This window comes from Mirounga leonina, unplaced genomic scaffold (genome assembly GCF_011800145.1).
Source record: "Mirounga leonina isolate KUSES-001 unplaced genomic scaffold, KU_Mleo_1.0 Mir_53, whole genome shotgun sequence".
Lineage (NCBI taxonomy): Eukaryota > Metazoa > Chordata > Mammalia > Carnivora > Phocidae > Mirounga > Mirounga leonina.
In genome coordinates, this window is record NW_023270807.1 from 43,882,859 (window position 1) to 44,027,037 (window position 144,179).

A 144,179-nucleotide genomic window follows, 5' to 3' on the forward strand; every position below is an offset into this window, starting at 1 on the left:
AGAGCCCTCTGTGGGGTGCTCCAAAGAATTCCAGAGTGAATGGGCACAGGGTCTAATGGGGTATTCAACAAGTAGCTGAAAAATCATAGTGGTAAAGTAGAACAAATTCCGTAAGAGCCACAGATAAGATCAAGGATAGATTGTACTGCACCAAGCACTGTTCAGGAATTATCTTCCTATACTTGAAATAAAAGAAGAGATTTCCTCCAGTTGTGGGATCATGGAGACATTGGCATCTGTTCTGAGCCTTGAAGAGAATGAAGAGTTTGAACTTGTAGACATAGGCGGAGAGGCAATTAGAGGTGAGGAAATTTTTTGGAGACAGTAAATCACAAGGGATAACTTATTAACTCTCTTTAAGTACAATGTTTCTCAACTTCCCTGATTATAGGAATCACTAAGGATGCTTGTTAAAAATACAGATTCCTAGCTCCACCCCAGACTTCCTGGATCAGATCCAGAGAAAGACACAGGGAATGTGAATTTTTAACCCATGCCTCCTGGGTGATTCTTATGATGAAGCAAATTTGGGAAATACTAATGAAGGATCTGAAGTCTACTTTGAGTAAGAAATAAAACTATAACCTACCTCACTGGACAAAAAGGAACAACAACAACAACAAAAGGGCTCTTATCTCTGTAAAAGTTTGCTGTGGAGTAAGAAAGACTCTAATTAAAGGTTTCTAAATACTGCAATAGGCTTTTATGACAGTTGGAATCCCCATCCCTGAAAAGTTTTTAAAATGGAGGAAACCACTATTTGCCCTAGAGGTGCTGGCTCTGGGGAACAGGCAGACGACTGAATTATTTGGGGATCATATGGGGGTTGTGAGAAATTGAAACTCGCCCAAGCAAGCATGAATGGAAAAGGTTTATTGTGAGAACACTAAGGAATCTCAAGGAGACCAAATAGAGGAACCAGAGCTGGGCCTTAGGGAAAGTGGAAAGTCACCAGGCACCTTTGCTCTCTCTCTCTTTGGGACCAAATATTCTCTTAATGCTGTGTCTCTCTGTACATACATTGAATTATCTTCTCTCCTCAAGCCAGCTTCTCAATTTAATTATCCACTTATCAATGGCAACCTCATCCTCCAATTCAACAGGATTCCTCAGATATTCAGAGTGAAGGGTATAGTCCCCATGCCCCAATTCTGTATTTCTCCAGGTGATAAAATCTGATTTGCCATGTTGAGTCACATGCCCACACATGAGCCAATCAGTTGTGACTAGGGGTACTCCTTTTTGTCACTCTGAGAATGTAGTTGGGAGAAACATGAAACTCTCACACAAGAATAGGTCAAATGAATCTTCTGTTGCCTTAATTTTATATTTTAGTCCAAAACCAATAATATTCTTACATGAAAACCTTATTCTTTTAAGAACTGCCCCTCTTAGCTTCATTTTGAAACTCTTATGAAAGAACCACCTATTGGAATGGCAAGAATAAGTATTTTTAAACAATGAGTAATCTGGTCTGGTTTCAGAATCTTCTGGATAATCTGAATTCTTATCTAAGAATTTCTGTGTCTACAAATGCAACACAAAAAGCATCTTGCTGAAATTCCTCAAACTCTTATGCTAATTAATCTCCATCATTTTAAAACCTATGTGCTTCAGGATAAACTGCAATGTATTTCTAATTAATTTTCACTTAACTCATCTCAATATTAAGTCCAGAAATCTTTTAAAAAGCTGTCACAGTCCTTTCCCTATGAACAAGAAGACGGACTTTCACCCTCAGTATATGGAACTTGAACCCCATAGTGCCTCAGTGTGAGTTTCCTTGGTTAATCTGGCCCCCGGGTGATTCAACATTAAGTTTACTCAACATTAAGTTTTTCTTGGTTTTAGGAGAAAAACTGTTCTCCTTGTCTCCTGTGGCTGAGAATAGTGAAAGAAGAACAAGATCGCCAAACTGAAATATAATTCTATCCAGAAGTCCTTGTAACACCATAAGTGGAAGAGGGGAGCACATTTTCTCCATCCTCTCTGCAGCCTCCTCCCAGTAGTGTTCTCCTCCTAGTGAGGCACTCTCATCCAGAATATGAATTACCATTGCCCAGTGACAGTGGGATGTAGGGCATTCTACTTTTACAAATATCTCACTTTAGCATCTCCCATTAATTTGAGGCTTCAGTAGAGGACTAGGTAGGAAGAAAACTCTTTTCTTTATTAAAACATTCCACCTAGTCCACAAACAATGAATCATGGAACACTACATCAAAAACTAATGATATAATGTATGCTGATTAACATAACATAATTTAAAAAAATAAAACATTTCACCTAGGAAACCAGCCAAGGACACTGAATAAATAGAACAGAAACAAAGGAGATGTTCAGTGAAAGAAAGAAAAAGAAAGAAAGGAAGGAAGGAAGGAAGGAAGGAAGGAAGGAAGGAAGGAAGGAAGGAAGGAAGGAAGGAAGGAAGAAGGAAGGAAGGAAGGAAGGAAGGAAGGAAGGAAGGAAGGAAAGAAAAAAAGAAAAAAAGAAAGAAAGAAAGAAGGAAAGAAAGAAGGAAAGAAAGAAAGAAAGAAAGAAAGAAAGAAAGAAAGAAAGAAAGAAAGAAAGAAAGAAAGAAAGAGAGAGAAGGGGAGGGAAGGGAACTGCACTTGTTTCAGTCTGACCCAAAAGGCTTTGAAAGGCTAACAGATTATTCACCTCAAATTGCCTATTCCAGAGATTCCACCAATTTTCCAGAGTTCTCCTCACTTACAATCAGGGCTAGCCCTGAACACAGATGTACAGACTCTTCAAAAGAATACATTTGCCACTAAGAAAGTGCATTATGAATGATATACTATGAAAATTATATACTATGAATGTATCTATTTCTGGGGGAGAATATAAGGAGATGAGCTAAATAGTAACTGTGCCTAGTCCAAGGGCCTAAGATACCCATACCATTCTCCCCTCCCTCATCTGCTCTTTGACTTTATAGATTTGCCTAATTTGGGTTTATCATATAAAAAGAATCATACAATATGTGTCTTTTTTTGTCTGGCTTTTTTCACTTAGCATAATTTTTTTGAGGTTCATCCAAATTGTGCCATGTCTCAGTACTTCATTTCTTTTATGCCTGAATAATATTCCATTTTATGTATGTACTACATTTTGTTTATCCATTTATCTATTGATGGATGCTTGGGCTGTTTCTACCTTTTGGTAATATGAACAATGCTGCTATAAACATTCATGTACAAGTTTCAGAGAAATGAGAACACCGTTTATTGCAACCATCAAAAGAAGAGGAAAAACATTTTTAAGGTAGCAACTCAGCACCATTCTCCTACAAACTGCAAGGTGTGCAGTAGTACTTACTTAAGAGATAACCCAGACCCAGTAAAGCAGAGAACCTGGATGTTCTCTTAGCCACATATCAAAATGGAAACCTCCAGGGGCTGATAGTGGCCCCTGAATGCACTTAACAGGTAGCCTATTCTCCATCCAGATAAAATCAATGGGGATGAAGCTGACCACAATTCTATCAAAAATAAAGAAATGTTGTGGCCAAGTTCAGAGATGTGTGAACAGGGGTATTTGCAATAATTAATGAATTAACATCACTGAGAAGTGCTTATGACCATAGGCTTAGAGGAAGACATAGGGGTGGGGTGGGAAGAGGAATTCAGTACCATTGTCTTTTTTTTTCCATGAAACTTGTTTTTCTTTCTTTCTTTTTTTTTTTTTTTAAGACTACACAGCTGTTGGAATTGTGTGAGCATTTTGGGACTGTCAAATCATCATCTGACTTTTGAAAAATTCTCCCAAGGTAGATTTTATTGGTTTCGGCTGGAGAATCTATCCCACCACTACCCCCGTCACCACCAGCACAAAGCCATATGCCCCCCCAAGCACTGCCTCTCTTCTGCCCCGAAGGGATCCAAAAGCAAGAGTTCACCATAAGGGAAACATGCAGAGTCAATCTGTGCCTCAAGTTAGTTCACAGCTTTCCATAATCTACAGGAGATAAGACAGGAATCACAACATCCCAACAGAAGGAGTAGCCCAATGAAGTTCACCTTTGCTGAGGGCATTTGTCCCTTTGTGCAATCTCTATTTTCTTTTCTTTTTGGCAGGCAGTGGTCTTGATTTTCTAAATGTTCAGTAGAAGAATACTCACATTTTCCTTTCTAAAACTTTCTAGAACTTCAGCAGCACTAATATATTCTGTATCAATATACACAATGGAGAAATGTTTCTGGTACTAAATAAATAAATGAAGACCATGTAGGGAAAGGGGTGGGGTGGAGGTTGCTGGGAAGGAAGCTGACATCTGTTCCTGCTCACAGCATTCAATTCAGCCCACCTCGAAGTACCCCCTGCCCCCACTAGATTTTGAAGCTCTGATGTTCACAGAGCTGCTCAGCTCTCCAAGTTACCATGTCAACACAGAGGATCCAACGAAGTGTTGAAAAAGCAAGGTGGAGGACCTCCTTCTGGCACACACTGTGAACAGAAGCAGCAATCACTTCAGTTCTCTTTGCTCCAAAACCAAATGTAAGCCTTTGCCAACTCTCTGGCTTTGAGGACTAGCTTTGAAGAAGACTCTTGTAGGATAATATTTCCCATGTTGGAGATAAATTTTAAATTTCTCCAGGCCCATCATGAAGGAAAAGTTCTTAAAGATAAATGAATCCAGCCAAGCAATCTTCACTTCGGGAACACTGTGACAACTTCCCCATCATTAAAATGCACTCAAAAGGGACAAGTCTACAGAGACCCCCCAGAAAAAGAGAGACAGAGGTAGAGAGAGTATGTGTTCTGAAGTAGGGAGTTAGTCAGATGCGTTCTGGGAGTTCAAGTAGACCTCAAGATAAATATGACTTGTAATTTTAGTGTATTCATGTTTTTAAATTTTTAAAAAATTTTATTCTTACTGAAGTACAAAATGTAGAAACCCACTAGAGTCCTTTACTTTTAATTGTGGTAAAATATATATGTATTTATATAATATTTAAATTTACAATACAGTAGTGTTCACTGTATTCACACTGTTGTGCAACTCTAGCACTTTCTAATAGTGCAAAAGTGAAACTCTATACCCATTAACAACTCCTCTTTTCTCTCTCCTCCTAGTCCCGGCGAACCACCATCCTACTTTTTGTCTCTAAGAGTTTAGAGTCCTTGACTTTGAAAACTGGAAAGAACTTAAAAACCATCTCATCCAAACTTCTTATTTTCAGCTGAGTAAACTGAGGTATGGAATATTGAAGCTACAGGTTCAAGGGTAGCCACTGAGCAGTGGAGCCAGGACTTGGGCTTCTGCTGCACAAAGCCAGCACTGTCCTTCATGTAGCATTATTTCAATAATATTATTATCGCTTCCATTGTCTACCATCATCTAAATCAACGTTAATTCCATACAAAGAAGCAGTTTTGCAATAATTAATATACAATGATCCAATTATAATTCCAAAAGTATTTTGCAAATCGAGCAGGACAATCTAAGAAAATTTATATGCATCATGTAACACTCCCCAAAACACACTGCTCAGGCTTGAGGTAACAATATAAAATTCCCAAAGAGAGTTTGGACAAAGCTCTGTTAAAAAGGTGACTATTCAGCCCAAATAACTGAAAATTCTGGAGACAGCCTATATCAAGGATGGGAACAGGAAATTTTTTATCTGCAATGAAGTCACAGTTAAGTATTAAACTAAGAGAGGAAAAGAAATGTGCTGATCATCTCTCTATCAAATAAATAAATAAAATCTTAAAAAGTGGGGGACTCCTGAGTGGCTCAGTCATTAAGCGTCTGCCTTCGGCTCAGGTCATGATCCCAGGGTCCTGGGATTGAGCCCCACATCAGGCTCCCTGCTCCGCAGGAGCCTGCTTCTCCCTCTGCCCCTCCCCCACTTGTGTTTCCTCTCTCTGTGTCTCTCTCTGTCAACTAACTAAATAAAATCTTTAAAAAAAAAAAAAAGTGCTGATCACAGGGTGGTTAGACACAAGAATAAATGACCCAAGAATGCTGTGAAGTCACCTTTCTTGAAGGTATTTGCCTCTAATTCTCAGAATCATGACATCACTACCGGAACTCCCATGTTTCCTTTCCAGGCTTCATTTCCATGACACTAAAGTAGCAGGGTTTTCACAGGCCATCCCAGTGGTCCAGGTATGGGCATGTGCATCCTCACAGGAGCAGAAGAGAGATTCTGATAACACCCTGTATTGGGTTTTACCTTTCTCCTTGGATCCTCAAAGTCTATCCGGGTGATATCCCTAGAAGGCAAGACAGAGGTGAGCCCAAAGCTATGACACTAGAAAGGCTAAAATTGTTTCTGCAAGATCACAAGTCTGAGCTGGCTCCAGAACTCCAAAGGTGAGTCTCCCAATCGTGTGTGCACAGTAAATGAATGCAACATGAGGAAGCCACTGAGCTGTCCCAGGCCATTGGCAGCAGCAGTGAAACTCATGGGGAGGAGTTTGGACTAAGGAGACAGCACGTCTTCGTTGAGTCTCACCTCTGGCGTTAAGCCCTCAGACAAGCTGTCAAACCTCTCTCTGCCTCAGTTTCCATATGTATAAAATGAGGGTGATGCTGGTAATTACTTCAAGGGTTGTGTCCGAAGATAAAGTAAGTTAATATATCTAAATTACTTAGCACCATGCCTGATCAATATAAGCACTCAAAAAATGCCAACAATTATTATTCATAATCCACACCACAACATGCACCTTATTCTTTCTACCACCCTCTCCCTCCTTTTTCTTCCCCTAACACCTTTAGTGTCTCCTATCTTTTCCCTTATCAGATACTGCCTATGCCTCCACTCATTCCCAAGGACAAGACCAACCTCATATTTGGTGATTTGAGAGACAGTCAAAAGGACCCTTCTGCCTTAACATAAAACTTCCTCTAAAATATCATACTTAGACATTTAATCCTATGAATAAATAGTCATCCTTTTTAATGCAAAGCCCTGGGAGAAGTACTACGCTAAATTATTAGCATGACTCTTAATCACTCTGGTACATCCTCTTGCAGTTGTATCTGTCTGAAATTAACTTATTTATTGACTGTTTATTTTTTTTAAAGATTTTATTTATTTATTTGAGAGAGACGGGGAGAGAGAGAGAGCATAGAGGGAAAGGAAGAAGCAGACTCCCCACTGAGCAGGAAGCCCAATTCGGGGCTCAATCCCAGGACCCTGAGATCATGACCTGAGCTGAAGGCAGCCACTTAACCAAATGAGCCACCCAGGCACCCCTATGTATTGACTGTTTAATTACTATCTTCCCCAAGCTCTATAAAAACAACTTATCAATCTTGTTCACCACTGTATCCCTAACCCCTACAACAGAACCTAAGTATGTAAGAGATGCTCAATAAATAAATATTTGTCAAATGTTGAATGGCTGAATTGTTTACTTTCCCTCCAAAATATGCCATGCTGTCACCCTCCTGCTCTCTGAATGTGCTATCTTCTCTGCATGATCAGTGACTGCCAGCTATGTGCTTCCCTAGCTATGTGATTCCTACCAGTTCTCTTGGGATCAGCTAGGGCCTTTTATCTTCCACAGGGCCATCTCTGACCCATCTGGGTCAACGCCTCTCTGCTGGTTCTCCTTGCCTGTTCCACCTCAGCTTAGCATTCCTGAAGTCTTCACATATCAGCAAATACCTCAATATCACCAAACCTATAGTCTCCACTATAAAATTGGTACTGGAGTACATAACAGCAAAATTGAGTTCCAAAAGGACTATTTTGGAGGGAGGGAAGGGATGCAGGAGCCTACTGGATTCATTCACCAGTTCAGTGAGCCCCTCCCCTGACCATGGTCTGGTCCTGCAAAATTTTAAAGGCTGTTAGGCCTTGAGGATAACTTGAGAAGAGTCAAAATCTCCAATATCAAATCCATGAACATTAAAGGTCCAGGTTTATAGCTCTCAGGTTACTTATGCTGAGACTTCTTTGAAGAAAGAAACTATGTCTTCCTCAGTTTCCCCACCCTTGGCCCAATGCTAGAAAGTATTAAAATTTCCACAGTGTTTGTGAACTAAATGAGGGGTTTTGAGCTTACATCATTTTATTTTTGGCCATGAAACTCTGCTTTTATTTTTAAATCAGATATTGAAGCACTTTGATGATATAGTTTCCCCATCACAAGAGCACAATGTTTAAAAAAAAATGAGGATTTCTTTTTACTATTCCTTCTCCAAGTTGAAATGACACATCTAAGACAGAAAATCCAGAAATAGCACATGGTTAGAGCGAAATTCCAGACACTTCAGTTGACTCAGCTCTGACCCCAAATCAAGACACAAGATCTTGACAAGTGACCACCCACACACTTGGGCTAAGCCATTGTCCTCCATTTCACACTGATACTTTCTGGACACACTTTCTAGGGATTAAAAAAAAAAAAAAAAGCTCTGAATGTGTGACAAGCACAGGCCAACATCAACAGATTCAACCAGGGTGAGTGTGGAAAGGGTCTGGATTCTGGTTCTGTACTAGCCCGCTGCCTCCCAATCCAGAGATAATCCAATAGCTCTAAGCCTTATTTCTCAAGTCAGGTCAGGCCAAGGAGACATTTGGAGAACCCCCATCTGTGGGAATATGCCCTCAGCTACCCATGGGAACAGGTAATAAAATGTGGTGAGATCAACATACCCAGTTTTATTTCTAGACTATATAGTCAAAACAGAAATAGTCTAAAGTTGACAAAAATTTTCTCAACTGTACCACAGCAATGATTTATACCTCTTGTAGTCTTAATATTGCCTCCAAATGTGTGAAAGAAAGGACTTCACCATTTCAAGAAATTTAATTTTGATGTCAGAGTAAGTTAGAGTCATTGTACCAGTTCCAGACAGTTAGGGATCTCACCCTGATAAATATTTGTGCGACACATCCTCCTTTAAGATACTCTGTTCCATAGCTGAAAAAAGAAAATGCACTGGAGTCATTTATGGACAAATTTAGACATGTTAGACAACAAAATATGCAGACAGCTACTTGGTATGCAATTAAAATACCACTGGTGGGAACGACGGCTCTGGCAATGGTAAGGGAAATCTACTTTTCCCTTCAAAAAACCAATTTCAGTTGACAGCCTCACTCAGCAAACTAAGATGGAGTTCTTAGCATGGCTGCTGGCGAGGGGTCCACCTGACCCCCATTCAGCACTGGATCAGTCACTGACAGACTACACAGAGGGGAGTCAGAAATACTTGTGGAACAGAAGTAGGGCAGCTACATACGCTTCACACTGAGTTCACAGACAAGGCACAGCTGAGTTCTTCAAAGCACTCCACTGTCGCAGCCTTCTGGGAGCAAGCTGCAAGAGCTGACCTTGATCCAAAATCATTAGTGCCCCTCTCAGTGTCCTAGAGGGGATGCACTTGAGCTAGAAGTCAACAAGTGCACATAACACCTCGAGGAAGGCCCATGGCAGTTTATCGAGGATACCCCTGCCTTCATCACAATATTCTGAAAATTCCAAAATGGTCATTAAGCTTCCCATTTAATGAAGAAAGGGCCAGTATATTCCATGGTTTCACCATACCTGTGAGCGAGAGAAAGTCCTATCTCTAAGCATACCTATTCTCTTTTTTTAATGGAAAATGTCAAAGATATACTAAAATAGAAGACTAACATAATGAACCTATTGCCTATCACCTAGTCTCAACAATTATCAACTTTTGGCCAATCATGCTGCATCAATAACTCACTCGTTCCACTCCACCAACACTGGATTCCTTAATGCAAATCCCAGACATCATACAATCTCATCTGTAAACATTTCAGACTATTTTTATCAGACAAAGATAATTATCATATGGTTTCACTCATATGTGGGAATATAAGAAACAGCACAGAGGATCATAGGCGAAGGGAAGGAAAACTGAATGGGAAGTCATCAGAGAGGGTGAAAAACCATAAAAGACTCTCAACTATAGGAAACAAACTGAGGGTTGCTGGAGGGGAGGTAGGTGGGAGGATGGGGTAACTGGGTGGTGGGCATTAAGGAGGGCATAAGATATGATGAGCACTGGGTGTTAAATGCAACTGATGAGTTATTGAACACCACATCTGAAACTATATGTTGGCTAGTTGAATTTAAATTTTTAAAAAATGATTATTTATTTATTTATTTGAGAGAGAGAGTGTGAGCACATGCACGCGGGGGCAGGGGACAGGGCGGGGGGAGAGAGACGGGAGAGAGAAAATCCTCAGGTAGACTCCCTGCCGAGCATGGAGCCCAACACAGGACTCGATCCCAGGACCCTGAGATCATGACCTGAGCCAAAACCAAGAGTCGGATGCTCAACTGACTGAGCCACCCAGGCACCCTCCGGTCCATCTTTAGAAGACAAGGACTCTAGAACCCTCAGTTTGTTTCTCAGAGTCCATAGTCTCTTCTAGAGGGGAGGGGGGCGGGGGGATGGGTTAGCCTGGTGATGGGTATTAAAGAGGGCACTGGGTGTTAATACGCAAACAATGAGTCATGGAACACTACATCAAAAACTAATGATGTAATGTATGGTGATTACCATAACAAAATTAAAAAATGTTAAAAAAATACAAGGACTCTTTTTTAACACAGCCATTAACATATATGAAAGTTTAGAAATAATTCTTTAATATCATCAAGCATCCAGTCAGTAATCAAACTTATTATTCATTCAAATTGAGGACCTTATATTGCAACTGGTATGTCTCGTATCTCAATCTGTAGTACTTTCTCTTGTTTTCTCTCTTGCAGTTTGTTATTGAACAAAGCAGGGTTGTTTTTCCCTGAATCATTCCTCACACTCTGAATTTTACTAGTTGTATCCCCACGGTGTCATTTAACATGTCCCTCTTCACCTATTTCTTCCTGTAAACTACTAATTAGATCTAGAGGCTTGATTAAATTCAGGCTTGGATTTTTGACAAAAATACTCCATGAGTGGTTAAATACAGCATCAAGAAGCACATTACATCTTTATACCTGTCTCCTTTTGTGTTTTAGCAGATGTTGCGGGTCACTGAATTATTTTCAGTGGCTACAAAATGGAGATGATTCTCATTCTATTCTTTCTTCATTTAGCTTGAATACTTCTTTAAAGAGAATGGTTTTGGGGCACCTGGGTGGCTCAATCGTTAAGCGTCTGCCTTCGGCTCAGGTCATGATCCCAGGGTCCTGGGATCGAGCCCCACATCGGGCTCCCTGCTCAGCGGGAAGCCTGCTTCTCCCTCTCCCACTCCCCCTGCTTGTGTTCCCTCTCTCACTGTCTCTCTCTCTGTCAAATAAATAAATAAAATCTTAAAAAGTGGGGGATGCCTGGGTGGCTCAGTCGTTAAGCGTCTGCCTTCAGCTCAGGTCATGATCCCAGGGTCCTGGGACTGAGCCCCGCATCGGGCTCCCTGCTCCAAAGGAGTCCTGCTTCTCCCTCTCCCTCTCCTGCTGCTTGTGTTCCCTCTCTCGCTGTGTCTCTGTCAAATAAATAAATAAAATCTTTAAAAAAAAATTTTTAAAAAGAATGGTTTCTTCATCAACAATTTGATTACCCTGAGGTACACCTTGAACAGAAAAGAAGGTAAGATGGTTAATTCTTTCCCTTTAGCAATTTTCAAAAAATTGAGTTCATTTGCTAGCATTCTTAAAAGGATTTTTCTGATTTTACTTTTACTATCATTATGAACTCATGAATTAGTGTTTTGTATATTTCAATCTATTGATTTATTGATTATTGTTTACTGATGCTCAAATTGTCCCCATTTTTTAAAATTTGAGTATAGTTGACACACAGTTTACCTTAATTTCAGGTGTACAACTTAGTGATTTGACAAGTTTATACATTATGCTATTTTAACCACAAGTATAGCTACCATCTTTCCCATTACATCGCTATAACAATATCATTGACTGTTTTCCTTATGCTCTGCTTTTTATTCCAGTGACCTACTCATTCCATAACTGGAGGCCTGTATCTCCCTCTGCCTGTCACCTATTTTGCCCAACCTTCTACCTGCATCCCCTTTGGCAATCATCAGTTTGGTCTCTGTATTTATAGTTTTGATTCTGCTTTTTGTTTGTTCATTTTTTAAGATTCTATTTATAAGTGGAATCAAATTGGTGTTTGTCTTTCTCAGTCTGGCTTATTTCACTTCACATTATACCCTCTAGGTCCATCCATGTTGTCTCAAATGGCATGACCTCATCCTTTTATGGCTGTGTAATATTCCATTGTGTATATATACCACATTCTCTTTATCCATTCATCTATTGATAGGCACTTAAGTTGTTTCCATGTCTTGGCTATTGTAAACAATGCTGCAGTAAACATAAGGATGTGTATATCTTTTCAAGTTGGTGTTTTGTTTTCTTTGGGTAAATATTCAATAGTGGAATTCTGGAATCATATGGTATTTCTATTTTTAATTTTTTGAGGAACTCCATACTGTTTTCTACAGTGGCTGCACCAATCTACATTCCCACCCACAGTGCACAAGAGTTCCTTTTTCTCCATATCCCCACCAACACTTCTTTCTTGTCTTCTTGATTTTAGCCATTCTAACAGGCATGAGGTGATATCTATCCCATTTTTAACTAATAAGAATCCCTTCAAGTTGGCTCCTGAGTTCTTCTGTCATGATCCCACAGTCTTTAACAAATTCTTCATTTTATGTTATAATAAGGTTTTCCAGGCTCACCTTATATATTTTGTATGGCAAAGCTGAAGTCAGACAATTCTCTAAGGAATGCTTTTTGATGTTAGGGAATATGCCACAAGAGATGTGTTTTAAAATCTCTTGGAATAGACCTTTATGTGGTTATATGTCACCAACTTGATACTCAGTTGGATTTATTTGTTTCCTTTTTCTTTTTATTGAAGTATAAATCCATACAATATCCTCTTAGTTTCAGGTGTACATCATAGTGATTCAATATTTTTATACATTACTAAATGATCCCCATGATAAGTCTAGTTATCATCGGTCACCATACAAAGTTATTACAATATTATTGACTATATTTCCTATGCTGTACATTACATCCCCATGATTTATATATAACTGGAAGTTTTTATTTCTTAATCCCCTTCACGTGTTTTGCCCACCCCCTAAACATTCTCCCCTTTGGTAACTAACAGTTTGTTTCCTGGATCTATGAGTCTGTTTCTGTTTTATTTGTTTTGTTTTGGTTTGGTTTTCATATTCTACATGTAAGTAAAAGTATATGGTATTTCTCTTTCTCAGATTGACTTATTTGACTTACCATAATACACTCTAGGTCCATCCATGTTGTTGCAAATGGCAATATTTTATTCTTTTCTATGGCTGAGAAATATTCCATTATATATATACCACATCTTTATCCATTCATCTATTGATGGACATTTGGGTTGCTTCCATATCTTGTCTATTGTAAATAATGCTTCAATGAACATAGGGGGTACATATATCTCTTCAAATTTGTATTTTCTTTTACTTCAGGTAAATACCCAGAAGTAGAACTGCTAGATCATATGATTCTATTTTTAACTTTCTGAAGATCCTCCATACTGTTTTCCACAATGGCTGCACCAGTTTTCATTCCCAACAAAAGAGGTTTCCCTTTTCTCCACATCCTCACCAACTGTTGTTATTTTTTTTTTAAGATTTTATTTATTTATTTGAGAGAGAGAATGAGAGAGAGAGAGCATGAGAGGGGAGAGGGTCAGAGGGAGAAGCAGAGTCCCTGCCGAGCAGGGAGCCCGATGCGGGACTCGATCCTGGGACTCCAGGATCATGACCTGAGCCGAAGGCAGTCGCTTAACCAACTGAGCCACCCAGGCGCCCCGTTGTTATTTTTTTTAAATGTCTCTTTGATAATAGCCAATATGACAAGTGTGATATGATTGTGGTTTTGATTTGCATTTCCCTGATGATTAGTGATGTTGAGCATCTTTTCATGTGCCTGTTGGCCATGTTTTCATTTTTTATTTGATATTTTAGAGGGAATACATATATATATGTGTGTGTATATATATATATGTACACACACATATATATATATCCCCTTTCTTTGATCACTTTTCTCCACCTTACTTTTTCCACTTAACAATACATTAACAATATATCCAGCAATCACTTCGTGAAAGTATATAGACGTCCTCATTTCTGTTTGTTTTTATAGTTACATAGTGCTCCTCATTTATTTTTATAGCTGTACCATAGGTGACTGTACCATAATTTATTCAACCAGTCTTCTGTTGAGGACACATGTGCTATTTCCAGCCTTTTGCTACTGCAAATACTACTTTAATAAACTGTCTTGAACAGAACTTGGAGGCATAACTTTGGAGATAGATTTTGTCCTTGGGATACATTCCTAGGAGTAGAATTGCTTGGCCAAAGGATAAATGCGTATGTAACTTTGCTAGATATGGTCAAAATCCTGATAGTTTGCATTTCCACTAGTAATGCCCAAGAGTACTTATTTCTCCACAAACTGAGAGTATTTAATGTAAAACTTTTGTAATTTTTGCCAATGTGATAGCTGGTAAGTTGTATCTCAGTATAGTTTTAATTTATATTTCTCTTATTAGAAACAAGACAGAGTATCTTTTCCCATTTCTAAAAACTATTTGAATTTCTTTTACTATGAGTTGTCAATCTCACCTATTTATTTTTCTATAGGATTGTTGCTCTTTTTATTTTTAGAATCCCTTTAAATAATAAGATATTAATCCTTTATCTGTGAGAGAAATTGCAAATATTTTGCCAGCTTGCTATTTTACTATATTTATGGATAGTATTTGGAGGGAGGGCATAAAAGAGATTTTTTTCTTATATATTTATCAACTCATACTGCTTATGGATTTTTGAATTATAGGAAATAATTCTCATGAAGAAACTCATCTATGTTTTAATCTGATAATTATATTGTTTCATTTTTTTATAATAAATTTCTAAAACATTTAGAATTTATCCTGTTAAATAGTATCTTTTTCCACATGGTTATGTCATTATCCTATCCCTACTCACTTAAAAAAAAAAGCATATGAATCCAATCAAGAGGAAACATCACAGAGACCCAAATTAAGAAATATTCTCTAGGGGCACCTGGGTGGCTCAGTCGTTAAGCGTCTGCCTTCAGTTCAGGTCATGATCCCAGGGTCCTGGGATCGAGCCCTGTATCGGACTCCCTGCTCAGTGGGAAGCCTGCTTCTCCCTCTCCCACTCCCCCTGCTTGTGTTCCCTCTCTCACTGTGTCTCTCTCTGTCAAATAAATAAATAAAATCTTAAAAAAAAAAAAAGAAATATTCTCTAAAAGTACTGGCCTATATTCTTCAAAATATAGAAATGGCATAAAACAAAGAAAGGCAGCTAAAGAGATATGACAACTAAAAGCAATATGTGATTCTAGTTAGCGTATTGTACTAGGGAAAAAAATAGCTATGAGGACGTTATGGAATAATTAACAGAACTAAAATCTGGATTGTATATTAAAGTGCTATATCAATATTAAATTTTCTAAATTTGATTTTTTTAATTTAAATTCAATTAATTAACATATAGTATATTATTAGTTTCAGAGGTAGAGTTTAGTGATTCATCAGTTGCATAACACCCAGTGCTCATTACATCAAGCGCCCTCCTTAATTCCTATCACCCAGTTACCCCATCTCTCCACCCATCTCCCCTCCAGCAACCCTCAGTTTTGATAACTGTACTGTGGATACATACAAGAATATTCCTGTTCTTAGGAAATATGAACTAAAATATTGTCAGGTAAAGGGACATGATTGTGCAACTCTTCTCAAAAATATATATATCAAATATTTATATATATGTATATCAAATATTTATATATATACAGATTTGTGTGTGTGTGTAGAGGGGACAGGGAAAGAATGGAAGTAATGAAGTAAATATCTTAGGAAATCTTAGGAAACGTTATATGGGAGTTCTTTATACAATTCAAATTAACAAAATAAATTCCTATCTTTTCCCCACTGAACTCTGATGCTGCCTGTATAATAGCCTCCATATCCATTTGCAATTTGTTTTATACACTTCTATTCTCTATGAACCAACACTACACTATCTTAATTACAGAAGCTTTATAATGTTTCAATATTATAGATAGAAGTCACTCTTCTCTTTACTCTTTAAGAGGTTTCCTGAATATTCTTGCATCTTTGTTCTTCTTTCTAGAATATTATATTTTTATTGGAATTACATTACATGTATAGGTTAACTTAAAGAGAACTGACGTCTTTATGATGTTGAGTCTTTTTACCCAAGAACTTGGTATGCATTTTCACTTGATCCACTTTTGTGTTTCTCAGGATGTTTTACAGTTTTCCTCCTACATGTTTTGGCACTTTCTGTTGGCTTATTTTGCTATTATAAATGTGTTACTCTCTTCCATTATATCTTTTAACAAGTTTCAACATCCCTTCTGAGTTTCCCAAATGAAAAAATTGTCAGTCATTTTGTAATTATTCTAAGGCAGACACTTTCTAACGTGTTTTTAGTATCTTATTATTTCCAATTGTGTTGAAAATTCTCAATACAAAAACTGTAATTTGCTTTAATTAAACATTGCAAACATATGCTATAGTTAGTACATAGGGAGTTAAGAACCCCTCAGTCTCAAGGGTTAAACTGGTTAAAAACAATACATGGCAAATGACATCAGATATCTGCAGAAGGCTTGTAGTTTCCACATCAAAAACAGAAGGCAGGAAGCTGGAAAAAATAATTCAGTTTGATGAAATGTAAACAAAATCTTTAATCTTATCAGTGGCCTCAACATACCTGAAGAAAGCATATGTGAACTAAGCTCTTTAACTAAAGAGTAGGAATTTGTCAATATTTACTCAGTCTTGTCAAGGAAGGAAAGAACTGAATTATAAAAAAGAATATGTCTGAGGGCTAAAGAGGAACCCTCCACTGAGGGGCAGTTACCCCATGGCTTAAAAAAAAAAAAAAAATCCTGCATGATTCTGATTCTCATGGCTCTTGTTCTGTACCTACCAACCAACCTTCAAGAGTAAAAGTACTTGCCAACTTTCAAGTAGCCAGCCTCCACCAGGGACACTTCTCACAGTAAACAAACCAATCAGCCTTGTGGTATGCACACCAGTGTCTAGTGAGCCTGTGGGAAATGCAGTCACCAGGCCTGGATGGTTGGGCACAACCCAGCATGCCAGCCCACAGGTCTTGTGAGGAGGCCTCTTCAGGTGCTAACATATAGGTCTCAAACTGAACATGAGCCATCTTGGATGCTTGAGAGAGATTAAAAACCATAACATCAAATTAATCTGGTGTCATGCCACAAAGATCCCGGGAAACCCTAGATTGTTTTAGCTCTGAGTTCAGGAAATGGCTTTTCTGGACCTGTTAGTGGGTTCCTGAGAGAGAAGCCTGGTGGACGAGCTGACTCTGAAGATTCCTTAGATGTGCAAGATTCTCCATCTGATGGATTCAAAGGAACTCAACGAAACCCCTACAACAGAGCATGCAAGTCCTTGTCAGAAATGATTCAAGTACTGTGGGGTCTAGAAGGAGCCCTGAGGGTGAGAGCAGATTTTCTGGTCATTCTAACAAATGGCATTTAAGACTTCATAACACTTAAAACCTCAGCAATAGGTGGCAGCTATTCTCCTCTCTTAGAGATTTAATAGGATCAGTGGGAGCTTCACTTCAAAGTCACAAAATTGTTCTCCAGAGCAGCCCTACCAAGACCTCTGGGTTTTTGTTTTGTTTTGTTTTCTCTATTCAAGAGAGGAAACCTGACAGGATTAGGGAGTTTGACCACCTGCCTAGAGTATAATGTTTTACAGAACCAAACAAATAGGTGTGTTACTCCTGAAACTCTCTCAGACTAAAATTAATTTGAAAACAAAGTTGAAATCCTCTTCCAAATTACTCTTTTTTATAAAATTTCCATGGAAAATTTTGCCTCCACTTTTTGTATGTCCAGTATATTTCCTACTTTATTCCTTCTCAAGATTCTTAAAGTCAAAAATTTTAAGAGCAGGATTACAATAAATGATGCTGACATTCTATTAAACCTATAAAACTGAAGTCTGGCTAAACCTATGGGTTTGCTAAAGTAAATAAGTGGTTTTATTAGCAAATTCAGCAGCACATTTAGAAAGAATCAAGCCTTCTATCCTATTTAAAAATGCTGGCTTTCTCCTCAATGCCAACTGCCTTTTACTCTGCCAGCTAGAAAGAAGCACCAAATATACTTCTGGGGCTTTACTGGGATTCAGTAGACAATTCACTTAACAGACTTGTTCTCAGGAGCCTGTGCATCCTCAGACTTGGAAATTTATCTGTTTTCCCTCTTTTGCCCCTTTTTCTTTTATCTTCACAAAGAGAAATAGAGAGATAGCCAAGAGATGGCTTTAAAATAATAAACCTGCCCTTTGACTTATAGGTTCACTTTACCAAAATAAGAGGACCGGAATAGTCAAGAAGACCCAAGCTCTGCTCAATACCCTGTCAACATAGGTATTTGCCACCTGATGGCCAGATGTCACTTGACTCTACCAATATATCCCAAGACACTGAATGAAGAAACCAACAATAGACCCAAAGCCTATTTTTCTTTCACTCTTTTTCTGGGCTTGTTTCACAGCTTTGTGTCCTGCCCCAACCCGCCCCCTTTGACTCAGTGAGCTATGGAAAATTTTGGCCTGCAACATTTAATGTCAGATAGTTGGTCAACCATCAGTTTTACTGAGGATCTTCTATGTAGAAGAAGAATTCCTAACCAATATATTAGGACCTTTGTGTTGCTATTCCTGATAATTTAAAAAGAATGATATGTGCATAACCAAAAGCCCCAAAAAGTCTTATAATATATACATCTCCTTTCTTCACTCTTAAATTAATTGTGTTTGTGGGCTGGGTGTATACGAGTGAATTATATCACTCACACACATATAGACATGCTTGAGAAACACTTGGTCCTTGCATTATATTTTAAGAAGGGCCTAAATCTTTACGTGGCAATCAAAGGAGAAAACAGCTTTCTGAACAGAGTAAAACACAAGTGCAGAGCATGGAGTCATGAAATCGTATGAGGAACTACAGCATATAGTGAGGTATAGAAAAAGGTAAGACCAGAACAGGGACAAGATCCAGATATGAAAGACCTTGAAAGCTACCTAAAGAATTTGGAGTTTACCCTTAGCAATGAAGAACCACTGAAGGGTTTAAAGTGAATGAGACATGATCAGATTTGTATCTTAGAAAGCTCATTCCAACAGCAGCATGGAGGATGGGTTGGAGATTTCAGAGACTGAAGGGAAGCATCCCAGGTAGAAGGCTATTGCAATAATCCAGGTAAAAAAGAGGAAAGCCTGAAATGAATTAGTGGCAGAAGAGACAGGAGGAACATAAAGGAGAGACTTCGTTTACAACTTGTTCACTGATCAGGAATTGGGGGAAAAGGAAAGGGCAGAGTCAAAGATGATGGTCAATTTTTTATTGGAATTACAAGGCGTAAAACAGTGTTATTTACCAAAGTGGGGAACTACAATGGGAAGAATAGGTCAGCTTGTGGGGAAAAGAATGAGCTCAATTTTGCACAGACTGAATCTGAAGCAATTGTACAAAATACAAGTGGGGGCATCCAAAAGGCACTTAGATAAATGTTTTTAGAGACTGGGAATGAAGTCTGGACTGGAACTATGGCTTTGGGCACCATATGCATATAGGTGGCAGATTAAACAAGAGGAGTAGATAAGATCTATGAAGGAGTGTGTAGAGAAAGGGAATAAGGCAGAGGATAGAAGCTGGTGTTCCTCCACCATGTCAGGAGCAAATAGAGGAGGAAGGGCCAACATAAGAGACTGAGAAGAGCAGAATATTCACCAGCTGGTGGGAGACCAGGGGCTATGTTACAACAAAAAGAATCCTGAAGCTGGAGAACACTTCAAGAATAAAGACACCAAATTCCAATAAGAACACAGACAAAAATGAAAAATAACAAAGATTCTTTTGAATTCAACAATTTGGGCACAGTCCTAAAAGAGATCTAAGAGGATCTGATCAAGAGCACAGGTGGAGAAATCAGTTTGGGTAGAGGAAGAAATGCCTCTGAGATTGGTGATAAGGCTGGGAAGGGAGAGTGCAAAGAAAGGAAGTTCATAGAGTGGAGGTAGGAAGCTGAAAAAGCTCATACCAATCACTCAGTTTGTCTGAAAAGAGGCAGCTAAGGATCTCTGCTGAGAGAAAGTGGGGCAACAGTGAGGGAGGGCACTGAAGAGAGAGTCTATGATGGTTGGGGAAGATGATGCGGGAAATTCCTCCCTGCCTCACACCTCATCCTTGGCGCCCACCCACCCCTCCCTTAACACCCCCAACACAGTGACTGGTTCATAATAGGACAGGTTTAATGCTCGTTTTTTAGATTTGCTTATGCTCATGTATTGAGTACTGCTTGGCACAGGCACTGGTGCTAGACTCCAGAGATGCAAAATTGCCGTATTATTTGGAGAGCTGTAAGCATTCCCCAGTGCAATTTTATCATTCTTCAGCTCTCATTTTAACATGCCACTTCCTCGGGGAGACCTGTCCTCTCCCCCAGACTAGGTTGGGTCCCTCTATTAAATATGCTTAGCACCATATGCTTTACCTTAATAGCTTACATAGTAGTGATAGCTAAAGGATTAGTTATATAATTATAAAATATAAAATATAAATATGTAATTATATGTACTTTTTAATATCTACTTCCTTTCCCCACTAAATTATAAGCTCCACAAGGTTAAGAAGTTCATCTCTTTTGTTTATCTCTGGATGATTAGCACCAGTAGACCTACTGGAACTCATTCTTTCATTCATTCAGCCAATAATTACGCAGCCCTTGCTAATAAGAGATATGGGGCATATACTAGACACTCAAGAAACATTTGTTGAATGAATGAATGAATGAAATGCTCTAGGATGGTTCGTTTAAGGACAAAATCTAATGAGCAAATAATCTATAATCACAACGTGCCATGGTTCAAACTTCTTGCTAAAGGGATTGCAAGTATGAGGCACTCGGTAGGGTGAATTTAAACGGGAAAAGCTAACTTTGGACAGAAGTGATGATTTGGAGAAAAAATAATGAATATGGATTGGAACTGATGCTAGAGGGGTGGGTGGCCCGCAAAAGGAAATGTTATTACTAGAACCGCTCTTCCCAGTATTCACAGGTGGGATCCAGCTGTATACTATAGCACTTTCAGTAAGAAAAGGAATAGAGTTTCTTACCTTAATTGAACCATGAATAATACTTCTGTTCTACTTCAAACCATAAACCTATATATGACTCCCACAATTGTAAGATAAAAGACTTGCAGTACAATTTTGAGAAAAGATGTATCATTACATTTTTCAATCTCTCAGATTTAATTAAAGTTTAGAAATGAAAAGTAGCTCTATGTTACTACTCTGGAAAAATGATGGTACTAGGAGCAGTAACATAAAAACAGGGAAATGATAAACACTACAGTCCAGCAAGCTCAAAGCTGTCTACCATGTAAGACATGAACTTGAGAACATTTTCTTGGCACTTTTGGACTGTTTGAACTAAATGGAGCATAAAAAGGCCTTACCCGTTTTCTTTTTTTTAAAATTCCATTCACCCTCTTAAGAAGACCAATGAGTCTTTGAATAACTAAACAGTGAGTCTGGAATCATACTTGATCCGAGGAACCTTTACACTGTTGAACTGGGTGGCCTTCAACAGCAGAGATACAAAAAAAACCTTTCCCTGCAGTACCTCTTTGCAAATAAATCACTCTTGCAAACAACTTTCAAAATTCAGGAGACCTCCAATAGCAAAACCATTTGGCTTACAATGGTTTCCTTGGCCCTGGCCATATTCACCAACCCAGGTCTCCCTAAGTTTCGTATTTGCCCATGTGTCTAGTATAAAGAAACAAAACGCTGTCATCATTTTCGTCTCCTGCTGCTAGGCCCTTACAAAATCATAATAAACAAATGGAAAGCTCATTAAAGAAAAAGATAATTAAAGGGAAATCTAAATAAAGAAAAAGTATTAAACAAATATCCATCAAGATGGTTGTACCAACTGGTTAAAAGGCTGGGATATTTCTAGACCACCTGAGGGCCCCTCTCCTTCCCCAGCCATCTACAATCTAGCAAATGAAAGGTTAATGCCTGGCACCTAGAGAGGAATCGGTTCTGACTGGTGGATGCCTGTGCTGTGTGTGATTACACAGAGATGGAGAGAGAGATTCTCAGAGATAGAGAGAGGGATAGAGATAGAGATACATAGAAAAATACACAGACATAATATCATTCTTGGAAATAGGCAAACTGCATTCATTCTATTTTCAGCACCTATTTCCTGAATCCCTTTGGGGTCATCACAGTTTTCTCTAGCTCCTGGGCAAATAGGTTAATTTACAGTTAAAGAAAGTAGGAAGCCAATGTTTAAATAAGCATATATTTCCACGGAGATAGAGTACAGCAAAGCAGGCATGAAAAAAAAAAAGAATATGATAATAATATTCTTTGTAATAATAACCCAACTTGTACTTTTATGTTCATTACGAAATTGAAGGTTTTTATCCCCAAAGAAAACCTTCTAGTGGACTTAGGGCTGTAAACCAATGATACAAAAGAAGGTTAGACTTGTGCTCAAGGAGGCATGGTGGGCCCTACAGTCCATCTGCCGTGTTAGTTCTCCCGGTCTTGTGAGGTCCTGCTCATTTCCCTAGCTAGCCCCTCCCCAACTGCAGGGTGTCTCCAAGGCTCTGCTCTGCCACTCTTTAAAAATATCTCTCATGCTCTGCTAAAAGTTCCCAGAAATTTATTGTCCCATTTCTTTTTTTCTGCGTGTTTGCAGTTTCTAAATAAGCCAGGGTGCTTACCAACATTTTCCCAGTAAAAAGCAACCCATGAAAATTCTGGGAATAAACTGACAGAGGGCTGGATGTGAGGCCAGGAGTATTCCCTTGCCTACTGCCTAATGAATGAGCTCATTAACATGGTGCTATGGTCTGAACGTTTGTCTCCTCCCTAAATTGGCAAGTTGGAATCCTAACCCAATGTGATGGTGTGAGGAGGTGGGTTATATTTGGTTAGGTGACAAGGGTGAAGCCCTCATGAATGGAATTAGTGCTTCTAGAACAGAGACCCCACAGAGCTCTCTAGCCGTTTTTGCCACGTGAAGATACAGTGAGAAGTCTGCAACTGAGAAGAGAGCCCTCATCAACCACACTGCTACTCTGAGCTCAGACCTCCAGCCTCCAGAAGTGTGAGAAATAAATGTCTGTTGTCTATAAGCCACTCAGTCTGTGGCACTGAGTTACAGCAGCCTGAGCAGTCTAAGACACACGGGGACACAGGGATCCAGTGGGAAGAAAATCATCTTGTTAAGAATTTAGAAGAGGGATGGAGATGACAAGGGCCATGGAGGGAAGGATAAAGCATCTGTTCCAGACCAACCTAGAGGCTCCATCAGACCCCTCAGCTGGGAGGACAGTCTCCCTTTCTCCAAGACAACTCTGGGGCTGGGCTGCAATGAAGAGTGGAGAGGCCAGTGACCCTTTGGGGTGGATGGAACCAGCAACACAGCAGGGACAAGGTGCCTCCCCTAATTACCCTGTGAGCAGTGGACACCAATAGAGATTTGGGGGGACAGGGGGGAGTAGGAAGAGCCTGAGTCCCAGGAACATAGAGAGAAACTCACCTAGAGCCTACTGAAGGGTTCATGGAAGGAGTTGTATGAGGAGATATAAGCAGGAACTAGAAAACACATATTTTGGCTGTTCCTTGACCTCAGTACCCTAGAATTAGTGAGGCCTGGGGACATCATTCTGAGTTATAGTTACCCATTCACCCCAAGATTAAGATGCACTGTCATTATTTCCACCAATCTCTTGAAAAGCAGCATAGAAAGGCCTAGTACACACATTTTCTAAGAAAGGGCCCTAAATGAAGGCCCCATTCTAAGTAAGACATTGGTGCAAATATACATGTAACATCTCTGGGGATGTTAGGAAAGAAATAGCAGAGCTGTTCACGAGAATCTAATGATGTTCCCTCCAATGGGCCTGTGCCTTTCCAGACATGAACTTGGAAAGAATGTTCCAGACAATGGAAATGCTTTGACTTGTTTGGACTTTTGTGTTAGGAGTAACTTTTCCTCTCTATTTAGACTAAACCTGTTTTCATTATTGCCCACCACCCCCACCACTCCCACCCCCCGCCACAGAAGCCTTTTTAAAGCCAGCTACCCTCCCCAGTAAAATTTTAATGCCACAGATACACTGTATATCTGTTTGGGTACTGTGTATATATCTGTGCTTCACATATTAAAAAATATTTTATGAGGGCACCTGGGTGGCTCAGTCAGTAAAGCGTCTGCCTTCAGCCCAGGTCATGATCCTGGAGTGCCGGGCTTGAGCACTGCATCGGGCTCCCTCCTCAGCGAGGAATCTGCTTCTCCCTCTGCTCCTTCCCCTGGCTCACGTTCTCCCTCTCTTTCTCTGTCTTGCTCTCGCTCTCTCAAAAAATAAATTAATTAATTAAAATCTTAAAAAATAAATAAATAAAAATAAAAAACATTTCATGATATTATGATATTTTGCCCCCAAAGGCCAATATTTGTCCCCTGGAGGTTGATACTGCCCCCATTGGAAATGCAAGATTTAGACCCCTTTTGTTTTCATGGCAGGTGCATCTCAAGATCTAACCCTGCAAGACTTTGGCCCGTCCCAGGCCCAGCTCATCTCCCACTGGAGCCAATAGCACATATACCCTCAAAGATCTAGAACCTTCCCTCACACACACAGCTAAGATGGTATCCACATGTATTTCCCAGTGCGGTGGCTTATGTTTACTACATCCCCAAACTGGCCTGCTGTTGTTTTGCATATATCCAAAGGATACTGCCTTTTGTTTGGCTGCTAAATCATACACGCCTGCTCAAATGTAATCCACGACTACTTACTAATGTTGTTAGACATATCTCAAGCTTCTCCAGAACACGGCAGCGTAAACACTTTGCCCTCCGTGAACTGGAAAATCAAATTTCCCTTTTTATACCAGTCTCTCTCCATAAAGTTCTTAGAATTTCCCAGACCCCAAACTTCTTATTTTTCATAAACTACACCAACTGTCAAATCATTGAAGTTGGCAAAAATGGGAGTTTGCACCACTTTTTTTCAGCTCCCTGTTCACCACTCAAAGAACATAAAGTCAACATCTACTTTTCTTTGCCATGGGCTCTAAAAGATCCTCAAAATATGAATTTTTAAGTGGAGAAGGTGTTTTCCAATTACATTAAGCAGAGGGAATCGTTAAACAGGCACCTACCACTCTGGGGAAAATCCACCCATTCAACTCTAGTCATCATAAAATACAAGTATCCTAAACAGAGCCTTTATGCGACGCCATGGCACTTTCAGCCTTCATTTAGTGGTCTTGCCTTCTCAGTAAGTCTACTGCTGATAGCATCCAATTAATCACCCAGGTATTAGACTTCGGGATGCAGAGCAATGAAGTGCTAACGAGGACCACGTGTGGTTTGTGAATGGCCTCCATGTGACTGGAGAGAAATGGAGAGAAAACACTTGCCAAACGGAGAGAAAACACTCAAGATGGAGCTATGAGGGATCTTGGAGGGCAACCCCAAGCAGTAACACTGTGTGTGTTTGGGTGTGCCAAAGGACTTCAGAAGGATTCCAAATGGTATGTTAACGTTTTGTGTCAATTTAATTTCAAAACATGCTATTTTCAAAATCTTTTGGGGGTTCCTAATTCCCTCATAATGGTAATTGCGGGTCCACTACCCTTCAACACATACCAATCTAATTTAATTCGTTAGGAAAAATGAGTGCATTGGAAAAACAAACATATCGGAATTATGCCACACTTTTGCCTTCCTGCCTCAACTAGCCATGCAGAATTGGCAATTTGTTAACATATCTGAAATATGCTTTGAAAGACTTGAGTACAAGGCCAACTTCAACTTTTAATCAACCCTTAAGATTCACACACTTTCACATTTTCTATTTTCATCAATAATTTACCAGCCTGACACCAACTGCTTGTTGATATTAATGGCTCATGTAGAATGTCTAAATCAATGTTTCTCAGCCAGGGCTGTGCCTCTGAGTAGCCTGGAGAGATTCTGAACATTGACATGCTGATTCCCACACCTGGAGAGGCTGACCGAGCATGGTCTGAGGTTGGGCTCTGGAATCCTTATTTTTATATAGCTAACCCAGAGTTGGGCCTGCACCTATATTTAGGAGTAAATGCACTAGTCCTTTAAAACATGATTCAATTAACATTTCTTATTTACATATAAGGTTATATTCATAACTTTAAAGATGCTGTATTTCTTTTCATTTATATACAACTTTAAATCCGTCTGTTCTGTGGAGCTAAACACACTTAGAAGATGGGGCAGAACTTGGGGCGCCTGGGTGGCTCAGTCGGTTAAGCGACTGCCTTCGGCTCAGGTCATGATCCTGGAGTCCCGGGATCGAGTCCCGCATCGGGCTCCCTGCTCGGCGGGGAGTCTGCTTCTCCCTCTGACCCTCCTCCCTCTCATGCTCTCTGTCTCTCATTCTCTGTCTCTCAAATAAATAAATAAAATCTTTAAAAAAAAAAAGAAGATGGGGCAGAACTTTACTGAGGTGGACATTTATGGCTGTCTACAATTTTGGTTAATATTACTCAGTAACAGGGCGCCTGGGTGGCTCAGTTGGTTAAGCGACTGCCTTCGGCTCAGGTCATGATCCTGGAGTCCCTGGATCGAGTCCCGCATCGGGCTCCCTGCTCGGCAGGGAGTCTGCTTCTCCCTCTGACCCTCCTCCTTCTCATGCTCTCTGTCTCTCATTCTGTCTGTCTCAAATAAATAAATAAAATCTTTAAAAGAAAAAAAAAAAATATTACTCAGTAACAAACCACCCCAAAATCAGTGGGGGTAAGGCAACCATTTGTTTATGACAGGAAATCAAACAGGGCACAGCAGGGATGTTTATCTTTTGGCCTCACTTGAGAAGACTCAGACACTGAAGATGACTCAATCACTGAGGATAGGAACCATCTGGAAGGTCTTTCACACTGACGCTAGCAGAATCAGCTGGGACTGTCAACAAGAGCACCTCACATGGCCTCTCTCTGAGGCTTGGGCTTCCTCACAGCATGATGGCCTTGGGATAGCCGAATTTTATACTCACTCCGAGTGAGTATAAAATGTGAGTGTTCCGGACAACAGTGTAGACACTACACTCCCTTTATGACCACCTTGGCACCACCTCTGTTTCATTGTTCACTGCCCAAATTAAGAAACAAACCTCATGGAAGAATTGCAGGCACTATCCAAAGCCTCCAAGGGAAGAGATTTGGGGATGAGGGGCACAGTTTTAGGGTTCCTCTATCCCTACCCTGATTTGGCTTGAAGAAGAACCTAGGTATGCCTGATGCAAAGCAAAAAGGAAACACGGGCATACCCATAGAAACTTCTGGAACATCTATCAAATTATGGAGGGCCTGTGGCCAGCTATCCCATGAGGGAGGGATGAGAAAGCAAAAAAGGATGCTCCTGTGAGGAGAAAAATGCCCTTTTTAGACCTGCAAACAATTTTCACCAGCCCGCATTGTGGTCTCTCAGCTCAGTGGCTGAATGAAGACGGCACATTGCCATAGTGCTTCACCGCTTTCAGAGAGCCTTCTCGTTCACTCTCCCATGTAGAATTCAGAGGTAGGAATTCCTGCAGCAGGTACAGAGGAAAGGCAGGTTTTAATGGCTCCATCTTTCAGATGTGAGAGGAGAGAGAGAGTCAAAGGTGTGGAGGAGGTTTTTCTGGCCGTCATACTGCCGCGATGTGGCAAAGCTAAGGCGTGCATGCGCTGCCTCACACTTTATTCCACGGGGGTTCATCCAATTGTCTTCACTAATTATGCAACGGAAAATCTCACCATGCACACATCTCAACCGTACTCCTGGAAGTGTCTGAGCTAGCTAGCCAGTCAAAAAGGTCCATTTACATATCGTTAGCCGACAACTATTGAGAGCTTACTATATTCTATGTCTGAGATGGCTGTACGCATGTTTCATGCACACTCTTTCAGCTACAACACTTGTTTGCTATGTGCGTATTGATTCATACAAGGTGGATAAAGAGGGGTTACAGGCCCTAAGACACAAAATGGTGGTAGCTATATAATTTTTCACAAGATGACTATTAATGATATCACCTAGAAACACCAAGTAAATTCAAAAACGCCAAACAGTTGCATGCAGTGACCATGGGGGAACCATAAACATAGCCCCCTCATCTGTTTCCCCACTTGACCTACATGATTTGCCCTACGAACGTCTATAGTTCCTCCCAAATTCATGTAGTTGTTTGGCCAAAAGTATTTCCTGCAACATCCCAAACACAAATAAGCATCCTGAGTAGAGGAATCCAAGTAGCATGTGAAAAGGGAAAGCCCTGGATCTTGAGGAACAGCTTAAAATGATAAAGCATAAAAAGAAACAAGAGGACTTGGGACATCACAAGAGCAAGAGGCTAAGGAAATGGGCCTTGTGCACCACAGGGACGATGCGGCAAACATCAGAGAAAGCTGTTCAGCAGGGGGAACCGTGGGGGCTGTGGAGTCTCTGGAACAAGCCTGAGAAGGCTGCCAGGAATGGTGCTGGGGCTGCCAGAGCAGAACTGACGATGAGGTCAGGTGGCTGCCCACCAGAGCTGAAAACGCCACAACTGTTGCCCACTGGAATTGGGCTGACAGGCACCTGCCGGGATTGACGGCAAGGTCAGGCAGAGCGGCCACCCATCACGGCTTCCCATCCCGCTTAACAGGCTTATGGGAAGCTGCGTAAAGGAAGGAGGACATGGCAAAACCACAAATACTGGATTTCTGTTTTAGGTTAATGCAGAAGGAAAATGGGACAAAGCACTTTGGTGTCACAACCTCATGTCCTGTTTCCTTCCTTCCCTCTCTTCCTCCGGAACTCAGACACCCCCACACTTCACGGTATGCTGCCACCAAGCAAACTTCATGCTTTCTGTAAGGGGAAGTGCTCTGTATACCCTAGTTTAAAAAAAAAAAAAAAATTATTAGGGATTTAAAATGTTTAAAACTTTTATTGGGTTTTTGGAAGGGTATTCCTTACTAGACTATACAGGTGTTGAATGTTCTACCCAATTCTATTTTTCCCATAAGCCCTGTCATTTTTACTGCATGAAATTCTATAATGCCTCGATTTTTAGGAAGACATATATTACACTGTAGCCGAAATAACCATATTATCTCATTTAATCCTCCCCTTATCCCTACTTTACAAGAGAAAACAGCGAACACTGAGTGTGGTTTCCATTTGACATTAAAATCCCACATCTTGAGCATCTTCTCCCAATCTGTATTCCTTTTCTTTTTTCTAATATAAATGTTTGCCAAGTACCTCCACCTTTCAAAAGCCTTTCCTAGGATGTCATACTAAGAAAAATCACAAATAGGGGAGTAGCTCCCAGCCCCACTGAAAGGAGGGAATTTGCTCGGCATCCAAGTGGAAACTGGTTTCTAGAATGCAGGTCAAGAGTTCACCCAAAAAAAAAATTCTCAAAAGAAGTTCTTAAGGCCAAAAGAAAGAAAGAGAAGGACTTCCAAGAAATGGATCCTAAGGAAAAGAAAATCCAACTGGAAATCTGAAATAACAGGCAATTTTCCCAAAGTGACTGATAACTATTGCATTACTTTCCCCAAGGTCAGCAGCAGAATAAGAATTAGAAAGACCAACTTGGGACCTTCCCTACTCCTTTTAAATATTGTGTTTCTGTTGCTTGGAACGTTCATATTTCTGCATCAGACTGTTCTCCTTGCTATATTTCACACCCCCTCTGGCTTCACATCACAAGAACAAGGTCAGTGTTTGTTTATAATGGAATAGGGGTGCAATGGTGAATAATACAGATGTATATTTTACTTGGAACAAATGCAGTTCACCTTTCTTCTCTGAGTAAATTCAAAGCTTGAGAGAGACTGCGGTGCATAAACCTTCAAAAGGAGGCCCTCCTTAGGTATTCCAAACATTTTATCACAGCACAAGATCCTCTTGTTTCAAGCAAAAAGCACCAACAAAGAAAAAGACAGTGTCTGTAAGACACTTGTTGGAGTTTTGGTTTGTTTGGGATGGTGGTTATTTCTTTTGGGACAAATTGTAAATGTTAACAGAAAAACCAAATTATGTTGATGGAATTGGGAATGAGAGGTTTAAATGAATGACTTCAAATAGGTACATCTGTAATATCCTAGGAGAGTACATTTTCTTAGGCCCGTTGCTTTGGGTTTTTTAAGAAGGATTTGGAATAAATGTTTCTACATTAAAGCAGAATGCTAAGGTCAAGATGAATAGAATCAATTCTATTGAGCTTTTGAAACAGAGAGACAGGACAGGATCAGTCTTGCAGCATATAATAGATTCGCTTCCGTTTGGAAATAGGGACTAAAGATACAGAACATAAAACTTTCCATTGGATTCCTACTTTATTTCTTTTGTGGCCACATGTGTCTGTCTAAACTTGACCACAGAATCAGAACATTAAGAAGACTTTGAGGGTTCATCGAATCCACACCCAAGCTTATGGGAAGACCTCCCACTAAACCTCTAGACACATGGGGACTTACCCTGTTTTTAAAGACCTCCATGAAGTCTTTACAAAAAGTGTTCAAACACCCGTTCTCCTGCCAGCAGTCTCCTTGGCTTGTTGAATTTGCATTGGCCCCACCTCCATTAATCAATCCCACCCCAGCAAATAGGCCCAGCCCCCTTGCTTCTAAACATTCCGACATCTGCCAGCGCTTATGTGCACCGCGTCACCCAGCTCTGGCCCCCGAGCCAGCAGTCTTGTTCTAATCTCCGTGGGGGCTAAGGCACAGGTGGGGTCTCAGGCAGCCAGGGCCTCCCACCCTCCCCCACATGGCCACTGGCAGCCCTCAGCTTCTGAGAGGCCAGCGTGAGGGGAGGCAAATTCCTAAACACTCCAGAGCCTTTGAGTGTTTTATTCTTCACGAGGAAAAAAACATTCATAGATCTTCTATTAGGGAAGCTGCATGTGACATATGACATGAAACATTCGCCCCTCCCCCCCTTTCCAACAGTGGATTGATAATTATTTAGCTTCCCCAAATCAAACTCCCAATCAAGCCTCAAGCTCTGCAACTTCGACCAGAATTCCCACTCTGCTGGCTGGAAGCAGCAGGGAAGTAAACTTTTCTTCCTCATTAATATGAAAGAACTGGAAGTGCTAGGAATAGCCCCAGGACTAAAAAAAATAGGTACTAATAGTGATGCTTCCCAGGAAATGTCTGTGGCCAGAAACATGAATGAGGAACACTCAACAAGCTTGAGGGGAATGTCTGGTTTCCTTGCTGCTCCTATCATTTGGCCTCAGAGCGCCTCCTGAAACGCCTTTCCTCCATTTCCCCGCTCAGTGCGTTCAGTTCACCCCTCTGTTGGGCCTGAGAGAAACACCTGGGGGTTATCAGCAGCATCCACGAAAGCAGCCAGGATCATGGAAGGAGAATGGGGCCATGGCCACATCCTGCCAGCCCTCGGCAGACAGACCGCCCTGGAGACGGGTGAAGGGCCGTCCCCCCACTGCCAGAGGCTGATCCTGTTTGATCATCTGCCTCAATTTCAGCGAGAGAGGAGAGGAGGCCTGGGGTTACTGATGCGACCATCCATTCCAGTCTACAATGACATGCCCCTGAGAGAAACCCAAAACCCAGCTGGAAATGCAGAGGCTTTCAGGGTCAATCTCTTCTCAGGCGGCACAGATTTTCAGAAACCCAGGCCCCTCACACCAGGGCCATACCCCAGGGAGTTAGAGACACCAGCTGCACCTCTGCAGACAAGGCCACTCGCTTCCCTTTACCTTCCTGCTTGTTGTACGCGCTCTGAAGGCCTCAAGCTCAATCAGATTTTGATATTTAGTGTAAGAACTATGAAAAGCTCCTCCTGCCTTCATTTATCAAAATCACCTTTCCACCTCCCTTGTTTCCACACTGAGAAATCACATCCAAGTTCCTACGACCCCTTATAGCTCAGATGACCTTAAACTGACATGTGAATTTGGATCACGTTAAATCAATGTTCCCAAAGCTTGGGTCATCCTTTTTTTCCACAAGGTGATTTTGCCAGACTAAATGAGGATATTTTTACATGGCAAACAGATTGCTTACACAAACTCGGTTCATGTGACTTTTAAAGAAAGCATATAAATTACACCACCATAAACCTTTCTTTTTTCAGGTTTGTAACTGGAGTGTCATAAATATCAGACTTGATCATCTTTGGTTCATAATCCAGATGTCACTGTCTTACAGCGCAAGACAAAGGATTCTTAGAAAGGGTAGCAGCGCCTCCTGCTGGTTTTCTTTGCAGGCTGAGTTTTTACAAAGGTAGAAGTTTGGGTATGAAGTCCTTTGATGCTAAAATCCCTTGTAGTTAAGAGAGGAAATGAGGTTTTGAATGCGATGTTCTTCATTTCCTCAGCAACGCACACTGCAGCAAAGACAGGTTCACATTTCTTCCATTATTATTTCTAGCATTTAATACGGCCAGCCACATTAGACCTGATGACATCTCAGTGGCAATGTTCCCTATTACTAATGGTGTATGACAAAACTATGAGGGGGTTCAACCTGTCCCACTCTATGTAATACTCCCACTCCAGGCAACTGACCAGCACCCCTGGCGATCTTTGAGGTGGTCCCTCAGGAATGACAGTAGGACAAGGACAGCCCAGTTAAGATGACAGAACCTGGTTCCATGCCATTCAGCTTGCTACTCTGGAGACCAACTATGAGCTTCCGCAGCAGTAAGAGAGCCCTGATCATCAGACACATTGCAGATGATCAATCCTGATCTGAAAGCAGCTTCCAAGCCCAAACACCCCAACCACTTACTGCCAAAGGAATCCCTATGGATTTAGAAAACCAAGAGACCCTTTTGGATGGCTGGATATAGCAAGGTATCAATGCAGTCATTCATTATTCAACAAAAATATTGTACTCAACAAATATTTAGTGAGCACTTACATTGTCCTGGCAAAGCTGTAGGCATCAGAGATACCATGGTAAACAAAAAACCAAAATCTGCCCTTCATGGAGCTCGCTGTGTGGGAAAGAAAATAGGCAACATACAAAGAATCCCCAAAATGAACGTATTACAAACTGTGACAAAGGACATGAAGGAAAGGCACAGAGCACCATGGGGGCATATATCATCTAGGGGGGTAGAGAGAGTTTCCCTGTGTAAGTGACATTAAAACTGAGACCAAGAGGACAAATGAATGTTCCTGAGCATTGGGGCAGAAGGGAAGGGAGGAGCATTTCAGGCAGAGCAATGAGCCTTTCTTCCTGGGGGGCAACACTCTATCTATCACACTACTGTGCTGTCCAGTGTGTTCGTCCTCCTACTGGGAATGTCCTCCCATCTCCTCCTCCTCCTTTAAGCTTCAGCTCAGGTAACATCTCCTCTGCCAGGTCCTCCTCTCTCCCCCACAGCATCTTTCTTTTCTTTGTGCTGCCTCTAGACCTCGTGCATCAGGCGCTGGTGCCAGGGTGGGGATTAGGATGGTGGGAATGGGGCAAAGGTAAGGGGGTGTCAAAACTTCAGGAAGCAAGATCAATGAGACTTTTATTGTGGGAAAATGTACATAACATAAAATTTGCTATTTTGACCATTTTTAAGTGTACAATTCCATGGCATTAAGTGCATTCACAATGTTGTGCAATCATCACCTCTATTCATTTCCAGAATTTTTTATCTTCGCAAACAGAATCTCTGTACTCACTAAACAATAACTCCCCATTTCTCCTCCTTCCAGCCCTGGTAACCACTATTTTACTTTCTGTCTCTAGGAATTTACCTCATCTAGATACCTGCCACCAATGGAATTATACAATATTTGTCTTTTTGTGACTGGCTTACTTCACCTAGCATAATGAAGTTAAATAATATTTTAATGCCATGTCTTTAATAATCAAAATACATACAAAAAAATTCATGATGAACAAAATATCACAATTTTAGACAAAGATAGGATCAGTATCACTGACTTTTCCTTTTGCCTCTGGTTCCGAGGCAGCTTAGCACTGATCCAGTCTGATCATCATGGATTTTTTTTGGCATTAATTTTTATTTTCAAAAATATTGCATTAAGTGAGACAGGAATCCATCAAAATCCTTGAGGAGAACACAGGCAGAAACCTCTTCGACCTCAGCCACAGCAACTTCTTCCTAGAATCATCACCAAAGGCAAGGGAAGCAAGGGCAAAAATGAACTATTGGGACTTCATCAAAATAAAAAGCTTTTGCACAGCAAAGGAAACTGTCAAAAAAACCAACAGACAACCAACAGAATGGGAGAAGATATTTGCAAATGACATATCAGATAAAGGGCTAGTATCTAAAATCTGTAAAGAACTCATCAAACTCAACACCCAAAGAACAAATAATCCAAACAAGAAATGAGCAGAAGACATGAACAGACATTTCTCCAAAGAAGACATACAAATGGTCAACAGAAACATGAAAAAGTGCTCCACATCACTCGGCATCAGGGAAATCCAAATCAACATCTCAATGAGATACCACCTCACACCAGTCAGAATAGCTAAAATGAACAAGTCAGGAAACGACAGATGTTGGCGGGGATGCAGAGAAAGGGGAACCCTCTTACACTGTTAGTGGGAATGCAAGCTGGTGCAGCCACTCTGGAAGACAGTATGGAAGTTCCTCAAAAGGTTGAAAATAGAGCTACCCTACAACCCAACAATTGCACTACTGGGTATTTACCCCAAAGATACAAATGTAGTGATCCGAAGGAGCATGTGCACCCCAATGTTTATAACAGCAATGTCTACAATAAAACTATGGAAAGAGCCCAGAAGTCCATCGACAGATGAATGGACAAAGAAGATGCAGTGTATATATACACAATGGAATATTATGCAGCCATCAAAAAATGGTATCTTGCCATGACATGGATGGAACTTGAGGGTATTATGCTAAGCAAAATAAGTCAATCAGAGAAAGACAATTATCATATGATCTCACTGATATGAGGAATTTGAGAAACAAGACAGAGGATCATAGGGGAAGGGAGGGAAAAATGAAACACGATATAAACAGAGAGGGAGACAAACCATAAAAGACTTAATCTCAGGAAACAAACTGAGGGTTGCTGGACTGGACGGGGGTGGGAGGGATGGGGTGGCTGGGTGATGGACAAAGGCGGGGGGTATGTGCTATGGTGAGTGCTGTGAATTGTGTAAGACTGATGAATCACAGATCTGTACCCCTGAAACAAATAACACATTATGTGTTAATAAAAAAATAATAAAAACTTTTAAAAAAATATTACATTAAAATATTATTTAGCTTGATAACTGACTTTTTTTTGGTGCAGTCAAGGCAAGGTAAGTTCCTCCCAGGTCTTACCGTAGGCCCAGCTCTGGTGGTACCAAACCCTATCTTTCTACCACCCCAAACAGTGTACAACCTGAGAAAGATCTAACATGCTTGTATGCAAACACAGGCTTCAAGACAAGTCTTCCCTTAGCCACACCACCTCACAATGAGATTGCTGTCCTTCAGCCCCTCTTATACTCTTGAGCTACAACTGTGCACACAGCTCTAGTTTGCACATCTAGCTGCACTGTGATTACTGTCTTCTATCTGCCTTTCTGGTCTGTGAGCTCTTTGAAGTGAGAGGATGAATCTCTTTCATCGTGGTAGGCACTCGGCCTTGTACAGTGTTGGGTTCATAGCAGACATTTAATAATTTTTTGTTGAATGAAAGGCCCCTTGGCTCTCTTTCCCACAATGAATAAGTATTTCAAAATAGCAAAGTGAGATTTTGCCTTTATCTGGTTTAGTTCCAACAAACCACATAGGATTACTACATACTGTATATGTAAAATATATATTATAGTATATAATTATGATATTAGTTCCATAATCCATATAGGTCCATGTTAAATGGCAGGTGACCTAGAAAGCCCTAACTGTGGCATGATTCAGAAAAGAATATTTTGGGGTTCCCTGATCTCCTACTTGTTCACAGTCCTCCAGGCCAAGGACAGCCCACTCTTGCCTCCTCCAGCTGCCTTTGCCCACTCACCATCTCCTTGGACTGCTGTGTCACAGACGAGGGACATGCCTGTGCATTGTTGGAACAGAAACCGCTTCTGGTTTCCCAAAGCACTGATTCCACCTCTGTTTCTGCTTGACCAAAATCCTGTCCACATGCTGGCCTGGCACTCTTTGCTGTCCCACTCCTGGCTGACAGACCCGACTGCACCTCCAGTAGGAATGCCTGCACCCCTGTTTGGTTTCCTATCTTACCTCCTGTCTTGTGGCCAAGCCCTGACATTGGCTTGAAGTCTCTAACCACAGCCTATGGCCAGCATCCCTGTGTTCCAAGTCTTGGCATTGTGATTTATAGACTTCTCACATTTGAATTTAGTTTGGACCCCATCATCTCAATTGAGATTTCACTTCTTATTTGATGCCAGTAGAAAATGAGGTTTCCAAATTCTTAAGTGCCTAGAATTGCTCATCTGGCTCTACATCTAGGTCTTTAAAGCAAAACTAAACAGCACACCATCCAAAATCTCAGCTTCTGAATTTATCACCCACCCCAGAGTCAAACATTCCCAACCCAACGAAGTTTGTTTCGCCAGTAACTAGAGTTTTGCTTGGATTGATTTTGCTATAGCTGTTGGATAACTTTATAACTAGAAATTTTCTTCCTCTTTCAAGATGACCACTATTTCTGAAGTTCCTCCTTCCCTTCTGTCTCCATAAATAGTCTTCAGTCAGTGTGCAGACCAACTGACCAGAGGTGTGAGAAGCAGTGCCCAGGTATGATGAGATAGCAACAATTGTCTCAGAGCTGTTGCATCAACTTTCACAAGACTTGAGAATCAAGTCTGAACTGAAACCAAACCAAATTAATCTTTCCAATTTGATGAATGCCAAAATTAATTTGCAAATACAGACCCAAACTGAAAGAAGAAAATGAAGAGTTCAAGGAAGATGTATCATCCAAATTCATCTCGAGACTCTGGGGGAACAGCCCAACTCACAAATTTTAGTCATGAAATAAATGCCCAAAAGCATTCACAAAAGTATACAGGTAAAAATACTATCATTGCTTCATGGCATAATTCAGGCATTTGAAGGTAAGTGTGTTTCATGGCATTGATCCAAATATCTTTCTTTATATAGAGTCTGATTATAAACAATGAAATTCATTTTCATTTGTACCCTATAGAGTTAGTTAGATTTCTTTAGATTACCCATCTTGGATAACTTGGATAAATATGCAATAATAAAATTATTAGCATGTTATTATTTTGACATACATATACTGTATTAGTTTGCTAGGGCCGGTATAACAAAGTGCCACAGACAGGTGGTTTGAACAACAGAAATTTATTGTCTTGCAGTTCATGAGGCTGTAAGACCAAATTCAAGGTATCAGTAAAGTTGGTTCCTTTTCTAGACTATGAGGGAAGGATCTGTTCCAGGCCCTTCTCCTTGGCTAGTAGATAGCTATCTTCTCTCTATGTCTCTTCATGTCATCTTCTCTCTATGCATGCCTATCTCTGTGTCCAAATTTCCCCTTTTTAAAACGACATCAGTCACATTGGATAAGAGCCACTGTAATGACGTTGTCACTAAAATGACGTTGTTTACCTCTATAAAGACCCTGTCTCCAGATAAGGTCACATTCTGGAGTACTTGGGGTTAGGACTCCAACATAACCTTTTTGTGGAGGTTGGAGGTCACAATTCAACCTACAACGCATACCATATTCACGTTTTCATACCTTACTTCACTTAAGGAAGGATTTAAGATAACTATGGGCAAATGTTAACAGGAAAAGTAAATTTAGAAAATATGTTGGTCAGTTTTTCCCATGCTCATGGGCCTTCCAGAAGAGATGTCTCCCATGGTGATAAGGACCAGCCCCTTGAAGGAGAAAAAAGAAACAGTACAATTTCCTTTGTTTCTTCTGGGTCATGATTTTCTGAGGTTAGGATGACTTTTATGTGATGGAGGGCATGGAAAAGTTTTAACATGGATATTTTATTCTCAAGTTCATTAAGCCCTAGGATTAAATGGTGCATCTCGTTATTTATTGAAAGAGCAACCTATCCCACCTTCATCACAACCGATACTCACTCCTAATCCCATTCTCACGTCACCAGTCAGAACTTGCCACATAATTTGTGAGACCCAATGCAAAATGAAAATGTGGAGTGCTTTGGGGGAAAAATGGTTAAGGAGGAGTGAGAGATAACAGGCTTCTGTTATGCAATGAATAAGTCATGGAAATAAAAGGCACAGCATATGGGGAAAAAAAGAAAATGTTGGATCTTTTGTTCAAAAATTATTACGAATTTTAAGACAGCAACATCAGAGCATTAAACCAAGTGTGGGGCCCTTCTAAGCACAGAGCCCTGTGCAGACACACATGAAGCCAGCCGGGAATACCGTGTATTTGAAGCAAGCACACCAAATACACATTTTGCAATGGTAAAAATATTGTTAAATTGTTTACTTTGGTGAAAGTTTTAGTGGAGGGTGCAGGGCACAAGTGACAGACCACCACGGTGATCTGTGAAGGGAAGAAACTCTATTATTAGTCAAAGTTTTAGATTGGTGGGAGGCTAGATCTCAATGGCTTACCCAAGGTTTACTTCTTGCTCATTGCACTGTCAGAGGCTGGTCAGTCAACAACCCTGTGAGGCTTTCTCCAAGCAACCCAGGGGCTTTCCATCTTGCAACTACACCATCTTGGAGTTCTTTGCTTCTAGTCACAGGGGATAGAGAGAGAATAGAGAAAGCCCACCCTCTCTTCCCTGCTCCAGATCAGAAGTGACATACTATCTTTGCTCATGTTCTCATTGACAAGAACCCAGTCCAATGTTCCCAACCTAGCTTCAAACAGGCTGGGAAATACAGTTTTCTTGTATGCTCAGGAAAAGGCAATGAATTGGTGAACATCTAGCTTAATTCTGCCATGGAAACTATCAGCTTCCATGGAAATAAAATAAATCCATCAACTACATATTAGTAAGTGTCAACTAAGTGCACAGGACTGTGCGGGTCTTTGAGAAGAGTTTAGAGAAGATATTTCAGTACCTTCCCTTGAAAGGCTCGGTGCTTTGTTGTGCAGATAAGACCCACAAACACCAGAAAGATCAATATCAAAAGAAGTAACTATATCATTGTGGGATTGGGAAAACTTCACGCAGGAACTTGTACTTGAGAAAAAATGGAAATAAATGAAGATTATCCAAATGGGAGCAAGCAAAGGCTTTTTATTCCAAGCTTGCTATAGCTAGGGAGTCCACCACCATCTCTTGCATTTGTCAGAGACTCGGAAGTGGGCAGAGGAATGGGAAAGCTATCCAATGAAGAAAAGAGAAGGCTCGGGGCCCTGACTAGAAGCAGTTGGCATGGGGAAGCTGTAGGTGAGCTAACTAAAAGTGGCACATCCTGGATGATTGGTTAAAACTTTCTCCAATAGTTCCTAAGTTGGAAGTGGGGGCAAAATTGGGGAAATTATTAATCAAGTCCTAGATTTGCGGCCCACTCTTCACAAGGTATTACTGTTTCGCTTCCTAGACTGGTTGCTGAAGACAGTGGTCTGAGCTCTTACAAGCCTGAGTTGTGGGTCGTAGGTTAGCTTCCTGGACTGGCTGCTACAGATTGTGAGTCAGAGTTCTATTTTTATATATGGTCTAGCGATTGTCTGTATTTTTCAGTCTCTCAAGAGCTCTGGAAAGAAAATGGAAGGACAGTCCACAAATGAGAATGGCATGAGCAGAGATTGTTCTTTACAAAGAGGAGGAAAGAGCCAGATCGGCATAGTTAGAGTGGATATTTCATGTTCACTCATTCACTTATTCATTCATTTAATTAACACTCATTGAATGTTTACTCCTTGCCAGGCATTGTTCTTGGTGCCTGGTAATAAGAAAGAGGGAGACATAATCCTCAAGCAGTTGATGGCCTATCTTACATAACCAGGGTCCTGCTGGTGCCCTACAGAAAACAATCTGAGTGGCTATTTTCTCAATTTTCCCAAGACAAGATATAACTAGTACCATAGATGCATAGGAAGGAAGTTAATTCATCACATACAATGGGTACCTTAGGGCATTCAGGGTAAAAATCTCACCTGGAGATTAATAAGGGATGGAAAGAAAAGATGGACATGTAAATAAACAAGTGTAATAAAACATTGTTAAGAGGCTTTCCCGGGTGCCTGGGTGGCTCAGTCGATTAAGTGTCTGCCTTCGACTCAGGTCATGATCCCAGGGTCCTGGGATGGAGTCCCGCATCAGGCTCCCTGCTCAGCGGGGAGCCTGCTTCTCCCTCTCCCTCTGCCTGACGCTCTGCCTACTTGTGTTCTCTCTCTATCTCCCTGCCAAATAAATAATAAAATCTTAAAAAAAAAAAAAAAAAGAGGCTTTCCCTACTTGCTACTCAAGAATTCCATGTTGCCTACCAACCAACACCACCAAGATGCAGCCATAATGTCTAGCCAAAGGCAAAGAAGTCAGAGTCAGTCTCCCTCAACTTTTTGGGAGCCTGATGGTGGATTTGTTCATACCCTTCAATGTCATTGTATTCATATACAGTATTGACCCAGTAGTTTTCAAACTCTGATTCCCACAGCTGGGTAACTATCCCTCCTTAAAGTTGCCAGGAGGATGACTGTATGAAATCAATTCCCTGTTCATCCCTCTAAGCTGACAATCCTAAGGAGGCCATTGCATACCAAACGATGGTTCCCAATCATGGCCTATAGATATCATGAAATTCATCTTTTTACCCCTCGAGTCATTTGGAGAACAGTCTAAGTTGGCAGGAATGTCAGAAGAGAATTTGGGATTTATGAAATTGAGCATGTTATTTTAAACATTTCTGTCCATTAAGTATATGGTCTCAGAAGACAGTACCAGCTGCTCCATCCTGTCTTATAGCTGAGCAGTTATGAGGCTCATACTGTGTTCAGTGAGGGACACAAAGAAATGAGGGGCAGATTGAACTGAAGCTTCAAGAATGATTCCCCAAAAGCAATAACTAAAGTAAGAAGAAATGTGAGAGATACATTCACTGGGACAGATCAGGTTGGAAAAGGCATCCCAGGCAGACCAGCCTGGTAAGCAAATGCCCAGATGGATAAAATAGCATGGAACTTTCCAGAATGACAAATGCTTCAGGTTGATCTTCTCCTAAATCTGCAACTCTGGATAAGACCCATCCTCTGGAGGCAAGATAACATGGTGGATAGTCTGCCCAATGTTTCCAGTCAGTCAGTTTCATTTGAAGAAAGAATTCATTAAAGGATGTGGCCAGAGAACACAGGAAGTTGCACATTTCCCCACAGCAAATACCCCTGGCCCTGGAAACATTCTCCCTACATCCCCAGCCCTGGATGCACAGCCAAGCTCACAGGTGCCCCGCCAAGGATCCAAAATCACATACCATATTGCATGTGGTTTTATGCACTTACCCTTGATTTCCCAGATTAATAATGAGATTATTACTGCATCTGCCCCCCGGCATCCACTGCTCTTACTCATAAATCTGGTTCCCTAACTTCTTTTGGGACAGAAAGCAGGGATGAGGGGTAGGGCGCTCAGGAGAGCCTCTCAGGTAACCACACACATCCTCCCAGATGTTGCTTCATAGTTGCCTGGCTCCCTGCACCTCTGAGGCAGGAGACTTGATTGGCGTCTTCCCCTCTCTATATAATACATTCCTTTCTCTCCTTCTTGCCCACAAAACATGCCTGGCAGCTCTGGTGACCAATGAACACATTGTAAAGAGGGAAACAGGTGACCTCCTTCCCCCCGCCCCCAATGCAACAGTCCACAGACCCTGAGACCCATATCAGCACATGGCTGTTTTCCCTGTTGGAATCACAGTAGGGCTTCCATGTACAGCTATGCAGATTGTACCTTGCCCAAGGAAGGCATGTAGAGGGAAGAACAGGTGCTCACTATGTCATAAGCCCTGATATGAGGCGATATCCACCAAGAGGACATTGAACCCCTTTGTTTTGCAGAAAGACACTGCATGAGTTATTATAGCTCTGAATGTCAAGTTATATGAACATCCAAATACATCCTATTTTGAAGGAGTTCCATGATGATAAGTTCCTACCTCCATCAGTAATGCCAACTTATTTCTGCATCAAGCTGAACACCAATTCAGAATCCACCCACCTTGCCTTGTGAAATGCACACTGAAGAAAAGACCTGAAGTCAGCTGGAATGGCTTTGGCCCTTGGATCATTAACTTTATTCATTCATTCAACAACTATTTATTGAGGATCTCTTCCATTCCAGGAATAGGTATAAGCACTGTAGGGATACAACAATGAATAAAATAGACAAAAATCCCAACCTTCATGGCACTTACATGGAGGAAGAGAGGGAGACTAGTGGAGGGAGACAGACAAACAAAATTAATAAGTGAAATATATATGGTGTGCTAGATAGTCAAAAGTGTTGTGAAAAAGTAAAGCTGGGAAAGGGGATAGAGCTGTCAGGGGGAAATGGCAATTATAAGCAGGTGGTCAGGCAGTAAGGGAGCAGACCATGTAGTTAAATGGGGGAAAGCATTGCAGGCAGAAGGAATAGCAAGGACAAAGGCACTAAGGCAGGAGCATCCAAGGCTTGTTTGGGACAACCAGGAGGCCAATGTGGCTGGAGCGCAGTGAGCAAGGGTCAACAAATATCTAATTACAAGACCTTGTATAGCCACTTAGCCCTTTAAAATCCTTAGTTTCCTCTTCTGTTAAAAGGGACCAGTGATACCATTTCATGGATAGCTGATAAAGTGCCAGAATATATTTGGGAGAACTTGGTAAACAGTAAACATAGTAAGGTATTGCATAACTGAGACATCTGTCCTTTTCCCCTCCCTTCCTACTGCCATCTTCATTCTTCTTTCTCTGTGTCCCTACCCAGCCATGGGTACCACACAAAATGGCAGTGTACCCTCCCAAATTCTCCCAAAATGAGGTGTGAACACCACCCCCTATCATATCCTGACTCAGCTGTATGTAGAGATCTTTCACACCCAATGGTGGGCCAATTTTAGAGAAGGAAGGAAGGAAATGCCCACCGAACATACTTAACCACCCACCAGCTACTACAAGGAATCACCCATCTCTGTACAGGGCCTAGCACAGAGGACATGCTCAATAAATGTCAGGTGAATTGGATAGAAATGAAAAGGAATTTAACAGGGCGCTTGGGTGGCTCAGTTGGTTAAGCAACTGTCTTTGGCTCAGGTCATGATCCTGGAGTCCCAGGATCGAGTCCCACATTGGGCTCCCAGCTCAGCAGGGAGTCTGCTTCTCCCTCTGATCCTCCCCCCTCTAGTGCTCTCTCTCTCTCTCTCTCATTCTCTCTCCAATAAATAAATAAAATCTGAAAAGGAATTTAATGCAGAGGCAGGAAGAAGGAATAACAATGCAAGTGGCCACAAAACAGAAGCCAAGAACTAGGGAAGAGCTATACAGACACTCATAATTAAGATGAAATTCACAGGTAAACCTGTAAAATGTTGGTCTCTAAGGGACAACCTGCCTGCCTTTGTCTAGCATTTCAAGCCACACCTTCAGACCAGATGGCTGCCGCAGGCATCTGTTCTCCATATGAGGACACAACTCTGCTGAGGTTGAATAGATTCACAAGGGAATTGGGAATAGGTACAATGGACAAATTCCCAGAAAAATCCAGGCTTATAGTCACATTGATCTACAGGACCAATTTATGTTTAATGGCTTAGCCCACAAGCAGGCTGGTTCCAGCATTTGACACTCATACTGCCCAGTTTCCCACTCACGGTGGGGCAATGGCTTGTCAGCCAAGAGGGCTCTGGCAACGTCCAGGAATAAGCCAAGCTAAATTCAACTAGAGAGAGTGAAGAGTCAAACCTCAGGGCAACCAAACACAAACACCAAGTTCAGAGGCAGAAGCAGAGCAGGAGTGAGGAGCCAAGAGCTCAAATCTGGCAGCAGGAAGAAGACCAAAGAAAGAGAAGCTGACTCCAAGTGGAGAGAGGCCTAAGCAGTCACCTCAAAGAGTTCTGGGGCATACCTGTAGTGAAGTCACCCTGGCTTAAAGGGCAAAAAGGAGGTTCCACAGCAATTTAGGAAACAGACATCCTGCAAAGCCTTCCTTGCTGCTTGTTTAGTGATACTGAGTAAGTCTGTCTGAGCTCTCTCCCTTCCTTCCACCCACATTTCCCCCAAGCCCATGCTGTCACTTTTGATACAGTAATAACATTGTTATTAATTCCCTAACAAGTCCCTTATATTCACATGGGACTTCATATTTCACACCTATTTGACACACACACAACTATATGTTGTGAACTGAGCCAGCAAACATCAGTATTCCCATTATACAGATGTGAAAACAGATCCCTGCCACACAAGTCAGAGGTGGAATTGTGACTAGAGACAGGATCTCCCACACCACATCTAACTCAGTGCAGGGCTGGGGCTTAGAAATCCTGGACAACTTCATGCTTAACATATTAACAGCAAAAAAACCCACAAAAAATAAAAAACCAGAAAACAAAGCAATGACTTCATTTCTCATGTATCAGCATTCAGATGTGCTTTGGTAGATGCTGGGTTATGATGACACAAGACAGATTTCTGATGAGGGATCTGAAGTGCCAATATATCTATACGGATAGTCAGAGTCACATATCCGCCATTCTCTACTCACTCCCGTCATCATCAAATAGACAAAAACGGTGACATTGTGCTTTAAAGATAAGATGATCCTAATCTTTGTATAAGGCCCAAATCAAGCTTTTCTGACTCCTATGAAGGTAGGCTACAAGTGTTCCAATCAAAGGACCAAAATTTTCTCCCCAATGTCATATTAGCTTAGAAAGAAGAACACTGTTCCTCCTTCCACTAAAGAGAAAAATATAAAAACAAAAACATAAGCAAAAGCACATATTCCATAAAATCCAGCCACCACCAACAAAACATTCTAATTCAAGTCATGCTCATGGTGCTTTTTCTCCATCAAGATTGTTTTATTGCTTGTTAGATTTCATTTCACCTCCACCAAGGTGCTAGGAATTTCCAAAAGAAATAGTATGTTTTTCCCCCAGGTCCAACTCCCCCCACCCCCGCCCACCCCACCCCTACCCCACCCCTGCCGAGATGATTCTGGCGCATTCATCTGGCTCAGGAATTTGGGGTAAAATCACCTAAATGCATCTCTGTGGTTTCATCTGAAACACAGGTTCTTCCCACTGGCCTTTTTCCTGGGTCTGTTTTGAAGAAAATCCAAACAGTGTCCTTAAACACTGCAAGGCCCTGAAAAGGACAGCTTTGGTGGATCCAGCAAATGCTCGACTTGGAGAAGGCCAATAGAGAAGGCTGTACCATTTCAAAGAACACAGTCCCTGGACTACCACCAGATCTCTCTCTCTCTCCAGCAAGTGGTTTTTACAAGCACTTTGAATGTATGCATTTAACACAAATTATTTGGTTCTTAATAAAGTACCGTCACATTTAGATTTCCATGGCACATTTTTGCCTTTATAAGGATTTTAGTAACTTTTTCTCTGATACGAGTCCCAAAATCCTCTGGGCAGACCTGGCATGGGACTGTTACATGCTAGATGTCCGAAGTTAACAGCTATTGGAAATTTGTATTTACTTTCTTCTTCTGTTTGAGTGTACTTAACACTATGAAAGTTCTGTCTGGCAGCAGAAAAGGGTATCAAAGTGGCCACTTAAGAAAAGTAATTTGGCCATTTGTGACAACAGCTGCCTGATATTGCATTTTATTTAATTGGAAAAGGATGCAGGAAGTCTGTGGCGCATTAAAGAAACTCGGGGTTTGGAGATCATAGGAATTTTCTCCTCTATTTTCTTCTAATAAAATTACCATTATTAAGGAATTTATTGAGTGTCAACAACATACGAGACACTTTTTAAATTATTTGAAATGGACTGATTAAGGAAAAATCATTTAAACTCTTTTGGAAGGGCTCTCTGTGGACCTTCCCGAGCATATGTTCAGCTGACAGGGTGACACTGTCATTAAGACCATCCCCCAATAGCTGTAGAGTCAAAGCCAAGACCCCAAGCGGGCGTGTAAGGCCCTCTCTCCACCCTCTGGCCCCAGCTGTCTCCAAACCTTCTTCACCACTTAGTCTTCCAGCCACAGCACACCGTCTGCTGCTCCCCAGGCTTAGTACCCCCTCATTTCCCCAGCCCTGGCACTACTCTTCTCTCTGCCTGGCATACCCTTCCCAACTGGTCTGCTTAGGGACTTCTTATTCCCTCAAACACAAGCATCAGATCTAGCAATTCCACTTCTAGGTATATAACTAAAAGAACTGAAAGAAGGGACTCAAAGAGACATATGCACACCAGTGTCAATTGTGGTATTATTCACGAAAAAACAAAAGCTAGAGGCAACCCAAGTGTCCATCAACAAACAAATACACGAAGAAAATGTGGTATGTGTGTACAATGGAATATCATTCAGCCTTAGGAAGGAAGGACATTCTGACACATGCTACAACATGGATAAGCCTTGAGGACGTGATGCGCACTGAAATGAGCCAGTCACTAAAAGACAAATACTATATAATTCCACTCACATGAGGTACCTAGAGTCATCAGTATCATAGACACAGAAAGTGCAGTGGTGGTAGCCAGGAGCTGGGGGAAGGAGAGAATGGGGAGATATTGTTTAATGGTAGAGTTTCAGTTTGGCAAGGTGAAAAGAGCTCTGTGGATGGATGGTAGTGATGGTAGCAGGCAAATGTGAATGAACTTAGTGCCATTTAAAAAATGGTTAAAGTGGTAAACTTTAAGTAATGTGTGTCTTACCACAATTTTTTAAATTTAAAGATTGGAAAATTAAAAATAAGAAAAACTTTTAAAATCTCAGCATCTCTATGAAAACCTTCCCCATTTCCCAGCACCAACAGAATTAGTCTTTTCTTCCTCTGAGCTCCTACTCAGAAATTAATTCAAAATTAATCTAGTCTTTTCAAAAATAGATATGGGTGGCACTAATTTTTCAGATCTCAAAAACAAGTAAAACACTCTAAGTCTGCATTTAAAAAGGTGAAAAATATATTAGATCATTCCTTTCTATTCTTCTCCTCATACAGCTGACAATGAGTGACTGGTTCAACTTCTCTCTTGATACCTTCATGCTGAGTGCCCAGTATCAGATCAACTCTCTGACCATGAGATGCATAGTAAATTCAGTTGGACCCAGTACCCACTCTCTTCCACTTGCCTCAATTACTTAAACTAGATCCTAATCCCCTTTACTTTGGGTGTCCCAGATGAGGCCCTCAGGCCACTGACTGATAGCCCTCTTCTCTAGTCCCATGAATATTGCAACTCTGGCTCCCCAAAGACCCACCCATACACATCAAGCATCGTGCAGGGTCCTGATGAAACTACTTTGTTTTTAAAGATGAAGCTTTAAGAAGGATTCCAAACTTTCAGTGGCTAGAAGGAAGGCGGGTAACAAATACATAAGTGTTCTCTTAAAATGCTAATGTTCCTGGGTAAGAAAGTCAAGCATTCGTCCATTAATATAAATTCAAAGTAATCTGATTAACCAAATCCTACAAAACATAGAGTGCACAGGGGGTGAATTTTGTTGGAGGGCTGGGGGGGAGGGTTGCTAGTAATAATTTTAGAGCATGTGGTCCTTTTTGGAGTGGGACAGGGTTAGGGAAAGGGTTAAGGTAAATGAGGAAACTATGTGCCAGGAAGACTAAGGAGAGGACAAGAGGGAGGAAGAGGTTGAACAAATTTCACCTATTTCAAAAAATCATCATCATCATCATTAGGCCTAGTTTGTTCTGTGTCTCAAAAAGGAGAAGGATCTTCTTTTCTTTTCCTCTGTCCTGCACCAAAGAACTTGAATCCAGCACTTGGGCTCCTACTGTGAGTTGTGCTATGTTGTCAGTTAAATATGCCCTTATGAAAGTATGTCTTGACTCACAAACTTCAGGAATACTATATGTGTGTATGCATTTTAAATGAATAAATAAGTGAATAAATACTATCTTAAGAATATAGTCACTGTAATTTCATTAGTAATCTGTTGGAAAACATGGGCCAAACAATGCTGGGAATGTAGTTTGTTCAATAGAAGATCCCCTGTACTGAATGTAGCCAGTAAATTGCAAACTAAAGAATAATTTGGGAAGAAATACCAAGAATTGTCATCCTCCCCATTAGTTTCCTAGGGCTGTTCCAACAAATTACAACAAACTTGGTGGCTTAAATGACAAAAATGTAAAATTTACTCACAATTTTAGAGGCTAGAAGTCTGAAGTCCAAGTATCAGCAGGACCACCCTCCCTCTCAAGGCTTTAAGGAAGATCCTTCCTTGTCTCTTCCAGCTTCTGGGGGCCCCAGCAATCCTCAGTGCTCTTTGGCTTATAGCTGTATCACTCCATTCTCTCCCCTTGTCTTCACATGGCGGTCTTCTCTGTGTCTGTCCTCTGTCTAAATCTCCCTCTTCTTTCTTCTATAAAGACACCAATTATTGGATTTAGTAGATTAAGTGGATTTAGTGGATTAAGTCCTGGATGATTTCATCTCAAGATCCTTAACTAATTTCATCTGCCAAGACCCTATTTCCAAATAAGGTCTCATCCCGAGGTTCCAGGTGGACATGAATTTTTGAAAGACATGATTTAACCCACTATACCCTCCAAATGGGAAGCCAGTAAATGTGAATATAAAAATGAGATGAGTTGTGTACAGGAGTCCTCCATTATTACCATCAAGAATGAGATACATCCCATATCTCATGTAAGGAAAGGAATATCTTCTAAAATCTCAACAAGGAAACCACAACGTAAGCTGCATAATATCAATTATTTATATCATTTAAATTTATGTTAACAGGATGTTGAAAAAGACCAGAGGAGGGGGATTCTGAAAAACTCATGGAATTTTTGGTACCATCCCAGAAAGCAAATGCTTTGATTACGATCAACTGTTACTAGTTACCTAACCCAGAATTTTCTCAAACTGATTTTCACAGAAAACTAGTTCTATGGGATGTTCCTAGAATTAACATTGTACACACACACACACACACACACAGTTTGGTGCTCAACACTCACAGAACCGCACTTATGAGGAACAAAGCTAAGGACCTGCCCTTGTCCCCTGGTGACCTCCCCACAAAGCAGTGGTTTGCATGGGCTGCCCTAAGCAGCCAACTGTGCTTTCCCTCCCAACCCACCCTCTTTCTATAGCCTCTACTCCTGCATTTATAATGTGCACACATTCCACATTTTGACAAACTCTTAACAAGGGATTGGAAATTTCTAAGTATTTATTTTCTCTTCATCAGTGAACTGAAGGAAGCAGTTGTTCTCCTAAGTACAAGAATATTATTCATCTTAAAATTAATTAAATTGCAGAATATACCTCAAATCACACAACGACCTTCTTAACTTTAAAATCCTAAAAATGGTGTTTGCAAATGTGGATGTGCTCTGAAGCATCATTCTGAACTTCTACCTCTTTAAAGATTCACTAAAGGAAAAAGAGCTTTCCCTATGTACCTTACTTAAAAGTTGGAACTCTGGGCATCTTGCCCACATATGCAATACATACTCGCACACACACCATAAACCCCCGGCCCGCTTGCCACACTCACCTCTTCACTGCCAGGCAAGAAGACACAAATTGTGCATCAAAAAAGAAATCAGTGAAACCAAATAATAAGAACAGAGCAACAGAAGTGCGGCAGGAGTGAAAGATGACCAGAACACCCCAATACTTAATAAAATTCCATTACACTTGGGTACACCTCTAAATTTCCAAAGACTGTTCTCAACTAGCCTCACAATTTAGATCCATCCTCATCACTGACCCTAAAACAAGCCTCAGCAACTTGAAGTCCCCTTCTGGCAGAGTAACAGCAGAGACAAATTTATCATTGGTAGTTAGTTTGATCAAGCAAGCTGATCCTTGGGTGGGATGTGTTTCACAAAAAAAGATTGTCAGGGAGGGGTGCCTGGGTGGCTCAGATGGTTAAGCATCTGCCTTCGGCTCAGGTCATGATCCCAGGGTCCTGGGATCAAGCCCCGCATCGGGCTTCTGGCTCAGCAGGGAGCCTGCTTCTCCCTCTCCCTCTGCCTCTCCCCCTGCTCATGCTCTCTCTCTCTCTCTCTGTATCTCTGTGTCTTAAATGAATAAATAAATTGAAAAAAAAAATCTAAAATAAATAAATAAATAAAAGATTGTCAGGGCTGGAGACAGAAGGGAGATAGACATTCTAGGCTCTAAATAAATGTTTGTTGGATAGATGGATGGAGACACTTGTGAAAACAATCCCAGGAAGACAGAAGATGGTTGTTTAAATTTTCAATGACATAATAAAGTTGTTAATGAGCTCGGCATTGGACCATGACTTGCACATGTCTACTTTTTATAAAATGAGAATAGGCTTAACTGTTAATTACCAAAATCATTAGCTAATTGGAACAATATGTCTTCAGTTTCAACAAGTCATTGTGTGTGTGGACTCAAAACCTGGATCTATTTGTATTTGTTATTCCTTACAACATGATTAAGATCCCAGATACTCCCAAATTTCAGAATATTACCTCTAACTTGATGCCCTCTGAAAAATACTTTGATAATTAAACCCCTTGTTATTAACTAAGCTAAGAATATTTTTTTAAGATTTATTTATTTATTTGAGAGAGAGAAAGAGACAGAGAGCATGGGGAGGGGCAGAGGGAGAGAAGCAGACTCTAGTCTGAGGGTGGAGCCCGATGTGGGGCTTGATCCCAGGACCCTGAAATCCTAACCTCAGCTGAAATCAAGAGTCCACCGCTTATCCGATTGAGCCAGCCAGGCGTCCCTAAGCTAAGAATATTTTTAATCTCACACTCACATAAATCCCAAAGACACTGAGCACTACACTTTCTGTGCTTTGGGTAAACGGCATAATAGATTTCAAGGTCATAAAGGCTGGGAATCTGGGTCTGTGGGTTCTGACTCTGGATGTGTGATTTGGGGCAGATGACTTTATCTAGATTTTAGTCTCCTCACTTGTAGAGTACAATGTGTAGATTAGAATAACTGTTTAAATTATATTAAGGCATATTTCTATAAGTGAAAATAAAGTAATATAATAACTGTCATGTACTTAAAAACCCAAGCTTCACAAATGTATTGATAGACCTTTGAATGAGGTTCATCAAAAAAGACCCAGACAAAAAATGAGACCCAGGGGTAAAACCAGCCCTGAGGAGCAAAGATACCCATACCTATGGCTGGCAATTACAGATACAAGATTCTAGACAAAGATCTGCCATTTGGAGTTAGGTTTTTCCAGGGGTGCAGACAGGCTATAAAAGAGAAGGCAAAGAGTCTTTAAGATTGGCAGAGAGGATCCCCTTGGAAAGAGTGGTCAAAGGTCTGAGCTTCCTCCTCCCTCCATGGGTGCTAGTCCCGCCCGCGCGACTTGCTCACTCCAAAGTGAGCAGTTTCCGCTTCCACAGAAAGCTTGCCGTGAGCTCCTGAACTCCAGAGGACATAGAGACTGGCAAAGGCAAGAGACTGGTAAAGGCATCAGGTATCCCTGGCCAAGGGAGGAGAGGAAACCTCCATGAGAGCATTGGGAGCTGACAAGAAGGAAATATGTCTCCTATAGTCAGGAGGGGTCTCGTGGAAGACAGCAAACCTTGTGGCATCTGGACACAGCCCCATCCAGGAGGTCTACTTGCCTGGGCGAGGTGACCCCAACAGCAAGGCTCCGTATGGGGTGCACCATCAGAAGCATAATGGTGCCAGACAAAGATATGGTGGGTAGTTCTCTCATGGAGAAGTCTCCAAATAGCCCCAGATGTGCCCCATATCATATGGGCGTCTGCCATAACCAGAGGGTACCAACCCAAACTGCAAACTGAGCCAGTCAAGTCAGATCCTTCTGCCCTGACCTCTCCTTCCCGCCACTGCTTCCTGTGTGTGTGTGTGTGTGTGTGTGTGTGTGTCGCTCTCTGCTGTCCCTGTGATCAAGGGATAGCACAGAGTAAGGAAAAGAAGAGGTTGAACCTGTAAGTCCAGGCACCAAGCACAGCGAAGGATGCTTGAATGAGAGACTAAAGCTTCTGTTTAGACTGGGGCTTTTTAAAAACTTTTAACACACACACACACACACACAAATAAATAAATAAAATAAAAACTTTTAACACAGACTATGAATTAATACCTAAAACTGACCACAAAAGCTCTGGAATCTGCCCAAAATACCATCCAGGAGTAGGGAAGAGAGATTTCCAGATGCACATGTAAAAAAAAAAAAAAGTGGTGTGAACACATAAAATCATGTTGTGATATCTACCCCACCAAGTCCAGTTGTTAAAAAATATTTTACTGTATTGTCCTCAGATCCTTCTTTTTAATAGATAAAACTTTATAGATACAAAGTCCCCCTTCCCAGTTTACCTCCCTCTCTCCGCAGAAGCAACCTCCATCCTGAAATTGGCTTATGTAGTTCCTGCCTGTGTTTTTATATTCTCACAATGTAACTATATATTTGAAAACCGCATGTGGTATTTGAAATCTGGGGCATGCTGTCTAAGGTCCTTTGTAACTATAATTCAGTGGGATAGTTTGGCTTTTTTATTTTAATTGAATTAACAGAAGTGAAGGGACTTTTTAATTTCCCCTCTACACTTGGGCCTCATTGTTCATGAACAAAATACTGCAGTTCATGACATGATAATGCAGAGAGAGGAGCCTGGCCTGAGCAAGTGGCTGTGCGAGAGGAAAGAAATCACAGTGCAGATACAGGATACATCCACAAGAGGGCGATATAATCAAATAAAAAGAGTGAGCATGCCAGGGAGGTAATTACTTGGTGGATAATTAGGCACAGACCTCTAACAGAACCTTTAAGTGCTAGAAGGTAAAATTGGGAAACACAAGCCTGACCATGTGAATTATTTGCCCAAAGTCACAAAGCTAGTTAATATTTACTACTTCTGCCTTCCAGTTCAGCACCCTAGGAGGTCTGTTGGCAGCCCTGCAAATGATTGATTCGGCAGACACAAGAAATCAGGCTGGCCTAAATCGAGATAGTATTTGTACTTCTTATTGAATTTTCTATGATCCCTTTTGCTGGCTTTAAGTCCTCACTATGCTCAGCTGGGCATCAGACGGTTCATCATCAAGATATTAGTGCTCGAGGAGAGAACCAGAGATGAAGAATTTGGAAATGTAAAAATATAAAATTGTGCTGAAGCAGGGGTATTTTGAACGCCCCCCAAAAAATATTAAGCTCTAATTCTTTACGTTTATTCTAAGCTATATGTTGATAATGTTTTGTGTGAAGTTTTTAGAATGATATCAAAGGTACATGCTATTGACTACCCAGTTGGGATAGGAGTATTAATCAAATTAGGACAGCTAATGCTGAAGTCACAAAGAAAGCCCAACATCAAAGTAGCTAACATGTAAAGCAGGGGTCAGCAAATCGGTCCAGAGCCTAATTTTCAAATAGTTTTATTGGAACAGAGCCATGCCCATTTGTGTACCTAGCGTCTGGGGCTGCTTTTTGAGTAGTTGAGTAGCTGCCACAGAAATACAGGATATCTTCAATTTGGCTTCTTGGTCTGCAGAGCCTAAAATATATACTACCTAGTCTTCTCCAAGAAAAATGTTTGCCCACCCTCTTACAAAACAATGCTGTCCAATCAAGCTCTCTATGATGACGAAAATGCTCTATTATCTATGCTGCGTAAAACATTAGTCACTAACCTCAATTGGCTACTGAGCACTTGGAAGACTGTGGCTGGTGGTTACCATATTGGACAGCAACGGAAGAACAGAATTACTTTATTTTATTTTCAATTAATTTAAACTGAAAGAGGCACATGTGGCCAGGAGCTTTGAGGAATTAATCGTCTCCTGGGCATCTGTCCACTCTTGGCTTCCCACAGTGCTGAGGTTGTGTTATCTACAAAAACAGGCTGTGGGACAGATTTACCCAACGGAGGCAGGATTTCATTGACCCCTGGCCTCCTAGTGTTAACACACAGAGACGCTCTCCCTTTGTGCCTCGGCACCAGCTATCCTCTCCTTCCCATGAAAGACCATCACTCAAAAACTCTCCTGAGGAAAAAAAACAGGGAAAGCACAACCCACTACATAAAGCTGGATTGAATTTCTTTGTCTTATACTTAGCTTCTTTAGTCAGCACAAGTGTATCGTGTTGGAATATTCTGGCTGCAAGGAACAGGATACCTAACAACGGCCTGAGCAACCAGGGTTTATTTACTCACACAACAATCTAGAGGCAGCAAGCTCTGTCATTGGCTCTGCCAATCAGCAACATCAGAGCCAATATTCTACAATTCTACAAAAAACTTCCTCTCTTGGTTGTAAAAAGGCTGCTAAGGCATTTAAGTCAGAAAGAAACGGGAATGGGTGTTGCACCCAATACATCTGTCCCTTTTATCGGTAAAGTGCAGGACTTCCAGAAGATACTGTGGATGTAAACCCTTACCTTATTGGTCCCTGGGAATAACCAGCACGGGGTCATAGGTCCACCAGAGCTCTAAGAGAGGCTGAGAAAGTAGGAAAACAGCATTTCCTGATTGGATTAGCAAGTAATGGTTGTCACCTAAGGATGAGCACACCAGCCCCATGGAGGAGGGGATAGATATTGTATAAACAACAGTGGCTCCCAATTATAAGAAGGCTTGGGTCCCAAGGGTGTCCTCCATGATAGCTTTCCAAGATTCCATGAACAGGTGTGTGTTCTTTGTACCCATCCCTTGGTTTGAGAACTATTTACTGACTACCTATGGGACACCAGACATTGGGCCAGATGTCAGAAAGGGGCAGAAGATGGGGCTGGACATGCTGGCCCTGAGTATGGAGTGTCTGTATAAAAGCATGAATGAAAGGTTTTGTAAAATAATGTAAAGATCTGTGCCAAATAAGCCACAGATTTACATGTCCACTTAAGCATCTCAGTATATTTAACCTGCAAATATTTTCTGAATGACTTGGCTTACTATGACATTTTACTGCATATCTGCAAACACAGTTCTGCTGCGTGATTATTTTGATTGTTTTAAAACCTCCTAGTAGATACAAATCTCGGTGACTCCATGTGTAAGAAAGGTGCCAGAGCTTTTGTTATTTTTCTATGTAAATCCTCCATTCTATTGGGGTGGCAGAAACTGTATCCATGAATTTGTAGTTCTCCAGGGTTGTGCCTAAGTCCAGGGAGAGGGGAGAAACCTTTCGAAGGAAAGGATCAGTCTGACCGATGATGGCATCTGAACGCATCAGCAACAGTTAAGATTAGATCCCATCAGCCACCTGCTTGTGAAAAATGCATCCCTCACTCTCAGCCTTGTGGTCCCTTCAGGGACGATGTGGTGCCTTGCTCTGCTTCTCTATCTAAGGAAGTCATTCTGCAATTATGTTCCACAGTGTGGTGCAGGTGTGAGGTTGCTAGGGCCCTTTCAGGCTCAACAATCACTGTGGTCATCTCTACTCTGAAGTCCTACCACCTCTACAAGCTCTAGTAAGAGAACAAGGTTCTGCCCCAACCACATTATTGAATCCTACAGCTCCAGCGAAGGGGCTGTGTGGCCTCCTGGGACTCAGGCAGGAGGGTGGGAAAGAGGGCCACTCTCCATGAACCCACTTATTTCTGTGTTCTCAAGGCTTCCTTATTTCTTTTTCTCCCCCGGAAACTTCCAGCCAGTCATTCAAGTACTTCTACATATATTTATAGTAATATATTTTGTCCTCAAGTATTTTCCATCATAGGTCATTCACATGTCTCCAAATCAGAGCCATCTCCAAAGAGGCAGAAGAAACTGAGAGTGTGGGGAAATGTATCCAATAGGGAGGAAGACAAGAAGCTCACCTTATCAACCTGTCCCTCTCGTCCCCATGAGACCCACCGCATGGCCAACACAAAGCTGTAGGTTTGCCCCTCCCTTCCACATCAGCTCCACCGGCATGTCTGAGATTTTGCCTCCCCTTGAAATTATCCTTCAAATTCAGATGCAAATAATTTATGTGAACATACACAGTGTGTCATGGGTGAAGCACACACTAAGCAAGGGGAGAAATGAATCAGTGAATTACGTCTTGCAGGGTGAAAGGGGGCTGGCAGATTGAGGAGCTGGAGGAAAGCTGCCAGACACACAGATGAAAGAGGAGAGCCTCAGGCACGGACACTAGGTGGAGTATTTAAATGCTTGGAGTAGTTAAGGAATTGCAAGTACGGTAGTTCCTCTTATCCATGGGGGATACGTTCCAACACCCTCAGTGCATACCTGAAACCACAGGTAGTACTGAACCTTGCATATACTGTTTTTTCCTATACATACACACCTGTGATAGAGTTCAATTTATAAATTAGGCACAGTAAGGGATTAACAACTAATAATAAAGTAGAACAATTATAACAACATACTATGATAGAAGTTATGTGAATGCAGTCTCTCTCTCTCTGTCTCTCAAATATGTCATTGCACTCCTCTCATCCTTCTTCTTCTAGTGAGGGTGTGAGATGATAAAATGCCCGCATGCTGAGATGAAGTGAGATGAGTGATGCTGGCATTGTGTCCTAGGTTTAGACCACTGTTGACCTTCTGGAGATACGTCAGGAAAATCACCTGCTTCCAAACCACAGTTAACCGAGGGAAACCGAATCCTTGGACAGCAAAACCGCAAATGGGCGGGGAGGGGGGGGAGGGGGACTGCTGTACCTCACCTGTGGTCATGTGCATCGGTTCCATTCTATAAAGTCCCTGCAAACACTGACTTAGCAAATACTGAACCATTGCTCCTAGGGGAAAACACAGGGTTAGGTTCCTACAAGCCTCCAGTCACAGTATATTCATCAACCGATCAATACTTAACTTTCTTTTATCTGTGTTCCTGTTTAAAGACATGTTATTTAAGATATATTGCTGATTCGTGAACACTGAACTCACAGCCAACAGCACTATAACTCATGCCTGGACAGAGCTTACCTAACACATATTTTCTTCATAAGGAACTTCTTGCACTTAGGAACATGAGGCAGCACTTGAGCATTATGCTTGGGGGCCATTGTAAACAGTGAAATCACCAACAAAAAGTACAAAAATAGAGAAAACATGGCACCAAATAAACCACGAAAAGGACACGTATTCACAGAATGACAGCCGAAACAAGAAAGCAGAGCATCACCCTGTTTGACCTCAGCTGGGAATGAGCCCTTGGGCGACTCAAGTCTTTTACCACTCCACACCTGTGCATGCCCACGACAACCACCAAAGTGCCCCAACTATGATCTGGGTCACCAATATTTCATAGAGTAGGCAAATTTGTAAATATGGAATCCATACTCATAAGGAGGACTGACAGGCTGGAGCAAAGGGTAGGCGTTAGTATAGACAGGTGCTTTGGGATATGAGGCCAGAGAAGCCAAAACAAGAGGTTCCCAAGGGCCTGTGTGCCAAGCTGCTGCGCATGCCCCCTTTTAGGATGCGGTGTATGGAAAAAGCAGATCGGGGGCAAGACCATGAAGGGAGTCACTGACCTCCCGGAAAGAATTCCTTGGTATGGGGAACCCGGACACTGCAGCTGTCTCATGGGTTGACAGTATTTTGAAGTTACCCTAAGCAATGCCATTCAACAATGCTCAGACACTGTCAAGATGCAGAGAGAGAAAGCTAAAAGACGTATCAAGGTATCTTTATATGGAGCCATTAAAAACTGGCAAGTTCAAAAAGTAAAAGCGTCAAGTTTGACATGTTTGAAGGAAATGCTGAACACAGCAGCACAAGCAAAGGTAAGAGCAACAGACTTCTGGGGTGACAGTGTTAAACAGTTCATTCATGTGGGGGCAGTAAAACAACAGCCTGCCGCCCAGAGTGCGGCCACCATGGACACCTGCGGGAGGACTGGAGATGGACCCTGACCCCTCGGATTCCTGTAGGTTGGGGCTTAAGGAGTTTCTGATACCTTGTGACTATGAGCCCGTCCTTGATGCCCCTTCCTAGACTCAAGCATGGTGAAGCAAGGGGTTACCCGCTGTAAACCATCACACATCATTTAGCAACTTCTGTGACTTCTTTGGGAGTTTCCATGTGATACCTGATGTCACAGTAAATACATTTTAAAGCCTTTGAATTCCCAAATTTATCTTTCCTGGAAAATAACCGTTGAATGTGGATATTTTTTGGCAAGACTCATTATGTTTTCATTTTCAGCTAAAAAATAAAATGCTAATGAACACCATGCCATTTTTTGGAAACTGCTTTCCATTTTCAAATCTTAGCTATGTTATTTTAAGAACTCTAGATCTACCCAGCCACCCCATCCCTCCCAAAAGAACTCTAGGTTCCAAATCATTTATCTGTAACATATTAAAACAAAACAAAACAAAAAAAACACTTAGGCCCAGTGCTGTTTTAGGTCCCTCCATTTCTGGGACTCTGGGATTCTGGCATTCCCACTCTTCAAGCTTGCAACTTTGGATCAAGTCCATACCACATGTAAACAGACACCCAGATTCTGAGTCTAAAATTGTCATTGACCAATAAGAACAGATTCTCAGGTGAAGCTACATAGAAATTAGCTCCACGTTTTCAACGGCTAGAGGCTACTGAAAAATGGATAGCTGAACCTAAGAAGAGGAAGGCGTTGAACAATGCCAAACTGCTTGAGGGAATCTAACTAGGCAGAAAGTGATGACAGCCTAGGGCAAAACGGGAAAGAAAGAGGAAAACCCCTTCCCAAAGCATCCTCTCAAATAAAACGGGCTTCGGATGCCCGAGACTCAGAACTCCTGAGCTGATTCAGTTTGGCTTCTCAAGATCAGAGGCCACCCCATCTCTCTGTCAGGAGAACAGATTCTCCTGGACACAGCAGAGGGGGCACCAAGCCCAGACTTTACGTCTGGCTAAACTGGAAGACAGACACAGAGGGCTGATTCCTGTGCTATTCATTTAAGTGAGAGAAAGTGGTAACTAAGGGTGGTAGGAAAGAAGCCAAGGAAAATAAATTTGACAGAGATTTATGAAGGAATAAACCTCATTTTTTTTAATCAGCAAAAGCAAAGTTATACATGGTAGTTGGAGAACTGTATAAAAGGTTTGAAACTCATATGGGAGGTTCTTATTACCTATTGTCCCCAAAGAAATGGACCAACAAAATGACCTTTGTGACTGACCACATGGCAGTAACATTGACTTGCCACACCCCAGGGACAGGTCTAGAGGTGGCCTCTCCTCCGTGGAAGGAGCAAAGATCACAGGCGCCTACCCTATGATTAAACGCACCTGACGGATGAAGCTATGCAAATGATGGAGCGATTACAAATGTTACAGCCACAAAAGAAAAACAAATGACAGAAAGACTATCCAACACAGACTTGAAGACACAGCCTGGTTCAGATAAATGGGTCTTATATTCCTGCAGCTGGATTTGCAAAAGGATTTTAATGTGTACGTTTTAAGTGAAAACCTGGAAATCGGCCTGACAGAAATCCTGGTAACACAACCACACCCCTGAGACTATACCATCCTGAAGTGTGGAGGAAATTAGCAAATTGAATCATGTAATAAGGCAATTTCATTCTTTTTTTATGTGGGCTTAAAAAAAAAAAAATTAATTTCATGATCAATTTAAAATGAGGGTTTATAATAAGTCCCTGAAATTTTATACAAATTATTATAAGCACATGTATGTGCTTCCCAGCCCTCCCCCCGCATAGTGAGATTTCATAGTTTTCAACAGAATTTATCAATAGAGTTCATCCAAAAATGAGTGACAATCCCGGGTGGTAGTGGGACAGGAGCTGTTGAGCCACTATGGGCAAAAGATATTATTAGGGGGTCGGCGTTTTTGGCAGTGGAGATAACCAAAGAGAGGTAATCCTGTGAATGTGGAGAAACTATGGTGGTGGCTACCAGTTAATTTTAAATGTTTTTGTTTTTGTCTTAAGTAGACTCCACGCCAGGCGGGGCTTGAACTCACAACCCTGAGGCCAAGACCTGACCTGAGATCAACGTCAGACACTTACCCAACTTAGCCACCCAGGCACCCAATTTGGTTAATTTTATTAACTAGTCACTCAGCATCGAATTACCAGAGGAATGGGAGTTCAGCTAAACCAGAGAGGACTACTGACGGCAAAGAGATTTGGGTGAGGGCCATGCCAGAAATACAGTTTATGATTCAGGAGGACATGATTTGTACAAATTAAAATGCTGGTGAGTAGAATCTAGAAATGTCTTCCCATGGCGGAACAGAATGAAAGCCCTAACATTGATTTAAATCAGTCTTTTCCCTGTAGCCACCTAGGATATCAATGAAAATACTTCTTATCCTCAAGACACCTCATAGGCAACCAATCAGTGATGATAATGGTGGAGGTCATGCCACTGATGTCATTTATTTAAAGAGTAGGTGGTCGATTATTTTCACCTATCGCATGTCTTCCCACCCCAACCAAATCTTATCCACGACAAATACCTCTGTCATAGAGCCTTCCTGGAGAGTCACGGAATTAAAGAGCATTAATATGGGAATGAATGTTACAAGTCATTGACTCCAATGTTCCTATTTTAATCAATGTGGAAAGAGATCCAGTGAATTTTCTCAAGGTTAAAGGCAGAGCTGGACTTTCACATCCCTGCTCCCTTTTCTGCCTCTCTCTGACAGCCATGGTCTTTACATTTCACTTGGAAATCACCCACTTTCTGCTTTGTGCACCTTTTCCACTAAGCAGGTGTTTCGGTCTTTTGCTTTCATCCACCTTTCATCTCATCCTGTGTTAAGGTTAAGCCTTTTTCTCAACTTTTAGATTAAATCCTCTGAGGGCTTTGCTCAGAGCGTTAACTGCACTCACTTGATTCATTCCCAGCTCCTGAGGGACACTGCCAAACTCACAGAGTATCTGTGCTTATTAAGAATGAATTATTCAGACTTTCAGATCTTCAGGTACATTCCTGTTAGCATGAATTACTAAACTGCTTGTTTGCCAATAATGTTGCACTAGAAATGTAGATGTGAAAGCATAGTGTTTGATTCCAATAAGGTCAAACATAGGCAGCATGATTTTTCTCTTTAGCAAACAAACAAAAAAGGCCGAAACCTTTTTTAAAAATCTTCCTGGCACTATTCGTAGCTGCTACAGTTACAAACTGTCCACATGCGGCATACACATCTTTCCCCTTCTTCCAAGCAAAGCTCCTCACTACCCCCACCCCCCCACCAAACCTCCCCCCCGCACCGTGCTTAACTAAAAAAAAATTACGAAAGATGCCAAGTGTTGCAACCTTTTCTGTTTAAGATTCCTTTTTGTTTCCTTCCATTATGAATGCAACTGTTACCTCCCAACAGCATGGCTTGCTGGACCAGACACCTAGACAGAGAGTACTCTGGCTCAGATGGGCACCATGTCCAGTGTTCCCAGACACCAAAAGTCTATCACCCAACACCTGGATATTTTTACTGAAAGCTCATGAACATTCATTCATTGTTTTTCAACAAATAATTACCATGCAGATTACTTTTATTTTCTTTGAAGAGTTTAAAACTAGCATCAGTGGGTAGAAATGACAATTAAAGAGGGCACGTACTGAATGGAGCACTGGGTGTTACACGCAAACAATGAATCATGGAACACTACATCAAAAACTAATGATATAATGTATGGTGATTAACATAACATAATAAAATAAAAAAAATTAGCTCAGTATAGGAAGGACTTCTCAGAATTCAGAACTGTCAAAAAACTAAATAGTCCTGTTCACACACAACCAAATTGAGGGATGTTCTGCAAAACCGCCTGTCTGGTCTCTTTAAAAATGTCAATGTAGGAAAACAAAAAGGAAAATAAGCAGAGAAATTATTCTGGAGCAAAGGAAATAATATCAACTGGATTAACTACAGACTACATTAAAGGAAATACAAGGCAAAATATTTTATCAAATCCTGTTTTGACAAAAAACAGCTACAGAGAACATTGTTGGGAAAATTGGAGAATTCTGAGTGCAGAAATACAGTCCACATTATATCTAATGATACAGAAATGAATCGCCATTACATTTTCTAATGCTAGTAATGAGCATTTTGGTTGCCCAAGGTCGTGAGACGAGGGAGGATTAGAACTTCACAGCTTGGGGCGCCTGGGTGGCTCAGTTGGTTGAGCGACTGCCTTCAGCTCAGGTCATGATCCTGGAGTCCCGGGATCGAGTCCCACATCAGGCTCCCTGCTCAGCAGGGAGTCTGCTTCTCCCTCTGACCCTCCCCCCTCTCATGTGCTCTCTCTCTCTGTCTCATTCTCTCTCTCAAATAAATAAATAAAATCTTAAAAAAAAAAAAAAAAAAAACTTCACAGCTTGGCTCCCAAGCCATTTTAAGTTTCCTGTCACTAAAGGTGTTTAAACAAAGACTGACAAAGACTGTCAATCACCTGGTCGTGATTATTAGGTCAGTTTCTAGATATGAGTGAGGGTGGAGGTAAGGGTCTGGGCTCTTCAAACATGTTAATTTGTGAAGAAAAAAAAAAAACCCGAAAAATTTTTCCAAGTTTAAGAAAACTAAGAGACCAGATGAGCCCTTAAGCAGGTGAATCAGATGAGCTTACGGCCCCGAAACAGGGGCTGCTCTAGAGGGAAGAGGTCACACAGCCTTCAAAGGTCTGCTAGCGCAAACCCCTACCTGGAGTGATTCAAATCTTTGGGTATGAGTCACAAGGTGCAAGGGTTGTTCTAGAAATCAAGGAAAACTGCTGGTGCTAGAAAGAACTCCCTAAACGTATAAATCCCTTTCCTTGACCAAAATGACTGAGGAGTCCTTCATACGACCCCAGATTCCTCAGGTTAATTAAGAGTTACATGGACAGTGTCTCACCCCACTTTGGACACCACTCTCCCCCTTTTTTTTTTTTTTTTTGAGAGAGAGAGAGAGAGAGAGAGCGCATGTGCCCATGAGCAGGAGGAGGGGCAGAGGGAGAGGGAGAGAAGCAGACATCCCCCTGCGCACTAAGCACAGAGCTCACTGATAGGGGGCTGGATCTCCTGAAGCTGAGATCATGACCTGAGCTGAAACCAAGAGTCGGACACTCAACTGATTGCGCCACCCAGACGCCCCTAAAAATGTTTTAAAATGCAAGTAAGATCCAACATCAAAGGAAAAATTAGAAGAGCAACATCCCCAGTATTTTTTACTTGATTTTGAAATACCAGTAAGTAAATTCTTTACATTTAAGCCTCCACTCCCGACTTCACATACTGAATCAACAGACTTGCTTGAAGATTAGGTTTTGTTTTAATTGCCTCAAATCTCAGCCACAAGCCTGTATGTAGTCTGGAAGCGTTCTGGCCTGCTTCCCACAGTGCCTCTGTGACTGGGTCTTAAGTTGACAGGAGTTTACTGATGTTCACCAGTTAATTATATGCACGCTAGACTCACATGGTTCCCAGCTATTACTTTGCCCTCAACCCCACCACCTCTCCTTTCTGGGTTTCCAAACTCTCTCAGAGAGGTGTCTCCCTCGGCACCAATTCAGCTCACCTCCTGAGGAAAAGCCCTGCTACGGGCTACCAGTTGTAGTGACCACTTTTGAAAAAATGTGGAGAAAGAAGGTGTGAGAGATGTCAACAAATATTTATTAAGGATCTTAAGTGCCAAGCATTAGGTCATGGACTTTTCTACATTAACTCATTTAATCTCTCAGTAGAGAATTCAAAGGAATGAAAACTATACTTTGCTTGGAAGGGACAATAAACTGAGCACTACACAACCTGGAAAAGAAAATGGTCTCTCATTTCAAGAGGGAAGGACTTCATGACTCCCGGAGAAGGTAATATCCCAAACGCCCTGGGCATACCATCTAAAACACTCAGTTCTGAGCCATGAGCACCTTTGCTGCTTCTCTTGTTTTGTCTCCCTGTGTTTGTCATCCTAATATGGTATCTCTCCATTTTCCTAATACTGTGGCTTGTCTCCAGACTCCCTTACGACTCTGGGGGCTGGAAGGGGGCTCTGTTCTCCCTGTCGCTCCCATACACTAAGTAGATGCTGTGCTCCTGATAGCTGTTCGATCAACACTTAAAGAAACTGCAGTCAGAGAAGGTCAGAGGAGGCTTTGGTGAAGAAGGTGAGAAGAGCAGTCTTGGAGGAGCACCCCTTGTGATTACCTCAGCAATAATTGCTTAATCGGAGCACTGCACTTAACTTAATTAGACTATTCGGTATATTCCAGGAGGCGGTTGTAACATCTCTCCTTGCTGCAAAGCTAAATAACTTTTCATGACTTAATTTAAAACATGTTCCTTAACTCAGAAGCTGCTTCTGTGCAGCCCTGAGTCTAAATGCAACGCATGAATTCCCCCAGGGACCTAGGCCTACTTTTAGAAAGGCTTGTGGAGTCCCGTAAGGATATTCTGAGACTTGTTCATGTTTTTATTTTGTGAGCCAGCTCTAGATGAATGCCTTTTCCCCCCTGCACTCCTTTACATTTCCTAGAGGGCATGTGGCTTTAACCTAGAATAGGTTAACCACTCCTCAATCTCAGGTTTGGGGAAACCGGAAGCTGTTAGGTTGGAATCACATGTAATTCTCCTAAGGACTATAATTAAACATACTTATAAAAATACATTGATAACAGTATGTCATAAACATTGTATAGTTCTTTGACAGCTGTCAAAGATTTCAAAACAAAAATTGTAAATATGGGCTTGGATTTACTGACATATTTTATTCATTTATCTTAGCCCTTGAGATTTGGAATATTTCTTTTCCTAGGAATTATAAGTGGGGGCAGGTAGAACTATGACAAACTAGAACTGATTTGTTTCTAATACACATTTTCTTTTTTTTTCCCTAAGACTTTATTTAAATTCCAGTTAGTTAACATATAGTGTAGTATTGGTATCAGGAGTAGAATTCAGTGATATACATACTAACACCCAGTCCTCATCACAACATGTGCCCTCCTTAATGCCCATCACCCAATTACCCCATCCTCCCACCCCATCCCCTCCAGCAACCCTCAGTTTGTTCTCTATAGTTAAGAGTCTCTTATGGTTTTGCCTCCCTCTCTGTTTATCTTATTTTATTTTTCTTTCCCTTCCCCTATGTTCATGTTTTGTTTCTTAAATTCCACATGAGTGAAATCATATGGTATATGTCTCTCTCTGACTTATTGTGCTTAGCATAATATCCTCTAGTTCCATCCATGTTGTTGCGAATGGCAAGATTTCATTCTTTTTGATGGCTGAGTAGAATTCCATAGTATGTATATATATATATATACTACCTCTTCTTTATCCATTCATCAGTCAATGAACATTTGGGCTCTTTCCATATTTTGGCTATTGTTGATAATGCTGCTATAAACATCGGGGTGCATGTGCCCCTTCGAATCAGTATTTTTGTATCCTTTGGATAAATACCTAGTAGTGCAATTGCTGGGTCGTAGGGTAGTTCTATTTTTAACTTTTTAAGGAACCTCCATACTGCCACCTCCAGAGTGGCTGCATCAGTTTGCGTTCCCACCAACAGTCTAATATGCATTTTCTTCTGGTTATAAAAGCAAAATATTAATTTGTCCATTCATTCATTCAATAAATTCTTATTGAGCACCTACTGTGTGCCAGGCATTGTGCGAGTGGAGGATACTATGGTGAACAATAATAGACATGTCCCTGATCTGTGGAGCTTGGAATCAGTTATATTTGAACTGAAATCAAGAGAGGAGGAAGTAACTGGGGGATGGAGAGTGAGTATATGAAAGGGACAAGAAGTACATTTCAGGGAAAGTTAATAATATGAACAAAAGCCTTATGGCATTTCATCAAGATGGCAGTAGACTAGATGCAGAAATCTCCACTATTATTCAAAATAAAACTGAAACATATATATTGTTCCATGTTAAAGACATAGCTGAACTCAAAAGAAACAGATATCCTCATATGCCAGAAATGAAGAAGGAACATATAACCATGAAGATATGCAGTTTTTAAAACCATGCAGTCCTTAGGAGAAACCGGACCACTTAAGGGTTGGTATGTTCATACCTTTGTGAGACAGGAATTTAAGCCTTAAGCCCCACATACATCAAGGAGGAGGAATGGGCATTCTACCAGCAGACTGTCCAAAATGTGCTGAAAAGCTATATACATTGCCTAAAATCTTCTTCAGCATGAACAAGGTTGCAGGAAAAAGTGGACTTTCTCAGGTTCTCAGAAAGATTCTGACAGCCACTCCCACACCCACACTGTGAGATTTAAATTTTGGGTCTGTAACCATGCACCAATGCAGAATCAACCACCTTTCCCTTACCCATGCAGTATGGGAATCTGGAGGGGAGAAACTGGTGTCAAAAGTGATTTGGAAGTAGTGAACTCAGTAGGACTTGCGCAAGGGAAGTGGTGAGCCTTGTCATCAAGAGACCGCTGCAACTCAGGGCATGGACAGGACTTCCTCTAAAGATAACTCCTCCTGGGGCGCCTGGGTGGCTCAGTTGGTTAAGCGTCTGACTCTTGAGTTCTGCTCAGGTCATGATCTCAGGGTCATGAGATCGAGCCCCATGTCAGGCTCTGCACTGGGTGTGAAGCCCTGCTTAGGATTCTTTCTCTCCCTCTGCCCTTCCCTGTACTCTTGCTCGTTCTCTTGTTCTCTCTCTTTCTCTCAAAAAATAAGTAAATAAATAAAGATAACTCCTCCTGAAGTTGAGCTTGTAGACATAACTTATAAAACACAGGAAGAAATACAAAGCAAAAAGGGAAAGTCCAAAGACCCCAAAGTAGGAGAATTTATGCTTAATAGTGAGTATTGTTAAGTAGATTTTCAAGTGAATATTTTAACTGCACAAAGAGGAAGACAGAAATGTAAATAAAACCTTTCAAAAGGTACAGAATAAATAAGAATAGGCTGATCTGAAAATGAACCAACTAGAAACTTCCAAAAGGTACAGTAGGGGAGATAGAAAGACTCAACAAACAGGCTAAACAATAGACTAGACCCAGGTGAAGAAATCATGCATGAACTGGAACATGATCTGTGTAAATCCCCTAGAACACAGCATGGACAGAAAAAGAGGTAGAAAATATGAAAAAGAATTTAGGAATATGACAGCTAGATTGAAAATCTCTAACATATGTTTAATAGATGCTTTAGAATGAAGGAGTTAAATTCCTTATATCAGTGAGATCATATGATAATTGTCTTTCTCTGATTGACTTATTTCGCTCAGCATAATACCCTTTAGTTCCATCCACATCATAAGGGAAGGGAGGGAAAAATGAAACAAGACGAAACCAGAGAGGGACACAAACCATAAGAGACTCTTAATCTCAGGAAACAAACTGAGGGTTGCTGGAGTGGAGGTGGATGGGAGGGATGGGGTGGCTGGGTGATGGACACTGGGAGGGTATGTGCTATGGTGAGTGCTGTGAATTGTGTAAGACTGATGAATCACAGACTTCTACCTCTGAAACAAATAATACATTATGTGCTAATAAAAAAAATAAAGAATGAAAGAGTTAAGAGACTAGGGAAGAGAAACCTTTAAGAATTTTCCAGATTTGAAGAAAGTTAGGGGATGTCAGAGGAAAATACATAAAACTGAATGAAATAAATAAAATAGAAGCTTATCTACTGCCGAACATCAAGAATAAACAGAAAATCTTGGGTTACAAGAGAGAAAAGATAGGTTTCCTGAAAAGAAGCAACAGTAAGACTGACAGAACACTTTTCTTCACCAACCAGGTGTGCCAGAGACAATGGCTGAATGTCTGAAAAATGATGAAGAAAAATAATTGTCAGTCTAGAATTCTATATCCAGCTTAACCATACTCCAAGAATTTGGAGGAAATGAAAGCATTTTCACACATACAAAGATAAGAACATAACTTTCCAGAGACCTTCATTGATAAAACTTACTGAAGGATACGCTTCAACAAAAAGAAAATGAGTAAGCTACACAAAGCCCAGGTGAACCAAAAAAATGACAAAGAAAGGAAGGAAGAAAGGAAGGAAAGAAGGAAGGAAGAAAGGAAGGAAGGAAGGAAGGAAGGAAGGAAGGAAGGAAGGAAGGAAGGAAGGAAGGTTAGCTAGTTATTATCATAAGTTGGTAGGGAAATAAAATTAAAACAAAATCTCCTCCCAACCTAGAAAACCTCTCCATAAAGATAGAAGAGAAAGAAAAAAATTATTGAATAAGCATTAAACAAGAATATGATGCTGATCACAGGCAATAAGCTAGAGGTTTCAAAGAAGAAAATCTTACCTTTTTATGTACCTAAATAGATATAGCCCATTGTATTCCTGTTTGCAAGATAAAATTGCTAAGTTTTTTTTGTCTTTATGATTGTAAATACACTTTGTCATTTGGAGTCAGGGGACAGCTGAAGTCAGGCCCACCTTCTCCCCAGTTACCAGCACCTGGATTCCAGAGGCACTTCTGTCTTTGAAAGCCTTTCTGGTAATTCCAAAGTCATACCTGGAAGTGATTAGCCTCTCCCCTTGCTCAAAAAGCCATTCAAGTTTAAAAGTTCAAATCTGTATGTTCAACTAATGTTCAAAACAGTTAAGATTAGTAGTCAGGAGATGAGGGTCCTTGTCCTGACTATGTGGGCTAATGAGCTGTGAGGACTCCTGCAAGTCATTTCATCTTGCTGGTGTGAATGCAAAATGAGGGAGTGAGGCTAAATGAGTTCACAGATCCCTTAACTGTCAGTCTGTGTGCCTCTATTTAGGACAAGCTCTATTTGGCTGTGTGTGATGGACTCCTTTTCCTGTTCTTGAAGAGCTTTGGAGTTAGTTCCGTCCTGGAGAACAGAGCTCCTTTCAGGCTCAATGCAAATAATAACCATGAGAGAGAATAAATGAGCAGCTGCCATCTATTCACCCCACTGGGCGGGGGCCAAGCATTGAGGAGGCAAGGTCACAGACTCTAGCCTGACGCCAGAAGAAGACGCTGAGGTTTGCAGCGAAAAATCACTAGTGCATCAAACCGCAAAAGTCAGTGTCTTAAAACAATGACCATTTTATTTGCCCCCAACCCTGTGGGTCTACACTGGGCCCAGAGTTAGCTAAAAGGTTCATCTGCTGGTCTGCCTGGTGTCTCATGCGGCTGCAGCCATCGAAGAGCTCCCCTGGGCTGGGTGACCCAAGACAGCAGAAGTAGCATGTCTGAAATTTGGTGTTGTCTGCTGGGGTGGTGTGTGTGTCCCCAACCAGCTAATCAAAGCTTTTTTGTTGGAAAGCAGTGTTCCTAGAGGGTAAGAGCACAAACGCCTCACAGGGCCTCTGGAGGCATTACCTTGAATGTTGAACTTCGCACATCATCCCCTGCACTCTACCCATCAAGCAAGCCACAGGCCTGCCCAGATTCAAGGGGGAGGAGAAACAGACTCCACCAATGGCCAGGAGGAGTGGCAGAGTCACACTGCAAGGGGAAGTGAATGAGGGCAAGGGAGGGATATTGTAACCGTCCTTATAAACTAATGTTCACACTAATCACAGGCAGCATCTCTAGCCCAGCATGAAGCAGGCATCCAGTAAACACTTGTTTAAAGGATGTATGTCCTTAGTTGCAAAGGCTATGGGTCCTTCTTTCTCCTAGGAGAAAGTAACAGTGATATAGATTAGATGTCTTCCTGGTGGAGAATCAGTTGAATCACTGCTGAGTACAAATTCTAGTGTACATGACTGGGGGGAGTCGGTATATTTTTTCTTTGGCTTGCAATGGGATTGTCATTTCCCTTTGTTCTGTGGATATAACACATACTGACATGGAATGTTGACCCTATAAGAAACCCTGTATAATGATAGTTACACTTCCATAAGAAAAATATTACAGGTCGGATTTGATTACCAGATTCACCCATGGCAAATAAGATATGTATTGTTCTCTTTACTACTGTCTTAGCTTCATAAGTGAAAAAACTATCCAATCAACTCAACCAAATTCAACAAATATGTATTTAATGCCTAATTATTGCCAGGAATATAGTGTATGTGCCTCCTCCCCCATGTTTGACCCCTCCCAGCCCAGGTTTCATTAGATCTGGAGGTATAGAATGTTTCCTACTGTTCTTACTGTTGCAGCCTCAAGAATGACATCCAAGAGAATGGGCTGTCCCAGCTACCCCATCTTCAAAATGAAAAGTTATGAGCATACTTGTAGTATGTTTTCATTTACATATGCTATTCTTTCTGAATGAAATGCCTTTTTCCTCTTTTCTCTCATTCCAGTGGTTCCTCCTCCGAAACAACACTCTACCCCAGCCAGGTGGTTGGTCATCCATCCTCCAGGCTCTTCATTAACCTGGATATAGCTCATTTGTGCACCCATCATACCTACTGTACTGTTGGTGTATGTGTCCATCTCTTCTAGGACTTTGAGCCTCCTGAGAACACACAGTCTCTTACTTATCTCTATAACTTTATGCAAATACTTGATAACTGTTAGATAAATGATTCCAGAAATGGGCAAAAGAAGGAAAAAAGGAATACTAAGTTAAAGAGCAGTAGAGAACCTGAGCTAACATTCTGGGGCCCACAGTGCAAGTTGACCTGTAACTCTCATTCAAAACAACAGAACTCATTCCCCTTTGTTTCTGCCTCCTTCATTCTTCTTCCTCTAATATGAAGCAAATTTAAAACTCTGTAGTCAGTTTTTGTATGTTACTCTCAAGGGATTCTAGATAATGACTTTTTATAAGAAGAAAGATCCCAAGGGGCGCCTGGGTGGCTCAGTCAGTTAAGCGGCTGCCTTTGGCTCAGGTCATGATCTCAGCGTCCTGGGATCAAGTCCCACATCGGTCTCCCTGCTCAGTGGGGATCCTGCTTCTCCCTTTGCCTTCTGCTCCCCCTGCTTGTGCTCTCTCTCTGTATCAAATAAATAAAATCTTAAAAAAAGAAGAGAGATCCCTGTTATTTACTTTGCATGATTTTTTTAACCAAAAGATTATATTTCATGTTTAAATGCCTAAATTATCTCTTCATATGCCACATAGCAATGTTATTTCTTATTTTGACAGTAGCTGTTGGGTTTACTTCAATAAAAATGGGACATAACTGCACTGGAAACGTAGTAAGCATTCTGGTGAGGTTGGTTTTAATCAGGTACAAAATAGCTAGGGAGGGTTGTGCTAAGTCATGCTTCTACCATGTTGCTGCAGCTCTGCTGGATGAAAGGCAGCTGGAGAAATCATGTTTAGTTTCTTAAAGTGGCAGCCGCAAGGCACAAAACTTAAGTAACTGACTCTGGTTTAGCCATAGCCTTACCATGAATGTGTGCCACCAGAGCTGGGGTAATCAAAGAATCCAGTCAAACAACCAAAAGTGTAATAAATCCCCAATGATATAATTTTGTTTAAAGTAATAATATGGTAGCATTAGGAGATAATGTCTTTAATAGTCTAACAATGAAAGTCCATGAAATTCTAGAAGGCAGATTTTACTATATCCCTGTTTATGACATCATCCTCAAACATGACTGATACACACAGAATAAATTAGATACCTAACTAATACTCATAGCTGAGATAGGAGTATATGAGTCAGAAACTGTATGGAACCTAAGTCCAACAATTGCAGCTAATTAAATCATAAAACTTAGACCAGAATTTTTTGGGTGCCCTAAGATCTTATATTACTGAGGACGTGCATGAATGAAATACAATGAAAAAGACCCAAAAAAGTGGAACAAAATGAAAGGAAACAGCAAAGTTTCAAAGAATTACTCACCAAAGAGAATCCTTCTGTGATTTTCCTAAGCAATTATTCTTCTTCATTCAACTTGATCTCTCCTAGTATGATAATAAACATGCCAGGAATTAGTTAGAATGATGGTTCTCCAGCCTCACTCATTATCTGAGTTACCTAGACTGTTTTTTAAATATATGTATTCCCATTCCCATTTCAGACTCTCTGAATAAGAATCTGGAATCTCCCAGGAGTCTGTATTTTTCAATCCCCCCAGGTAATTCTCTTTTTTTAAATTAATTTTTTAAATTTAAATTCAATTAGCCAACATATAGTACTTCATTAGTTTCAGATATAGATTTCAATAATTCATCAGTTGCAAATAACACCCAAATTTTAGTTAGTTAACATATAGTGCAATATTGGTTTCAGGAGCAGAATTCAGTGATTCATCACTTACATACAACACCAGTGCTCATCACAAGTGCCCTCTTTAATACCCATCACCCACCTAGCCCATTCCCCACCCACCTCCCTCCATCAACCTAAGTTTATTCTCTATTGTTAAGAGTCTCTTATGGCTTGCTTCCCTCTCTTCCCACCCCCATCCCATATGTTCATCTGTTTTCTTTCTTAAATTCCACATATGGGTGAGATCATATGGTATTTGTCTTTCTCTGACTTATTTCACTTAACATAATACATTCAAGTTCCCTGCATGTCATTGCAAAAGGCAAGATTTCATTCTTTTTGATGGTGGAGTAATATTCTATTCTACATATATATATATATACTATTATATAAATACACACACACACACCATATCTTCTTTAGCCATTCATCAGTCGATGGACATTTGGGCTCTTTCCATAGTTTGGCTACTGTTGATGATGCTTCTATAAACATCTGGGTGCATGTACCCCTTCAAATCTGTATTTTTGTATCCTTTGGGTAAATGCCTAGTAGTGCAATTGCTGGGTCACAGAGTAATTCCATTTTTAACTTTTTGAGGAACCTCCATACCGTTGTCCAGAGTGGCTGCACCAGTTTGCATTCCCACCAACAGTGCAAGAGGTTCCCCTTTCTCTGCATCCTTGCCAAAACCTGTTGTTTCTTGTGTTGTTAATTTAGCCATCCTGACAGGTGTGAAGTGGTATCTCATCATGGTTTTGATTTGTATTTCCCTGATGATGAGTGATGTTGAACAGCTTTTCATGTGTCTGTTAGCCATCTGTATGTCTTCTTTGGAAAAGTGTCTATTCATATCTTCTGCCCATTTCTTAACTGGATTATTGTTTTTTGGGTGTTGAGTTTGAATAAGTTCTTTATAGATTGTGGATACTAACCCTTTATCAGATATGTCATTTGCAAATATCTTCTCCCATTCCACAGGCTGCCTTTTAGTTTTGTTTTGTTTTTTGTTTTGGGGGTTTTTTGGGGTTTTTTTTTAAAGATTTTATTGATTTATTTAACAGAGACACAGCAGAGAGGGAACACAAGCAGGGGGAGTGGGAGAGGGAGAAGCAGGCTTCCTGCATAGCAGGAGCCCAATGCGAGGCTCAATCCCAGGACCCTGGGATCATGACCTGAGCCGAAGGCAGACACTTAACGACTGAGCCACCCAGGCGCCCTGCCTTTTAGTTTTGTTGATTGTTTCCTTTGCTGTGCAGAAGCTTTTTATGTTGATGAGGTCCCAATAGTTCATTTTTACTTTTGTTTCCCTTGCCTCTGGCAACATGTCTAGTAAGAATTTGCTACAGCTGAGGTCAAAGATGTTGCTGCCTGTGTTCTCATCTAGTATTTTGATGGTTTCCTGTCTTACGTATAGGTCTTTCATCCGTTTTAGAATTTATTTTTGTGTATGGTGTAAGAGAGTGGTCCAGTTTCTTCTGCATGTTGCTGTCCAGTTTTCCCAACACCATTTGTTGAAGACTGTCTTTTTTCCATTGGATATTCTTTCCTGCTCTGTCAAACATTAGTTGACCATGGAGTTGTGGGTCCATTTCTGGGTTTTCTGTTCTGTTCCACTGATCTATGTGTCTGCTTTTGTGCCAGTACCATACTGTCTTGATGATGACAGCTTTGTAATAGAGCTTGAAGTCTGGAACTGTGATGCCTCCAGGTTTGTTTTTCTTTTTCAGGATCACTTTGGCTATTCAGGGTCTTTTGTGGTTCCATCCAAATTTAAGATTGTTTGTTCTAGCTCTGTAAAAAATGCTGGTGGTATTTTGATAGGAATTACACTGAGTGTGTAGATTGCTTTGGGTAGTATAGACTTTTTAACAATGTCTGTTCTTCTAATTCATGAGCATAGAATGCTTTTCCATTTCTTTGTGCCCTGTCCAATTTCTTTCATAAGTGGTCTATAACTTTAAGAGTACAGGTCTTTTACCTCTTTAGTTAGGTTTATTCCTAGGTATCTTACTGGTTTTTGTGCAATTGCAAATAGGATCGATTCCTTGATTTCTTTTTCTGCTGTTTCATTACTGGTGTATAGAAATGCAACAGATTTCTGCACATTGATTTTATATTCTGCTACTTTGCTGAATTCATGTATTAGTTCTAGCAATTATTTAGTGGAGTCTTGGGTTTTCCACATAGAGTATAATGTCATCTGCAAATAGTGAAAGTTTGACTTCTTCCTTGCCAATTTGGATGCTTTTTATTTCGCTTTGTTGTCTGATTACCGAGGCCGAGATTTCCAGTAATATATTAAATAGTAATGGTGAGAGTAAGACAAGATATCCTTGTCTTATTCCTGACCATAGGGGAAAGGCTCTCAGTTTTTCCCCATTGAAGATGATAGTAGCTGTGGGTCTTTCATATATGACCTTTATGATGTTGAGGTATGTTCCATCTATCCCTACTTTGTTGGGGGGGTTTTATCAAGAATGGATGCTGTATTTTGTTAAATGCTTTTTCTGCATCTATTGACATGATCATATGGTTCTTAACCTTTCTTTTAAAAATATGGTGTATCACACTGATTGATTTGCGAATACTGAACCACCCCTGCAGCCCAGGAATAAATCCCACTTGATCACAGTGAATAATTCTTTTAATGTACTATTGAATTCAATTTGCTAATATTTTTTTGAGAGTTTTTGTAGCCATGTCCATCAGGGATATTGGCCTGTAATCTTCCTTTTTAGTGGGGTCTTTGTCTGGTTTTGGAATCAAGGTAATGCTGGCCTCATAGAATGAGTTTGGAAGTTTTCCTCCCATTTCTACTTTTTGGAACAGTTTGAGAAGAATAGGTATTAACTCTAGCTCCTTTAGATGTAAAGTTAGATTGTGTATTTGAGACTTTTCTTGCTTCTTGAGGTAGGCCTCCCCAGGTAATTCTCATGACCAGCCACCCTTAGCAATCTTTGCTTTAAACCAGTAATTAAAAAACCAAAACAAAAAAACTTCACCAAACTTAAAGGCATATGGTTATGGGCTGAACTGTGTTCTCCCAAAATTCATATGTTGAAGTCCTAACCCCAGTATCTCAGAATGTGACTGTATTTAGAGATGGGGTCTTTAAAGAGGTAATTAAGTTAAAACAAGGTCATTAGGGTGGGTCTTAATCCAATATGACCATTGTGTTTGTAAGAAGAAATTAGAACACAGAGAGGTACAGAGGGAAGACCACGTGAAAACAGAGAGAAGATAGCCATCTACAAGCCAAGGAAAAAGGCCTCAGAAGAAACCAACCCTGCCAACACCTTGACCTCAGGATTCTAGCCTCCAGAACTATAAGAAAGTAAATTTCTGTTGGTTAAGCCACCTAGTCTTTAGTACTTTGTTACTGCAACCCTAAAAACTAATATGTGTACTAATATGTGTACTATTAATTTGTCAAGTGACAGACATGAATAACAAGAAGACATTGTAAAGGATGTCTTGCATAATGAAGAAACATTATGTTTCAACGGAAAAATAGTTCCACTAAAATGGCTAATTAATTGTTAAGTTTCAGTTCTATTCAACTTCAATAGGAAGAAAAGTTGCTGAGGGAGAAGGGAAAGAAAAACGAGAGAAAAGAATCCAAAAGAGAACGGAAACAACAAAGAGCTAGTAAAATGGGAGAAATGGGGGACATTCAGGAAAATGCAAACTATAATCCTTAAGGATCGCACTATAATACAATGACATTATGACATTATTATGAAACACAGGAGAGGAACAGTGAATATGCATACCCAACAAACACCTGTAAAGATCATAGTGAAATTTGTCTCTGAGCCTTTCCTGGCCAGAGGGAAAAGTTTAATTTCCTTCTTTCATGTAGTCAACAACCATTTACAGTCTACCTACTGCATGCCAGGCACTCAGATACAGTCTGGCTATACAAAGATGATTAACACAGGAGCTGTGCCATATAAGAACATTAGTCTAGAAGAAAAGTTTCAGGCCTTCGTCAAGGTCTAATCCCAAGAAAACATGCTTAAATTTCCTTTAAGAGATCTTAGGTTCTTCAGTTCTTTATCTCTTTGTAGAGCTCCCAGAGTCCCAAGAAGGGATACTACAGCTAATTCTTGTCCCTAGGTATCCAGGGAGTGGGTATGTTCCCGATCCCTATGCCCACCTTGGGCTGTGATCAGGAAGAACCGTATTTCTCTGGCATCCTGACTCTAGCACAGAGCCAGGCACATAGTAGGTGCTCAATAAACATTGAATTAATTAATTCATTAATGGTTCAAACAATCAAACATCTCAATTCCCGGAACCCTTCTAGCAAGTCTGGTACACACCCACCCTCCCCTGTGCCTTAGAGCCTTTCCAGAAGTAGCTTTGCCTTAGATTTGCAGAGTCTCCTAGAAGTGGCCACCCAGGTAATGTTGAGGAAATATAATTAAAAACAAAATCTCCTCCCAACATAGAAAATTTCCCCACAAAGGGAAAAAAGAAAGAAAACAATTTCATTATTGAATTAGCATTCAACCAGAATGTGATGCTCATCACAGGCAATTCACTAAAGAGGTTGCAAAGACAGAATAAAGTCTTTCATATACCTAAATGGATACAATCCATTCCATCAGTTTTCAAGATAAAATTGCTAATTCTATCATATCTTTATGACTGAAGGTAAGGTTTGCCATTTCAAGTCAGGGGACAGTTGTAATTAGGCCCATCTTGTCCCAGGAAACCAGGACATAGGGTTTTACCTTCTTTGATGATTACATTTCAAAGAGATGGGTTCCAGGGGTCCCATGAGGGAACATTCCTAAGCTAACAAGAGGTTTATTTAGCATTTGAACTTACAGTAGCAAGGTGCCTCAGTCCCCATAGGAGCCTGTGCTCATGGAAGTCTCCTTTGGACTGGCCTGCCCACCTAAACAAGCACACAGAGGCAGCCCCAGGGACCGCAAGTGTTCTGTTAACCAAGTCTCCTGGCCATGGCACTGCACTCTAAGCCTAGTTCTTAAGGCAGAAATGTTAAACCTCTTTCTGAAAACCCATGTGGTAATAACATCTTTTGACCTTGAGCTGTAAGGAGCATCACACTTCAAACCCAGATTTTGAAATTACAGACTTATGCTAAAAGCCATGCTCCATCACCTACATTGTCTGATCTTGAGTTGATTGATTATTAATTTTTCCAAAACTCAATGTCCTCATCTATAAAATGGAGATAATGCCTTCCCACAGAGAGCACATAAAGAAGGGTTATTAATTACACTTACTACTCATATTGAAGCAAGAGAGTCCAGAGGCTTAGCGTGCACACTCTGAACCCGATGTCTGGCTTTCATCCCAGATCGACTTTAGGCAAAATGAGGTGTTTCATTCTTTAGTGTCCTCACAGATGAAGTGCTTAGAAGAGTGGCAAGCCCATATAAGAATGTCATAAATGTCAACCGATAGCTTTTACTTCCCATTAGTGTCACCAAGGTGCTGAAGCAGACCTTGCATCTCACTGCTCTCTGTCTTCTACCTGTCTCTTCACCTTCACCTCCCTCTGCCTTCGGGGAGTGGAGAAAAGTGTATTAGTGTGATGCTCCACCACTCTTTCAAGTCATCTTTTACATTTGTAATTAGGTAAAACCCCTTGAATTGCAATGTCTCTAGACAAATTATTACCTAGATTAAACCTGTGTAAATGCAAATGGAAATAATTTGAAAACATCAAGAAAGCACAAAATTTCAAATTGCTGTAGGAGAAGGTCTCTGGCTCTCATCTTTTCTAACACCTGTTGCCTTCCCTCTTTATCTTTCTTTCCTAGGCAGTTTCTGAATTTAAAAAGAGAAGCTTAGCCTTTTATGCTATTTGATACCTATTTAACAATTTTCATCACTTTCTTTTAAAGATTTTATTTATTTAATTGTCAGAGAGAGAGACAGAGTGCACAAGTGGCGGCGGGGGCGACAAGAAGAACAAGAAGCGGGCTCCCCACTGAGCAAGGAGCACAATGCAGGACTCGATCCCAGGACCCTGGGATCATGACCTGAGCCAAAGGCAGAACTTAACCAACTGAGCCACCCAGGTGTCCCAATTTACCTCACTTTTAACAGAGCCAACTATATCCCAGCAGGAGAATTACTACTAATTGCTATCCAAATATGTAACATTCTTCTTTCCTATTACTAAGTTGAGATCAGATCTGGGGGCAAAGTTCAGGAAAATAAATAACCCTAATCAAGTCCACTGATAAACAAGAATATTAGGTGAAGAATTTTTTTTAAAGATTTATTTATTTATTTTAGAAAGAGCAAGAGAGAGCACGGAAGTAGGGGGAGGGACAGAGGGAGAGAATCTCAAGCAGACTCCCTGCTAAGCACAGAGCTCTATGAAGGGCTTGATCTCATGACCCATGAGCCCATGACCCATGAGACCATGACCTATGAGATCATGAACTGAGCCGAAACCAAGAGTCGGATGCTTGAGTGACTGAGCCCCCCAGCGCCCCAAAGTGAAGAATATTTTTAATCATCTACTTTAACTGACCAGATGCAAGCCATCTATTCTAGTTGAAACTAAATATAAATCAGAGCCCTAAAGCCTTTTGCAGTGTCTATTGAGATGGGAATTAACTGTCTCTCCATCTAAAAAATAATTTGGTGTCCTAGAACCAGTAATCTTACCTCCCAGGTCTTAGGCTCTTCATCTGTTGAGAAATCATGATTAAAACTGTCTGCCAAGTCTGATTTGAGCAAATAATAAGCCAGAACATGGGGGTGGAAGTAAATAATGAACATCATTTTTGGCACGATATTCCAATGGAATACTTTCACTTAATCTTTCACTTTTCAATCAGCTGTGTTTGCATCCACTTTCCAAGACTGGCCCCATGTAGATTTTGATCCCATAAATGCTATCTGTGTCCCCTTGAACCAACCAATTAAACTCTTTGGACCTCAAATATCTGTATCTATAAACTATAGATAATGATACGGCAATGAACTGAATGTTTGTGTTCCCCCAAAATAAATATGTTGAAACCCTAATCCTTGTGTGATGGTATTTGGAGATGGGACCTTTGGAAGATAATTAGGTCATGAAGGTGGGTCCCTCATGAACGGGATTAGTGCCCTTGTAAGAAGAGGTCAGAGAGCTAGCTCTCTTTCTACCATGTTAAAATACAGGTAGAAGTCAGCCGTCTGCAATCCAGAAAAGAACCTCACCAGAATCCTACCATGTTAAAACTCTGATCTCTTGCCTTCCAGCTTCCAGAACTGTAAGAATAGATTTCTGTTGTTTATAAGCCACTTGGTCTATAGTCTTTTATAGGAGCCTGAGTTGACCATGATGGATACCTTCCTCATATGGTTATTTGGGGGACTGAATGTGACAGTGTGTATAAAATCTGTGTTCCTAATCACCATGCCCCTTAGGCTGTGACCCATGATCTACACTCCATAAATGTTGCTTCCCCTCCTTTTCCTTTCCCCTCCAGTCAAAGGATCTATTTGTCAGACCACAGGTTCAATGCCATCTTCTCAACCCCATAGGGAAATAACTCACGCCAACTCCTTCTTCAAGCCCAAATTTACCCTGCTCCCTCCATGGTTCTGTTCATCCCACACTGAAGCCATCCTCTTTTCTCTGAATCCCTCCATAGCTATTATTTTTGTACCATTCATAGTAGGTGGACACATTCTGCTGGTAATATGTTTTTGCTCAGTTTTTTCTCTTCCTCCATTACTAGATCCTTGAGAGTTTATCTGGTCCAACATGATGCCTTAGTCACAATATGTACTTATCTGCCTTTGGGTTCTTCTGAAAGCAAACCCTGAGGCAATCTTGAGCTGGGCAGTTTATTGGGAAGATGATCCCAAGAAACACAAGTGGGGAAAGAAAAGTAGGGGAGGGAGGACTGCTAATAGAATGTGCATCAGTGAGCTGGTTGTCACTGTCGGCAACTAGGGCGCAGTCCCACTAAGGACCCTCTGAGAAGGATCCTTCAGAATTATCCCACCAAGGGACAGCAAAGCCAGAGTACAGATTCACTGACTCTCATCCTTTATTGGCTGACCCAGGAGCATTAATTTCCTGCAGTACTGCATGTGAGCTGAACAAAATGGTTGCAGGAAGAGAAGCAAAGAGACAGGGACCCTTAAGGTGAGAGGCTGCCAGTGTGCATAAGCACTGTCTGCTATGACTGCAGGTGAACTTGCAGATGGGGCATCTATACCATCTGCTATAGTGCTCAATAAAAATCTAGTTGGTGTTAAATAAATGGTGTTGAATAAATAAATGAATACAATGGGAACATTGTATAAACACTGTCTATATCTTAATGCAAAATCACCTACCTAGAAAAGTTACACCTATCTTTTAATCCACTATTCTACCTAACCCACTTTATACATAATATTCTGAGGCCCACGTCTGGAGTGTTCTAGAATAAAGGTCATGGATATTTTGTTCTCTGATTGTGTTTGGGAGACTGTCAAAGGCTCCAGGCATTGTAAAAGACAAAGAGAAATATGGGAGCTAATGGCTTTCAAGAATCTTTCTCAACCATTTCTCACATATTCCTTACAAAATGTACAGTGACTTACCCAGATCCAAACAGTAAGTCAGCTCTTACTGACTAGAAAAACAACTTGGAATTTCTCAAGTTTGCCAAAAGCCCAATCAAGTGAGACAAGCAATTAACCACTCATACAACCCACATCCTTGACTCTACACCTAGTTAACCATTCTGTTCTTGCTTCCATCATATTTTCTTTCCTCCTACAAAAACCATGACTTTATGTCTCCACAGAGCCACTGTTCCAGGAAGCCCACGGGATAGTACAAACAACTCTGTGATTCTAAATAGCTTCTCTTTATCCCTCACTACTTTCCTCAAACACTGTGGGTGGTAAAAATAGAAGCCCATAATTTTAGTGCCAACCTGTAATATTTTTAATCAGGCCACACAATTTACACAGAAATTTCTTAGGGGAATGTCAACCTTTACATCTTGCATTTTTCCACTTACTGATAAGGTTAGTCTAAAATCAACTAATAAATAAATGTAAAAGTAGTAATAAAAAAGTTGCTTATTAATTTTTATCAATTCCAGCCCTTTTGTTTTGTAATATCTCTATTTAACATCTTAAATTAGAGCAAAGATTCTCAGATCAAACTCAGAGTCTTAAAGTTGCATTAAAATTTGACCAGAGTTTAGCACAGTCCTCTGTTCAGAATAAGGCCTTGAATAAATAGGAAACTCTGGGAAAATTGTGTATACTCTTGAAACCTACTTTGAAATCAAAGATGACCATCTTTACTAGCTACTATACTGGGGCAAAATAAAAATGTAAATAGCTCAGGATTAAACTTAAATTATTCATGTTTGAACGGTTTCTTTTGCTTTGTTATTTTTTAACTTTATTCTGGTGCTAAACTGAGAGGAATTCATTTTATTTAGGTAAGCAGTGATTTCCTGTCAGTTTTAGTCACAAATATAAAACTGCCTGATTAATGCCAAAGATTCTCAGTACCCACGTTTTATGACTACCTTCAAAAAGCAGAATTTTCAAAGTCACATGAAAACCAAGAAGGCTCTGGCAAAAACCTTACTAACTGCATCTTTTCCTTGGCTATGTTTTTAAGAAAGAGAAGGAAGAGGGAGGAGGACGGAAGAGCACAAAGGAATAAAAATAAAAACAAACACTATGTATGTACCAGCTGCAGGCCCAGGTCAGCCTGAGGGCTATTAACACAGGAGTGTAGAGTGGTCCTCAGCAACCAGCAGGATCTTTGGAGGTGCTTGAAAATAGAAGGCACAGCCACCAGCAAGAAATGGGTTTACAGCTGCTGTGGAGAGAAAACAGCAAATACTGCACTGAACATACTCAGACACTTAGACAGACAGACTTTTACCTTGGCTTCCTCCCAACCATACCAACACCCAGGATGGTCCACTTAGAAACCAATAATCCAATCACCCATTAAGTAAGTATTGACTCTTTTTAAGAGACCGACCTGGGTATTTGGGGAGGCAAAGAAGTAGAAGTTTCTGTCCCTACTCTCAAAGCAATTACAGCCTAGCTGGGGAAATGACTGATGCATTCAGAAAGAGAAAATGAACACCTCCAAGCAATCCCATCTTGCCAGACTTCCAGACGGAACATGGCCTGGAGCAGAGGGGAGGAGTCCTTTGCTCAGGGAGACATTTTCCAACCTCTGGGGAAAGACTGGCTGCCTGTTTTTTATCATTTACTTTCTCTGAGCTTCTATTTTCTTACCATGAGTAACCCAGTGTGTCATGCAAGTTTTATTTTATAAAGTTGATGGTACAGTGTAAGTACTCACTAAACAGTTACTTTTATCATGATTATTATTGTTATTATTAAGTAATATCTCCTAGAAGAATTTCCTGGAAGGCAGGGCAATGCTTTGTGAGTCCCATCCTGGAACTGAAAAATGCCTACTTCCCTACTATTATCAGTAATATTTAGGGATAATAAATACTTCATGAATTAAAGGATGTTTATTATTTGCCACGGGGCTACAATTGCCATAACTTTCTTTGAGACACTGAAACCAAGTTCCCAAAGGTCAACATTACTCGTGGTTGGCAGATGAACAAGCAGACATTTGGAAGCCATCCTGTTTATAACTAGTATCCACCAGAGGATGACAGAAGCAGATTGGTGAAATAAGCAATGTGTGTTCAGATCAAAGTCAGCCAGTGGAGGGGGCTTGGATTTGCAGGCCCCACACCGCTCCCAAGACAACACCCTGGTTCAGTGATTGCAACTTGCAGTCTTAATTTTCTTTGCATGAAGGAGCCTCTGGGAGAGAAGCCCATTGTCCATGCAGCTATGCTGCTTGCAGGAGGAAACGTTCTCTAATTTCTCTGCCTGAGAAGGCACCTTCTCATAAGCTTCACAAAGAAGAGAAGTTCTTCCACTAGTTGGTCAGTGGTATTCAAGAAAAAAGTAAGAGGGAAGAATTTCAGTGATGAAGGTGCTCATAATTCTGCTAGTAAAATGTCAGTTATTTAGAGTGATAATGCATTTTTAATGTTTGAGGATGTTTTAAATATGTGAATTACCTTCATGAAAAAGTTGTAAAAATAACGAAAGGTAAACCGCTGCAGAAACCTCAAAAAAAAAAAAAAAAAATCTAATTCCTCTGCCCTGAGAAGGCACCTTCCTTTAATTAGTACAAAAAAATACCAGCCATGGGGCGCCTGGGTGGCTCAGTTGGTTAAGCGACTGCCTTCGGCTCAGGTCATGATCCTGGAGTCCCGGGATCGAGTCCCGCATCGGGCTCCCTGCTCGGCAGGGAGTCTGCTTCTCCCTCTGACCCTCCTCCCTCTCATGCTCTCTGTCTCTCATTCTCTCTGTCTCAAATAAATAAATAAAATCTTTAAAAAAAAAAAAAATACCAGCCATTTTGGTATGATGAACAAGTACTCTGCAGTTCAGAGGAGGGAGAGATCCCAGAGGGGGCTGGGCCTCCAGGAAGGTGTCATAAAAGGCATAGGGTTTGAACTAAGCCCTGAGATATGGTTTGTACTCAGCAAGATGGAGAAGAGGAGGGGCCCACCTAAGAGAAGGAATGAGCAGAATGGAAGTTCTGCAGCCTTCACCAAAGCTTTCCCCAAAATGCCTCAATTCTGTTGAGCAGAAATTAAGCCATGTACCTTAGTAGTACAGCTCAATCTTTTTTTCTTTTTTTAAAGATTTTACTTATTTATTTGACAGAGAGACACACACAGCGAGAGAGGGAACACAGCAGGGGGAGGAGAAGCAGGCTTCCCGCAGAGTGGGGAGACCGATTCGGGGCTCGATCCCAGGACCCTGGGATCATGGCCTGAGCCGAAGGCAGACGCTTAACGACTGAGCCACCCAGGTGCTCCAGTACAGTTCAATCTTAATATTTGATATACACTGGGCTGCATGCTTCTGTCTCCAGCATTCATCCATCTCAAGATATACAGACGGAGAGGTTAGAGAACCTGTGTGACTATCCTTTTTTTTATTTTTTTAAAGATTTTTTATTTATTTATTTGAGAGAGAGAATGAGATAGAGAGCATGAGAGGGGGGAGGGTCAGAGAGAGAGGCAGACTCCCTGCTGAGCAGGGAGCCCGACGTGGGACTCGATCCCGGGACCCCAGGATCATGACCTGAGCCGAAGGCAGTCGCTTAACCAACTGAGCCACCCAGGCGCCCCTGTGTGACTATCCTTGATGAAAATCCAGAGCTATGAGACACTGGGAGCATATGGATAGTTACCAAAAACTTCTGTCCTCTCAGGGCAGAAAGACACACAGCCAATGCGAGACATTTGACCCAAATCTAAAAATGACTCACATGATCTTATTGTATCTCTCATAATTGAAGTAAAAAGGCTCAGGCCTATCAGTTCTCCACTTTGTCTTCCACACTCTCGGCAGCATCTCCAGACTCGGGCTCTTTATACATGGAAGAATGATGGAGTTCTGGCTTCTAAGTGCTGGAATAACAAAGCCCTAAATTACCCAATACCCTAATTTCTCTGTACACACCTCCGCCCACTTCTATTCTACTTCTTCCTCAAAAGCACCACCAGCCCCAAGAGTTGTGTCAATGCCATAACCCTTTCCTGACCCCCGCCAAGAGCCCTCCTCAGGTGTCTAAGCCATGCAGGGATTTCCCAAGAGCCACTCCCAACATTTGTCTCCCTTCCTTCCTTTGAGTACAGGGCGTTGGCCACCCACCACCACCTTTGACACAATGGATCCCCCACATGATTTCACTTAAAAGATATGGATTCTGAAGAATTCCACCTCATTCCTCTTTACTGCTCCCACTACTAGCTCAATTTTATTTATTCACCTCTCAAACTCATTAAGCAATGACAGTGTGCAAGCTACTCTGCTTGGCATCCTGGGAAACATGAGGCAATCTAAGATTCCAAAACAGCTGCCTTAAGGAGTTAACACTCCAGTGGGATTTGAGAAAACATTTAAAGATGACAAGGGTCTAAAAGGCAGAGTAGGGGCAGGTAGGGTAGTTTCATAGGCACAGGGACAGGAGGGCAGAGTGGACACACATGGAATAGCTAGCTACTTCACCAGCCCACTGGTAATGCTGAACTGGGGAGGTATCCCGCCAAGTCGTGCTGTCCTTATGGTGAAGGAAAGCTTGAGAATGTCTAACCGGGAGGGTCTTAGGTGTAGATACTGACTGGAGACTAGCTTGAAGCTGCTGTATACGCCACTGGACTTAGACTGTAACTTATTTCAGGTCACCTATGGGAGCTGATGGAGAAGTAAGGGACAGGCTGAGACCCTATGACAAGCCATCTTGTGAGGCCTCCACAAAGAAACTTCCTAAACAAAAAAATACCCCTCCACATTGCTGTTTCTCTAACTCTTCTTGGGAAAGAAGCATCAATTCCAAATAATTCTAAGTCCAAATACTTCCCCAACTCTGAGTTGGCAGACAGAATTTAGGTTTGGTAAAATTTGAAGCTTTCTTTAAATTGGAAAATTCAAACTGGCCTTGGGGCTGATCTCTAAAGACCCTAAGCAACCATTACAATAGAAAATCATGTGGCCATTAAGGCAAAATTTTTATTACATATACAGAAGAATGTTAAATGAAAATCAACAACAAAACAGAAAGTAAAACAGAATGAACTTACCAACTAGAGTCCTTGGGGGAAAAACATGCTCTGAGAGGGATCAGGAGCTTATAATTAGCTGGCACTTTATGTTTATGGATTTTTTTACCCTATGAAGCTGTTAATAATAATATGGAGCTCATAATTCATGAGCCAAACTCTTTCCCCAATACACAGGGATACCAGCTTGAAAGAAAGCAGCCAGAGGACAGTGAGCCACCTTGAGAGAATGAACACCTCTAGAAACGTGGTTCCAAACAACCATACCAGACTTAAACTGAATTGACATTTGGTTAAGTTTTTCTCCGCTAACCAGCGGATAGGGGATTGGGTGGAACAGAAGATCACTTACAGTCAAATAAAGAAATTGAATCTCTGTGCATCCCTAGTTGTACTGTGAGTTGATAATTTCTGACCTCTTAGATCTTAATGGTGAAAAATGGAACCAAAAACTTGTGACGTAATTCTGCCCTAAGTCCTGGTGCCAAACATTTTTGAGGACAGGTGTCCATTCATGGTTACAATGAATGCAACCACACCCCCTTGGCCAGACCTATGGTAACCATGGCCCCTTGGCTTCTGATGGTTAATTGCTGCCAAGGATCTCTCTTGCTTCAGGGCCCCAGCAGCCTGCATGGAGAGCAACTACTGAACTTCTAGTGAATCGAGTACCCCTCTCACCAGCACATACCCTGATGGCCTTTGCTAGTGGAGTGTCCTCTGGGTCCTCCCACAGAATCTTTGTGGGTATTCAGGCCTCATATAATATATCCAATTCAGCATGCCCACTTCCCTCTTCCCCTACCTTAGGCCATTACAACTCAGGCATTTCAACTTCTCTCTTCATAGACCATTACTTCCACAGGCTTCTCAAAGCTACTCTAGAATTGAGTTTGCACCATCCTCCAGGGGCCTTGCAGGATGTTAAATCACTTGTCCTAAAAGAGTGCCACCCCCCCGTGTAAATGAACCCATGCTTGCTGACCCACCCCTTGATCAAGTGCCCCTGAAATCCAATCCAATTGAGTACCTTCCTGGCACTTATTGGTGAATGCTAACTCTTGAAGCTCCTCGAGTATAATCTCCTCCCTTGTAAGGGCCTGCAATCCCAGCTGGGCTATGCTGGTACTATTCCTACTTATCAGCTTTAGAGCCAGTAGGGAGGCAGGGGGTAGCTCCTGAGGGAACACCTGTGTCTTTGCTGGGGAGAGGGCTCAGCAGTGCCTTCCATGTGGGATAAGTGCTTGGCCTTAATAAGAAGATACCTGGGTGGCTCAGTTGGCTAAGCATCTGCCTTTGGCTTGGGTCATGATCTCAGGGTCCTAGGATTAAGCCCTGTGTTGGGCTCCCTGCTCAGTGTGGAGTCTGCTTCTCCCTCTCCCTCTGCCCCCTTTAGCGCCCTTCCCACTTGTACTCTCTCTCTCTAATAAATAAAATCTTAAAAAAAAAGATACAAGTCACAATCTTCAAGGTTACCATTCAAATGTCTTCATCCATGACTCGGGGTCTCAGGTTTTCCCATCTCAGGCCCTGACCTTAATAACAACCTGCCTTGGCTGAGCATTCAATGGTCTTTCTGAGTTTGCTCCTCAACAATGTCAACTCTCTCCCTACAGGAGATAAGGACTTCTTTGTAAGCTACCAAGGAGGCCATCAGGTTCTCACACCTAGTTTTTTAACTGTCTTTTTTTTTTTTTTAATTATGTTATGTTAATCACCGTACATCATTAGTTTTTAATGTAGTGTTCCATGATTCATTGTTTGCATATAACACCCAGTGCTCCATGCAGAACCTGCCCTCTTTAATACCCATCACCAGGCTAACCCATCCTCCCACACCCCTCCCCTCTAGAACCCTCAGTTTGTTTTTCAGAGTCCATAGTCTCTCATGGTTTGTCTCCCCCTCTGATTTCCCCCCCTTCATTCTTCCCCTCCTGCTATTTTCTTCTTCTTTTTTTTTAACATATAATGTATTATTTGCTTCAGAGGTACAGATCTGTGATTCAACAGTCTTGCACAATTCACAGCGCTCACCATAGCACATACCCTCCCCAATGTCTATCACCCAGCCACCCCAACCCTCCCACCCCCCCACCACTCCAGCAACCCTCAGTTTGTTTCCTGAGATTAAGAATTCCTCAGATCAGTGAGGTCATATGATACATGTCTTTCTCTGATTGACTTATTTCACTAAGCATAATACCCTCCAGTTCCATCCACGTCATTGCAAATGGCAAGATTTAATTCTTTTTGATGGCTGCATAATATTCCATTGTATATATATACCACATCTTCTTTAGCCATTCATCTGTCAGTGGACATCTTGGCTCTTTCCACAGTTTGGCTATTGTGGACGTTGCTGCTATTAACATCGGGGTGCACATACCCCTTCGGATCCCTACATTTGTATCTTTGGGGTAAATACCCAGTAGTGCAATTGCTGGATCATAGGGTAGCTCTATTTTCAACTTTTTGAAGAACCTCCATACTGTTTTCCAGAGTGGCTTTACCAGCTTGCATTCCCACCAACAGTGTAGGAGGGTTCCCCTTTCCCCACATCCCCGCCAACATCTGTCATTTCCTGACTTGTTAATTTTAGCCATTCTGACTGGTGTGAGGTGGTATTTCATTGAGGTTTTGATTTGGATTTCCCTGATGCCGAGCGATGTTGAGCATTTTTTCATGTGTCTGTTGGCCATTTGGATGTCTTCTTTGGAAAAATGTCTGTTCATGTCTTCTGCCCATTTCTTGATTGGATCATTTGTTCTTTGGGTGTTGAGTTTGATAAGTTCTTTATAGATTTTGGATACTAGCCCTTTATCTGATATGTCATTTGCAAATATCTTCTCCCATTCTGTCGGTTGTCCTTTGGTTTTGTTGACTGTTTCTTTTGCTGTGCAAAAGCTTTTTATTTTGATGAAATCCCAATAGTTCATTTTTGCCCTTGCTTCCCTTGCCTTTGGTGATGTTTCTAGGAAGAACTTGCTGCAGCTGAGGTCAAAGAAGTTGTTGCCTGTGTTCTCCTTTAGGATGTTGATGGACTCCTGTCTCACATTGAGGTCTTTCAACCATTTTGAGTCTATTTTTGTGTGTGGTGTAAGGAAATGGTCCAGTTTTATTCTTCTGCATGTGGCTGTCCAGTTTTCCCAACACCATTTGTTGAAGAGACTTTTTTCCACTGGACATTCTTTCCTGCTTTGTCGAAGATAAGTTGACCATAGAGTTGAGGGTCCATTTCTGGGCTCTCTATTCTGTTCCATTGATCGATGTGTCTGTTTTTGTGCCAGTACCATACTGTCTTGATGATGACAGCTTTGTAATAGAGCTGGAAGTCCAGAATTGTGATGCCGCCAGCTTTGCTTTTCTTTTTCAACATTCCTCTGGCTATTCGAGGTCCTTTCTGGTTCCACACAAATTTTAGGATTATTTGTTCCATTTCTTTGAAAAAAGTGGATGGTATTTTGATGGGGATTGCATTGAATGTGTAGATTGCTCTAGGTAGCATTGCCATCTTCACAATATTTGTTCTTCCAGTCCATGAGCATGGAACGTTTTTCCATTTCTTTGTGTCTTCCTCAATTTCTTTAATGAGTATTTTATAGTTTTCTGAGTACAGATTCTTTGCCTCTTTGGTTAGATTTATTCCTAGGTATCTTATGGTTTGGGGTGCAATTGTAAATAGGATCAACTCCTTAATTTCTCTTTCTTCTGTCTTGTTGTTGGTGTATAGGAATGCCACTGATTTCTGTGCATTGATTTTATATCCTGCCACTTTACTGAATTCCTGTATGAGTTCTAGCAGTTTTGGGGTGGAGTCTTTGGGGTTTTCCACATAAAGTATCATATCATCTGCAAAGAGTGAGAGCTTGACTTCTTCTTTGCTGATTCAGATGCCTTTTATTTCTTTTTGTTGTCTGATTGCTGTGGCTAGGACTTCTAGTACTATGTGGAATAGCAGTCGTGAGAGTGGACATCCCTGCCGTGTTCCTGACCTTAGGGGGAAAGCTCTCAGTTTTTCCCCATTGAGAATGATATTCGCTGTGGGTTTTTCATAGATGGCTTTTATGATATTGAGGTATGTACCCTCTATGCCTACACTCTGAAGAGTTTTGATCAAGAAAGGATGCTGTACTTTGTCAAATCCTTTTTCTGCATCTATTGAGAGCATCATATGGTTCTTGTTCTTTCTTTTATTAATGTATTGTATCCTATTGATTTGCGGATGTTGAACCAACCTTGCAGCCCAGGGATAAATCCCACTTCGTCGTGGTGAATAATCCTTTTAATTTACTGTTGGATCCTATTGGCTAGTATTTTGGTGAGAATTTGTGCATCCATGTTCATCAAGGATATTGGTCTGTAATTCATTTTGATGGGGTCTTTGTCTGGTTTTGGGATCAAGGTAATTCTGGCCTCATAAAACGAGTTTGCAAGTTTTCCTTCTATTTCTATTTTTTGGAACAGTTTCAGAATAGGTATTAATTCTTCTTTAAATGTTTGGTAGAATTCCCCTGGGAAGCCATCTGGCCCTGGGCTTTTGTTTGTTGGGAGATTTTTGAGACTGCTTCAATTTCCTTAGTGGTTATAGATCTGTTCAGGTTTTCTAGTTCTTCCTGGTTCAGTTTTGGTAGTTGATACATCTTTACGAATGCATCCATTTCTTCCAGGTTATCTAATTTGCTGGCATAGAGTTGCTCATAATATGTTCTTATAATTGTTTGTATTTCTTTGGTGTTAGTTGTGGTCTCTCCTCTTTCATTCATGATTTTGTTGATTTGGGTCATTTCTCTTTTCTTTTTGATAAGTCTGGCCAGGGATTTATCAATCTTGTTAATTCTTTCAAAGAACCAGCTCCTTGTTTTGTTGATCTGTTCTACTGTTCTTTTGGTTTCTATTTCATTGATTTCTGCTCTGATCTTTATTATTTCTCTTCTCCTGATGGGTTTAGGCTTTATTTGCTGTTCTTTCTCCAGCTCCTTTAGGTGTAGGGTTAGGTTGTGTATTTGAGACATTTCTTGTTTCTTGAGAAAGGCTTGTATTGCTATATACTTTACTCTTAGGACTGCCTTTGCTGCATCCCAAAGATTCTGAACAGCTGTGTTTTCATTTTCATTTGTTGCCATGAATTTTTTAAATTCTTCTTTAATTTCCTGGTTGACCCATTCATTCTTTAGTAGGATGTTCTTTAGCCTCCATGTATTTGAGTTCTTTCCAACTTTCCTCTTGTGATTGAGTTCTAGTTTCAAAGCACTGTGGTCTGAAAATATGCAGGGAATGATCCCAAACTTTTGTACTGGTTGAGACCTGATTTATGACCTAGGATGTGATCTATTCTGGAGAATGTTCCATGGGCACTAGAGAAGAATGTGTATTCTGTTGCTTTGGCGTGGAATGTTCTGAATATATCTGTGAAGTCCATCTGGTCCAGTGTGTCATTTAAAGTCTTTATTTCCTTGTTGATCTTTTGCTTAGATGATCTGTCCATTTCAGTGAGGGGGGTGTTAATGTCCCCCATTATTACTGTATTGTTGTCAATGTGTTTCTTTGCTTTTGTTATTAATTGCCTTACATAATTGGCTGCTCCCATGTTAGGGGCATAGATATTTACAATTGTTAGATCTTCTTGTTGGATAGACCCTTTAAGTAGGATATAGTGTCCTTCCTCATCTCTTATTACAATCTTTGGTTTAAAATCTAATTTGTCTGATATAAAGATTGCCACCCCAGCTTTCTTTTGGTGACCATTAGCATGGTCAATGGTTTTCCACCCCTTCACTTTCAATCTGGGGGTGTCTTTGGGTCTAAAATGAGTCTCTTGCAGACAGCATATCGATGGGTCTTGTCTTTTTATCCAATCTGATAGCCTGTGTCTTTTGATTGAGGCATTTAGCCCATTTACATTCAGGGTAACTATTGAAAGATATGAATTTAGTGCCATTGTATTGCCTGCAAGGTGACTGTTATTGTATATTGTCTGTGTTCCTTTCTGGTCTATGTTGCTTTTAGACTCTCTCTTTGCTTAGAGGACCCCTTTCAATATTTCTTGTAGGGCTGGTTTCGTGTTTGCAAATTCCTTTAGTCTTTGTTTGTCCTGGAAGCTTTTTATCTCTCCTTCAATTTTCAATGACAGCCTAGCTGGATATAGTATTCTTGGCTGCATATTTTTCTCATTTAGTGCTCTGAATATATCATGCCAGTCCTTTCTGGCCTGCCAGGTCTCTGTGGATAGGTCTGTTGCCAGTGTAATGTTTCTACCATTGTAGGTTACATATCTCTTCTCCCGAGCTGGTTTCAGGATTTTCTCTTTGTCTCTGAGACTCGTAAGTTTTACTATTAGATGTCAGGGTGTTGACCCATTTTTATTGATTTTGAGAGGGGTTCTCTGTGCCTCCTGGATTTTGATGCCTGTTTCCTTCCCCAAATTAGGGAAGTTCTCTGCTATAATTTGTTCCAATATACCTTCTGCCCCTCTCTCTCTTTCTTCTTCTGGGATCCCAATTATTCTAATGTTGTTTCGTCTTATGGTATCGCTTATCTCTCGAATTCTGCCCTCGTGATCCAGTTGTTTATCTCTCTTTTTCTCAGCTGCTTTATTTTCCATCATTTGGTCTTCTATATTGCTAATTCTCTCTTCTGCCTCATTTATCCTAGCAGTTAGAGCCCCCACTTTTGATTGCACCTCATTAATAGCCTTTTTGATTTCAACTTGGTTAGATTTTAGTTCTTTTATTTCTCCAGAAAGGGTTTCTCTAATAACTTCCATGTTTTTTTCAAGCCCAGCTAGTATCTTTAAAATCATCATTCTGAACTCTAGTTCTGACATCGTACTGATGTCCGTATTGAGTAGGTCCCTGGCAGTCAGTACTGCCTCTTGTTCTTTTTGTTGAGGTGATTTTTTCTGTCTTGTCATTTTGTCCAGAGGAGAATAGATGAATGAGAGAACAAAATGCTAACAGGGTACCAATGTCCCCAGAAAATATACTCTAAACAAATCAGAAAAGACCTGAAACTGGAGGAAAAGAAAGTGAAAGAAAGAAAAAAGAAAAAGAAAAAAAGATAAAGATAAAAACAAACAAAAACAGAACAAAACAAAAAAAAAACAGAATATGATCAAATATGATCAGGCTGGTGCATAGATCAGTGCCACACACTAGATTTTGGGTGTATTTTGGTCTGTTAGAAGAAAGTGCCTCCCAAAATTTTAAAGAAAGAAAAACTTATATATGTACAAAAATAAGGGTTAATATGATGAAGGGATGGAATATGACTGTAAAGATAAAAATTATAAAAGATTTTATAAAAGGAATTGATGATAAGAAGTTGTTTGAAAAAAGAAAGAAGAGGATTTAAAAAAAAAAGAAAAAGACAGGGAGATAATGTGATCAGGCAGGAGACTAAAACAAAGCCATACACTAGAGATCTAGGGTATATTTTAGAAACTGTATCTCAAAATTTTAAAGAGAGAACAACTTATATATATATGCCAAAAATAAGGGTAACTACTATGAAGGGATAGAATATGACTTTAAAAATGAAAAATAAAAACGTTTTTTAAAAAAAGGGATTGATAAGATGTTGGCTGAAAAAGGGAAATAGAAAAAATAAAAAATAAAAAAAGACAGTTAAAAAAAATAACTTTGAAAGACTAAAGAATCATGGTAAAAAAGCCATGGATTCTGTGTGCAGTATTCCCCTAGCGCTGGAGTTCTGCCATTCTCATTGATCGGTAAACTTGGTCTTGGCTGGCGGTTTTCGCTGATCTTCCAGGGGAGGGGCCCGTTGCCGTGGTTTCCAAATGTCTTTGCCAGAGGCGGAATTGCCCTGCCCTTGCCAGGTCGGGGCTAAGTAATCCGCTCGGGTTTACTCTCAGGAGCTTTTGCTCCCTGCAAGCTTTCCGTACAGCTTTGGAGGCCGAGAGTGAAAATGGCGGCCTCCCAATCTCTGCCCCAGAGGAGCCGAGAACTCGGGGCCCGCTCCTCAGTGAGCCCCCAGAGAAAAGCCGTCAGTCACTCCCTTCTCCCCGGTCTCCGGCCGCACTCCGTGCTCACCCGGCCTGTGACCGCGCGTTTCTATCTCTGGCACCCGATCCTGGGTGGAGTCTCCAAACCCAGTAGATCCCTGCGGTGCACTCCCGCGCGGCTCCTCCCGGGGGAGGAAGGTGAGTCTCCCCAGATCTGCCACTTGTTGGGTCCCCGCTGGAGGAGCAGGGGCCCGACTGTGCCGTGGATCACGGTGTATGGCAACCCCGAGCTGAGAGCCCGCGCCTGGGCTCCGCCTCTGCAGCCGGCTTCCCCGCTCGGATACCTGGGAGCTCTGCCACACTCAGGCACCCCCAGTCTTTCTGTGACCCCGAGGGTCCTGAGACCACACTTCCCGGAGGGTTCCACCCCCCGCTTAGCCACCAGAGTGACGTCCCTCAGTGGAGCAGACTTTTAAAAGTTCCGATTTTGTGCTCCGCGGCTCTATCACTTGCCAGAAGCGGCCGACGGAGCCCCCTCCCCCACCGTCTATCCTCCCCAATATCACCTCGGATTCACTTCTCCGCACGTCCTACCTTCCAGAAAGTGGTTCTGTCCAGAGCGTTGTTGCTATTCTTTTCTTCAGTCTCCTGTTGAGTTCATAGGTGTTCAGAATGGTTTGATCCCTATCCAGCTGAATTCCTGGGACCAGACGAAATCCAGGTCTCCTACTTCTCCACCATCTTGCTCCACCCCTTTAACTACTCTTGGTTTCTTGGTTTCTTATTACCCCATGTACGGCATCAATGCAACTTAGTAATAACCAGCCAATTTCATTGTCCTCTGTGCCTTGTTTTCCCCCATACCTATCAAATGCTGAATCATGGTACTTTAAGGGCACTTTTCTTTTCCAGGATGTTTTTCTAAGTCGGAATTGATAAAAAATGTTTAGCAATTGGGCCGCCACCTTGTGCCAGAGATCACCTGTACCTCATAAACCTCATAAACCAGGAGGATAGGGTCCTCCTGGTCAGTTGGGTGGTGAATGATTTAGACCCCAAACTGCCACTCGATTTCTCAGACTGTTACTGGTGCCAAGTGGGGAGCAGAGGCAAGACAGTTAGAAATACAAGAGATTAATTGGGAGTGACGTCTGGAAACTATGAAGGAGAGCAGGAGCCGGAAAGGCTCAAGACTATAATGCAGGTCTGACACCATGAAAAGAGTAGAAAGCAGGAAGAATCACGTAAACAGAGCCTGAGACTGAGGTGCAGCATTGGGAGAGTCTTGGCCAGTCTGATGTGGAGACTGGTTTGGAGCAAAGAGTGCCTTTGGGAGTCCCTGGTAGGCAGAGATTGCTAGGCCCTGGGATTTCCATTGTGTTAGTCATTGGTGGGAGCTGCTCAAGGACAGCATGGCTTCCAACAGTGGTGGACCTCACTTGCACTGCAATTGGAGATTGTCAGCTAAGTGCACTTCTGGCAGGTTCTCTCTTGAAAAGAGTTCTGAGTGGTACATCTCCATGGCCACCACAGGGGAAATCCATAAAACCTACCTATGAGCTTCCTGCATGGATTCTCTTTTGACATTGAGTTTCACCACTGGTTTGGGCCTTTCTCCTTAAATTTGCACACATAGCCTTACTGAATTATATCAAAATGCTTTACTTTTGTATTTGTTATTACCTCCATCTGGAATAGCAGGTTCCCTCTCTTTACCACTTTTCAGGTGTCTTAGCAATTTATCTCCCAGTTCAGATGCCACCTTCTCCATGAGCCCTTCTCAGAGACCCATAGAGAGTTAGCTGCTTTTCCTTGGGAGTTACAGTATTTTCATAGCAAATAGTATAGGATATCATGCTTACTTTTTTATGTATCTTTCTGTCCAATTAGAGTTCACCATGGTCTGGAGCTATAACCTGAATAGGACTTATTGTTGAAACTCAGAAGATGCCACTTAAGGATTTCTTTGCCCTCAGAAAAATTAGATAAACCTGACTCAAGCCTTCTCATTGCACTATCTTGGATGAATCTTGTGTCCTCACCATGGCAGCTGTGGCATCCAACCCTATTTCCTTGAGACACCTTTGTCTCTGTTCCTGCCTCTGTTTAGCCAGTTCTACCCCTAGGCCAACCAAGAAGCAAAACCAACACTCTCTCTTTTTTCCCAAGAAGAAATTCAGTCACCCTGAGAATATCATGATTATGGTTGTTGGATTGACGATTAGAGGGACTCTGGTAGTCGGCGCACTTGTCACAGTGTAACATAGGGTCCAACCCCACCTCCTCTTCTTTCTCACAGAGCCAGCCCACCCAAAGCCCCAGCTCCAGCCATCACCATGCACCCTGTACACTGAGCCTTTGGGAAGTCCTGTCCAGCCCTGTCCGTTTCTGCCTGCTTCTCTCCTGGAGGCCAGTCATTCTTAGTCCCTCCCAAAATTCTAGTGAATAAGATGTACACACATAAATGAATAACTGAGTATTTGGCACATAGCTGGCCAATTAATAAATATTGGTGGCATGTATAAGGGAATGAATGAATAAGTGAATGAATAGAACCTAGTCACAAATCTCTCTAAATCAAGCTGCATTCCAGACTGAGGTAGAATCAAGTGTTCTTACAAAATACACCAAAATGGACAAGTCAGCACAAGGCATCTGGATCCCATAAAACTTTGTGACCAGAGGAAATAAAAGCCTATATGGCAAAGAGGTTATCTGCAGGCTGGAATATTTTCTAAACAAAAGAATATAGACATTGTGCCTAAGAAGAAAAAGCAAAGCCGGACCCAGGAGCCAGGGAAGATTTCTTGGTCAAGAAGGACTAGAGTGCTGTGCCTGTGACAAAAGGGGAAACAGTGAGAATACTGGATCCCTGTCACCAGAGCAGGCCCACTTCCACTTCACTAGGCCCCCACAGGCAGTCCTGGAGCAAGACACAGAAATGTGGCATGAGCTGCGAATCTTCACAGGCAGGGAATATGTCCTCAACTCCACAAAGGGCCTGCTTGCTTATCTTTCAGCGAACAGAAATCCCTCCCCTCGCAGGGCCTCAGGCTGAGCAGCAACAAGCTGTTCTCACACCCCCATATGCGGCGTCAAGGGCATCATCTCCAACTCTTACCCCAGAGAGAAGTGCCAGAAACATCCACAGCATATCAAAAAAGTCAGGTTTGCCAGAAAGAATTGTGTGTTATCCACCCCTTCTTAAATGCGCTTTCAAATGTTGTTCTTTCCCCCTCTCCTGGGTATTATGAATCACATCCTCAGGAAATACAACCAGCTGAGTAAATCAGGACTCTGAAATGTCTTCAGAAACGAAGCCTCGTTGGGTTGACTCATCAGATTGGTGCAGCTATAACCAAACACTTGAAGCCCTGAGACAGATATGTTCTGTTACTGATTCAAGATGGGTTACATTAGTGGCCAAGCATTGTCCAGGCCAAAGGCTGGCTCAATTTAGAGCCCTGAATCAGTGGGGTTCCTCATTTACCTGCATAAACGAAGAAAGCCAAAGCAGTCTGGGAATCCAGCTTTAGGAATAACATGACTAGTGTTATGTTAGAGTAACTTTTATCAATGTACCCAAAAAATTAAAGAGATTTAGACTCTGAGTCCAGAGATAACTTTGAAAGAACGAACAGTATAATCCTTTTATGTTCACACAATTTGCCCCTGTTGTTCCAGCCTTGATACAATAATTGGGCATTGCTGGGGGAGGTGAGTCAAGTTGGCCACAGTTCAGGAGACTGGGTGAGACCTGTCCATGCTGTGTAAGTAAATAATAGGAGGCATTTTCATTTATCTTCCAAAATTGGAAGGAACCTAAAAATGATGGGCAGAAAAGTATAGTCACAGGATGATCTGAGGCGGATGACTTAAACCCAGTTACTGCCCCCTGTCTTTTGTTTGTCAAAGAGAACTGATGGCTAACTTGGATGAAGGGGGTCTCAGGTATCAGAACACAGGTGAGCACTCCCTGGTGCCCCCTAGCTGATGAAAGGGAATCACGCGTGTCTGTCCTTACTGGGCACAGAAAACACTCACACTGAGTTACAAAAGAAAATTCCATTTCTTTCTCTAAACTAAAACAATACATCTCTCCAGACCGCAATCCCTCAAATTGTATTCCAAACCATGTCCTTTTAGCCCAGTTCACCTAGTCCATCTGTGGCTAGGAATTCAAAATAAACAGTGCTGATTCTGAGAGCCGCAAAACTTTGCACAGAGAAAAAGAAAGCCAGTTATTACTGTTAAGGGAAAAACTACACACATCTTTGATTCAAACCAGAAGAAAGGTGGGGCTAAAAGCCAAGTGGCATAAAATGTGAAAACTTCCTCTTTCTAAGGGTGGGTGGATTTGTCTTAATAAGTTTAATGCCTGATAAGCCTGTGCAAAGTCCAGGGTGGATGCCTACCCCAGCTCTAGCCAGGCCAGCTTCTACTCTGACTTGGGAAAGTCTGTGAGCTGGGTGGACCCCACCCTTTAGAGATAACTCCTAACACTCCTCCTGTTTTCTGGCCTTTCTCCATTTGAGCCATCCACTGTAATGCTCCTTTATCCACTTGTTCTCTCTTCAGTGACACGCTCCCTTACAGGGGAGCCACCAGCCTACTCAGTCCCTTTGTGTGAGATATGAAAGCATACCTCACAACCTGACTGACCACTGGCACTGCTGAGGGGGCATGAAACAGCACTTGGAAAGCTAGCCAGTGCTCCTCTCTCCCTTGGAGGGGCACAGGCTGGCACAGACATATGCCCCATGGCCCTTTCTTCACTCTCCTCCCCAACTCTAACTCATAACCCCACATGGGAACCACCTTAAGCCACGTCCCAGATCATCTGGAGCTTTGTCACTTCCAAAGAGCCTCAGGTGACAATTTCCTAACTGAAATGCTAATTGAAAGTGGTTAAGGAGAAAGCCTTGGAATGCCTGGGTGGCTCAGTTAGTTAAGCATCTGACTCTTAATTTTGGCTCAGGTCGTGATCTCGGGGTTGTGAGATGAGCCCTGTGTCGGGCTCATGCTCAGTTGGGAGTCTGCTTAGGATTTTCTATCTTCCTCTACCCCTCCCCCCCCTCTTTTTTAAGATAAATAAATAAATCTTTTAAAAAAGAAGAAGAGGGCACCTGGGTGGCTCAGTCGGTTAAGCGGCTGCCTTCGGCTCCGGTCATGACCCTAGGGTCCTGGGATCGAGCCCCACGTCCAGCTCCCTGCTCAGAGGAGAGCCTGCTTCTCCCTCTCCCTCTGCCTGCCGCTCTGCCTACTTGTGCTCTCTCTCTATCTCTCTGTCAAATAAATAAATAAAATATTTTAATTAAAAAATAAATAAATAAATAAATTTAAAAAATAAAAAAAGAAGAGAAAGAAGAAGAAAGCCCTAACCTGGGCTCTCCTCTCTTGGTCATTGTCTTTTATGTTGTTTATGACTTTAAAGCAATACTTGTTTATCGTAGAAAGAACAAGAGCCTATTCCCTTTTTCTTTCTTTTTTTTTTTTTTTGGCAAATTATTGAATAGAAATTTTGGACTTTTTTGCATAATGGATCCTACTTATTTTCCTATGCCATTTAAAACTTTTTTGAAACACTCTAATGATGCATAGTATTCCCCTTCACGGAAGTAACTTTGTTTTTCTTTCAGCTTTACTGAGGTCTAAGTGACAAAATTTCAAGCTCATCATTTTTACTCTCCCACACACATTTTATGTTTTTGATGTCACAATTTACATCTTTTTACATTGTGCATCCATTAACAAATTATTGTAATTATAGTTATTTTTATACTTTATCTTTTAATCTTCATACTAGAGTTATTTATAAGCAATTTACCCACCACTATTACAGCATTTGAGTATTCTGAATTTAACTATATATTTACTTTTACCAATAAGTTTTATAATTCCACATGTTTTTCTGTTACTAATTAGTATCCTTCCATTTCAGCTTGAAGAACACATTTTAAGGCTTTCTTGAAAGGCCAGCCTAGTGGTGATGAACTCCTTCGGCTTTGTTTGTCTGGAAAACTTATTTCTCCTTCAGTTATGAATGACAACTTTGCCAGAGAGAGTATTTTTGGTTGGCAGGTTTTGTTTTTTTTTTTTTCCTTTCAGTACTTCGAATCCCACTTCCCTGGCCTGCAAAGTTTCTACTGAAAATTCTGATGACAGTCTTATGGGGGCTCCTTTGTATATAACAAGCTGTTTTTTTCTTGCTGTTTTTAAAATTCTCTCCTTGTCTTTAACTTTTAACAATTTAAATTATAATGTATCTCTGTGTAACCCTCTGTGGTTCCTCTTATTTGGAACTCTCTGGGATTCCTGGTGGATGTTTGTTTCCTTCCCCAGGTTATGGAAGTTTTCAGCCATTATTTCTCTGAATAAGCCTTCTTCCCCTATCTCTCTCTCTCTCCTCCTTCTGGGACCCCTATAATACATAAATTGGTCTGCTTACTAATGTCCCATAAGTCTCTTGAGCTATCTTCATATTTTTTCATTAGTTTTTCTTTTGCTCCTCTGCTTGGATGAATTCTATTGCCTGTCTTCAAGTTCATTTATCCTTACTTCCACTTTATCTAGTCTGCTATAGAACCCCTATATTAAATTTTTCAGTTCAACTATTATATTCCTCAGCTCTGTGATTTCTATTTGGTACTTTCTTATATTTTCCAGCTCTTTGTTGAAATTCTCACTTTGTTCATGCATTGCTCTCCTGACCCTAGTGAGCATCTTTATGACTATTATTTTGAGCTCTCTATCAAGCAAATAATTTTTTTCTGTTTAATTAAGATCTACTTCTGGAGATTTATCTTGTTCTTTTGCTTGGAGCATATTCCTTTGTTTCTTCATTTTCCTTAACTCTCTCTATTGGCTTCTGTGCATGAGATCAAATAGTCACATTTCCTTGTGAATACAAGCCCCACTAGCAACCCAGGGGACCCAGCCCTCAGGGAACAATTACAAAAGCTGGGGTGCCAGATATATGCATAAGCTTCTTCCAGGGAGATACTGGAGATTTGGAGCAGGCTGGAGGGAGAAGGCAGAAAAGATGTCTGCCACTTTCCCAAGTTCCCAAGGAAGATTAGAGTCAGCCCTAGATGTGTGCTAAAAGACTGGGAGATGGGCATTTTTGCCTGTTTTCTCTGTGCTGAGCCCTGAGGGGATAGCTACAGTGTGTGCCCACCAGTGAGCAACTGCTTCTTTTTTTGTTATAATCTTGTGGATCTCAGGGATGCAAGCTCTCTTGGCTTTCAGAGCTAGGTGTTCTGAAGGTCCATCCCTTTGGTGGAAGTCTTAAAAGTTGGGTCAAACCCTTCACTCCTCAGGAAAAAGCTGGGAGTTGTGAATTCCCTCCCAATTGTCTGGTGCTGTGTTAGTGATGTGGTTTATGCCAAGACTGTGTCTTGGCCTTTCCTACCTGTTTCAATGTGGATATTTTCTCATGTATCTGATGTGTAGGAGTCACTCAGCTAGTTTCTAGATTTCTTTCAGAGGTAATTGCTCCACATATAGTTATATATTCAGTGTATCCATGGGAGGATGGGAATTTAGGAGCTTACTATGTCGCCATTGGTTGACCCTCTCTGAGTACCTTAGGTGTACCACTGTATTACCCACTATTGTCTATGGTCCAGACTCTTAGCCATTGTGGGAAAGTCAAGGCATGCATAAACAAATTGGGCTCATCCCTTATCTACCCATGGTTTACCATGGTTTACCATGGTTTACCATGTTTTTTGGAGATGACAATCTTCCAGGCAGGTTGGGAGAGTGTCACTTGCCCTGACAGGCCAACAGGGAAGAGAGTGTGCTGAGAGCACCTGTCAGCACCTCTGAAATCCCCTTTCCTTTTCCCCTCTCCATCTCTGCTTTGGAGACCAGAGATGGGCCACATCAAAGGACTCCCCTGCCCTCCAGCTACTGGTGGGCTTCGTGAATGGATGGCAAGAGGTCAGAGAGAGGGGAACAGGAAAGTACAGATATTTATTCCCCTGGCTTCCTTCCTGCAGAGTGGCCTCCATCAAAGAGCAAACCTCCTCAGTTCTCAGGTTCTCTCAAGGCAGCCTCTCCATATGACTCTCTGTCCTGGTTATCCCTCTCCTTCCCTGGTCCCTTCAGGCCTGGGCTATTTCTAGCCCCATTCTGAATTCCCCAGTCATTCCCCCAAAACCTGCCCACACCTTTGTAAAGAATCCCTTAACTAAAACCTTCTTAAGTTATCCTATTCTGTTTCCTTCTGGGGCTCTGACTGATACTGCAGGGATGTTCAAGTACCCCTTTCCTTACAGCATGACCTTGTAATACACATCTAAGTATAGCCAGCCCCAGGTCTCATGGACCATTTTACTTTTTCAGATCCTTTGAGTCACTACCATGAAAGAATAGGGAACAAAGTGGCAAAACAAGTCATAAAATGTTTCAACCCACAATATGTGCTGTATTTGGGGGGCAAACAATGTGCTCTACAAGCACACATGAGAAGGAACCACTCAGGCCAAATCCCTGAGGGTGATGAGGATTTCAGTGGGGTGAAACAGCCCTCGCTTGGATCAGAGCACCTCCTCACCTATCTTAAATTATGCCAGACACTGACAGCAACTCGAAGCTCGTTCTGGCACCAGTACAACTAGTGTAAGGGGAAGGTATATAAGACCCAGTGCCTCATGCATTTATTTATTGAGCGTCTCTATGTGCCAGGCCATGTTCTAAGTGATGATCTCATCTCCAAGTAAGATTTTTACCCTTATACTCTCCAGTCATGAAACTAATGACAAGTCACACATCATCAACATCCTCATCCTCACCCTCACCATCTCTTACCAGCCATGAGACTTTGGTTTCTCACCTTCAGAGCCACATCTTCAACCTTCCATCACCCAGGGCTCTTCCTCATCTTAAGGTTTACATAAGGCACCCCAATATTCTACTCGCTAGCAAATCCCTAACTTTCAGCTGTCTTATGTTCTCATTCCCATAATACCTTCCTTTCTACCTCATAGAGATATCTAGGACTTTAACCTTTCATTTATTTCCATTCATCTTTTCCCTTTGGATCCCCTTCCTTCCTTACTATTGCCCTAAGTTTCTCCCTGCTTTGAGTGTCTCCACCGTGCAAAACATTCCCTGCCCTGCCATCAGGGGAATTTTTCTAAAATTACCTCTGTTTATGCCACTCCCCAAATCTTAGGAAACCTTAACAATCCTGAACTTTCTCCTCTTCTTTAAACTTGATATGATTCCTTGGCCTTGGAAACTTTGGCTTGTGTTGTGTTGTCCCACCCAGGATATTCTTTCCTCTCCCTGCCTTAGTGTGCTATGTAATCATAGAATTCCAGCCTATCATCACCTCCTCACTCTGGTGCATGAGGCTGAGGAAGAATGTAAAAGAAACAAAATATTTAAAAGAGATTTTATGTCTCTGCGGTAGGGTGATCAATGAAACCCTCTCTTACCATTCACTACATTGTCTAATATTGCTTTTGTAGGCCTACAGTCTTCTAAAAATAATTGTGATAGATGCAGGGTTCTGCCTCTGAACTGACACAGGGTGACATGGAATGTTCCCAGGATCAAAGGACAATTGACCTCTGTTGTCTCTATTACATCCCTACTCCCACTGTTCTGGTTCATAAGCTCACCATCGCTTGCCATGTACTATGGCAGCCCCTCTACCTGAACATGCTTCATATATTTGTTTGCTTGTTTATTGTCTGCTTTCCCAAATAGAGCAGGGATTTAATCTACCATTTATTTATTTATAACACCTAGAACATTTCCAGGAATGAGTAGTTCAATAAATATTGTCTGAATGAAGTCAGGAAGAAAGCCTCCTAACCCTTCTTATAATCATTAAGTCATGTATGCCTCCAAGTCGGAGGGACCAGGGAAATCTGGGCTACCTTGCTAAAACACATTTGTCCATGTCACTTTGCTTTTCATAAGCTTCAAATGCTTCCATCTTCTAACTGGCTATGGTATAAATGCTATAAAATTCAACCTAACATGGCAGGGGAAGTGTCTTTGATCTGGCCCTTCCTTGCATGCTATCTCATCTGTCACCATTCCAGGTGTCATATTTTACCTTCCAGAAGCATACAGGAGTTTGTTGCTTCCCCGACACATCATGATGTCTCTCCCTTCATGCCTCTGCTCACACTATCCCCTCTGCACCTTCCCCAATTCTGTTTACCTCTCTCAGACCTACTTATCCTTTGAGGATTTACTCAGCTCTTATATCTTCCATCAATTCTCCCTCTTATCCCAGCCCCCATCAGGTTTGGGAAATGCTCCAGGCCTTGGGACAAAATTTAGGGGAACCTGAATAACTAGGTGGGTTATAAGGGCAAAGATTCAGGTATGAGAAATAAGGCAGCCTTAATCAGTAGGAAGAGGGAATCCCAGAGCATGGGCCAAAGAGATCCCAGCAGCAGAGCTGGTTTCATTTCATGGTTAACATTTATTGAGTTCTAATATGACACACTCTGCATGCTTTAAATATCTCAATTAATTTAACCTTTATGATGATGCTGTGAGGTGGGGACTATTACTGCTCTCATTTTACAGATGAGAAAGTTGAGCCACAGAGAAGCTTCAGGACCTGAAGTTCATAACCACCTTCCCTAGGTCCCTCAGTAAGTAAGTGGTGAAATCACTGTCTGGTTCCAAAGTCAAGCACTTAGTCAAGCCTGCCCAGCTTGCTGCATATTGGTTTACAGTCATGGAACTGGTCACCTTGGACGTGACAGTGTCTAGACTCATCAGCTCAGCCAAGATAAGAGCTTACTCCTGAAAGGTCTCTATCCCACAAGACTATGAATATTTCTTTGCTCTGAGGTCCAAACTCATCAAGCAAACTTTTAATTAATGCTGATATCAGAAGGCACCAGGATTAGGGAGAGGACTGGATCATAGATACAGGTATTCATGTAGAAGAAAATTATACTCTATTGTAAATAGATAAAGTGGCTTTGTGACTTACAGTAATCTCTCTTGTACCTGATCAGGGGGATATAACTCAAGATCAAGTCTGAGTATACTAACATTCACCAAGATAGACCATATTCTGGCCCATAAAATATAGTTTAACCAATTTAAAAGAATAGAAATCATACAATGTTTGCTCTCAAACCATAATGGTATTAAACTAAAAATCAGTAAAGAAGTCTGGAAACCAATCCCCAAAATATATGAGTACCAAATAATATACTTATAAATAACACATAGGTCAAAGAAAAAAATCTCAAAAGAAATTTTAAAATATTTTGAACTATGTTAAAATGGAAACACAACTTACCAAATTTGTGTGATGCACCCCTGTCTTGTCCTCCAGGGGCTCAGGTAGAACCAGGGCTTTCTCTGGGCAAGGCAGCAGGAATGAAGGCAGATCAAGCATGTTGAGGAAAAGGTGGCTAGGTCGCTGAGGCACATGGGAGACTGTGAGGTGGAGTCAAGCTCACCAGAAGTCTCTGAAGGCCAAGCAGGCCACCAGAGGAGTTTGGATATTATTGTGAGAGTTATAGAAAATATCCCTCCCCATCTCCCAATGCTCATGTCCTTTTCATTTAGGGGTCCATGCGATAAGAAATGAGTATCCAGGGCGCCTGGTGGCTCAGTTGGTTGAGCGACTGCCTTCAGCTCAGGTCATGATCCTGGAGTCCCTGGATCGAGTCCCACATCGGGCTCCCTGCTCGGCGAGGAGCCTGCTTCTCCCTCTAACCCTCCCCCATCTCATGTACTCTTTCTCTCATTCTCGCTCTCTCAAATAAATAAATAAAATCTTAAAAAAAAAAAAAAAGAAATGAGTATCCAAAATCTGGAAATAGACAAAAGAAATTACTAGTGACAAAGACTCTTTCCTTGACTAAACTTTAGATAGGTTTCTCTGAGTCCTCTTTTCAACTAGGCCTCAACCTTGGGCTTCCATGTCCATCCTTACAGAATCTAATTTTAATACTCCTGCTAGGTCAATTTATCTAGAATCCGCCCACCCTTGATATCTGATCATCCTTCGTATCTAAGCAAATTTTTCAACCCCCATCAACCTCTAGGTGATCTGATGACTGGCCTGCCTGCAATAGGAATCCTGTTAAGTCAGTATATCTCCTTACCCTTGATGTCTCTTCTCAGTCATCTTCCATCCACTGACTCTCACCCTGCTCCTTGAAAAATAAATCCTCACTACTATTTGCTGTATTTGGAATTGAGCCCAGTTCTGTATGAGGTCTCATATTTCCTATTGCAATAATTCCTGAATAAAATCTACTTTTATTGCTTTAACTACTGTCCAGCTCTTGTTCTTTTGGATGCTAGGTGTGTCCTTACAGTGGAGTGCTTAGCATTGTTTAGCAGACCTTTTGAGGATTAACTGATTCCGTGTGCACCTTTAACTGACTTGGCTATTTTACAATTCTGTAGGGGTAGAGGTTAACTTGTAAAAAACCGATATCAATGCAAGTAGTTTCTGTCTGAGAACAAGGCCAGAGATTCCTGTTTAGAGCAATACAAATAAAATTTGTCAAGAGATCAAGAGATCCACCTGATCTCTCTCTGGTTAAAACAAAAACAAAAACAAAAACAAAAACAAAAAAACTCCAAAGTAGAAACCACATAACAGTTTATTACCTTTAGAATATTAACCTGTCTTTCATCTATTAGTAACCTCTCTTCAACATTCCTTTGGTTGACTGATCATTTAAAAAATTTCTTCAAAATCTCCTCTGAATTGGTTACAACATCATACAATTCATCAATGAACTGAATAAAATCTTGACGTGTGCAGCATAAAACAAAGTTGTGGGATGCAGTGGAAGCAGTGTTTACAAGGAAATTTATAACATTAAATACATATATTAGAAAAGAAAAGAAATCTAAAATCACTTATCTAAACTTCCACCTTATGAAACTAGAAAAAGAGCAATTAAATTCAAAGTAAACAACAGAAAATAAATAATAAAAATTATAGCAGAAATCAGTCTAATTGAAAACAGGAAATTAGTAGGAAAAAAAAATGTAAGCTGATTCTTTAAAAAAAATCAGCAAAATCAATAAGCCTCTAGCCAGGCTAACTAAGAAAAAAAGAAAGGACGCAAATTGCTAATATCAGATCACTACAGATCTCATGAATACTTTAAGAACAATAAAGAAATACTGTGAACAACTCTATTTCTTGTCTGTTGTCTATTCTCCCTCTGCCTGCTGTTCCTCCTGCTTGTGCTCTCTCTCTCTCTCAAATAAATAAAATATAAAAAAAAAAAAAGAAAAGTCATACAGAGAAAGACAAATACCACATGATTTCCTTATATGTGGAATATAAAAAACAAAACAAATGGACAAAAAGTAAACAAAACAGTCTTGAATATAGAGAACAAACTGGTGGTTGACAGAGGGGAAGTGGAATAAACAGGATTAAGAGATACAAACTTCCAGTTAAAAAATAAGTTAGGGTAAAAAATAAGTAAGTAATGGAGATGAAGAGTACAGCACAGATCTTGGGGTTAATGTAGATCATGAAATCATCCATAATACTTGTCTTGCTAAAATGTAACACGAAGGCCGCTGGGGACAGGGAAGGGTTCGGAGAAGGGCATAGGCCTTTGGAATGCCGAGGCCCGCGTGACCACTCTGACATAGGAATGGCGGGGGAGTTGCCTTCAATGAAGCTTTCTGAGCCCAAACAGCTGCCCTGGGATCTAAGAGAAGTTGTAGAACATGCAGATTACCATATCGTATCTTTCCCGTAAACAGATCCTCCTAGTTCCAGTAAGACCCCTTGTCACACATCACATGCTTGAGAAACAGTGATAAAGATTTATGATTATCCTGAAGGACCAATAAAAGCAGGAGCAAAGAAGAGCAAAGGGTCTTCGTCTCTGAGCGTTGACCCCCTTGCCTTCTCCTCTCTTTCACAGCAAAGTTTGGAGTAATCTTTCATCCGTCAGTACAGGGATTGCTGGCCATTCCCGTACATAGAGAATACAGTCAATAATGAGATTGTAAAAACATTGCATAGTGACAGATATTGACTACACTTACCATGGTGAGCACTGAGTAATGTACAGAATTGTTGAATCATTATTCCCACTGAAACTAATATAAAAATATATCTTAATTATACTTCAATTTTTTAAAAAGTCAATTGCTTTCCAATATACCAACAATGAACAAGTGCAATTTGAAATTAAAAACAGAATACCATTTTCATTAGCACCTTCATGAATGAAATACTCAGGTATAAATAAAAAAAATATACAAAATCTATGAGGAAAATGACAAATGTCTGATGAAATAAATCAAATGACTAAATAAATGTTCATGGATAAGAAGATTCAATATTGTCCAGATGTTCTTCCCAACTTGATTTATAGATGCTATGCAATCCCCAATCAAAATCCCAGCAAGTTATACTGTGCATATCAACAAATTAATTCTAGAGTATAGAAAGAGAGGCAAAAGACTTATAACAGTCAACACAGTATTGAAGGAGAAGAAAATTAGAGGACTGATGTAAACCAACTTCAAGTCTTACTACAGTAATCAAAGCTAGAGTAATCATAAGGGTGATATTATTAATGAAGGAAAAGACACACAAATCAATGGAATAAAATAGAGAGCTCAGAAATAGATCCAGATATAGCCAACTGATCTTTGAGGAGAAAAACTCAATGATCTAAGGTTTGATGATGACTTTGTAGATACAAAACCAAAGGCAAGATCCATGAAAATGATAACTTATAAATCTTTAAAAATAAATAAATAAATAAATGCTTGGTAGAGGGGGGTCTGGGTAGCCCAATCTGTTGGGCAGATGCTTTCAGCTCAGGTCATGATCCCTGGGTCCTGGGATTGAGCCCCACATTGTGCTCCTTGCTCAGTGGGGAGCCTGCTTCTCCCCTGCCTGCCTTTTTCCCTGCTTGTGCTTGCTCTCTCCCTCTCTCTCTCTGTCAAATAAATTTTAAAAAATCTTTTAAAAAATAATACAAATAAAATAAATGCTTGGTAGAGGGTTGCCTGGCTGGTTCAGTCAATATGGCCTGTGACTCTTCATCTTGGAGTTGTGAGTTCAGGCATAGAGCTTACTTAAAAAAAAAAAAAAAAAGTTTGGTATAATTTGCCAGTGGCCAGCAATTGCACTACTAGGTATTTATCCAAAAGATAAAAAAATACTGATTCAAAGGGGGACATGCACCCCAATGTTTATAGCAGCAATGTCCACAATAGTCAAACTATGTGGATATCAACAGATGAATGGATAAAGAAGATGTGGTATACATATACAATGAAATATTAGTCAGCCAACAAAAAGAATGAAATCTTGCCATTTGCAGTGGTGATGGGAACTAGAGGGTATTATGTTAAGCAAAATAAGTCAGTCAGAGAAAGACAAATACCTTATGATTTCATTCATATTTATTTTTTAAGAAACAAAACAGATGAACGTAGAGAAAAGGAAAGAAAAATAAGATAAAAACAGACACACGGCAAACCATAAGAGACTCAACCATAGGAAACAAACTGAGGGTTGATGGAGGGGAGGTGGATGAGGAATGGGGTAACTGGGTGATGGGCATTAAGGAGGGCACTTGATGTAATGAGCACTGGGTGTTATTTGCAACTGATGAATCAATAAATTCTACCCCTGACACTAACAATACAATATATGTTAACTAGCTTGAATTTAAATAAAATCGAAAAACAAAACAAAACAAATAAACAAAAAACCAAATGCTTACTTCTGTGACTGAGTCACATCTGTGGTCTAAATGACAAGAGGACAGAGAGAGGGTTTTATTTTATTTTATTTTATTTTTAATTTTATTATGTTATGTTAGTCACCATACAATACCTCATTGGTTTTTGATGTGGTGATCCACGATCCATTGTTTTCATATAACACCCAGTGCTCCATGCAGTACGTGCCCTCCTTAATACCCATCACCGAGAGAGGGTTTTAAAAGGAAAAAAAAAAAAAAAAAAGGAAGGGAGAGGTATTTGGCCCCACTCTTGAAACTATTATTCCACCAAATGAAAACTGAGGGTTGCCCACCCTCAGAATGTTGGCTCCTGCAGTTTTCCACATTGTTTTGCTGTTGCCATCACTGCCCCTACCACAAGATTTCCTGGGGCCTGGAGTGAACATGAATGGAGAAAAAGGAGAAGGGGAAAAAATGGGTGATTCCTTCAATCTCTGAGTTTTAAGAGTTCTGTTTTCTCCTCCTCAAACCAGAACAAAAGGGATTTTCCGGTGGGGGGGGGGTGCCTATCTGTTCCTTAAGGCTTACTTTTGGATTTAGACTGTGCTGAGATCAGGCTGGGGATAACATAGGGAAAAAATATGGTAAACTCGCAAGTAGTTTGGTGTTCTTCAAATTCAGATATTCTTTCCTGATGCGCCTGCTACTGCAGGTGGACATGAGGGGCAGCAGAGCCATCCTTTGAAAAGACTAACCAGACAGTTGTTGGCAAGCTGGCATTATTCAACCTGTTCCACCCTCAAAGGGGCAGCAAGTCATCCCAACTGGTAACCTTCCTTTTGTAAGTTCAAGGAACACAGACCAAGCAGAATTCTGGAGGAGCTTTTCCCAGAATATATTATACAGAAAGTGGATACAGAAGATTCAGTAGATGAAATGAAATCTATGCTGTGTTGTCTGCCCAGATCCCCCAACTTAAGGACTGAAACATCCATCTCCCCAGCTGCTAGGAGTATTGGTATGATGGTCGTCAGCTGAGTCCCTCGCTAGGAGTTGCCCTGGACAGGCAAGCCAAAGAAAGCCACTTTGCCCAAGGCCACACGATAATCTTGGAGTCAGCTCACATCCAGTGACTAGTCAAGGTGAAAGTATAAAGCTGGGCAGTCTTAATGCAAGGAAGTCTAATGCAGTCTTAAGCCCAATTGACAACTATGAAGGGCAGCCTCAGCTCAAGGGTTCCCCCAAGGAACTGCTTGAGTTTGTCATTTAACTCCTTGCTTTGTCCAATCCTACTTCCTTCCCTCCTCAACAAGCATTGATTAGAGGGCACTCTCCTATAGACTTCCTGCACATAAACTGTCTCAGAGTTTGCCTCCTGGGGAATCCACCCTGACATACGAGGTCTAAGCACGATGCTCCCCTCATGACATGGATTGGTTCAAAAACAGGCACATGATGCAAATGTGTCACTATGTGCAAATCATATCACTATGATATGAGGAGACTTGTTCTGGAATCTTCTGGGAAAATTCCCAGGCACTAGAGAGAACCACAGGAAAATATCTCTCTCTCTGACCAAACCTGAACAAAGACTCTTATGGCTCCAATTGCTACTGACAAGCATCTTTTGATCCCAAGAACACCCAGCCTCAGAACAAGTTGATACGGTGATTAGCAGGACGGTAAGATAGAAAGAACCTGGGTCCTTAATGACATCATTAAGTCACAAGATCAACGCACCCTGAAGGCCAACCCATTTTTAGATTTCTTGGTATATGAACTAGTAAATTTTATTATTTAAAGCAGTCTGAATTTTATTTCTTGTTTGTTTTTGCTGCTTCAGCCAAAACATCTAACTGATACAGATATGCATCTTACTGACTCTCTCTTCCTTTACTATTTCTGGAGGAGATTTTCATCAACATTGAAAGGAGCTTGAAAAATCCACACCCTAGACAATTGATCAAAAAACTGAACTGTCACTAAGTGCAGGTGACTGATGGTAAGTTTTCTGTTGCCTTCTTTCCTTTCCTTCCTTCCTTTCTGTAGAGAACTGAAAATATATTTTAAATGAAAAAAAAAAGGAGACCTAGTTGAACAAATATATTTTACATACAAAAAAAAAAATAAAACCACTGTGATATTTGCAACTTAGTTGAGAAAAATTACCTTAAATTCTATTTTTAAGATCAAAGTACAATCTAGGCCATAATCTGAAACTTGGCATATAATTGGAACTTCTGAAAACTCCCTCGATAATAGACAGGTGAAGACAGACACCTGGTAATTACAAAGGGTATTTATATGCCTGTGGAAGAAGAAGCAAGAGATTTTTGCAAAATTATTTCAGAAGGAAAATGCCTATAAAAAAGATAGTGATTCAGCTTGCAATTTAAAAGACAAACAATCCATTATGACAACCCAAGAAAAAATTACTTACCCCCACACACATAGTATCTTGACTCAAACTCTGAAGGTCAAAAAACTATGGTTTTGGCAGACCAGAAAGAAGAAGGAAAGCACTCTGCCCTTTCATAGAGAGTGCCATATTTGCCATGTCTCAAGTTTCAAGGTTATGGCAGCAGAACACTCTGCTCTGATTTTTAACTACTCTGAGAGTCTCCTGTGCCTGCTGAATTAATCATGTTCTCTTCTTCTCCAGTACTTGCCATTTCAAAACCGTATCATCAGGCATCTAAATACAAAATCTAATGACTCCATCATTGTGGCTAACAAAAGCACAGGACTAGATTTAGGAGACAGGTTTTAATCCCAGGTCTGCCCGCAGCAAGCTGGGTGGCTTTGGGCAAATCACTTTGTCTCTCTGGGCCTCCATTTCCTCATCTGCAAAATGATCCCCTCTGTCTCCATGACTGCAGACCCCTGGAGAAAAGAGAGGTGCTGTAGAAATGCTGGAGTGGCTTGTGGTAGTGATAACGTGTTTTTCTGCCATTCCACTCACCTGCCACTTTACAACTCCAAGTTTTAGCCCAACTGACAGCCGACAGGATGTCAGTCTGTTATGGGCAATCTAGAGAGGGACAAGATTTCTTCACAGATACCCAAGACAGAAACAACAAATCCTCTTCTTCCAAGTCTGCATTCAACCTCCACTTTATTTTGGGACCTTGAGGATGAGCCTACATCATCAACGCAGAGACACAATGAATCAACCCTGTTCCTTTACTGCTTCACACTTTAGAACTGATCCCGGAGAGCATGGTGTATCAAGTATGACTGATTTTGTTGCAAACATAAGTTAAGGTGGTGATGAGTAGGGACTGAATGAACCTGGAAGCCTTCAGATGCATATTAATGAGGTTCGGCCTTCAAATGTGTACAAAGATTTACTCTTAGTTCTCTAAGGGCTTACCCCAAACATCTAGCAAGATCCTCAAGCTACAACATCAAAGCCAACCACATGACTCATAAGACCAGAACTAGAAGGACTGGCTCAGAAATGCAAACCAACAAATAGTGACAGGAACCCATGGAGGACTTTGCAGGACATATGGCCTGGACACTGGAAAGATTCAATAAGAAAGAGGGAGAAGGGGAGGCTGCTCCCTACTGAAGTCTACTAAAGAATGCAATGCATTAACCTTAACTCTAATGACATTCTGGAAACAATTTAGAAAACTTGATTTGGCTCTGTGTTGGATATTATTGAATTAAAGTTTCTTTAGCTATGGAAATAATATTGAATAGAAAAGTGATAAGTGTCTTTGTTTATGGGACATGCATTATTTAGAAACATATAAGAGTAAAGTGCCATGATGCCTGCGTACTACTTTCAGATGGCTTACAAAAGGAAAGTGTGTGTGTGTGTGTGTGTGTGTGTGTGTGTGTGTGTGTGTATGGCAAGATGCCAATAGCCAGTGAATCCAGGAGGGCAATATATGGGTGTTTATTATTCTTTCAATTTTCCTGGGATTTGAAATTTTTTTGAAAAATTTAAGTTATGAAACCCAACCAGATTTGGTCAGAGAGCATGTGGGATTCAAGGTGATCTCACGGCTGTAGCGCCCCCCCCCCCCCCCGGATGTTTCCTACCCAATAGCTACTTTGTTTCCTGGGCTCCTAGGAAAAAATCATTACTAACACTTGTCAGGACCAGCCATATAATTTACAATTGCTAAGAAAAGGTGCAGGGGGAAATACTATAATCCCCATTTTGCAGAGGAGAAAACTGAAACACACTGAAGTTAACTCAAATGAAGTTAACTTTCATTCAAGAAGTCGTTGAACTCCTAAGTCACTGAAATTGCTAGCTTGCAAGAAGTCACTGCAGGAGCCACATTGATACTCTGCCTGGAGTCTCTGTGACCAATTCTTTGTGCCCCTCTCCCAGCTTCTGCTTCCTTCACTGACACTGGCTCTCCCCTGCAACCATCTTCAGAGGACTAACCTTGGGCTACGTGAGTGACTGCACTTGGACTCCAAACTCCAAAGAGTTGGCAGAGGTAGAGGTTTATGTCTCTCCAGAGTGAGGCCCATAGCAACAGCTGCCTCATCAGTTTCAGGATGCTAGGAATTCGCTGCATTTCAGTTTTATTCCAGAAAATAAATCCTCCCTTCTTTGTCATCATTGTACTTACGAAACTTAACTGCTTATTCACAAAATCAAACCACTTCCCTCCCGAACATCCTGATACCCCACACACAGGCTTATCATCTCATCCCATGTTCCCTTGGTTGCCATGGATGAGCAGTGCTCCAGGATAAAATCCCAAAATTGCAGACTTATGCTACATGCAATTGTTTTCTGCAACCACATTGTCTAAACCCAAGACAGGCAAACAGAGGTCTTAAGACAGCATCTGCTTGGCTCATATGATCTCACTGATATGAGGAATTCTTTTTTTTTTTTAAAGATTTTATTTATTTATTTGACAGAGAGAGACACAGCGAGAGAGGGAACATAAGCAGGGGAGGTGGGAGAGGGAGAAGCAGGCTTCGGGCCGAGCATGGAGCCCGATGCGGGGCTCGATCCCAGGACCCTGGGATCATGACCTGAGCCGAAGGCAGACGCTTAATGACTGAGCCACCCAGGCGCCCCTGATATGAGGAATTCTTAATCTCAGGAAACAAACTGAGGGTTGCTGGAGTAGTGGGGGGTGGGAGGGATGGGGTAGCTGGGTGATAGACATTAGGGAGGGTATGTGCTATGGTGAGCACTGTGAATTGTGTAAGACTGTTGAATCACAGACCTGTACCTCTGAAACAAATAATACATTATATGTTAAAAAAAAAAAAAAAAGAAGAAGAAGATAGTAGGAAGGGAAAATTGAAGGGGGGATATCAGAGTGGGAGACGAACCATGAGAGACTATGGACTCTGAGAAACAAACTGAGAGTTCTAGAGGGGAGGGGGGTGGGGGGATGGGTTAGCCTGGTGATGGGTATTAAGGAGGGCACGTATTGAATGGAGTACTGGATGTTATACGCAAACAATGAATCATGGAACACTACATCAAAAACTAATGATGCAATGTATGGTGATTAACATAACATAATAAAATTTTAAAAATGTAAAAAAATAAAATAAAATGGTGAAGGTAGACATTCAAACTGAAAAAAAAAGATAGCACCTGCTTACTTCTTTTTTTTTTTTTTAAGATTTTATTTATTTATTTGAGAGAGAGAATGAGAGAGAGCACATGAGAGGGGGGAGGGTCAGAGGGAGAAGCAGACTCCCTGCCGAGCAGGGAGCCCGATGCGGGACTCGATCCAGGGACTCCAGGATCATGACCTGAGCCGAAGGCAGTCATTTAACCAACTGAGCCACCCAGGCGCCCAGCACCTGCTTACTTCTTTATCTCTCATCAATCTCCTGTAATGTACTAGGTATGCACTTTGTGGGAGAATTTGCAATGTTTCCTATTTCTTAAATATCATTCACTTGGCAGGGACTTGGGAGGTCATTTAAGTCTGCTTCTAGTGACAGAAAGCCCACACTTCGGCAATATATGCGTGTCCATATTGACACCAACTAAGTTGTCACTGAGTTCGTCGTCATGGGAAAAGTGTGTGATCATTAGTGCCTGGACTTTGTGGAATCTATTCTCACTCTTTAGGGATTCCTTGGGCTTCCTTCACAACTCTTAGCTGAATTCTAGAATGCAGATTGGCTGACTAGCCTTGTAGCCTCTAGGTTAAGGCTGTTATTTTCAGAAAGTAATAACCAAAATATGTAAGAAGCCCAGTGGGTGCAGGCAGTGTGCACTGAAATAGGACCCCAGAGGATTCTGCCCCCAGCTGTGCCAGGTCTGAGCCCTCTAGGAGCTGGACTGTGGGGAGGTCTGGGGGACCCCTTGGCAACACAGGAGCGCTCAGCTGGGGTTTGTGGCAACGGATATTTGCCATCAAGTACAGAAGCATTTCCATATTTGGCCATTAACACAGCTGCACCACTGTGCAGTGCCTGACCAACAGTGTTAATGGCAGGAGTAATAGGAAAAAATTATTTTGAAACCATGTAAAAGACAGAAGGTGACAATGAATGAATGAATGAATGAACAAATGAATGCAAAAAAGAGCATAATAGACAGACACATACACACGAAATCAGAAAAACAACTGAAGCCCCACATCCATGGCAACAAGAATTTGTGGTCAACCTCTCTCCGCACTCAGCTTAAAAACCTCAGTCCCCATTATGTTTTAGGACTTTTGGTGAAAGGGCTGTTTGGTGCTTTCTGCTGCTGAGGTTTCTGACCAGTCAGCCAGGCAATGACCTCAGGACAATGTGAAACATTATTCAGTAAGCAGGGAGGAAGCTGGTCAAAACAGGGAGGAGAGCACTAAAGACAAACAATATTATTCAGGAGAACACAAAACAGGAAAAAGCAATACTGAACAAGATAAGTAAGGAGAAACACAGAGGCCTATGGGAACAGTTCTTTCCCTTCTAGGATATCTAGAAAATTTTCTGAGTCCTTGGGCCCTAAAATCATCCTAGGTCAGCAGAGCCCAGGCTGACCAACACTAAACTTTACCCTTTAGGCAACACTTGCCATGAACAAAGCAGCACTGAGGCACAAAAAGAAGAAAGGACATTGACTTTGAGAGACAAATTTGATTATGTTTCCCAATTAAAATTGTTAAGGAGTTTTACTTTGTTCCTCACTTATGGGCAATTTAAAACCCTTACACAGTAAGACATAGGGTAAACTAAACACAGAATGATCGATCTGGCCTCAAGGTAGAAAATTGCTGCATATTCCAGGTAGGGATTTCCAACCATCCGGTCAACACAGAATGCACACTCACACAAGTAGAGCCCAGAAAGTGCATGTGGGTGAGAAAGTTAACCCTTTTCTTTTGAGACTCTCCATCACACCATGCATTCACACCGATCTAAGATTTCTCTCTGACAGAACTTGTCACCAGGAAGGATTTCCCTGATTTAATTATGATGCTGGTGTGATTAAAAACAAAAAAATGAAATGGCTGTTGTAAGAGATTTTTGTTTTCCTGCTAACCTCAGGGACAGGATAATACCAAGTACACATATCAAACTAGGAAGTTAGGGTTTTCATATCGATAGAGATGAACCTAAACAAATTCAACTGCACCAGTAGTTGCATGTGTCAGGAAGCAGACAACCTGGAAAGGACAAGCATGGGAAAAAGGACTATGAACCTATGACGAAAAGTGGAAGTGCTTGGCCTCTTCCTTTCAGGAATTGAAATGAGGTTTATACATTAGGAAGCAAATCAATTATTAAAGAAGAAGCCATAGAGGCTAGGGTCAGAAGAAGAAAGGTCCAGGGGAAGAAAGGCTTTCAAACTTGACTCCAACTGCTAAGGAAACAGAGGCTGTGCCAAGACTTAGACAAAAAGGTGGCTGATCACTGACTTTGGGCAAAAATGCTTCGTGGCCCCTGCTGATAAAGAGATAATTGCACTGGAGCCTCCCCAAAATATTTACCCTTGTTTCTGGAGAACACAACTGCTCTGATTTGACAGTCGGTCCAAGTCCTGTTAGGAAGATACTGAGCTAATACATAGTCATTACTAATATTTTAATTTCATATAACCAAGTACTCACAACTTCAATACATTTTGTTTAGATAAGAGAGAATAGTAGGGGCAATTACACAACTAACTTGGACTTTAGAAAGGATGGTACCTAGAAGGAACAATATAAGAAGTTCAAGTGAATTAATTTATGCTTGGAATTTAAGTTAGATACTCAATTTGCCATGAAAATTACTCATAGATAGCATTTTCATAAATATGTCTTTTATAAGATAGTATGTTGAAAAAAGTTCTAAACATAATCAAAATCTCTTCCAGAAATCCAATACTTCACTTTGGACTAGAAAGAACTTTAAAAAAGTATAGGTCCAGCAATAACTAGTCCAGGGCTCAGCAACATTTGTTTTTCTTTGAGAAACATCAATAAGACTGTCATAACTGGTGATTCCTGATTATTCTCCAAGTCCCACCTGCCCTGGAAAAGTCTTTGCCCCTGACCATCCAAGACAAAGGTGATCTCTCCCTGTCTTACAGTTATTCTACAGTACTTATATTTACAGCATAGCATGAGCTGTGGGAGGTCATCCTTATGTGTGTATATGCTTGTTTCTCTAGCTAAGGCATAAGTTCTTCAAGGACAAATGCATGTTGTGTTCATCTTGGTATTCTCCAGGGTACCCAGCATCTTGCCTGGTACATGGTACATGTAGACGTCTACAGGATAGTTGATTGATTAATGCCAACGCAGCTCCCAGACATAGGCCAGGGAGGACCACAAAGGATGGAGATAAGTGGAAGACAGGAGAGGGAAAGAGGAAGAAGGAGAGAGAGGAGGAGGGAAGCTGTAAGTGGCAGGACCTGGTGTCGTATCTGGAACACTATTTCAGAGGTCCATTTAGTGACACAATGTTGTAGGAGGCTTAATCCACTCCAAGGCAACCCCCTGATTCCAGAAAGGCATGACTATAGAACAACCCAAGAAACACTTACCTAGGTGATAAGTACTTAAAGGAATTAAATTAGTCAGAATCTGCTCTCAGAACTTTTCAGATGTCTGTGGAACAGGAAGGTATTGCCAATTTTTCAAACATATGCCAGTCGAGTAGATTTTTCATGCCAAGCTTTATCAATGAGAATTCAGCCTTGTCCGCACTATCAATGAGACCAAGAATCAGCATTTTTTCTCCCTGAGGTAAGCGAGAGTTACACCTTTGCCAAAGTGCTCCTGATCTGTACATGATTAAGCTGCCTGGTTGGGTAACTTAACAGGACCCACAGGTGTATCCTGCTGTGGTCCATCCTCTCCTTCTTGCTTAGTTGGAAACGCACCCCTGTCAGAGATAGCTCCAAAATTATTGTTCTACAAAAATAAAATGCAACAGCCAAAAAGACTTAGAATACTTGCCATGTTTTTAGATGCTACACAATTCCCTTAAGAAAGTTCCACGTGGCCTGGGATGATGAGGATGTAATTCTGATAAGTTATATCTGAAAAGCCCTAATTCTGTTTTTTCCTTTTATTATGTTATGTTAGTCACCATACATTACATCATTAGTTTTTGATGTAGTGTTCCATGATTCCTCTGATATCCTCCCCTTCGTTTTTCCCTTCCTAATATCTTCTTTTTTTTCTTAACATATAATGTATTATTTGTTTCAGAGGTACAAGTCTGTGATTCATCAGTCTTGCACAATTCACAGCGCTCACCATAGCACATACCCTCCCCAATGTCCATCACCCAGCCACCTCATCCCTCCCACCCCCCACCACTCCAGCAACCCTCAGTTTGTTTCCTGAGATTACGAATTCCTCGTATCAGTGAGATCATATGATACTTGTCTTTCTCTGATTGACTTATTTTGCTTAGCATAATAACCTCTAGTTCCATCCACGTCATTGCAAATGGCAAGATTTCATGTTTTTTGATGGCTGCATAATATTCCATTGTGTGTATGTATGTGTATGTGTGGGTCATATATATATATATATATATATATATATATATATGAAATCTTCTTTATCCATTCATCTGTTGATGGACATCTTGGTTCTTTCCATAGTTTGGCTATTGTGGACATTGCTGCTATAAACATTGGGGTGCAGGTGCCCTTTTGGATCACTACATTTGTATCTTTGGGGTAAATACCCAGTAGTGCAATTGCTGGGTCATAGGGTAGCTCTATTTTCAACTTTTTGAGGAACCTCCATACTGTTTTCTAGAGTGGCTGCACCAGCTTGCATTCCCACCAACAGTGTAGGAAGGTTCCCCTTTCTCCCCATCTTCGCCAACATCTGTCATTTCCTGAATTGTTAATTTTAGCCATTCTGACTGGTGTGAGGTGGTATCTCATTGAGGTTTTGATTTGGATTTCCCTGATGCCGAGCGATGTTGAGCATTTTTTCATGTGTCTGTTGGCCATTTGGTTGTCTTCTTTGGAAAAATGTCTGTTCATGTCTTCTCCCCATTTCTTGATTGGATTATTTGTTCTTTGGGTGTTGAGTTTCATAAGTTCATTATAGATTTTGGATACTAACCCTTTATCTGATATGTCATTTGCAAATATCTTCTCCCATTCTGTCAGTTGTCTTTTGGTTTTGTTGACTTTTCCTTTGCTGTGCAAAAGTTTTTATCTTGATGAAGTCCCAATAGTTCATTTTTGCCCTTGCTTCCCTTGCCTTTGGCGATGTTTCTAGGAAGAAGTTGCTGTGGCTGAGGTTGAAGAGGTTGCTGCCTGTGTTCTCCTCTAGTATTTTGATGGACTCCTGTCTCACATTTAGGTCTTTCATCCATTTTGAGTCTATTTTTGTGTGTGGTGTAAGGAAATGGTCCAGTTTCATTCTTCTGCATGTGGCTGTGCAATTTTCCCAACAACATTTGTTGAAGAGACTGTCTTTTTTCCATTGGATATTTTTTCCTGCTTTGTCAAAGATTAGTTGACCACAGAGTTGAGGGTCCATTTCTGGGCTCTCTATTCTGTTCCATTGATCGATGTGTCTGTTTTTGTGCCAGTACCATACTGTCTTGATGATGACAGCTTTGTAACAGAGCTTGAAGTCCGGAATTGTGATGCCACCAGCTTTGCTTTGCTTTTTCAACATTCCCCTGGCTATTCGGGGTCTTTTCTGGTTCCATGAAAAGCCCTAATTCTTAATATGACTACTACTATTGGCTTTACTTGTGCCTAGTCCTGACCCTATGAGCTCCTCATTGGCTACCAGGTTGCTGTTCATTCCTTGCCCTCTACTTCCTAAGGTTTTCTGGGTTAGCTAGGGTGCAAGGAAGAAAGAATATCCTGCTCATTTCTTTCAGTTGTTACTCAGCACGAGGTCTGGCACCACTGCCTGGTGGCTTGAGCTCAGGCCTGGGCTTCAAGAATAACATACCAAAAAAAATTGTTATTATATTTGATTTTGCAGTCCTGTGGGTGTATGAACGTGTCCTGCAAGTGTGTACAGCTAAAATCCTTGGATCCTCATCAGTTTCCAAGCAGTAGGAGGGAGGATGAGGAAGGTGAGGGTAACAGAAGAAAGGATGACATCACAATGTGGTCAGGAGCCAGCGCCCCAGGTGTAATTATATCCTTGGAAAAGTGGTGGTAATTTACACTGTATTCAGTGCCTTATAAATATTACTTTTTGTTAGATTTTAAGAAGGGATTCAATTCATTTAAATAGGGCAACATCAATAAATAACATGATTGGGAGAACGTTCATAACTAAATGTTATGATTTAAAGTATGAAATTCCCTAGAATTTTAATGTACACATATATGACCAGTGGATCTTGTTAAAATGTAGATTCTGATCCAGTGAGTCTGGGATGGGGTCTGAGATTCTGCATTTCTGACAAGCTCCCTGGCTAGGTTGGTGCTGCTAGTCTTGGGAATACTTTTAAGCAAGCCACTAGACTACAATGTTTAGAAAAAGTGTGGACGTGAGGTGGCTGGGTGGCTTAGTAGGTTAAATGTCTGCCTTCAGCTCAGGTCATGATCCCAGGGTCCTGGGATCAAGCCCAGAATTGGGCTCCCTACTCAGCAGAGAGCCTGCTTTTCCCTCTTCCTCTGTCCCTACTTCCCCCCTCCCCTATGCTCTTGCTCTTGCTCTTGCTCTTGCACTCTCTCTCTCAAATAAATAAATAAAATCGTTAAAAAAAAAAAAAAGAAAAAGAGGAAGTGCAGACTTGAAAGAATGTGGCCTGCTTTCAAAAGCATTTAGCATTAATTCAATGACAAGAAGGAACATTGTACAATAAAGAGTTTAAATCATTTGCCCCTGAAATAGTTACAAAAATCAGTCCTATATTAGACACAGATAAAAAGTTCAATAAATTCCAAAAGGGGAAACAGTACAGATAGCATTCTCTGATATCGATGTAACAAAATTGAACATTCAGAGCACTAACACACAAAATGAAGAATGAGAAAGCGAAAATAGCTACCAAGAGTGAGGTAATTTAAAGTCCTTGTTAATAACTTTGAAAATCCAGGAGGAATCCATGACTTTTGAGAAAGATACAAATTACCAAAAAGAACTCAAGAAAAGACAGACAATCTAAAGAAAGTTATGATATTTTTAAATTTTATTTTATTATGTTACATTAGTCACCATACATCATTAGTTTTTGATGTAGTGATCCATGATTCATTGTTTTCATATAACACCCAGTGCTCCATGCAGTACATGCCCTCCTTAATACCCACCACCACGCTAACCCATCCCCCTACCCACCTCCCTCCAAAACCCTCAGTCTGTTTCTCAGAGCCCTTAGTTTCTCATTGTTCGTCTCCCCCTCCGATTTCTCCCCTTCATTTTTCCCTTCCTTCTCCTAATGTCCTCCATGCTTTTCCTTATGTTCTGCAAATAAATGAAACCATATGATAATTGACTTTCTCTGCTTGACTTATTTCACTTAGCATAATCTACTCCAGTCCCATCCATGTTGGTGTAAAAGTTGGGTATTCATCCTTTCTGATGGCTGAGTAATATTCCATTGTATATATGGACCACATCTTCTTTATCCATTCATCTCTTGAAGGGCATCTCAGCTCTTTCCACAGTTTGGCTATTGTGGACATTGCTGCTATGAACATTGGGGTGCTTATGGCCCTTCTTTTCACTACATCTGTGTCTTTGGGGTAAATACCCAGGAGTGCAATTGCTGGGTGAAAGGGTAGCTCTATTTTTAATTTTTTGAGGAACCTCCACACTGTTTTCCAAAGTGGCTGTACCAACTTGCATTCCCACCAACAGTGTAAGAGGGTTTCCCTTTCTCCACAACCTCTCTAACATTTGTTGTTTCTTGCCTTGTCAATTTTTTCCATTCTAACTGGTGTAAGGTGGTATCTCAATGTGGTTTTGATTTGAATTTCCCTGATGGCTAATGATGATGAACATTTTTTCATGTGTCTGTTGGCCATTTATATGTCTTCTTTGGAGAAGTGTCTGTTCATGTCTTCTGCCCATTTTTTGACTTGATTATTTGTTTTCTGGGTGTTGAGTTTGAGAAGTTCTTTACAGATCTTGGAAATCAGCGCTTTATCTGTAGTGTCATTTGCAAATATCTTCTCCCATTCTGTGGATTGCCTCTTTGTTTTGTTGACTGTTTCCTTTGTTGTGCAGAAGCTTTTTATCTTGATGAAGTCCCAAAAGTTCATTTTTGCTTTTGTTTCATTAACCTTTGGAGATGTATCTTGAAAGAACTTGCTGTGGCCGATATCAAAGAGGTTACTGCCTATGTTCTCCTCTAGGATTTGGATGGATTCCTGTCTCACATTGAGGTCTTTCATCCATTTTGAGTTTATCTTTGTGACTAGTGTTAGAGAATGGTTGAGTTTCATTCTTCTGTATATAGCTGTCCAATTTCCCCAGCACCACTTATTGAAGAGACTGTCTTTTTTCCATTGCATAGTTTTCCTGCTTTGTATTTGACCATAGAGTTGAAGGTCCATATCTGGGCTCTCTCTTCTGTTCCATTGGTCTATATGTCTGTTTTTGTGCCAGTACCATGCTGTCTTGGTGATCACTGCTTTGTAATATAGTTTGAAATTAGGCAATGTGATGCCCCCAGCTTTGTTTTTCTTTTTCAACATTTCCTTGGTGATTTGGGGTCTTTTCTGATTCCATCAAAAACTTATGATATTTTTTAAATTGCCTAAGCCTAAACATCCCCCAAAATGTGAAGACTGGAGAGTTTTACAAACAAAGTCATTCCAATCTTCAAGGAATAATATTTAAGTGTTTGTTAAATTTGCCAGATAAAATATAGAAAGCTTTCCAATTATTTGTACAAAGCCATGTAACACCAATTCCAAAATTTAACAGAAAAATAACAGAAAACTCTATCCCAATTTCACTCACAAATATTGATACAAAAATCATAAATAAAATATTACAAAATAAAATCAAACAATATTTTAAAAGACCACATTTGTAAAATCCATCAATTGTGGATTTTTTAATTGGAAAAGAATCAAAGGATACTTTCTTAACATGACCGAATACATTGTTCAAATAAAAACCTAACATCAGTGCAGGAGACTGAAATTCTAGGAGGATTTACATTGAAGCAATGATGCCTGTTATCACCATTATTATGTAACATTCTTCAAGATATATTAACTAATTTAATTAAACAAAATTATTACTAATATTATTTAAAATGATTATTAATACTGGAAAGGAGGACATAAAATTTTATTAGTTTCACAGTATGGAGGTGCCTTAAAAAGCTAAAAATAGAACTATCCTACCACCCAGCAATTGCACTATAGGTATTTACCCAAAGAATACAAAAATACTAATTCAAAGGGATACATGGAACCCCAATGTTTATAGCAGCATTATCTACAGTAACCAAATTATGGAAAGAGCCCAAATGTCCATCGATTGATGTATGGATAAAGAAGGGGTGAGACAGAGAGATATATGGAATATTACTTAGCCATAAGAGAATGAAATCTTGCCATTTGCAATGACATGGATGCAGCTATAGAGAGTATTATTCTAAGCAAAATAAGTCAGGCAGAGAAAGACAAATACCATATGATTTCACTCATATGTAGAATTTAAGAAACAAAACAAATCATAGGGGAAAAAAAGAGAGAAGCAAACCAAGAAACAGACTCTTAACTATAGAGGACAAACTGATGGTTACCAGAGGGGAAGTGGGTGGGCGATGGGTTAAATAGGTGATGGGGATTAAGGAAGGCAACTCTCATGATGAGCTCCAGGTGTTGTATGGAAGTATTGAATCACTATATTGTACACTTGAAACTAGTATTACACTGCATGTTAACTAACTGGAATTTAAATAAAAACTAAAAAAAAAAAAGAAAGAAATAGAAATCATCCAAAGCAAAAAAAAAAAAAAAAAAAAGTCTTTTGACCATAATCTAACTAAAATTTTCCAGCAGGCCCACGGAACATTTCAAGAAAAAAAAAAAAATTCTGTTGTGAGAAATTAAACTCGTTAGGCTTATTTGGTATATTAAATTACATGGGAAGCATTGTCAAATAAGTGATAGAAAACCCTTTTAGATTATATTTATGTAGATATGTTATTAATATAAGTATCTTAAAATTATATAAAGCTCCTAGAAATCTGGAAAAAATATTTCTTTAGTTTCAGATAATAAAATTTTATGTAATAGAAAACCAAGGGAATCAACTGGGGAGGAAAAAAACCATTAGGAATACTAAGATAAACCAATAAAATTATCAGTGCAAAATTAAGATACAAAGATCAACAGCTTGAACAATAATCAAAAAAATATAATGGAAAAAAATTCCATTCTCAATAGTAACAACAGCAATGAAAATAATACTTGGGAAAATAAAAGTTAACAAACTTGTGTTTTTCAAACTATAAAAATCTACTGAGAAAAATCTTGAATGAATGGAACACCACAGCTTTTTCTTAGATAAAAAAATACAAGTTTTCCCTAATGAATGTATAAATCCAGTATGTTACCAATTGCGCCAGACAGAGATTAATTACCTCTCAGCTCCAAATTCTTTATCCATTGGCTGTTCTACAAAAATAGATCTGGGCCCTTTAAGTTTCAATTTTCTTTTGCAAGCCATCACAATATTCAGGCTAACCAGGAGAGGGTATTTTGTCAAAGAGATACTATATGAGGAAAAGATCTTTTGCGTCCTGGTTCCTATGTGCTTACTCGCCAGACTCCTGCAGTGTATAGAGCTTCTCCAAAACCTGGCTCTTTCGATGTACAGCAACCAGAAGATTCCCCAGTACCACTGTCCTCAGGAGATTTTGTTCACCTTCCAATGAACAGCTTGCCCTAGCAACTTGTAGGCATATTTCCAGCAAGTCCCACCAGCTCAATATCAAAGCAACCTCTCTGCAATCCAGTAAGCCAGTCTCTTACCAATGTCTGGATCTCAGCCTGGGGTTTCTTCCTTGGATGCCTATCTTAGTGTAGGAGTAGTGGCTGCTCCTTACATCTGCTGTTCCTATATTCCTTGGAGTTCTGTGTACTCTAACCAATTCTTTGTTGTTCTAATCCTTTGTTGAAGTTAATAATTGTTTATATTAAACTTTCCTAGTTCAAATCATGTGTGGTTTCACTCCTTTGACTGATACACTAATCAAAATACCAAATAAGATTTTTGTGAATTGGACAAAATTATTCTTAAGCTCTTCTGGAAAAGAAAAATGAGAACAGTTTGGAGATTTGTAGAAAACAGAGTAATGTATAGAAATAGATTTACTATGAAGCCAATAAAGCTTAAGCTTCAGGGCTCCACACCTGCATGGATCACTTTCAAGGGTCTGGGAGGGATCTAGTAATGTATTTATATGCTCATATGTTTTCGTTAAAATTTCACACATAAAGTATTTTAACTGCAATTGGTTAAGATCTCTGTCTCCTTTTATTCCAGTTCCTTCTTCCTCACACTTTCCCTTGTGATGGATGGTACTGGAGAGGACAAGGCATTTTGGGAACCAGCTAAGAGGAAGCTAACTTGAAGATTCATTTAGTTTAGATTTAGTTGGATATATTTATGTGGCATTTGGTCACTTCAGTGTGCAAAGTATAGGCTAGCCATCTCAGTATGGGAATAACTTCTAAAAATATTTTTACTGTCTATTATGACAACTCCCTCAGATTCATGACATGAAGGCACAATATGACAGTGATATCAATGAGTGCCGTCATTTCAAAAAATACCTAATATTAGTCACTGAAAAAAAAAACTTTAAATGCCTGAGATCTTACAGCTAATATGTTAAAGGAACTTTATAGAGGTTTATAGAGGTTGGGAAGCCAAACTTGAAGTCTTCCCCAATTTACATGACATTATCAATGATAAGGTGTGAAGCTGAAAGAAATTTATTTCAATTATAAGAAATTATAAACTTCAATTATAAAATGTTATAAAAATGTTTCATTATAAAAAATAAATTTCAACCAACCATGATAGAAAAGACTGAATTATTTTTCCTTTCTCTCCATTATACCATAATTATAGTATAAATTTCTATAGTGTAGAAAATTATACTATAAAATTATTTGATATGAAGAGATAATCAAAAAGTATATAGCCAAAAAGTAGTGGGAAATTATTACAGAAAGGTGAGAGGCAATGAGTAAAAATATTGATTTTTTTTCCAGCTGTTATGATGTTTGCAGTAGTTAGTCATCTTTTCAAACTCGGTAATTTGTGATGATTTTTTCTCTTTCTAGATCAATATTCTTTTTGGTACTAATTTTGTTTTCATGATTTTGTATTCTTTTTAAAAAACTATATCAGCTTTAGATCACACAAAACCTGGATGCACCTTGGCAGTAAACTAGGAGTTCTACTAGATTTTAATAACCTAATTAGATTTAAATCATTAAAGAGGGCACGTTCTGCATGGCGCACTGGGTGTTATGCACAAACAATGAATCATGGAACACTACATCAAAAACTAATGATGTAATGTATGGTGATTAACATAACAATAAAAAATTAAAAAAATAAATCTACTAGATTTAAAAACCTAATTTTAATCGGTACCTCTGTCAAAATAGACAGGCTGATAAATCAAACATAATCAAGACTAAAGTATATATAGAAATTTCTTTTGAAAAAGTTGTATTATCTATAAATTGGGAAGAGAGAACTATCCAATGATAAAACTGAGTCAACGGGCAAATCTTTTGGGAAAACAATAAAAGTTAATCCCTACCTTCCTCCTCAGACCAAAATAAATTCTAGTTGGATCAACTATTTAAAGTGAAACTATAAAAACTCTGGAAGAAAATACAAGAGAAAAACTTCATTTTGTCTAAGCACAACATGAAACCCCCAGAGACCAAAATTGGAAAATAGATAAACTTGATTACATAAAAACAGAAAACATGCTTGGTTCAGTGGAGAAGATGAAAAGGAATAAGACAAGACCCAAAGCTTATGCTGTCAGACCTGGGTGTGTAATATCGGGAGATTCTCTAAATCTTGGACAATTTCTATAGTCTGGGACAGACTAGAGATGTGAAGAAAAAAAAAGAGGCATGAACTCAGAGGATGGCTCAGAGCTGAAAAACACTAACCTATTAATTAAGAGTCATAAAAGAATTTACAATATGCTAATACTTATCTGTTAGATAAGCATTAGCATATTGACTGTTCCTTCACCATGAGTTTTCAGGTCAGATTATTTGTTTTTCATTAAAATATAAATCTAATGATTAAAAAGAAGTTGATGGGAATTCATTATGCTGAAAGTTCCTCCCTTGGTCAATTTTGCTGAAAGACAACCATTCATCAATGCAAGTGATAAGTGTATTAACTTGCTCTGTGCAATGGCTGTGTAATAGTAAGCTTAAGGAGGGGGAGTTAGATTTTAAAGTTTTTAAGAAAAATGGATGATACACAAAAATGCTCTAAAATCCAAACTGAAGTAATGAAAACATTATTAAAATCCTTAATTATCAAACCTTAGAGGATATTTACAGTTCAAGCCCCTTTCTCTTTAAGAGTTAAGGATTGAACAAAGGGTGAAAAAACCATGTAACTTTTTTCAAAGATAGCTATTGTGATCAATATCAATATCAAACAATAGACATGGGGGTGAGGGGGCAGTGAATAAGGCAGTAGGAACTTTCTATTTCTCTGCTGGACAAGTTTCAGGGTAATTGCTTTTTAGTGAAAAAAAAAAAAAAAAAAAGATCTTGAGAATCACTTCCAAAAAAGTTGGCAGGAAACAGCCTTCCAAAATCTACTTCTCTATAAAAATAATAAGAGCACTGGCAAAATTGTCAAATTTAACTTTTTTCAGAATTCTGGAAATTAACCAAAGGCTTGCAACAATTCAATTTTTCTTCTTTTCCTCAAGAAAAAAATCTGAATATCTATTTAAAAAGAAAGTACTTTGAGTTTTTAATTTTTAATTTTCCCTATCCTCATCCCCATAGTAGTTTTGAAACTTAACAGTCTTTCAATCACAACAGCTGTTATACCAGCAGCCCAGAAGTCACTGGGGATGGCAGAACAGTGTTCCCCAAAAATCTCAATTCCCATTATATGACCTGTGTGGCAACTTCCTGGAAATCCCCACTAACAGGGCTTATTTTTATTTGATCACCTCAGCACTTGCTCAGTGGAATAGTCTTTTCCCAACAGTGCTTATCACATACACAAAAAATGCATGACAATTATTTAACATCAAAGCTATCTAAGATTGTAAGTTGGGCAAATAAGAGGCTGACCAAAAAAATTTTAATGGAAAACTGGTGAATAAGAAGTCCTAAGGGGCTTTGAAAAGGTCAACATATTCTTGGGAATCTAACAAGCCATACACATGTACAGAGCTGTGAGTGTGCCAGGAATGATCTAAGAAGACCCTAATTTTTTCACCTCTGGCTAGCCTTGAGATTCTGTACAGAGAGTAAAGGCTAAAGAAGAGTTGTCAAAATTGCTTATCAGAGTCACTGAAAGTATGTCCCAACATGCATAGAAAAACCCTAAGCAAAGTCTGGGAGACTTCCCAGTTCAAGGCATTTAAGGATATTTCTGTCCAATCATTAGCTGATCATTAAGTTAACTGAGCAAAGACTTCAGTGGCCGTCTACAACAGAATGTTGACTCTATAGAATTAGTTCAGGAAAGTCTTTATAGAATTAGTTCGGGAAATAAACAACAACAACAATCGCCACCAAAACCACAAACAGCAACAACAACCAACCCTGACTGGTGAGAGTGATGGTCTGATTTTCAGAGTTGCCACATTATGTTATTTTAAATGTCCAATATTTGTTTAAAAGATTATAAGCCATGCAAAGAAATAGGAAAGGATGGTCCATACCAAGAAGATAAAAAACAGCTAATGGAAGCTGTCCCCTGATGGGGCTCAAATGTTGGGACTTATTAGACAAAGACTTCAAATCAGCTACTATAAATACATTCATAGACCTAAAGGAAATCATGTCTAAACAACTAAAGGAACATATGAGAACAACATCTCATCAGATAAATAATACCAATAAAGAGCAATTATTTAAAATAAATAAATAAAAGAACCAAATAGAAATTCTGGAGTTGAAAAGCACAAAAAGTGAAATGAAAAATCAGTAGAGGGGATCAACAACAAATTTGAGTTGGTTGAACAAAGTATCAGCAAACTTGAAGATAGGTTATAGATATTTTCCATACTGAGGAAAAGAAAGAAAACACAATGAAGAAATATGAACAGTGTCTTAGAGACCTGTGAGACACAATTAAGTGTCCCACATGATGGGAGCCCCAGAAAGAAAGAGAATAGGGGACAGAAAGACTATTTAAAGAAATAAAGGACAATAACTTCCCAAATGTGATGAAAACCAAAAATCTACACATCCAAGAAGCTCAAGGAAGTCCAAGTAGATCCACACTTGACACACCATAGTCAAACACTAAAAGACAAAAACAAAGACAGAGTCTTTAAAGCATCAAGAGGAGTGATTTATTACACACAAGGAATCTGCAATAAGATTAACAGCTGATTCCTCATCAGAAAGCATGGAGGCCAGAAGACTGAGATAACATTCAAAGTTTTTAAGGAAAAAGACTTTCAACCAAGGATTTTTATATCCAACACAACTATCCTTCAAAAACAAAAAGTTAAGACATCCCAGATAAACAAAAACTGAGAATACATCACTACAGATCTGTCCTATAAGAAATACTAAAGATAGTCCCTCAGGTTGAAATGAGAGAACTTTAGACAATAAGTAGAAGTTGCATTAAGGAATAAAGAACATCATTAAAAGTAATGACATTGACAAATATAAAGGACAGTATAAATATCTTTCTGATTTGTAACTCTTTTCTCCGATATAATTTAAAAGACAATTACATAAAGCAATAATTAGATATGGCTATAATGTACAAAGATGTAATTTGTATGGCAATAAAAGCACAAAAATGGGAGATGGGACAAACTTATATAAGAACAAATTTTTGTATACTATTGAAATTAAATTCATATTATTCCAAATAATTGTTATAAGTTGTTCATTGTAATCCCCATGGCAACACCTAAGAAAATGACTCAAAAAATGGAGTTTAAAAAGGAGGGAGGATTAAAATGGTACACTAGAAAATAACAAAAATGAAAGTAGTAACAGAGGAATAGAAGAACAAAAAAGACATAATAAATATACAAAAAGAAGAGCAAAATGACAGATATGAATCCTACCAAATCAGTTATTAGATTAAATATAAATGGATTAAACATTCCAATTAATAGGCAGGATTTGGAAAAATGGAGAAAAAACAACATGATCCAACTATATGCCATCTATAGGAGACATATTTTAGATTCAAAGACAGAAAAAAAAGTTTAAAAAGATGAGAAAAGAGATATAATGCATAGAGTAACCAAAAGAGAGCTGGAGTGGCTACACTACTATCAGACAAAATAGACTTTAAGACAAAAGAACATTTTATAATGATAAAGGGCAAATTTATCAGAAATAAATGACAGTTATAAACATGTATGCATATAATAAAAACTTAAAATTCATTAAGTAAAAGTGACAAAACTGCAAGGAGAAATGGTCAATTCAACGATAACAAGTGGAGACTTCAATAATGGGCACTACAACTAGGAAGAAGATTAAAAAGGAGAAAGAAGACCTGGAAACACTATAAACCAACTAGACATAACAGACATCTAAATAACACTCCACCCAACAACAACAGAATATACATTCTTCAGAACATTCTCCAGGATAGGCCATATGCTAGGTCATAAAACAAGCATCCATAAATTAACAAAGATTCCAATCATACAAAGCATGTCCTTCAAGCACAATGGAATAAAATTAGAAGTCAATAAATAAAGGAAATATGGGAAATTCATAAATACATGGAAATTAAGCATCATACTACTATATAACTGAAGGGTCAAAGAAGAAATCACAAGAGAAATTAGAATGTATGCTGAGATGAACAAAAATGAAACAGTAAAAATGAAATGCAGCAAAGGCAGTGTTTAGAGGGAAATTATCTGTAAATGCTTGTGTTAAATCAACAACTTAATCTTCTAACTTACGAAACTAGAAAAAGAAATGCAAACTAAGTCTAAAGCAAGCATAAAGAAGAAAATAATGAAGAGTGAAAAAAAATGAAATAGAGAGTAGAAAACTAACAGAAAAAAAAAACTTTTAAGTTCTTCTAAAGATCCAAAAATTGACAAACCATTAGCTAGACTGACATAAATGAATGAATGAATGAATGAATGAATGAATGAATGAATAAATAAATAAATAAATAAATAAATAAATAAATAAATACTGAAATCTCTCCCTAAATCTGGAATAAAAGAGAGGACATTACTATCAACCTTACAGAAGTAAAAGAATTGTAAGGGACTACTATGAACAAATGTATGCCAACAAGTTAGGTAACCCAAATGAAATGGACAAATTCCCAGAAAAGTACAAACTACTGAAACTGACTCAAGAAAAAAAAGGAAAGGAAAGAAAGAAGAAAATCTGAATAGAAATATAGGAAGTAAAGAGATTAAATTAATAATCAAAAATCTTCCCACAAAGAAAAGCCCAGACTCAGATGACTTCACTAGTACATTCTCCCAAATATTTAAAGAGGAATTAACACCAATTCTTCACAAACTCTTCTAAAAAAAAGAAGTAAGAAAATTTCCCAAGTCAGTCTACAAGGCCAATATTATCCTGATATCTCAACCAGATAAAGATATGACAAGATAAGAAAACTACAAATCAATATCTCTGATGAGTATAGACATAAAAATCTTCAACAAAATACTATGAAACAGAATCCAAAAGATTATACATCATGACAAACTGAAATTTATCACACTCTTTTTAAGGCCTGAGTTGACAGGCAATGGAAACATAACTCTTTGAGGATTGGTTCTGGACCAGGTTGGTGGTTAAAGAAGTGAGATACTAAGATCAGGTTAATCTTATATTTGTAATTAATTCCAATAAAAATGGGATTAAGTTCCTCAGAGCATTCATGTCCTATTTTAAAGATTTTATTTTATTTTTTTAAAATCATCTCTGTATGTGGGGCTCAAACCCACAACCCCAAGATCAAGAGTCATATGCTCCACCAACTGAGCCAGGAGCCCCCTGACCTATTTTAAAGCTTCTCAACCTGAAAGCCTCTCAGCTAAAGGAAATCCAGAGTCCACAGTTTTGTAAAAACACACAGAAGCCTATGGAAATGAAAAAATGTGCCCATAATTAAAAGCAAGGTTATTTCTTTACCTACCCGCTCTGTGATCTTGAGCAAGACACTTACACTCTCAAATCCTCAGTTGCCTCTTCTGTAAAACAGAGAACAAAAGTACCTACTTTGTAGCATTGTTGTGGTAATTAAATGAAATTTAATAGGTTGATATATAGTGTTAGGCACATGGAAAGGATCAGATGGATGTTGGCTGCTGCAGGCTGCCCTCGAAGGTCTATATTCCTTATTCTGTAAACAGAAAGAAAAAGCTCAGGCATACTAATGTCAGTCTGTTCTACACATCAGCCTGGTACTCTCAACTGGGAGTGGAGGAGGCTCAGCTCCCCCATAGAATTGTCCCTCCAATTGGAGGAACAAGTATTGTTAAAATATCTATGCTACCTAGAGCAATCTATACATTCAATGCTATCCCTATCATAATACCATCAACTTTTTTCAGAGAGCTGGAACAAATAATCTTAAAATTTGTATGGAACCAGAAAGGCCCCGAGGGCGCCTGGGTGGCTCAGTTGGTTAAGCGACTGCCTTTGGCTCAGGTCATGATCCCAGGGTCCTGGGATCGAGTCCCACATCGGGCTCCCGGCTCAGCGGGAAGCCTGCTTCTCCCTCTCCCACTCCCGCTGCTTGTGTTCCTGCTCTCGCTGTCTCTGTCTCTGTCAAATAAATAAATAAAATCTTAAAAAAAAAAAAAAGAAAGAAAAGACCCCGAATAGCCAAAGGAATGTTGAAAAAGAAGATTGTGGCATCACAATCCCAGACTTCAAGCTCTATTACAAAGCTGTGATCATCAAGACAGTATGGTACTGGCACAAAAACAGACACATAGATCAATGGAACAGAATAGAGAGCCCAGAAATGGACCCTCAACTCTATGGTCAACTGATCTTCGACAAAGCAGGAAAGAATATCCAATGGAAAAAAGACAGTCTCTTCAACATATGGTGTTGGGAAAATGGGGCAGCCACATGCAGAAGACTGAAACTGGACCATTTCCTTACACCATACACAAAAATATGCTCAAAATGGATGAAAGACCAAAATCCTAGAGGAGAACATAGGCAGCAACCTCTGTGGCCTCTGCCTCAGCAGCTTCTCGCTGGACATGTCTCCAAAGGCAAGGGAAACATGCAAAAATGAACTATTGGGACTTCATCTAGATAAAAGGCTTTTTGCACAGCAAAGGAAACAGTCAACAAAACCGAAAGACAACTGACAGAATGGGAGAAGATATTTGCAAATGTCTTATCAGATAAAGAGCTAGTATCTAAAATCTATAAAGAACTTATCAGACTCAACACCCAAAGAACAAATAATCCAGTCAAGAAATGGGCAGAAGACATGAACAGACATTTCTGCAAAGAAGACATCCAAATGGCCAACAGACACATGAAAAAATGCTCCACATCACTCTACATCAGGAAAATGTAAAATCAAAACCACAATGAGATACCACCTCACACCAGTCAGAATGGCTAAAATTAACAATTCAAGAAAGAACAGATGTTGGTGAGGATGTGGAGAAAGGGGAACCCTCTTATACGGTTGGTGGGAATGCAAGCTGGTGCAGCCACTCTGGAAAACAGTATGGAAGTTACTCAAGAAGTTGAAAATAGAGCTACCCTACGACCCAGCAATTGCCACTACTGGGTATTTACCTCAAAGATACAAAAGTAGTGATCCAAAGGGGCAACTGCACCCCAATGTTTATAGCACCAATGTCCACAATAGCCAAACTATAGAAAGAGCCAAGATGTCCATCAACAGATGAATGGATAAAGAAGATGTGGTATATATATACACAATGGATTATGCAGCCATCAAAAAAATGAAATCTTGCCATTTGCAATGACGTGGATGGAACTAGAGGGTATTATACTAAGTAAAATAAGTCAGTCAGAGAGAGACAATTATATGATCTCATTCATATGTGGAATTTAAGAAACAAAACAGGAGCATAGGGGAAGGGAGGGAAAAAATAAAACGACAAAATCAGAGAGGCAGACAAACCATTAGAGACTCTTAATCATAGGAAACAAACTGAGGGTTGCTCGAGAGGAGAGGAGTGTGGGGATGGGGTAACTGGGGGATGGACATTAAGGAGGGCATGTGATGTAATGAGCACTGGGTATTATACAAAACTGATGCATCACTGACCTGTACCTCTGAAACTAATAATACGTTATATGCTTATTAATTGAATTTAAATTAAAAAAAAAAAAGAATTGTCCCTCCAGCTCCAGTTATTACCTCCCACTTCCTCGTCAGCCATTATAGGGGTGAGATATAGACTGCCCAGCTCTCCCTCTGCCCTCAAGGAAGTCCTTGTTCCCAGGCCTGCCTCACCAACCACCATGTCACTATATGGCAATCTCTCAGGAACCTGTTTTGTAAGCTTTGGAGAGTGGATTATTTCATCTTTTCTTCTTACGTAAAATGAGAAATTAAACCACAGGAGAACCAAGAGTCTTGCCCAAGGTTTCGGATAGTATGCTTTTTCCAATCCATGCTGCCTTTCATTCAAAATAGATAAAAATGTATACAATTTTGAGTCAACAAGGTTAGATAGCCAGACAGACCTGGCTACGCTGAACTAGACAAAGTGTTTCGTCTGTGACTTATTATCCTCAACTTAAAAAGGCTACCATGAGAATTCAGTAAAATTCAGTAAAAAATTGTCTACCACAGGGCCTGATTGTTTAGAGAAGACCCTCCTTAAACGCTTACATCTCCTCATTTTCCCTAGTTTAAAAAAAAGTGCGTATTTTTTTAAGTTTTTATTTAAACTCCAGTTAGCTAACATACAGTGTAATATTAGTTTCAGGTGTACAATATAGTGATTCAACACTTCCACACAACACCTGGTGCTCATCACAACAGGTGCACTTAATCCCCAGCACCTATTTCACCCATCCCCCCACCCTCCTCCCCTCTGGTAACCATCAGTTTGTTCTCTATAGTTAAGAGTCTGTTTCTTGATTTGCCCCTCTCTCTTTTGTTTTGTTTGTCCTTGCTCATTTGTTTTGTTTCTTATATTCCACATGAGTGAAATCATATGGTATTTGTCTTTCTCTGCCTGACTTACTTCGCTTAGCATAATACTCTCTACCTCCATCCATGTCATTGCAAATGGGAAAATGTCATTTTTTTATGACTGAGTAATATTCCATTGTATATATACAGCATCCCTTCTTTATCCATTCATCAGTCATGGACACATAGGCTGTTTCCATAGTTTAGCTATTATAGATAATGCTGCTACATCGGGGTTGCATGTATCGCTTTGAATTAGTATTTTTGTATTCTTTGTGTAAATACCTAGTATGCATTTGCTGAACCGTAGGGTAGTTCTATTTTTAACTTTCTGAGGAAACTCCATACTGTTTTCCTGAGTGGCAAGACTTCATCAAGATAAAAAGCTTCTGCAAAGCAAAGGAAACAATCGACAAAACTAAGATACAACCTACGAAATGGGAGAAGATATTTGCAAATAACATATCTGATAAAGGGTTAGTGTCCAAAATATATAAAGAAGTTTATGTATTATTTGTATTTTTTTGTTTAAAACTTATATAGCTGTGTTTTAAGGAAACTCTAGGTAGCTATGTTCTAAAACATATGTGGCTATGTTTTAAAGAAAAAAATACAAGTAATGCATGTTATTTTCCCACAAATAGTTACTCTTTTCCAAATTTCTGGGTTTCTGATAGAAAAAAAAAGTCATGACACAGTAAAAGGCAGTTCTGCTTAGAAATAATAATTAATACAATGATATGAGAAGAAACTTGAGAGACATTGTGAAGATAAGTTTCAGTCTGACAAAATCCCCAGAAAACTCATCCTTGTGTAAAGCAAGGGAGTGACCCAAAGGTATAATAAAAATGGAAGAAAAAAAAAAGTGAACACTGGTATAGAAATCCAAAGATAGAGGAGAAAGTGCTGATCCAGGATGGTGGCCTGGCCCATCCTTGGAGCCCTGGATTCCTACTGCTCATCTCCAGAACAAGTAGAATCCTCATTTTTCTATAATGACAGCCTTGGGACAGCCTACTCCGCAAACTTCTTTTTAAATAATTGTTGAGTCTCTGACAAAGAGTTTTAACTTTGCTAGGCAGCATGGCCCACACATGTTCTTGGGATAGCAAAGCACACTGTGGTTCTCTAGCCTCTACAGCTCTTATGCAATGTCCCCAGCGCAAGGATACAAGGTTTCTGGAATCTCTGTTTCTACTGAGGCCAAAACTAGAAATCATTCTTTGTCAAATACATGACATTTGAGAAATGGCATTTCTTTTTCATGTACTTGAAAGCATGTCATTAAAGCACTGGCAACTTTGAAGTTCCCCTCCAGCATGTAACTGGTGGGAACAACAGGCCATCTCCTTAAAATAGCCATCTCCTTGCTTTGTTCACTGTGTGCTTGCTGGTGCCATCAAAAAAAATTTTTTTTTGAAATTACAAAGACTGTGAATGATTTGGAAATGATTTTCTTTTAAAGAAGAAGGAAAAGAAGAAGAAGAAAAACTGCCAAGCAAAACTTTGAAAAGAAACACTTTCTACTCGGGGTTCCTGAGTGGCTTAGTCTTTAAGCATCTGCCTTCAGCTCAGGTCATGATCCCAGGGTCCTGGGATCGAGCCCCACATCTGGCTCCCTGCTCAGCGGGAAGCTTGCTTCTCCCTCTCCCACTCCCCCTGCTTGTGTTCCCTCTCTTACTGTGTCTCTCTCTGTCAAATAAATAAATAAAATCTTAAAAATAAATAAATAAAGATTAAAAATTAAAAAAAAAAAAGAAACACTTTCTACTCTTGTACAGACAGCACTCCTGCCACATTCATCATACTCTTGTTCTCCTTTCACGGAAAAGGAACCTCCTAGGTCGTCATCACTCATCGGTTGCTACATAGAAAGATGCTGGTAACAAGGACTCCTGTTACCCCGAAGCAGTTTTGTTTTTTTTTTTCCCAGCCATACAGGCAACACCCTGATCAGAAGCAGATCTCTGAATCACGGCATGTGAAAGAGATTTTGTCAAGAAAGGGGACATCATGGAGAGCACTTCTCTACCACACAGAAGAGGGAAATCTTCAAAAGCACCTGGAACTATGAGCAGATGTTTCACTTTTTCTAAGAAAAAAAGAAAATCCATTCTTGTTTCACTTTGGAAAAGAAATATACATCTTTTATCCATATTACCTTCCAGTTATTCGTACTTAAACAAATCAAATAAATCTTTCAATTAAAAACCCTACAGTCATCATTACGGACACTATGGAAAAACAGCATGCTTTCTTCGTTAAGCTGCCAAGATGAAAAAAGAGAGCTGTGACTGATACCCTTTTAACTCTTTTTTTAAAACAGATTTTAGGAAGGCCTGAGTGGCTCAGTCGGTTAAGTGTCTGCCTTCAGCTCAGGTCATGATCTCAGGGTCCTGGGATGGAGCCCCGCATCAGGCTCCCTGCTAAGTGGGGAGTCTGTTTCTCCCTCTCCCTCTTCTGCTCCCCCTGCTTGTGCTCTCTTGCTCACGCTCTCTCTCAAATAAATAAATAATATCTTTAAACCAATAAATAAATAAATAAAACAGACTTTATTTTTTAGAGCAGTTTTAGGTTCACAGCAAAACTGAGAAAATACAGAGATTTCCCATATGCCCCCTGGCTCCACACATGCAAAATCTCCCCTATTATCAACATCCCATAGCAGAGTGGTATAGTAGCTCTAATCAAGTAACCTTCATTGGCACATCATTATCACCCAGAGCCCATGCTCTACATTAGAGTTCATTCTTGGTCTTGTACATTCTGTGGATTTTGACAAAGGTATAACATCATATATGCCATTGGAGTATCTCAGAATAGGTTCACTGCCCTAAATATTCTTTGTACCCTAATTGTTCCTCCCTCCCCCAACCCACTGATCCTTTTACTGTCTACTTAGTTCTGCCTTTTCCAGAAGGTCATAAATTTAGAATCATACAGTAGATAGTCTTTTCAGATTAGCTTCCTTCACTTAGTAATATGCATTAAAATTTCCTCCATGAATTTTCATGGTTTCATAACTCATTTCTTTTGGGGGGGCTGAATAACATTCCATTGTATGAATGTACCACAGTTTATGTATCCATTCACCTACAGAAGGACATTTTGGTTGCTTCCAAGTTTTGCCAGCTGTGACAACATCTTTTCATACACTTCTTTCCTACCTGTATATATTCTTTAGTGAGGTATCTGTTCGGATCAATTGCCTATTTTTAAGTTAGGTTTTCTTATTATTCCGTTTTTAAGAGTTCTTTGTATCTTTTGGATAATAGTCCTTTATCAGATGTCTTTTGCAAATATTTTCTCTCAATCTGGCATGTCTACTTATTCTCTTGAGTGTTTCACAGAGCAGAAGTTTTGAATTTTAATGAGGCCAAGCTTATCATTTATTTCTTTCATGAATCATGCCTTTGGTGATATATCCAAAATGGCATCACCATACCCAAAGTCATCTAAATTATTTTCCTAGGTTATCTCCTAGGAGTTTTGTAATTTTGTGTTTTTTAAAGATTTGAGAGAGAGAGCACACACACGTGTGAGAGAGCGTGTGTGAGGGGCGAGGGGCAGAGGAAGGGGAAGAGAATTTCAAGCAGACTCCCCACTGAGTGTGGAGCCTGACCTGGGGCTTGATCGCACAACCCCAAGATCATGACCTGAGCTGAAATCAAGAATTGGAGGCTCAACTGACTGAGCCACCCAGGCACCCCTGTAATTCTGTGTTTTACAGCTAGGTCTATGACTCATTTTGAGTTAATTTTTGTGAAGACTGTAAGGTCTCAGTCTAGATGTTTTTACATGTGGATATCTAGTTGTTCCAGCACCATTTGTTGAAAACACTACCTTTTCCCCATTTTATTGTCTTTGCTCTTTTGTAAAGAATCAATTGACTATATTTATCTGGGTCTATTTCTGGGATCTCTATTCTGTTCTATTGGTCTATATGTCTATTCTTACACCAATACCACATCCTCTTGATAACTGTAGCTTTAGAGTAAGTCTTGAAGACAGATAGTGTCAGTCCTCCAACTTCCCTCTTCTTCAATATTGTGTTGGTGACCCTAGGTCTTTTGCCTCTCCATAAAAACTTTAGAAGCAGTTTGTTAATATCTACAAAATAACTTGCTGGGATTTTGATTGGGACTGTCCTGACTCTATAGGTCAATTTGGGAAAAACTGACATCTGGACAATATTGAGTCTTCCATCCATGAACGTGTAATATCTCTCCATTTATTTGGCTCTTTGATTTTTTTATCAGAGTTTTGTCATTTCCCTCATATAGATCTAAGGAATCTATATTTTGTTAGATTTATACCTGAGTATTTCATTTATGGAGGTGCTAATGTAAGTTTTATTGTGTTTTTAATTTCAAAATCCCACTTGTTCATTTTGGTATATAGGAAAGCAATTGACTTTTGAATATTAGCCTTGTATTGTGTAACCTTATTATAACTGCTTATTAGTTCCAAGAGTTTTTGTCAGTTTGTTCAGATTTTCTAGACAATCAGATCATCTGTGAACAAAGTTTTATTTCTTCCTTTTCAATGTATACCTTTCATTTCCTTTTCTTTTCTTATTATAGTAGCTATGACTTCAAGTACAATGCTGAAAAGCAGTGGTGAGAGATCTTGCCTTGTTAACCTGATCTTAGTGGGAAAGCTTGAAGTTTGTCACCATTAAGTATGATATCAGCTGTAGGATTCTGCCAATATTCTTTATCAAGTTGAGGACATTCCTCACTATTCCCATTCACTGAGAGATTCTGTCATGAATGATTGTTGGATTTTGTCAAATACTTTTCCTGCATCTATTGATAGGACCATGTGATTTTTTTCTTCTTTAGCCCATTTATGTGATGGATTACATTAATTGGTTTTCTAATGTTGAACCAGGCTTGCAAACCTGGAACAAATCCTTCTTGGTCACTGTATATAATTTCTTTTTATATATTATTGGACTTGATCTATTAATATTTTATTGATCCTTTTAAATTTGAAATGCTAAGAGACATAGCTTATATCAGAGAGAAAAAAACTGTGGGGGTGCCTGGGTGGCTCAGTCAGTTAAGCGTCTGGCTTCAGCTCAGGTCATGACCCCAGGGTCCTGGGATCGAGCACCCCATCGGGCTCCCTGCTCAGTGGGAAGCCTGCTTTTCCCTCTCCCTCTGTGTGCCACTCCCCCTGCTTGTGTTCTCTCTCTCTCTGCCAAATAAATAAATAAATCTTTTTAAAAAAAGAAAAAAACTATGAATCCATGGTTCAACTTTAATGTCATCTGGATAGATAGAACATTTGATAGATCTCCGAAGTGATCTGGGTGTTCTCAGATTTCTCTTTTCAAAGAAATTTACATGATCAACACATCAGCAAACTGAAAAAAGAAGGAACCATCCTTAATATCAATATAGGTACATAAAAAACCTTACTGAAAACATCATATTTATGGTGAAAATAGTGAATGCTTTCCACCTAAGTTTGGGAACAACGTAAAGATGTCTACCATCATTATTTCTATTCATTATTATGCTGGAGATCTGCTGAAGAAATATTTGCCTATCTCGGGGCACCTATAAGATGCAAGAAGTACTAAACATAAGTGAAAGATTAAGAAATTACGTTGATTATAAAATTCAACACCCAAAAAAATGAATACTCCCATTAAAAAATGGACAAACAACATGATTAGACATTTTTCCAAAGAAGACATACAGATGTCCACCAGACACATGAAAAGATGTTCAACATCATGCATCATCAGGGAAATACAAATAAAAAATGAGATATCACCTCACACCTGTCAGAATGGCTAAAATCAACAACACAAGAAACAAGTGTTGGCAAAGATGTAGAGAAAGGGGACTGTTGCACTGTTGGTAAGAATGCAAACTGGTGCAGCCACTCTAGAAAACAGTATGGAGGTTCCTCAAAAGGTTAGAAGTAGATCTGGCCTACAACCAGCAATTGCACTACTAGGTATTTACCCAAACAATACAAAAATACTAATTCAAAGGGATACATGCACCCCAATGTTTATAGCAGCATTATCAACAATAGCCAAACTATGGAAACAGCTCAAATGTCCATCAACTAACTGATGAAAGGATAAAGAAAGGGTGGTATATATAACACAATGGAATATTACTCATTCATAAAAAAGAATGACATCTTGCCATTTGCAATGGCATGGATGGAAGCTGGAGAGTATTATGCTAAGTGAAATAAGTCAATCAGAGAAAGACAAATACTATATGATTTCACTCATGAGGAATTTAAGAAACAAAACAAATGAGCAAAGTGAAAAAAGGAGAGAGAGGTAAAGCATGGAGAACAAATTGATGGTTACCAGAGGGGGAGGTGGGGGGGGATGGATTAAGTAGGTGATGGAGATTAAGGAGTACACTTGTTGTGATGAGCACTGGGTGTTGTATGGAAGTGTTGAATCACTATATTGTACACCTGAAACTAATAATACACTGTATGTTAGCTAACTGGAATTTAAATAAAAACTTTTAAAAAAGGAACAACATGGAAAATAATGACCTAACCAAAGATGAATTCATGGATTGATATTTGGACAAAAACTTGACCACAACCAGTGTTTAACTAAAAAATTGTGGTGTTCTTTGAAAGAAGTCTGCCTATCTTGAGAACCTAGATTTTCAACACTTGTGACCATCCAAACAAAAGATCAAAATCAACTGGATATTACAGGCATGTTGCCTTGTCAAAGGGCACCTCATGGTTTAATTCTCTTGCTCAAGCTAAGTAACAACTGCCTTTACACTAAGGTGTTTAAAAAATAAAATGTAGTTTTACCTTGTCAAGATTTTAAATGTGTTTTTTGTTGTTCAGTGTACTAACAAAGAATATAGGTATTATTATATCACAAATTAAAAACTATTTTGATAACTCTACTTCACTGTAGTTTCCTTTGTAATCCAGTTTATTTTACTTTATGCATTTAGAAACATTACTCTGAGGAGACTCCAGAGGCTTCACCAGACTAGCAAAAGATCCATTGCACAGAAAGCTTAAAAAGTTCATGGTTTTTCTGGAAAGTTGCAATAGAAATATCTGATGAAGTGGCACCTGACTGGCTCAGTGGGTGGAGCAGGTAACTCTTGATCTCGGGATTGTAAATTCAAGCCCCATGTTGGGTGTAGAGATTACTTTAAAAAAATAAAGTCTTTATAAAAAAAAAAAAGTAACTGATGAAGACAGCAATATGTCCTCCAAGTATTGGAACCATCATGAGCAATCTCATGAGATGAATTATGATCTCAGCCTCTCATTATAGCAATTGGAAGACAGCCTTCTGCTTGATTTAATGATAATGACCTCAACAACTACCAGTGATTTAGGCCAGGAAGCTGCCTAGATTCCTGCTTTTGACCCTGAAAAGAAGTCCAGAACCCTACTTATAGTTATTGCAACAATGATTCCACACCTTTAAGAGGAAAATGCCTCCTCCATGTGTGCGCACTCTCTCTCTCTCTCTCTCTCTCTCTCTCAAATAAATAAAATCTTTTTTAAAAATGGGGTGCCAGGATGTCTCCATTGGTTATGCGTCTGGCTCTTGGTTTTGGCTCACATCATGGTCTTGGGGTCACAGCCTGGGGGTCGTGGGATTGAGCCCTCCCCCCGTCAGGATCTGTGCAGAGTCTGCTTGTCCCTCTCCCTCCCCCTCTGTCCCTTCCCCCTCTAATAAATAAATAAAATCTTCAAAAAATAAAAAAAGAGGAAAATGAGCATTTTAGCCACTTCCCCAGATTCATGTGGGGTTTTTTTTAAGATTTTATTTATTTATTTGACAGAGAGAGAGAGCCCACGAGCACAAGCAGGGAGAGCTGCAGGCAGAGGAAGAGGGAGAAGCAGGCTCCCCACTGAGGAGAGCTCAATGTGGGGCTTGATCCCAGACCCTGGGATCATGACCTGAGCCAAAGGCAGTTGCTCAACCAACTGAGCCACCCAGGTGCCCCAATCCCCAGATTCATGTTG

General features: G+C 40.3%; 1 long non-coding RNA gene across 1 annotated transcript; it reads right to left on the minus strand.

Annotated features, from left to right (window-relative positions):
• Positions 1-46,706: 46,706 nt before the first annotated feature.
• On the minus strand, positions 46,707-84,574 carry LOC118001231. The gene is made up of 5 exons (XR_004676651.1): positions 84,507-84,574; positions 81,867-81,998; positions 71,804-71,865; positions 48,353-48,572; positions 46,707-46,732 (listed from the first exon to the last, which is right to left on the minus strand). It is a non-coding gene; the product is annotated as an uncharacterized LOC118001231 (long non-coding RNA).
• Positions 84,575-144,179: the final 59,605 nt, after the last annotated feature.